This window comes from Homarus americanus, unplaced genomic scaffold (genome assembly GCF_018991925.1).
Source record: "Homarus americanus isolate GMGI-L3 unplaced genomic scaffold, GMGI_Hamer_2.0 scaffold50281, whole genome shotgun sequence".
Lineage (NCBI taxonomy): Eukaryota > Metazoa > Arthropoda > Malacostraca > Decapoda > Nephropidae > Homarus > Homarus americanus.
Window position 1 is genome coordinate 3,451,313 of NW_024742338.1, and position 103,437 is coordinate 3,554,749.

The 103,437-nt window shown below is 42.2% G+C and overlaps 5 protein-coding genes across 10 annotated transcripts in view; 3 read left to right on the plus strand and 2 right to left on the minus strand.

Annotated features, from left to right (window-relative positions):
- Positions 1–3,073, plus strand: part of LOC121876753 — a 23,525-nt gene extending 20,452 nt beyond the window's left edge. Inside the window, 1 exon segment of the mRNA XM_042382125.1 lies at positions 1–3,073. This exon segment is cut by the window's left edge and continues 385 nt beyond it. The gene's annotated coding sequence lies outside the window, so the exon portion shown is untranslated.
- A 3,511-nt stretch (positions 3,074–6,584) lies between these two features.
- LOC121876816 (retinol dehydrogenase 12-like) lies at positions 6,585–18,095 on the minus strand. Its single transcript, XM_042382247.1, has 6 exons — positions 17,907–18,095; positions 16,597–16,752; positions 13,926–14,161; positions 11,894–12,054; positions 10,838–10,977; positions 6,585–8,169 (listed from the first exon to the last, which is right to left on the minus strand). The coding sequence occupies exons 1-6, from the start codon at positions 18,093–18,095 to the stop codon at positions 7,630–7,632; spliced, it is 1,422 nt and encodes a 473-aa protein (XP_042238181.1). The 3' UTR covers positions 6,585–7,629.
- A 1,641-nt stretch (positions 18,096–19,736) lies between these two features.
- LOC121876817 (coiled-coil-helix-coiled-coil-helix domain-containing protein 2-like) lies at positions 19,737–24,866 on the plus strand. Of its 3 annotated transcripts, none has more exons than XM_042382249.1 (5): positions 19,737–19,917; positions 23,219–23,414; positions 23,613–23,756; positions 24,194–24,329; positions 24,561–24,866. In XM_042382249.1, exons 1-5 carry the CDS (start codon positions 19,880–19,882, stop codon positions 24,572–24,574), a joined length of 528 nt encoding a protein of 175 aa, XP_042238183.1. In that variant the 5' UTR covers positions 19,737–19,879; the 3' UTR covers positions 24,575–24,866. The 3 variants fall into 3 exon arrangements, with proteins under 3 accessions (XP_042238183.1, XP_042238184.1, XP_042238182.1); XM_042382250.1 differs by having other exon boundaries at positions 23,222–23,414; XM_042382248.1 differs by lacking the exon at positions 19,737–19,917 and adding an exon at positions 19,925–20,019.
- A 12,057-nt stretch (positions 24,867–36,923) lies between these two features.
- On the minus strand, positions 36,924–54,354 carry LOC121876798 (probable cytochrome P450 6a14). Of its 4 annotated transcripts, XM_042382204.1 has the most exons (11): positions 54,323–54,354; positions 53,907–53,965; positions 46,943–47,907; positions 45,924–46,109; positions 44,797–44,899; positions 43,995–44,144; positions 43,245–43,398; positions 41,994–42,215; positions 41,307–41,427; positions 40,820–40,950; positions 36,924–39,778 (listed from the first exon to the last, which is right to left on the minus strand). In XM_042382204.1, the coding sequence occupies exons 3-11, from the start codon at positions 47,278–47,280 to the stop codon at positions 39,606–39,608; spliced, it is 1,578 nt and encodes a 525-aa protein (XP_042238138.1). In that variant the 5' UTR covers positions 47,281–47,907; positions 53,907–53,965; positions 54,323–54,354; the 3' UTR covers positions 36,924–39,605. The 4 variants fall into 4 exon arrangements, with proteins under 4 accessions (XP_042238138.1, XP_042238137.1, XP_042238136.1 ...); XM_042382203.1 differs by lacking the exons at positions 53,907–53,965; positions 54,323–54,354 and adding an exon at positions 51,576–51,713; XM_042382202.1 differs by lacking the exons at positions 53,907–53,965; positions 54,323–54,354 and adding an exon at positions 51,106–51,500.
- A 2,500-nt stretch (positions 54,355–56,854) lies between these two features.
- On the plus strand, positions 56,855–86,929 carry LOC121876754. Its single transcript, XM_042382126.1, is given in 6 exon segments — positions 56,855–57,099; positions 83,030–83,743; positions 84,105–84,173; positions 84,693–84,866; positions 84,982–86,864; positions 86,866–86,929. Coding segments are annotated over 5 exon segments (2,355 nt in total). The 5' UTR covers positions 56,855–57,099; positions 83,030–83,578.
- The last annotated feature ends 16,508 nt before the right edge of the window (positions 86,930–103,437 follow it).

The following is a 103,437-nucleotide window of genomic DNA, read 5'->3' on the forward strand; positions in this document are numbered from 1 at the left end:
AACTTATAGACTTTTTTGTAGAACTAAAGTGAGTCTCCCTTTGGAACTAACTGAACTTTTTATGGAACTAATTGAGTCTATTAAGAAGTTAACTGAACCTTATCAACAACTTGACTAACTGTGGAATTAAAACTGAAAATAATATGGAACTTGAGTCTTATATAGAACTTGCCATCAGAACCATGTTAACAGTGAGATGTTCGTAACACCTGTTGAACCCTTACACAAAAATGACTTGTTCTTACCCTGAGTGCTCTACAGGTGGGGTAGGAAGAATACCCCTCTCCCCCCCTACAGGAAAATACATGACGGACACCATACCTCTCGTTTCATCTTGATGGTTGACCTGTGATTATCCTGTTGTCACCATTAGTAAATACTGTACAGGTTACTGGACTGAGATTTGCCTGTAAAGTACGAGAGAGAGAGAGAAAGAGAGAGAGAGAGCACCATTTAGAAGGCTCGGGTGACTTATATCCAGGTGTACCGTAAGTAGAGAAAAGGGGACCAGCTACGTCTCCCTCTAGCTTACGGTCTTTTCCTCCGTCCCATGACTTCAAATGTCAGTGAACTTGAATATGTGATTCTCTGTGCCATTGGAAATAAAACGACCGTATTCAGAAAGACAGAAACAGTCCTCGAATATTGTCGTTTACCAATTCTAGGAAACAAAACGGATTTTTTTTAAGTGAATTAATTAAGATTAGGATTTATTGTAATTATGTACTTGTTATGGTTACTTGTTACGAACTTTTATCAGTACTTTGTTGTAGATTTCTTTGTTGTGCTGAGTAATTAGTTTAAGTCATGTGTTAGATCTTGCTTATTTGGGTAATGAAAAATCTCGCACGTGCTGTGATCAAGGCCTGACTCTGCTGTGTGGTAAATGTCACTTATACTCTGTGTTAAATCTTGCATCTATTTTTATAAAAGATCTTACCTATAATCTGTGCAATATCTTACAAGCAAAGTGTTGAAGACCTTACAGTACTCATTTCAAGATATTACCCCTGAAGTGAAAAAATGAACACTTCCTGATAATTCTCAATGTCATATACGGTAACAATTATTTCACTTAACTCTTCGACATATAGAAAAGCTAAATACGTTATAAAGCCCATTAACGTCAGTGTTTGTTGAGGACACCGCCAACATGTAGTTAGTGATAATGAGTTAAAACATTCCATTTCCCATCTTACCCTAACCTAACCTAACCCAACCTAACCTAGCCCAACTTAATTCAACACACATACTGAGAATGTAATCATTTATGTAGATGATAAATTGGTGGCCCAGAATCCTTCCTCCTACACAGATACACCATATACAACTACTGTATTGCTTTGTATTACATTTCCACTCGCCCATCTCTATCTATCTACAGTATATGTATCTTATCTATTTATCAATCTCACTATGTTGGTACTGTACTGTATCTATCTACCCCATTATATATCTGTGACTATGTATCTATCTGTCTATATTTGTGTCTATGTATCAACTGTATCTGTCTATCTAACTATCCATCTATCTATCTATGAAGTAAATGTGTCTCTCTATCTGCTAACTTTCATCATCCATCATGTATTGTATGTACTTTATTTCACAAAACACAAGAAAATAACACCTTCCCACTTTATGTTCCCAGGAACTCAACTTCCCCAAAATACAATGAAACTAACATTACTTTGGTCATATACAGTACTATTAGATAAACTAACACAGATACTTAATTCTTAATGTAGAACACACACTTAGAGACCTGAGCTGATGAAGCACAGTAATGCATTATAACCTCAACATCAAGATACAGTACATTATAATCTTGTTGATTGGCTGCCTGACCTTAATGTGCTAATACCTAATGGAACTACGTCATAAAGCAACAAACACTGAATGGCTAATGAGCTGATAAATAAAATAAAAATATGAGTGAAAACTTGTTTGAGATATAACGGACAAATAAATAAAATTCTGAAACTAAAAAAAAAAAGTGGTTGCTGGAGCTAACTGTGCAGATAAAGTGTACACGACAAATATATGTTGAGACAACTTTTCCCTTATCGTGGTGTTGAGTGAACCAGCAGATGGTAAAGAGGCTAAATGTTCTTTCATAAGCTAGGATTTTTTTTTTTTTTAGATAATAAGAGAATTTTAACCCACCATAGTGATAAAGGTTCTGTATATAGAGGCTAAGTAAGACACACTACTGAGGAATACTGTATTGTACTTTGGTCCTGGTTCCCCAAATGTGACTGTCCACTAATCGCCACACAAGAGGACCCCAGCGGTCACTTTCTGGCAGTACAGTATAGTACATATGATGAGTAGAAGCATAAGTTAAGTGTGTCAACTGAAGAGAAGGAATGAGTGTTAAATGTGATGACAAGAAGAATGTGTGTTATAGTTAGCACAGGTGTTAAAAAGTGTGAAGAAGGAACATTTGTTACAGAAGGCACAAATGTTAAGTGTGAACTGAGAGGGCACAGGTGTTAAGTGTGAAGACAAATAGAAACATGTGTTTGAAGGAATAAGTGTAAAGAAAACAGGAACAAGTGTTAAGTGTGAACACAAAAAGGAACAGGTGAGAAGTGTGAACACTGAGGGAACAAGTGTTTAGTGTGTACACAAAAGGAACGATTAAGTGTGAAGACTTCCAAGTCGAATAAAATAATACTAGATTTTATAAAACCAATTAGGCAGAGTTTATTGTACAAGACATTCTAACACTAGTATGAATGAGGAGTTAACTCATAACCAAATTTCATGTATAAACCTGACCTCTTGACCTCTCAGGGGTCCGGGAGGCAGGTGGAGGGTGGTTAACAGTCACTAATCAAAGAAATTTTGGATTTTTCAAATGATCTTCTAATTTCATTTTCTGTTGATATGGGTAAGACGTCCACTACGGAGGCAAAAGGCAACTATACTACTGTATGTTACCTTATAAACATCATCATTTCAAGAACCAGATAAAAAATAGTTGCAAACTATCAAGGTCAACACACCCTGGCCCTGTACTGAGTAGCTTTCGGAATCAATTCCTTTTTTTTTTTTTCAAATACAGGGGGTACATATCCATGTGAAATGATTAGTAAAGTATTGACGTTTTAACTATAATAATAATAATAATAATAAACGGTTTATTGAAAAAGTTTGCAGCCCAAGGCTGAAAATATACATTGGACATAAATGACTTATTACATACATTGGTGGTTTAACAAAAGCCTTCATTAGAGAAAAGTAAAGGAACATACAGTGAACATACAGATTAATGTTTACACACGTAGATCATGTGAGCTGAGGTGTGTGTGTGTGTGTGTGTGTTTGTTACTTCATGAAGTATGATTAAATATGGCTGGAGGCAGGTGCAGGGTAATTGTTTTCTAATGAACTTGTACGTAATACTGTAATGTCTAGCACGCGTGATGCTGCTTCTTCCATACGTGAATATTGTCTGCTCCCCTGGCAGACACACCATCCATACCTACTCTACATATCACTTCATATTCTTGTAAAAAAATTAGTACATTCTTATGTTCTTACAATGTACAGGAAGGTAAATAAAACATATCAGTGCAATGACTCCTCCTACTCTTACCTTGTACATGTATTAACTACAGTACTGAGGAAAACTGTGTTGTGCATCTTATATTCTTATTACAAGTATTTGATTATTTTATGTTTTAATACTTAACTGTGATGGAAACAATGAAGAAAGTTGTTGTTATATCTACTATTGATTCCTAAACAGTATCCCAACCAGCCTCACCTCTCATGGGCAGACTCACAACACATTTAGTGGATCTTCATTTGAATTGAAAAGACATGTTGTGTAAATTGCAGCCTTAATATTGCCATCATCTGGTATCAGATTTTATTTATCTTACTTTTAGCTGTGCCAGCAGCTCCACACAGGACTGACAGTGACTCAGTCATACAGTACAGTACTGTATACTGATGGAGAAAAATTTATCATGCACAGGAACACTGATTAGTATGTTGGTACAGCATCACAGTGACTTGTACTTATTTTCTATCATATTAAAACCTATAATAAAGCCATTCCAAAGCTTTTTGTCAAAATTGACTAAATATGTGCCAAAGGTGGTGCTACAATCCTGATGTGCCACTCTGTCTCGTCACCCACAGGTCAAGCGCTCACCCCTCTTGACCACTTCTGTGCTGCCCATGCCATTTTCTGACACCATGTTGGTGAGCCTACTGTAGTTTCTTTCTGTAAATTACGTTTATGTACTTGTGGTTATCTTACTGTCTATAGCTGTCTACTTTTATATGAATACTTTGTTACTCTTACAGTGATAATAAACATTCTAATGGTTATTTCTTAATAAAAGTGATGGAAAATAATTGTCCGTTTCTCACTTATCCTCAACCTGACCAAGACCCTGACCTAGACCTCTACTTGCACAAACTGGAGCAGCCCAACAATACCAAGAAGAACAACAACACCGTATCACTGAACGACTACAGTAACTAACAAGGATGGAGCAGTCATTGAACCTCACTTAACTATCCACACAAAGTAAACAGCAGAACACTTGAGTTAATAATTATGTTGCCAGATCTTTGTTGAAGTCTTGAATAAGAATAACTGGAAGGAGTAAATGAACTCTAACTCCAAATGTATCACATATCTCAACATGCAGCTGGGCTATGTATCACCTCATATACAAACTGACTACAGATGTGTGTTGGGTTTCTATATAAGAACAAGTGCACTAGCAATATACTGTATATAAAAACAAATAAATGTGACATTATACCTTCAGTCAAAACCTTATCGAGTGTTCCCAGTAATAATCCTAGGTGTGCCTGACCTTGTTACAGTCTCATGTTTAAATTTTGTACTGTTGTAGTGGACGTCTCCCCTACAAACTACGTAGCTGCATCCCACCTGCGATGCCTTCCTTAGCAACCAAGCGAGCGGCGACACCAGATGGTACGGTAACCTAGCAACGAAACTAGAGACCGGCGACTTTCTCGGGTTTTCCCAACATGACTCATAGAGGACTCGCGGCTGCTGGGTATATAAGCTCTGTCTCTCCATTGAGATTCATTCTAGCCTCTCTTCTACAACAAGCAACACCTCCTCCTCCGCTGCTGCCTGGCGGCCTTCGCTTCTCCTCGCCTGCCTGGCGGTCCTCGCTCCCGCCAGCGAGCATGGCGACCCACCAGCTGTCCTTCTCTGAGCGTCCTCACCAACCAGCTCTCTCATTCTGGTCTCTCTTCTTGAACAAGCAACACCTCCTCCAGCAAGCTCCACGCTGTCAGCATTCATTCAACCATGAGGCCAGCAACAGGCAACATCTTCTCTAACGAAGCTCCTGCACATCTACCTCCTTCAACACGCTACTCACTGAACGTCTCTACTGAGCAGCTCCTCACCACACGGCACCTCCAGCACCAGACTGCCTATCATATAACTTATATTATACAAGAAAACCACCTTAGAGTTTCCATCCATCCTGAGTGCTAGACAACATTATACCACGAACTCCTACACTGTACTGTATTTATCAAATTTTAAGTCTCATTGACTCTTCTGCAGTGCACAAGGACCTCAACTATACTACCACTACATGTGTGTGTGTGTGTGTAGGTTTTAAATGACCAAACATTTGGATTTTTTTTTCTTTGGTGCTGCAGTTGCCAAGGTTATTTAAACTATATTCAACATAATGCTCTTGCCCATAAGGTTACAAGTGTATGTCATGCAGCAAGCAGCATACTGTACACACTCTTCATATTTATAATACTGCATTATGATTGCTCAGGGTGCATCAACACTTGGTTCTGGCCCCAACTAGAAATTTAGGTTCTGGTGCTTCTCAAATATTGTTCTACAACATATACAGTAGTACCCCGCTTAACGCGGTCAATTGAACCCACAGGGTACCGCGTTAAGTGAAAACCGCGTTAAGTGAACAACAGAACATATGGGATTAATTCCAATAGAGACTGGCCCGACCCCCAAACTCCACTTTTTGACGACACACAACTATGTTGTAGTAAAAATTTTATCTTAACTTTATGATGGTATGCACACACAATTAATAATTAAGAGAAATATCAATAATATTAGGTTTTTTAACACTTGCATTAGTAGAAAAGATGGCTGGGCACACAGGGATGGGGGTTGGTTCCGAGGCAGAGGGCAGATTATTGGCCCTCACCTGTATCACTTGTATCAATTGTATCACTATCCACCACAGAGGCTTGCAGGGCCTATTTGTCAAACCCCTCAAAGGCCATATAAGTCCATATCCTCACTATAATTATCACTATCACTGACTTGGGCCGGCTGTGGTGGGTGGCGGGTGAAGAACTCGGTAATGTTTTGATGACTGGGCGACCTTGTGCGCATCGTGCCCACACCGCTTCCCGCGTATATGATGAAAAATTCCGCGTTAAGTGAAAGTTCAGCTCTGGCGAGGCACCGCGTATATGATAAAACGCGTTAAGTGAAACCGCGTTAGGCGGGGTAATACTGTAGTAGCCAAAAACTTATTCAAATCTCTTATGTGTAGAAAATCCAAACTGGTAGGAAAATAAAAAAAATATAGGTAACACAACTTTTATTTTGCAGTTTTAGGCAACCTAAATATATACAGAATTGTCAATACTTATACAATTTTAACAATACAAATGCAACAAATATCTAAAAATATGACCAAATCTGCCTCATTTATAGTTGAATTTTACCAGGACGGAAAAATTTGCATGGTAAACATGTCAATACTGCACTAATAATACCTATAGTCGAGAGGTTCATGATGACCATTCACATTAATCTCGTAAGAAAACTTCACAAAATCCAACTCCTATGCATACAGTATTTACTCATGGGAAGTGTGTAGTTCTGGATGAAGCATCAGGTGTGTGCATGTGTGTGTGTGTGTAGATCATCTGCTCTTTCTGTTTCCTGTACATCTGTTGTAAGTATCCTGTAATATGTACTTTGTATGTGTGCATGGACAAGCACGCAAACATATAACAGCATGGAGAACTGCTTGAATGATTTATCATACAGTATATTCAGAGGCCGCAATATTAACGAAATTAGGGATTTGTTAAAGACATTTGCCATGGAAGAGTAATTACTTGTGGCAAACGACTTCCAAATTATACACAAGTTATCAGAAGAAACTTTCAGTCATTCTTGGGGACTTAGGCTCATGCACCAACAGCCATATGAACATGTGATAAAGCTGTGAAGGTTATATATATATATGCATTGTAAAGTTACCACAGCAATTATCAACAGACATTCTACCAACACAAATCCAATAAAAATGACCAACTCAAAAATCCACATCAGAGTTGTTCAAGACATGAGCAAGTTACTTCTATTCATTGCATAGACTGAAACAAGAAATTCACCATTATATTGATATATCATCCTACCAATAGGGTGGAGCAAGCCATCCTCCACCGCACCAGAGAAAAGAATTAGTGTATATTTGAAGAAAATTTGCCTAAAAACTAATACTAGATTTAAATATTCCCTATAATTATTTGTATATATTATTCATATTACTTTATTATTATTGATATGAGAAGACGTTTATATCATCAGTCTACTTCAACATCTATATAATTCTCTCATTATTTTGATTTACTATTTTTCTGGTCTTGGTGTTGCAACAACAACCTTTTATCATCATCAAGGGACCCAATGTCTACTAGCGCTTCATCATCTTCTTCAGCTGATGATGATGCTGCTTCTTCTCCTTCACCTTCTGATGGTTCTCCTTCAGACACTTCTTTCTCTGCAACAACAGGTTCCTCCCCTTCATCCTCTTCATCATCATCTTCCAGTGTTATTCCTTCATCAACTAACACTCCTTCATCCTCTCCTGCCGACTCTTCTTCCTCCTCCTCCTCCTCCTCCTCATCTTCCTCTTCCACAAACACTCCTTCTTCCTCCAGTACTACCCCTTGCTCCTCCACTAACTCCCCCTCCCCCTCAGCTACTCCTACAGTTTTCTCCCCGACCATAGTCATTGACACGTCCCAGAGCCTGGCTGCTGTGACCGAGTCTTGGGCAACTTCCTCTAAACCGTCAATCTTACACTCACGCAAGAAACCCCACTCAACACCATCCAATTCCTCCGACACAGCAGAGTGGATTGTAGTTTGGGATCCCTGGTGACAAAAATTGAACAGTTTAATATAAAATTCAACTGTACTATATATCATAATACTGTATAATATAGAATTTCATGTCTTGGTAAGTTAAGGAAAATTTAGTATTGTCCATATAATTAATTTACCATGCACTCCATTTATATACAGCACAAGTTAATGTAGCGTTCATGATATAAATGTGGGTCTGCCATTGTGTTGTCTCCCTCCCCTACTGCATCTTCACTGCCTCCACACACGGTTAACCAACTTGTCTCAATTCCAGGGGATGAAGTTTCTTGAGTTTTTCCAGCATTTATAAGTTTTATAATCGTTTAAGTATACCCGGTAGTTACAACTACACTGTATATGTAGGTATTTTATCAGTTACATCATTATTAAGTAAAAGTATATATATTTTTTTAAGTGAATATGGCATCCTTTAACTCAAAATTCTTACAATATCAGATGAAGTACACAGATACAGTACAGTACACATCAATCAATCCTCCAGTTATGTCCCCTCATAGTAACACCTACTTTATCAGTTTCCTCCAACTCCATATATTTCACACACGACGATACTCTTACTACTATACAATTATTATGCTCTCACTAAATCAACTGCTTTTCTTCAGTTACATTCTGTATATACGAGTACATGTCCATAAATACAAACACGTGTAAGTGTGTATGCGTGTAAATATTATAAAGGATACTGCAGTAGGCCTATTAACCCATACTAGACAGTCCTGTTTACACCCAGCAAACATCACTCTTTAAATTAAATTAATGATGGTGTAAAGTCAATTATTCCACAATTTTATTTCCAAACCCATGTTTAACTAATTCCCACCTAAATCTGTCAAATTCAAAACAGATTTAGAAGTCTAAACCACCTTCTCAGCCAAGTTCCATATATCAGTGGCAGTTTATGGTATAATATATTAGGGGTACTGACAAGTTTCACATAACAGCAGCAGAAAATGTCACAAATTTGGCTTACTCTGTTGAATAGATAAATTTGGTGTTGGTCTTCCTCTGGCTTTGATTTCAATTTACTGTTCTCAGCCACTGTCAGGTCCTCCTTCACTGTCTTCAGCCACTGTCAGGTCCTCCTTCACTGTCCTCAGCCACTGTCAGGTCCTCCTTCACTGTCTTCAGCCACTGTCAGGTCCTCCTTCACTGTCCTCAGCCACTGTCAGGTCCTCCTTCACTGTCCTCAGCCACTGTCAGGTCCTCCTTCACTGTCTTCAGCCACTGTCAGGTCCTCCTTCACTGTCTTCAGCCACTGTCAGGTCCTCCTTCACTGTCCTCAGCCAGTTAGGTCCTCCTTCACTGTTCTCAGCCACTGTCAGGTCCTCCTTCTGTCTTCTGTCAGGTCCTCCTTCACTGTCTTCAGCCACTGTCAGGTCCTCCTTCACTGTCTTCAGCCACTGTCAGGTCCTCCTTCACTGTCTTCAGCCACTGTCAGGTCCTTCACTGTTCTCAGCCACTGTCAGGTCCTCCTTCACTGTCCTCAGCCACTGTCAGGTCCTCCTTCACTGTCCTCAGCCACTGTCAGGTCCTCCTTCACTGTCCTCAGCCGCTGTCAGGTCCTCCTTCACTGTTCTCAGCCACTGTCAGGTCCTCCTTCACTGTCCTCAGCCACTGTCAGGTCCTCCTTCACTCCTCAGCCACTGTCAGGTCCTCCTTCACTGTCCTCAGCCACTGCAGGTCCTCCTTCACTGTCCTCAGCCACTGTCAGGTTCCCCTTCACTGTCCTCAGCCGCTGTCAGGTCCTCCTTCACTGTCCTCAGCCGCTGTCAGGTCCTCCTTCACTGTCCTCAGCCACTGTCAGGTCCTCCTTCACTGTCCTCAGCCACTGTCAGGTCCCCCTTCACTGTTCTCAGCCACTGTCAGGTCCTCCTTCACTGTCCTCAGCCACTGTCAGGTCCTCCTTCACTGTCCTCAGCCACTGTCAGGTCCTCCTTCACTGTCCTCAGCCACTTTTCTATCTTTCATGAGATCAATGGTCTCTTCCTCTTCTTCTGCCACCAGTAATTATCTTACATTTCCCAGGTTAAAAGCATCTCTCACCTTATCTACAGACTGTTTACCTCCTTGTCTTCATTGTTTATCAGTCATAATTCATCAAAAGCATCTGTGTATCATGGGCAAAGACGTACGGAGTATTTCAAAAGATGCAGTACAGTCATGGCCTGTTGCGTATTACACAACATTGGTAAACCACTTCACAACGGGAACGCCACTTTTAATAAATTATTTGGTTCACCTCAGAGGCAACCCCGTCCACAAGAAATTAATCAGTGCCCGAATGTCTAAGAATACTGTACTGTATAACTCCCTAACATTCACTCCTCATTACATTACAGTACAGTACAGTCAATGTGTCAACAGTTACCCGACAAAGAAGGTTGGAAAAACAAAACAAAACAGACAGTTAAAATCCTAAGAAGTAGACTTTTTGAACACCAAGTTTAACCTTAGTTATGTTCCTTATTTAATTTTAGCTACACTACAAATATACAGATCACCTGATGATTAAGCAACCTAATACTGTACTCCTTGGGTGATTAGGTTAGGTTAGAATGTTTAATCCCTTCACTGCAGGGATGCCACTTTAATTAGGAGAAATAAGCTGGGCTGCCTAATCTTCAGGCAATCCAAACTCTCGGCACAAACTCACCTGCTGAGCGTTCCTCATAAAAAGGAACATTATGGGTGCAAAGCAGAGTTTCTGGATCCAGTTGAACTTGGGAGCACTGTAACGCATGAGACCTGTGTACACAAATCCTGGGCACAACACAAACACACCCACACTGCTGCCTGTAACACAAAAACACAAATTTAGTCTAGAAATAACTGAAGGAACTTGAAGGTGTCTGAAACCACAAAAAAAAATATAAAATAAAAATAGTGTAATACTGTATCTAGAAATGTGAGATACGAGCTTGAGGCATCTGAAGTGAAAACACATAAATATTAGTCAACTGGATTTTAATTCAATAGTAACAGTTCCACAACTTCAGATACAGACAACAAGGTACAGTGCTGACTAGTTCCTTGTGCATGGCATGGGGTGTGCAACCTTGCATCAGTCAACAGGTTTCTCCGAGGATATGAATCGCGTGAATATGAAGCACCGTGGATTATTTCACCGGTTGATTAATTACCCTAATGCTAGTACCTGGGGGATTAATCATCAGGAAATATGTTAAAGCAGAAAGTGAGATAAAGTGAGAGAAAATGAGTGAGAGTGAGTGATTGAGAGGAATTGAGTGAGTGAAAGAGTGAGAGAGAGTAAGAGTGAGTGTGAGTGCGTGCTACTGTATTACACAGGACATGGCAGAGGTTGCAGTCACTGCTTCACTTGGTTTCAAAGGTGATGGACTTCAGGTATTCAGTAACAACTGTCGGGAGGTCCTAGGGAGCATTTATATACTGTATTAGTTATGTTGAAGGATTATGCAAGGTGACAGCCTGTCAAGGATATTAGCATATACAGATGACCTGTACACACAAAAACTATGATTCTCACTAACTGTGCGCTCATATAAGACCAGACTTGACCAACACGGGTAAAGGTTCAGGTACAATCCGGTGCCAGTACATGTCCAGTTCTGTGCTTGCCAACAGTGTGTAAAAGAGAAACCACCAGACTGGTTAGACTATTGGTGAAGGGGATAAAGTAAAGGAAAGTAGGTACAATACAGTAATATGAATTAAATAACCTATGCCTTACCCTGCAGCCTCTTAGCAAGCTCTTGGCTATGGAATATATTAGCCAGTTTTGAATTATTGTATAATTGGTTCCTTTCATTCTTGTCCCAGCCTTTGTCAGCATCCATGTTGTCAAAGTCAATCTTGCCACGTTTGTACAACATTGACGACACTAAAACGATTCTGAAAAAAAAAAGAGAAAGTATTTAGTTTTGGGAGATAATTGTTTGATGGACACAATATAAGTACAAAGCAAGCATATGCCATCTGAAGTATGCATATAATCATGGCACTGAGATGTAGGTTTTAGTATTGTACAGTACAAGGAAAACAATATCAGATCACCTAATGATTACATACACCAGCTTATTTCACTTTATGATTAACCACCTTAATGTCATGCTAACTAAACCTAACTGTCATGGGTTGCGTTAGGCTTACCCACGCAACCAACTCCAAAGTTTGTTTTACCAGAGATAAGACGCCAGGCGAAGCATAACTGGGACATGTATTTTTCAATTAGTGTATGTCAGCCAGCCTTTAGGGGGGTGGGCAGTGGAACAGTGTTGTACTGTTCATCGCTTCACACCCAAAAACCTCATTTTAAGTAGTATCCCCTGAGCCATGGGTTAGTTAAGACGTCGTCTCCATCCTCTCCCTCCTGAAAGGGGGCGGGACACCACACCACACAGAGTCCTCCACCGCCACTCCGTCCTGTGAACCGTCGTCGACACGAGACTAAGCGTGTTAACCTAGGTTGTTATCCCCGTGGAAATATCACGTGTGGATGCCTGGTTGCGACAAGAGCAATCCAGGCTGGCCTATCAAACCTACAGTAAATGGTTAATTAATTCACGCTTACAGAGTTCTCCTGCACGACACCCGTCTACTGTGACCGTGATCGACACGAGACTAAGCGTGTTAACCTAGGTTTGTTATCCCCGTGGAAATATCACGTGTGGAAGCCTGGTTGCGACAAAAGCAATCCAGGCTGGTCTATTGCACCTAAATGGTTAATTCAAGTCACGCTTACCAGTTCTCCTTGCCGCGACAACCGTCTACCGTGACTCAGTGACGCGAGACTATGTGTGGTACACCAAGAGTACCTTTTGTTGTTATGGCCGTGGAAGGTCGACACGAGACTAAGCGTGTTAACCTAGGTTGTTATCCCCGTGGAAATATCACGTGTGGAAGCCTGGTTGCGACAAAAGCAATCCAGGCTGGTCTATTGCACCTAAATGGTTAATTCAAGTCACGCTTACAGAGTTCTCCTGCACGACACCATGTGTGGTAACCCAAGAGTACTTTTTGTTGCTGTGGCCCGTGGAAAGAAGTTCTTGTGCGGAAGCCTGGTTGCAACAAAAGCAATCCAGGCTGGCAGTAAATGTATCACTTGAAGAATTAAGGCTCTGTTAAGTTATACCCATAGTAGAGTAATCACATGTGTCCCCAAGTTAAAATTCTCTTTTAGAAGATTAATTTTATTACAGCGTGAACGTGAGTGAATCATATATCCATGCAAATTGTAAATCATTGTATGGAAGCTTGACAAATAAATGTAAGTGCAATTATCTGCCCGTATCTGTGATCCTATCTTATTATTACTGAAGGTAATGACTGATTGGTTATGACATAGTATAACCAATAACTTAGATGGATGTTGAAAATTAAATGAATTCATTAAATCATCATTTATCAAGTATAAATCATGGAATGTCGAGTGGTGGAGTGAACTTCTACGTAGATACACCATAATCTCCTGTAAGTAATCAGTGTGAAGGTATCGAACTCTACGGTAAGAAATAAGAAATACGACATATTATTATCTTTATATATAGTATAATCCACTCCTACTACCACCGATCTATCCCAAAACCATGACACTAACATAACACAACATAACATAACCTAACACACTGCAACCTAACCTAACATTACACAGCCTAACCTAATCTAACTCCCCAGGTAGCCTCAGGATTGGGTGAAAGTAGATAGGGTGTCTAATCTTAAGGTGACCCCAACACACTAGTGCCCACAATATGAAGAAATCTTACCGAGAACTGGGCGTGCTCTGAATCCGGTCGAGCAGCAAATGTGTCAGGAGAAAATGACCAAGATGGTTTACCCCCATGTGGATCTCAAAACCATCCTTTGTTTTCTTTCTTTCTTCAGGAGGAATAAAAACTCCTGCGTTGTTGATCAGGACGTCAATCTTGCTGAACTTCTCGAGGACCTTTGAGGCGAATGTTCTCACAGAGGCCAGATCACCGAGGTCTAGATCCATAACAATCTGTAATTAAATTAAGGAGGTGGGTTAATAAAGTGAGGGACCGTAACAGTGTGTGTGATATACACTATTTACATCATGTTAAGTCTGTGAAAGTCTGTCACACATGTAAACTTAGCAAATAACAATAAGTACTGTACTGTACAGATCTTATACACTTCTTTACTGCTGTGGTAGAAAAGGAATATTTTACTCATTCAGTGAAGCAATATTATCCCATCCAAAGTATGATATATATATATATATATATATATATATATATATATCATGTAAATCCACAATGAAAACGTGGATAAGATAAATCTTGATAAAATCACACGGGAAAATGGAAACAACGGTACCTTAGCTTTCGTCTTTATTCAAGACATCTTCAGTTGCCTCTGAAGATGTCTTGAATATAGCTAATATATCGATATATATATATATATATATATATATATATATATATATATATATATATATATATATATATATATATATATATATATATATATATATATATATATATATATATATATATATATATATATATATATATATATATATATATATATATATATATATATATATATATATATATATATATATATATATATATATATATATATATATATATATATATACAGTGACCCCTCGTTTAACGAACGCCTCGGTTAACGAAATTTCGATTAACGAACTGCCTTCCATAGGATCTTCAATTCGGTTAACGAACAAAAAATTCGGTTAACGAATTTCTTACGAACCGACCTCAACATGTTTTCGCTTGCACTGACCGGGCAACCAGCTTTAGTATCAGTCCGCCAATACATTAATCGGTTCTAGGGCTTAAATTCCTTACTATTTTAGTAAATATCAAGAAGTTTATACTATTCAATAATTTTAAAAGTTTAATATTAACTTTTTTAGTCATTTTAACAATTATTGAACATAATTGAAGGTAAAGAAACTAGTTTCTGGCGTGCCATCCAGCCTGTTAACACACCAGACAGGCGTTAGTCTCTCTCTGTTTTCAGTGGAGGTAACATCTTGCTTGAGACTCTCTTCAACTAAACGCTTTTTTTCTGTGTTTCCAAGCAAATTATTGGTCATTTTGAAATATATTTTACATATTGACAATATATAATGCAGTGCAGTGTTGATTTAAAGAAAATAATCTTGAAATACACCAAGAGAACTAAAATTTTATGGATGAAATGGTGCCATGGGGTGACTTCTCTTCCACCCCAATGCCTTTTCTTCTTCCTTCTCCTCCACCCCCATTCTAATTCCCATCATCATCATCATCATCAGGAGCCTTCTACATACACACCTCAAAGTAAGTGAACTTTTCTACCATTTTTGTTGAATTTAGGAAATTTTCTGTGAGCTGGAACCAATTACCCAAAAACCCATTGAAACAATGGTTTCGGTTAACGAACTTTTCGGTTAACGAACGACCTTCTGGAACGGAGTTGGTTACGTTAACCGAGGGTCACTATCTATCTATCTATCTATCTATCTATCTATCTATCTATCTATCTATCTATCTATCTATCTATCTATCTATCTATCTATCTATATATATATATATATATATATATATATATATATATATATATATATATATATATATATATATATATATATATATATATATATATATATATATATATATATATATATATATATATATATATATATATATATATATATATATATATATATATATATATATATATATATATATATATACTGACAGTGTGCTGTATTCTGGTGTCTGGGTTAACAGGGTAGTAACCAAACTTAGTTACCAGAAAAAAATGTAGAGCTTGAAGGTGAACACAGAAAAATGAGGAGAGAGAAAGATAGAAGCAAGCAAGAGAAAGGAGATTTTTTATAAACTTTCTTTTACCATAAATTTTGGACATCTGAAAGAAAAGCTTTTGATCAGAATCTTATACTTTAATTAATATGTTGTGAATAAAGGCTGCAACTCACTAAGAAGTGTCGATATACAGGGAAAAATTATTTTTCTCATAACTATACATAGAAATCAACAAAATGCAAAAATATTTATACAGTAATACTGTAATGAAAACCACATTTGTATTATTTACTGGATGGTCAAAAGTGACTCACAGGTCAAGGGTGAAGAAGCCACAAGTCCAGAAAACAGTGAGGGTTAACTTTTTCAGTGAGTTGTGAACTCGTGGAACAACTTGGCAGTGTGTGTTGTGACGGAACCGAGTGTGAGCTGTTTCAAGACCAGACTTGACCAACACTGGAGCAGGTTCAGATACATTCAGAGGCTAGTACATGCCCAGTACTTGCCAACAGTGTGTAACAGAGACATGACCGACTACCCAAGCAGCTAACGAGCCGATCAGTGGTGAAGAGGATAAAAGTAAAGTAAAAACAAAAACTTTTCTAAAACAACTTTAAAGTTAGTATCTACTGACCAGGTCACCATCACCTGTAGTGGTGCGTATGTCCCGGACAGCCTCCAGGGCAGCGAGCCGGTTCCTACAGGCCAGTATGACAATTGCCCCACGACTTGCCAAGTCTCGTGCCGTCTCCTTGCCAATGCCTGAATTAGCTCCTGTGATCACAACAATCTGTAAAGAAAAATAAATTTTGTATTACAATACAAACATTTCAAAATACAGCACTGTACAGTACAGTACTATGCAGTATCCTCATATAAACCTCATAACATATTTTCTATAAAAAAGTTTGACATAACACATTTATTCTTGTCTTTACATTCCTAATTTAACATTTACTTACCGTCAAGAGCAGTACAAATTCCATCAATAGCAGGTCACACTGGAACTCTTTAAAAACTAGGACTTAAAAATTTACCTTGTTAAGGCACTTTCTCGGGTGTGTTGATTATATTCAATGAATTAAGACTGAATTAATCAAGATATGACTATGATGTGATTTTCTTGCAATCACATGCATTTTTATTGTACAGTATAGAGCATAAATCAATATTTCATTGTACATGTAATATAAATTATGTTGAAATTAAAGTACCACTCATCATCACGTAATAAAGCTTGGCAATTGTGAAAAACACAGTCTCGTCTTTATTTGTAAAGTTTCACACCTGAACATTTCACCTTCTAACACCAAACCTTTGCAAAGGCACAAGTCAAATAGAGAGAAAGCTGGCCTTATAGGATGCAAATTTCAAATGTGTTAAAAGCTAGACACTGAGAGGCAGAGTACCAGATGTATGACATGTGGCCAAAATCAGTCTGCACCTTGTCATGATAATTGGGGGTATTATTATCGTTTCGATCATCCAGCGAATTTTAGGGGGGTCTGGGGGGCCAGGCCCCGGTTAGGTTAGATATAGGTTATATTAGTTTGGATTTCTAAATACAGGGATGACCAAAACTATAATTTTACCCAAATGGGTTATAGCGGTCAAGAGGATGGGGGCATCACCTCCTGTCCTAGGGGTTGCTGGTTTGTGCATGGTTCACCTCCATGCACCAAGCTGCAAACACCTAACAAAGTTTACAATTAGGAAATAAGTGACAGGTCATAGTGTTGGTCACGCTGCCTGTGTACCAAAGACTTTAATGTACAGTGCTTATCCACACTGCCCCTAAATAGCCATTAAGCTTACGGGTCCCACTTCCACTATACTCAACCAAGTAAACTTCTCTATGGATGACTTATCAGAAATTAGTTCAACTGCCATGACTTGGATCACTCGGCCAACAGTCTTTAAGATCAAGAAAATAACAACACTTACTTTGCCTTCCATGCGACGTTTACTTTTGCACTGTCCCCATTTTCTCTCCCGGTACTTCCTGATGATGTAGAGTCCAACCACCACGCCCACCACTACGCCCACCACGCCCATTGTCCACAGTAATATAGGGAACCACAGGCGAGAGTCTGTCTGGACACCGGGGTTCAGATACATTTGTCCGGATCCCATCAGTTCTGCTCAAAATATTTCTGGTCAATAAATGGGTGAATTGAATGGTCAATACTCCATCTATTCTATAAAACTCTAAAATCTGACAAAATATTTTAAAATAACATCTGTAAATATTAGTTTATACTAGATATGACAAATTAAAAGCCTAAAAATAAAAATTTCAACCGAGAAATCGGACACGCGAACTGGCGGACAATCTCACTAGGTAACAGCAAGCAAATATTAATTACAAGTTATATAATAGAGTAATAAACTAATAATTTTAATGATATATGTTTTATGAACACGTATTACAGTAAAATATATCATAAAATAAAATACTAGAATATATCGTCATGACTGATCCATATACTAATATACTTTATGTCCTATACCGTTCAGAAAATTGCTCGACGTTGAAAATGTTTCTTAATTGAGTCTTAAATAACTCTTGAGGACTACGTCACACGACACTAACATAACAATACGAAAGACTTAATATTATTTATTTTTCTGGTATATTCCACGAAGTATTACTGGGTGGTGGTGCCTTTGTTAGCCCTGTTGTCATTGTCCCTGTTGCCTCTGACTATTAATGCCCATCATGACAGTCATAGTTTACGTGTGTGCGCGCGCGTGCGTGTACAGGTATGTCACGGGTATTCATAGTTCATAGTTTCATGATTCATGTATAATTTATGAGGGAAGTTGGGTTTTTCTATATCATAAGTTTTTGTTGTCACAGTCATAATCATTGAAGATAGGCAGTGTGAGAAAATGGTAAATGGCCAAGTTGTGAGTTGATCAAAACAATCATATGAGGCTGTTTAGTGTTGCAACAAACAGCTCGTTCAATTATTTTTCAGGCGACATTGATTTTCTCTCTTTTTGTACCCTGTAATCATATTCATGCACTTTGTGCTCCTACACACGCCCGTCTTTCTCTCACTCTTTTATTTACTTTTATCCTCTTCGCCACTGATCGGCTCGCTAGCCGCCCGGGCGATCGGTCACGTCTCTGTCACTTGCGTCTATACATTGTGTCTGTTGACATATTTCTCAGAGAATATCCCTGAATCATAGTTATTAGTAGTGAACTGGCTTAGAGGATAACAAGGGGAATTAAGGAGCACCAATGACTGTCTCCGAGATGTTATTATCACACGACTTGCAAGTTGCATACAGTCTGGCTATGCGGTGAAATGCACAGCAACGTCAGTGTGTGTGTGAACTATTTGTACCAAAAGAAGATTTTTAAGAAAATATTAACAAATTATAAACGCTTAGAAACACAAATTACAATAAATACAGGTATACAAATCAGCAGGTGCATGTACATGCAGCTACACAAAATACACATAATTATTACAAATTAACTTGCAAAATACTAGCTAACGTTGCATCATTAAAGAAGATAAGGGCAGGAATGAACCTTGGAATTGGACAAATGAGGCATTATTGACAGGTACAGACAACAGGGTACCAGATATTTTGTAAAGTATGAAATGTGAGGCGGACAAAAGGAAATTATACAAGCTTATCATGAAGTACTAATTAGGATATAAAAATTAGTAATTAAATTTTATTTACACAATAGACATGATTTAATTTATATATTATTCATTTTATTTATATTACGAATAACATACTGTAGCCGTTGTGTTTCATTATCTGGTTCATGTTGTACACAGTGCCGGTGGAGAAGGCGACTCACCTGGGCAATCTTCCTTTATCAACACAGCAGTGGGCTTGGATTGGATATTTGTGAGGTGTTAGTGTGAGAGTGACAGTAAGACACCAAGATGCCTCGTCGGGGGTCAGCAGCTCCTCGTGCACCGCCGTAAGTATCACTATGGTAATGGTGATCAGACACGGGTGCCATGACTACCTATATCATCATTAAGTCCTTCATAAATCTCAATGTTGATCTTTTAGAGATATGGTAATTATGTAAAATGATGTTTTTGACTTATTAGAGATTTGTCTACCTTAGGGTTTTGATTATGTTGGTAAAATAATTATTAGGAACTTTCTGGCGACACCACCAGAATGTTCTTATGTTTAGACGTCTCGTTATGAATGAGATATATTGTTCTTTATTTATGAAGTCGTCAAGTCGGTCAGCAGTGTCTGTTTATAATTCAAAACTTCATCTTGGCTGTTAACCCAAGAGCTACACTACCACTAAAATGCCAGACACTGATGCCAAGTTAACCACTCAGTGCAGTGGATGGCATCACAGTACTGTGCCTCCTGTGGCCGTGGCTAAGACCACACAGTCACATATGGTACTGGAAGACAAGTGTGTACACATTTATGGTGTCACAACCACATTTAGAATATTAGGAACCATATTCTTTCATCTGACATTTAAACACCCCAGCACTAATCTTTAGATAGATTAATTGAATTTTGGGAATTCACCACATATAGTACAATATAGGTAAGATCATCACATATTACAGAACAGTTACTCCACTTATAATAGTACTCCAGGAAGAACACAAGAGCCAAAAAGACATGTTTCCAGTGTGGTCTTAACCCAGATTAATCTACTAAGCCTCCATTTAGCATTAGGGCGTATAATCATCAGGTGAAGTAAGTTGGTGTCATAATATTTGAGATGTGAGGAACATAATTGAACTGAAGACATTAACTTATACTGAGGAATTAATCCATTTTATATTTATTACAAGTGCCTGTGTATTCATCACAATAATGTACAGTACAGTATTAGGAAAGGTAATACAGTTGTACCCCACTTAACGCGGTCAATTGAACCCAGAGGGTCCCGCGTTAAGTGAAAACCGCGTTAAGTGAATAACAGAACATATGGGATTAATTCCAATAGAACCCAGCCCGACCCCCAAACTCCACTTTTTGACGACAAATAACTATGTTGTAGTAAAAATTCTATCTTAACTTTATGGTGGCATGAAAAACAAGTAATATAGAAGAGGTTAGGTTAGGAAAGATAAAGGTTAACATAGGAAAAATAAAGAATAGGTTAAAAAACGAAAATTTGAGGAACACTCACGGTAGTAGAAGAGATGGGTCGGCATACGGGGATGGAGGCTGGTTCCGAGGCAGAGGGCAGATTACTGCCCCTCAGGTGAATCACCATTACTAGGTGAATCAATATCACTGTCACTTACAGTTGTCATGGCTTCCCTGACAAATCCCTCAAAATCAACTTCACTATCACTATCACTGGCTTGGGCTGGCTGTGGAGGGATGAAACTGCCGCGGCTAGGTCAAGCGTCGTCTCTCCTCCCTCCCTCCCTCCCCGGGGTAGTCACGTCATAATACTTTAAGCCAATTACAGCTAGCAGCAGAGGGGGGTAGGGCTGCATGGCCAATCACAGTCCGAGACGTCATATGACGTCAGTGATAACGCAACAAAGACACACACTGCGCAACCTTACCGCGCCGCTTACCCAAGCGGAGGGAGGAGGAGGGAGAGGCAGGCAGGCGGGCGGGTGGGTGGCGCGTGGGCAAAATCTAAAAATAGCATCCGAGCCGGACACTCACCGCGTATATGTGGAAAAAACCCGCGTTAAGTGAAAGTTCAGCTTTGGCAAGGCACCGCGTATATGCGAAAACGCGTTAAGTGAAAGCGCGTTAAGCGGGGTAAAACTGTAGTGGAGCAGACAGTTAGCACCAAGAGTTTGTGGATTTTTCAGAGTTGTTCCTTGGATGATATTAACCAATAAAATCGCTAAGAATAATATGATGAAATGTTGATTCCATGGATTGATTAAGCCTGGGCCAGTCAATAGTGGTGTTGATTGGAGGAGAATGGCATTGTCGATTACTTTGTATACAGTACTGTATTTTTTCATTCTTCTCTTATGTGATCATAAATCACCTGCAGTGGCAAGGGCATGAAGGAGGAGGGAAATTTCAGGGTAAAAACATGAAGAATAAAAATTTCATATGACACTAAAATCAAGTCTGTACCTGCTTTGTAAGCAAAGAAAATATTTATTTACCGTAAATATTCTGCCGAAAAATCTACCGTAGTCGTCGTATGTTGTCGTCTGCCCTTAAAATAATTTAATTCTGAATTTGGTCTCGCTTAACTTGTAAATATATGGTGAAGCCTGTTATTGTGTTTTATTCCTTTAAATATAGGTTTATCTTTTTCTTTATGGGTTCGTGAGTATCATATGCCCGATCCCTTATTTTTTTATTTTGGTAAAATAGGTTCTTGAACCTATTGTGTGTATAAATGATGAGAATCATGTTGGAATTGAATTCTTTATTGGGTTTTGATACATTTCCTATTTCTTTCAAGTAGCATTACTTAATAAGTGAACTGGATGTTCCTATACTGTAGTACAGTATTGCACAAAATAATCAAATTAAAGCCCAACCAAACAAAAACTGCAGTTCTACCAACCTCGTGCTTGGCTCCTGCACAATTCATCAGCCAATGCCCATTTTTCTATAGCATCTGAAGACAAGTTAATGATGCAAATACTGTAGATTGAAACATAAATCCAAGTCAACTACACTGACCTTTGTTTCTGTTTTAAGAACTTGACCAAGCCTCCGGTGGCAGTTGTAAGTCATCACACAGGAACATCTCAACCCTTTGTTGCTTTTACCACCTTAATGCTGCAATTAACAATTATTGTACTTGTGCTTCCTTACTCACTAATGTTACCATAAGGTAAGAGAGTGAGAATTCCTCCTTTAGGTAGGAGTTAATTATTTTTCCAACATCTTTTATCAAAGCTTACTTCCTCACTGAATCAACCAGTTCTTAAAAAATCCTGTTTAATAAGTTTTCTTATTGATTTTAGTTCATGCTGCATTAACTTGGGAATGCGTATGTTTTGGTATATTCCTTATAGTTTCTACAGTATTTAATAAGTAGAAAGTTGTACACACCAGCGTAACATGTCCTGTAACTTTTAGTATGTATATTGTTCTGGATACATAACTCTACATTTGTACCAATTTTTAGCTTTTATCCAATTATTTCTGGGTTACCTATAATGTACTGTAAATGTTATTTTTAAGATTGTGGTGCTACTAAAGTTCAAAGTACTGTACAAAATATTTTGTAGATGATTATACAGTACTGTATATAGTTACCGGTATATGTAGACTGATGGGAGATATTCTTATAACAGCAGGCGTGCCGCTCCTCCTCCTCCACCCCCCAGAGCAGCCCCACCACCACATGCAGCTGCTCCACCACCACCTGCAGCTGCTCCGCCACCACATGCAGCTGCTCCGCCACCGCCTGCAGCTGCTGCTCCTAAACAACCTGGTCTGTTTGCACAGATGGCTGCTACTGCAGGTGGTGTTGCTGTTGGATCAGCTGTGGTAAGTTTTACTAACTTTCCCTGTTATCTTGTACAGGTAGTGTAGTTGTATTATTCCTATAGTATGGTTAGCAAATCTTGGTGTAAGAAATATATACTGAAGACTAGTGTAAAAACTATTTACCAAGACAAGTAATCACCTTTAACTTGCACAAAACTCTTGTCAAATTGATATAGTAATAAATATAATTTTCTCCAGGGTCATGTGGTTGGTCATGCATTAACAAGTGGTGGTGGCAGCAGCAGCAGCAATTCTGACCAGCCACAGCAGGCTGCCCCAGCACAGCCCCAGGCCTACTCACAGCCACAGGGCTACCCACAATACCAAGGGTATCCTCAACAGGTGAGATTTAAATGTAGCACCACTACACACACTCGTGTCTCCATTAACCACGTACAAGCCCTGAAGTTGCTCTTGGCATTTCTCTGGAATTAGATTTTTGTTCAGCATTAGTTAAGGCAATCACCCTGGCAGGTTCCTTTCAGCAAGGAGGATATTCGTTGTTTGAAGATAACTGTACATACTGTACCGAATTTAATTTTGGTCTGTAAAGCCTTTTTCAAGTTACTGAACTGAAACAAATTCTTTGAAATATAGATAGGTAACTTAATGTGATCTCCCACTGTATTACATAGTGGGGTTGTTAAAATATTAAAATTAGACAAAGTAGATCAGTAAACACATGAACTTTAAGCAAATGAACATTAATTAATGGACAGTATCCTGTATTTTCATTATACTGTACTGTATTTCTATTTATTGTTCTTCATATTTGGCAGAGTGGTCCCAGTGAACCACAAGGACCGTGTGCATGGGAGATCAAGCAGTTCCTGCAATGTGCTCAGACACAGTCTGATGTATCTGTATGTGAAGGTTTTAATGAGGCGTTACGACAGTGTAAAGCTCAACTCTCCCGTGAGTATTTAATTTATCCTCTTCGTTAATGTTCAGGTGATTCTCCTCTTTGCCAGATAATTTTCTCTACAAGTTCCTTTATACAATTACTTGCTCTATACTTCATCATTGTCTGATTCTGCACTCTTTCTGGTTATTGATTGTGTGAAGTGGTGTATTTTTTTTACATCACATTAGTTAATTACCGGTAAACCCATCATAATCTAAATGTAAAATATTCTTTTATTCCAGAGATGACTGCTTAGATTTGTATTGTGCCACATCATGTACAGGAATATGCAGCCGCACACATTGTGGTCGAGTTTTATTTGAATTGTACAGTTACCCAACATTTCTGAATATAAAATATGATGTTCAATAATGAATTTTTGAACCATAAGTGCAGTATCATTGTACAGTCCTAGCCAAGTTTTTTATAGATAATGTAATGATTGAGTCGACAATTGCTGCGTAATTAAGTTACTTGTGTATGTTAGACCTTAATTGTTTCTCTGGAAGATGACCTCGCTACCAGAACAAATAAAATATTTTATGTAATGGCCTTTTTATTTATTATATTTAAGTGAAGTATAAGTGTACATAATGTAAGTAAATTTAAACTTTGAGTTAGAACAAGACTGAGGCTGTTACTGTATGTACTGTTCTATATCCACATCAGTAAATTGTAATAATGGGTTAGGAGGAGGATGAAGTCGTTCCTTTTGGAAGTTCATATCTACACATACATGCACACTTCCCATTCCATATGTATGTACAGTACTGTATATATATATGAGACTAACCATTTACTTGTACAGTGTATGTGTGAATGTGGATTTGTGCGAGTGTTTTCAGTAATGTTTATGAATCTTCCTTGTATGATAAGTATGACTTGATTCTACTGGAAACTGATAAAACCAAGACACAATAAACATCCACAAAAAATAAGAGAACTATCACATGCTCACATCCCCAAAGGTTCAGCAAGGTGTGTACCAAACTGAAGGAGAGACCTGAAAACCTATGTGCAATTGCCTAAGTTTTCTATTGTGACGTACATTTGTTAACTTCTCTAGTGAAAGTTTTAAATCTAGGCAAAATAACTAGTGTCACCATGTTGGTTAGTATTGTTTAAAGATGTAAACATTTATTCCAAAAATGCCCATTTAATTAAAACTAAATCAAGATATGCATCTGAGTTAGCTATGTATTTATTTGACTTACCATAGAATACCTTGATGTACAGATATTTTATTCCTTTGTGAAGACACGAACATAATAAAAAACTAGCTGCATTGTATTGTTTATTATTTGGGCAACGAACAAGATTACACTACAGTACAGGCTACTAGAATAATACCAGAAACAGCCTCAAAAAATGGTTAGCCTATTATATAGTTAATAGTAACAAGTCCACTTCATGACGCACTTGAGTTTTCTCAATTGAATACATCAGCATTTTAAACTAAGACACTACAGTATTAGTATTTCTCACAATACAGTTTTTAAGGTCTACCCAAAAATTCAAGGACATGGAACACACACTGGCCAGACAGTTTGCTGATTGGATGAAAATGTAAGAATCTTGGGTTTTGATCAGAGTAAATCTAGAAAATGTGTCAATTACTTTATAACACAGCCTTTTACAGTGATTAAAGTAAGGTACTGTTGACATTACATCTACAATATTATAAATAATTGGATTTAATAAATACTACGAACAAAATTATTAGTAAACTTTTCTGTAACAACTTCAACAATTTTTAGAAATATATTACCTAAGAGGCAAATGTGAATATTGAAAAATTTTGAGCAGCACTGACATATTAAGTGGATCCCATTGGCCTGGTTAGTGTAATGAAGGTTTTCACTATGCTAGTTCTACAGAGAAAGACAAGTCCACAGTGCAATTTTTTTTCTATGAATTGTACAGTATTCATGCAGTGAACAATTGTGCAACTAAAAAGTGGAATTCATTGTAAATAAACAAACTTGTTGCATGTAAACCACAAGATTAATTCTCACCTTAATTGCAGTGATCATTAAGAGCATGAAGTTCCCAATGTTAATGGATTAACATTTCAAAAGCTACAGTAAAATTATATATATAAAGTTCAACAAGAAAATGTAGTTTATAGTCATTGGTTGGCAGCGCTACACACGTTCAAACAAAGGTTTCACATTTCAATGTCGGTACAACATTCCCAGTCAATAATTGTATATGGTAGTCAGCCAAAGATAGGACAAGTGATGCTCAAGCTTATGAGTGAGAACGAAAGTAACCAAAGTTTTTAGGTGATTCTACCAGTGAATTTATTGTATAATAAACATTACAGTATATTTAATGAAAATTAAGTATTTGAAACTAATAACAGCATAAGACTTCAGAATAAACTACTGGGACTTTCACCCTTTTCCTTAGGAAAAACTTTCCTACACTTAATAACTATGACTTTCTGGAGGTGAAAAACTATATAAGTTTAATAAAGGAGGCATAAATGATTGATGGCAGGTACAAGTGCCAAGGACTGCAAAGATTGTATAATACCTACAGTGAGGTACCAACAGAGAAGTTATTGTGTACAGGTAGTTCTGCTATAACGCGATAATTGTGTTCTTGTAAAATATCGTGTTATAGAAAATCGCGTAATAGAAATAACAGGGCTTATGGAGAAAATAGGGTTAGGTGCAGATTACTCGAAATCGAAAAAATTTAGTAGTTAGCCTAACACAAAGGATAGCACAGTCTAAATAAATGTTACATTCATATCTAATAATGAAATCATACAGTAAATGTAACACTTTACCTTGAAAAATATGAATGTAACTTGATGGGGGAGAAGGGTGATTTTGAGGTTGATAACATCGAGCTTCTCTTCAAGTGTTATATCCTTTCTTTTACGATCATCACCGGGAATTCTATCACCAGAACGCTTCTTGGAGATATTCTTCTTTACCATATTCACAATTAATACCACAAAATTGGAGAAATAGTAAGCAAAAATCGCGTTATAGCAAACAAGCGTTCGCGTTATACAAATATCGTTCCTAATTCATAAATCGCGTTATCAAAACACGCGTTATAGCAGAACTCACTGTACAGTACAGGGTGTCTCCGATGTTAATACATCTACATGACTTGAAGAATACAGCACATTTCAGAATGTGTTAAAATAAGCACAGAGACTGAAAAACATTTAGAGGGGATTATGTATAAGAATTTATATCTGCACGTAACTTGTACGTTTGCTGAAACAGGTAAATAGTGAATTCTGTCCATGTATGAATATGGACTTTTGGAACCCTGAACAGTATATAGAAATGTATTAAACAGCCATACCTCACACCTCATTATCAATGGACTTCTTGGTCAAGGTTCACTTTAACCAATAAGGCTATGTACAGTACATATTTTCTTCTAATATGTATTTCAAAAACATAATTTGGAAAAGTGAAAAACATTGAGAATAGTGCAACTGTCCTTACATTAACTGCTGCTTTATCCACAACAGTATTGTCTTGTAAGGCTGATAATGTTGACCCCCAAAAAGTTAAGAATTCTTCAGTGGGTCGTAAAGAACCGATTGAAGTATGTGAAACAAATCAACATATGTATGAGAAGATACTATGAAGCCAGAGTGGTAAATAATTACCATAAAGATCACATGATTGAAAGTCACACTGAAAAGTTGTGTTAGGAGATTTTCTGGCAGTGAAAATGTGGGGCCAGTACTGAAAGTTAGTGATTACCAAGGGTGGGGGGCATAGTACAGCATTAAAATGATTGACATTAAATTAAAAAAAATCAACTTGTTTATATAATACAGTACTAATCCACAATTTTCCATAGATTACTATATCAATATTACAGTAAAGAACTGTATACCTGAATTGTTTAAAACAATTTTACACTTGAAATTTTTATTTTTTATGTATCAAAGAAATGCACCAAGATACCACAAGGAATCTTAAGAGAACTTCTTGTACATCAGTAAAAGCTTTAGAAGAAATTTTGAACAATTTACCTTTGATTATTAGTGATCGCAGGGTATCAGAAGTGCAGTAATGTCTTCATCTGCCATGACTCATAACCCTTCAGGAGGTGATGTTGCACTTGGGTATTTCACTCTGGCTAATGCCAGATGACTTTATTCTGCTGAGAGAAATCCCTGCTCCCTAGAGGGTTAAGAAATACTGTACTGTACGAACTGAGCTAAGTTTGTGAATGGTATGTACTACAAGACAGCTTAAAAACTGTACCTATTAACTGTACAAGTGTTATACTAATATATGCAATTATATACTGTACATGTATTCAGGAAGTCAAACAAAGAAGCTTCAATATTCGTGATGGAACACTACATATAAAAAGCATATTGAAGCCCTAAATACTATCCTATATACTTTAACTATACTGTACTGTACTTTTTTAATTTAATTCTATATATTCAGCTTATAAAATTACATACCGATATACTGTATATAATTTTAATTAACTACCAAGTTGACTGGTACTATAGAAGAGAAAAGTAATAAGTTGAGGTTACTCATAAAGATTTAGTTCTGCACAAATTTCTGTAAATAACTAAATGGTTTTTAATTCTCAGAGATTCTTACATTAAATATTTCCCCAAACTAAAGATGTGACAATGTGCACAACAAATTCACATAAAAATTGGCACGAATATAACAGTTCAGTAAGTGCCGAGGTAACATTCCATTAAAATGCATTCTCTCAGTGTCAATTGGGAGAAATATTTTAGGTGCAAATCTTTAAGAATGTGAGGCAAGTACAGCAGAGTACTTGTGCCAAGGTCTGAGGATTACGAGTGTTACATACTGTATTACCATTTATTTCATACTCTAAAATACAGCTAAAATGAGGAAATGTTTCTAATAGTCAAGGAGCTATTTTCTGTAGCTGTTCAAATAAGGAACTACAGAAAAGGCTTGATGGTATATTTTGGTAGATTAGAGCTTCCTGAACCTCAAACAGGTGTCAGTGGAGCTAATTTGTGGTAGCAGGGTAATCACCTTTTTCCAACATGGCTTATTCTGTAGTCCAGGTTGAACACAACCACATTTTACCCAGTCCAGCTCCTGGACTATATACAGTATATTGTAATGAGTTCTTAGCCATCCATTACACTGTTCTGTACTAGTCATTAAAATATTTTTACCAAAGCATCCTCTTGGCCTTTATGAACATTAACTGTTGCATTATGAACACATCAACAAATAATAATACATGTATACCCAGTATGGTAACATAAATTTGTGTTTGCGGTGATCTTCTACAGGTTGTCACTATAGCGGGTATATTTTGTGTTCATCTTACAGCTCACAATAATAAGAAAAGTTGGTTACACCAAATTTTCAATATATTTGTCTATACACTATACAACTTGTGCACTAAGTCATAATTGTCTAAAACTACAGAAAGAATTAATTGCTAGTTAGCAATGTTAGGAAATTGAGAGATGTAGATGGTAAAGTTCTTACAGTGGAATGAGAACATAGTAACCCTTACATTACAATAAACATAACATTAAATATTGTAGCTTTGTAAGTATTAAGATAAGACAGACAAGGAACTGAGTTAATATAGCTCTAACATCACTAAATGAAAAATGTATCTTGAAATGTACCAGTAACATTTTTAATCAACTAGTGTATTTAGATCTAAATAATGTACTGTATTTAATGAGCATGAAAACTCTTCCATTTACCTATACATTACAGTATTACTGCTTTAGTATATATATATATATATATATATATATATATATATATATATATATATATATATATATATATATATATATATATATATATATATATATATATATATATATATATATATATGATGTGTACAATTTCAATTAAACTACAGTAGTACAGTACTGCCCTATTTAAGAAACAAGTAGTTCAGTATGGAAGACAGATGGCATACAGAAATAAGATTTTCTTCTCAATAACAGTCCTGTACTTTTAAATATTAAATTACCTGTATCAAGATTTCTTCTACATGAAAAAGTTGGACACAGTGTAAACAAATAGTGAATGTGTATGTAGTCTGTGGGAGACGAGGAGGGATGGGGGGTGTGAGCAGCAACAGTGAAGGAGAATGTGAAATTACTGTATCAGCTGCCATATTATACAGTATACTGTAGGCAAATACTGTACTGTACTGTACTGTACTGTACTGTACAAGTAATGGGTGACTTGGTTAGGTTAGGTAGTAACAAAAGAATAATATTATTTGTAAATAAAACCTCATAGCAGCTTGCCGGGCTGAGCCCAAAAGCACACTTGGATGTTCGGGTACAGTGAGTCTTTGTGAATTTAACGTGAAATAGGCTTGTTGTCAGGGGTAAACAATGGAATTCTCACAATAATTTATATAATCCATGATTCATGTGTATAAAAATATAAATAGTGGTGAGGGTTTATTACCATTACAGCTTAAATAATTTGTATGATGAACGTAAATGGCCATCAGATGATTTCACCGTGTTGAGAAGAGTCACTATTTCTCGCCAACGACAGTACTTCAAATTTGATAAATTAGTTCATATTAATGAACTAATAATATATTATTATTGTATTTTAACTTTTAATAATAAGAACACTAAGTTGTCAAAGTAAAGTATAAACTTAGTAATTTGGGTGAGAATGTGTCATAGTGATGTTATTTTGGCAGGTTTTCCGGCAGTGAGAGCGGTTGCTCGAACCGGGAGGTCAGAGCTGTTTAGACACCCAGAGCGAGTACACGTCCTACAAGATTACCACAAGATATTGTGTTTTTACTTATATATTCTGGTTAAGGACTTCAACGTAGCAACAATCAACTGGCTGAAGCCTTCTTCGAACTACATTAGAGATTCAAAAACCTGTCCTACAATAAGCTAAGCATCTGAAAAGAATGTTAGGAGAAAAACGATTTTGTAGGTTAAGATGGAGGAGGAGTAAGCCTCCATTTATCTATCAATAAATTAATTAAGAATTGTGTGCATAAACAATATTTACTACATACGAAGTAATGGAGGTTAGGAACAGGCAACACGAAGATACTGTAGTGTACTGTACTGTACTGTACAAGTGGGTGACATTATACACAATCAATGCTGGGCAGTAGGAAATGATTTATAGTAGATATACCAAGATAGTTACAAGTGATGAGATATATAACATAAGTTAAAAGGTTATGAGAGGCTGAAAAAGAGATTGGTGATAATGTGGTGAGGGGACAATATGGTTACTGGAAGAGGATAAAGAAAAGGAAAATATCTGAACATAAAAAGAAAACGTATACAAAATGCAAGAAGAAATATGAGGATACAGTATTTGAAGAAGTTAATGTGAGGTTGAGTCTACAAGCACTTATACACCATATTAAAGACTGACATGGTATAGAGATGGTGAAAACATTGTTGATAAGGTCACACAGACAACAAGATGAGGAGAGAACAATACTTGATAAGGTTTGGTCACAGGAAAAATTACTTGGATAAAAAATGCAAAACAACATGATTCATCTTAGACAGTATGTAAAGTGTGGCACAACAGGTTGAGATGATCTATCATAAACAGTACATGGAGCGAGGAAGAACAACTTGACAAAGCTCCGAGAGGAAGAGTAGAGTGGTGAAGATCATTAGGTAAATAAGGTTAAATATAAAAAAGAGGATTATTGAAACCACATATTACTTACAGTACTTGTAGAATGTTGCAAAATTCTCAACATTTGTATCACATTAAATTCAGTTCCACCTGTTACCAGAGTATCAAAGGAATGTAAGGAAGAGCTCAGTAGTATAGTCAGGCTGTGAAACAAATTAAGGACTCCTTCACAATCCATTATTCCTGATGTCTATTTGACTGTCTAAATGCAATCCGAACTGGCACATCTCACAAAATGTGCCAACCACTGTACCAGGTGGAACAGTGGGGCAACTGTACATACTGTACTATTCAGAAAATTACGGTATTCTGTTTACCTAAACTTGTTACTCAACTTGTGGAGTATACAGTATAATGCAAAATTTTGGTGAATCAGCAACCCAAAATTTATGTCACTGATAATGTTATTTGAAACTCACAAATTATTCACATTATAGAATACAGTTATGTAATTGAGTGTACAGTCGTGTAAAACAAAAACAAATAACAAGAGGTTTTGTAAGAAAACTTAATTTTTTCTATTGAAAATACTGTACAAACTTAAGATGCCTTCTCTCGTATATAAAACATAACAAGCGGTTAGTACTACTGGTTCATTACACAAGTTACAGGATTATTCATAAAAAAAAATTACCATTATGTAGGATAGATAAAGTTATTCAATTTGGCTCAAACAATTAACTTGCTCACCACTGTTAGCTGCATAAATTTTAGAACAATGAAAGACACTTTTCAATGCTGGTTTATACATTACATGTACTGTACAGTAGAGTAGAGTACAGTACTGGGGATGGTAGAAACTGTAGGTTAATCTTCCTCTCAGTTCTTCAACATGCGAGATTATTGTACTGTACTGTACTGTACTGTAAACGCATTCAGGTAATATTTTTATGAACAATACTGTACTAAAACCATGTTGACCTAATTCAATATTGAAATGTATCGTAATAAGAATATATTAAAAGAAAAGTTCACAAATTATCATTGAGAAGATTATCACCTGTAATGACAAACCCCAAAAAAGGTTAGAAAATCTGTACATCAGGTGTACTTTTACTGTACAGTATATGGAAATAAAGTCAGGTACAAGACTTATAAGAAATATTAAAGTTAGAAATCATCATGGTCACAGGCTTTCTTTTTCTAATTTGTACAGTACACTGTACAATATATATATACAGGTATTTATTTTTGGTAAAAAAGTACACCAGAAGATTAGGCAGAAGGGTACACACAGCTACACTTATTTGTAATTATTGCTATGTTCTCTGAGGTTACTTAATCCTGGCCACTAAGGGTCAGGTTCACCATAACAACACTCTACTGTACACGATCATGTAATTGCCGACGATATAATTGCATAGAGGTAAAAAACCACAGGAAACTTTGTCCCATTGCATAGTTTGTTGCATTATGCATGATGAAGGGAACATGGCTGGCAAAATTTGTTTATTCACATCTGTATCAGCCATTTGCAAGTCCTCCTGCTCACCAAGATTATAACATGAACGAGTGAGGTAAAAAACTGCGTCTACGCAGGACTCCCTCATAACTAACTTCACAATACTACACTATCATCTCTACACCTTATAATAAGTAACAATAATTACAGTATCTATATAGAACAAATATTAAATTGTAGTCACATTCTCAGTATATACAGCAGTGCCATATCCACTGATTTTATTTGTCTTGCATGATAGAAGGTTTCTGTCACAGAATCCTAATTCAATAATAAAAAATAACAAAACCTAAACCAGCCTCAGGGATTACTGGATACGAACACCATACAAGAACAACAAATATCAGCGTGACATTAAGGATACAGTCAGCGCTAACACACACCAGCAGACATTGTACTGTACGTAAATATTACTGGGAGTGTTATGGCACGAGAGCTACCTGGTACTGTTAGAAAAATTACTCAGACAGGTCACGAGGTCTTGTCATCTGAATATACACACTGCCAGGATGAGGTCCATGATGCTCTGAACTTTGTGTCATAATAAATACGGTACTGATCACGACACCCAACCCTTTAAGTTTCAAGCTACACCTCACAGATAGAAAAGGTTTAAGGACTTATCTATGTTGTGTTGATGAGCACTGGTGTGTCATATATTCTCACATTATAATAGTGATAGAACAAAACAGACACAGATGGCAACACAACAACCTGGGGGGAACACTCAATAATCTCAGGGGTGAATGAGATAGGATAGTGTTATTCTCTTGTGGTCATTGTACAAAATTTAAGTTCATGTGTGTAGATAACTCTGAAGCATTCAAGTTCAGACCACTGCACAAGAACCCCACACACACCCGATGAACTCTTTTTAATTCTTTTGAGATCGTCACCTGACAATACTGCAAAGGACAATACACAGTCTCTCCTCGACTTACGAAGGGGTTCCATCCCGACGACCAGGTCATAAGTCGAATTGGTCCTATTTCGAAAAGGCGAAAATAATACAGTTGTACCCCACTTAACGCGGTCAATTGAACCCAGAGGGTCCCGCGTTAAGTGAAAACCGCGTTAAGTGAATAACAGAACATATGGGATTAATTCCAATAGAACCCAGCCCGACCCCCAAACTCCACTTTTTGACGACAAATAACTATGTTGTAGTAAAAATTCTATCTTAACTTTATGGTGGCATGAAAAACAAGTAATATAGAAGAGGTTAGGTTAGGAAAGATAAAGGTTAACATAGGAAAAATAAAGAATAGGTTAAAAAACGAAAATTTTTGAGGAACACTCACGGTAGTAGAAGAGATGGGTCGGCATACGGGGATGGAGGCTGGTTCCGAGGCAGAGGGCAGATTACTGCCCCTCAGGTGAATCACCATTACTAGGTGAATCACCATTACTAGGTGAATCAATATCACTGTCACTTACAGTTGTCATGGCTTCCCTGACAAATCCCTCAAAATCAACTTCACTATCACTGGCTTGGGCTGGCTGTGGAGGGATGAAACTGCCGCGGCTAGGTCAAGTGTCGTCTCTCCTCCCTCCCTCCCTCCCCGGGGTAGTCACGTCATAATACTTTAAGCCAATTACAGCTAGCAGCAGAGGGGGGTAGGGCTGCATGGCCAATCACAGTCCGAGACGTCATATGACGTCAGTGATAACGCAACAAAGACACACACTGCGCAACCTTACCGCGCCGCTTACCCAAGCGGAGGGAGAAGGAGGGAGAGGCAGGCAGGCAGGCAGGCGGGCGGGTGGGTGGCGCGTGGGCAAAATCTAAAAATAGCATCCGAGCCGGACACTCACCGCGTATATGTGGAAAAAACCCGCGTTAAGTGAAAGTTCAGCTTTGGCAAGGCACCGCGTATATGCGAAAACGCGTTAAGTGAAAGCGCGTTAAGCGGGGTAAAACTGTACATAGAAATTCTAAAATAGGCGTCTCTTTTTCTTCTCAGCACTTTTACGCTTGCCAGCCATTTTAAAGGGAATTACAAACGAAAATATTGTCATTACACAGCACGATCACTAACGTCGGGACTCGAAAATATGTAATGTGAAAAATATTTTATACTATCATGGCCGTCGTATGTCCTGGTTGTCGTAAGTCGAATATGTTGTAAGTCGAGGAGAGACTGTAATGGACATTACTTACTCTCTTTCTCCTTTTGTTCTCAGTCACTTTATATAAGGTGAATTAGAAACAATTACTACAGTATATTCACTTCAGAGACTCTGCCAAAGTTGTCAACTGCAACAAATTACAGCATGAATACTGATGGCAGAATATAAATAATATTGTGAATAAAGTAACTGTTATGTAAAAATCAACATCTCAAGCTGTCATAAATAAAATCCATAACTTAAATAACTGAGTGTCCAGGTTGTATGAGTCCATTATACTGTATCATATTTTATGATTTAATACTGTAACTCAATGTATACACACTATATACAGCACCATCCATATTATATTTACTGATTTAATTTGTACAGAAACCTGTAAAATGATCTCAAAAAGTATTTTTTATTTCTTTGAATAATGTATTTTTACAAACAGATTCACACATCTAAGTTTTTCACACGCACATATGAAGGACAAAAGATCATGGTATGGGTTCTTGTGTTGACGGGTGCCACACTCGGAAAAAATAAATAAAAATAAACTCGAATTGGGCTCGAATGTTGACCAGTTTGTACTGCCGAATATACCCACTTATGCTTTGATCATGTCTGAGATACTGATAAAGTCTAATCAAGATTTTCTCCATTCGAAGTGACAGAGGTTCCTAGGTACAGTATAAGAGGTCCTAATTTGTGAAGCACTACTGTACTGTACATTTGATGGCTCTCATACCCACTTATGAAGATAATTTCTTTCTTCAACCACCATATTATTTCATCAGCATCGCCATTATACAGACATTTTACACGCTTACATGACTTACCTTTGGGCAGTCATAACTTTAAAAAAATGTTCAATTAAAAAAAATGCTCAATTAAGATAGCTGCTACACAAACTGATGATCTGTATGTAGGTGTTTTTGTACAGTGTGAATCTCTGATACATAAATTTAAAAGATAAGGTTTGATCTTTGGGATGCCTATAGGTTAAAAGGCTTCTGTTGGTGTGTTATGGTGTGTGTGGGCAAGTGCGTCAAGATCTGGACCAAGTTCAGCTCCTCTCTCTCTGAATGATGTCACACACCTTGCTACAGTCAGCTGGCTACAAATAATATTCTTGTGAGTCCATACTTACAGCCTCACTTATGTTCATATGGTCACATCTTTAATCTTTTATCACAAGGAAGCATCAGGTGTCTCATATTGTTACTTTAGTCCGAGTAACACCTGTGGTACGAGTATTACTGAAAAGTTAGAAATACTGACTGAAGAAAATGTAAAAGAAGGATGTGGAGAACCAGAAACCTAATATTTAACAACAATGTGGATAAAGTGACAAAAATGTAAGATGTTTTATTAACATCTTTCAACTGCCATGCAAAACATATAAACTTTATATTCACTACTGAGATACAGAAAATAATGCTATAAGTTCCTTCCAACTAGTAAAAAAATTTACTTTTTTTTATTTATTTGTGTGTGTGTGCATGCATGTGTGTATTCAGCATGTTGTTCTTCACTTGTTTGTTGATCAAAACAATTATTTTAGTTGAGAGAAAATAATATTACCAGTAATAAACAAAGATACATATAATGGCCTGACAAACATGTAGGCACAAAACTGCCTATACAGTATTGTACGGCAAGTGAAGTATACATGTCCACAGTCATGTACTATATCAACTTGCATGATATAATATAAGGCATTTGAATATATATATATCCCTATGAATGTAAGTTCTCCTATTTAATGTGTTTAGTTTTCAAGTATTTGGATAAAAAATTACCTAAGTTTCTACAGGCTGGTTTTTTTTCAGTAAATCTACAAATATTATAACTGTACAAAAAGTTTCCTTCACAGAACATTTTTGGGGGATAACTCTCAACCTGATTTTAAAAAGTACAAATAATATGACTTACCCAGTCTCAGGTTTATAATGACTAGCAAAAAATGACCTCTGACCTGATCAATTTACATGTAAAAAAACCCAGCCTGTATAAAATCAAAGGTTATGCTTACTGCTCTCCTATGGTTCCTTATCTATCATATTTTCATAACAATACCAAGAGTAAATATACTGGTTGATACTACAGTACAGGTTGTAAATGACTACAGTATTATATCTACGCATATGTATGTATGGAAAACTGCAGAAAACCAAACCTTCAGGATATACAGTAATGGCATTACAGTCAATGGCCACAACTGCAGCATCATTATGGTGTTGTGTACGTGACTTAAGAATGTTGGTGCTGTCCTCTTGGCTGTGGTCAGGAATGTTGCCTTCTCCTTGGGAATGTCTTGAGCTGATCTCTAAACTTTAAAGTCATACAATAATTGGTAAGTAATGACACAGGTAATAGTTCTGTCGCTTATAAATCAAACTCTGGAGGTATAAGTGCCATGTACACCAAAGTGGTCTATTTCATTCACACACTACAAAAACATTCAGTTACACACACACACACACACAATTTGCCAGTTTGTTATAAAAGGCACAAAAAAGAAATATCGTAACTCACATATTACCATTTTCTAGTTTTTATTACCAGCTTCTTAAAGGGACTGATAGTCATGACACAACTCAGGGTGCCTTACATCTCACTCTTACTTTACTGTGACTCAACACCTGCCAACACAGTACTGACATGAACTGAACTGTCCAGGGTTTTTTGACTTTGGTAAACCAGTGATAAGGGAAACAATGGTTATGAAAAAATACTAATTCTAAATATATATATTCTATACATTAACAACACTTCAGTTTGGAAAATTATTTTAGAACATAATTTTTATCTTTAAAACACTCACACCATTATAACAAGCATGTAGTCCGTTTTCTCAATGATGCTATGAAACAAACTCTCTGTGACTTTGCTTTAAACTCATTGCCACACAGGAAGGTAAACAACCACACCTGGGTTTTCTGAATCTTGTGAGGAGACCCAGCAGACCACCCACATGACACCCATCCATCCTCCTGGTGGGTCAATCTTTCCTGTTTGTCCTTCTACTGTAACTACTGTACTGTGTTTAACCTACAACTGAGATGTAAGTTGTGTACACTGTCAGTTCATCCATCAACAATATTGTACTGTACTAAGGTATGTTAACACTGCACTTTGTCTCCATCAACAGTAACAGGATATATTAACTATCCATCAATAGTAACAGGATATATTAACTATAATTTTAGGCCAAACAGTCATGGTAATTGGGGCACTTTAATAAGGATTATAACCAGTAATTATATATATATGATTAAATTTTAGTCCAGAGAATGATGACTTGGCACTTTATTAAAGAATCTATCAGTGATTAGAAATACAGTGAGAAGAGTTATAGTCCAGAATGGCATCATTTCTCTAAACACTTTCATCCTCTGGAGAAGATTGGCTGGACTTGGCGACCCAATAAGGCAATAACGCTAGGTCAGTATGGCACAGTTGCCCCCCCCCCTGGAATATTCTCTCTTGCACTTTATTTTTGTCACATTCTTACTGGAATGCTTGTAAGCAGACAATCCCATAAACTTACACTCAAAACACTCTTCTGGTTCTTCTAGACCAGGGGTTCTCAACCGGGGGGGAATTTCCCCCCCTCAGGTTTTCAGGGGGGGGGAAATACTAATATGGAAAAATAAAGGATTTTCAGTATTATATGCATATTATTTGGAATGCACTTTTTGAGGCAGACAATCTTGGAAAGGAGGGGGAATGACATTCTGACATATGGTGAAAGGGGTGCATGGGGCAAACAAGGTTGAGAACCACTGTTCTAGACCCTTGACTGCCTCTTCTCAAACTGATGGCAAAATTCCATACTTACAAAGAATTTTCTGATAAGATTGTGTTAAAGTCTTCGTAAGTTGCCAAGAAAATCAACCGAATCACATACTACAGGTACTTAACTCTCCAGCTAACATGTTTGATGAATAAACTTGTAGACAAAAAAAATCAAAGAGTTAAAAAGAAAGACTTGTTATATATTTCAGCCATCATCATTTAACTTCTCTGACAGGTTACTCTGTGATTCTCTTGGCTAACCTTACCCACACTCCATCTTGTGCCTTCAGGAGACCACTACGTTTTTCAATAATTAAGGGTACCTGAGTCTTCTTGCTGGGGATGAATGCAAACTCCTGTAACAAGTACACAATAGCCACCTTTGCTTCCATCAGGGCAAACCTCATTCCTGTAATCAAATAATAATCTTTGTGAGTTTTAAGCAATATGGACTTAAAAGTGGCTTGTGAAGATGTATAAATATATTTGTACTGCAACAGCAAACACAAAGGCTCAGGTAAAGCTTCTTATGCATGTCTTGAATTGCAGACTACGAATGTATGGAAGACAGGAAATGCTTATATACAACACAACTGACAAATTCTTTCTGGGTGTAGTACAAGTAAGTGCCCACAAATGGAGTTTCTCACATATGATGAAGAAGACATATGATCAATGGTGAGCTGGAGGAGCAATATTCAGTCTATTTAAACTTTAAAAGGGCATTTTTTATCTCAATAAATTACCCCTTGAGTCACTCTTCAGCATCATCAAATATTACATGAAATGTACTATAGTGTAAAAAATTTGACCAATGAGATTATCCCACCAGAAGACCTGCCTTGGTTATGACTGTCTGCATGCTGGGACAGGGACTTTCTCCGGTGGATCATACATATTGATCCTCAAATTTGCCCTGCCTTTGTCCCACTGTTAACACACACTGTACTGCATTGGCTACACACTTCTGTGCTCATTGAGATTTTTCTAAGGATAGAGATTCTGTTACTTTGTCCTCATATTTTGGCAGTGTAGATTTTTGTCATAATTCCTTATACAGTCAACAAATTTATTCTGTGTATAAGGTTAGTAACATGGAAGCTGTTTTATTTAATATTATTTCTTCAAGGTCAATTGTGGTTTACTTAGCATTACTGTTGTTTCTTATTGATGTGAACACAAGGTATGGAGTGATATATCTAATACAGGTATCATATCAAATTTCACAACAGAAGAATTTATAACTACAAAACTAACCTGAAGATCAATACTTCAAATTATTTCACTTGATTAAATACACTAATGCTACTTGGGGAAGGTTAGATTAGATTAGATTAGGTTAGATTAGCATGGTTAATCTTAAGGTGAAATAAGCTGGAGGGGGCCTAATCTCCATGTGATCCTATTTTTACTACTGTACTGTATTTCACCTCCAGGAGAGTCATCTTACCTATACAATTGCGGGGTCCACTTCCAAAGGGCAAGTACACAATGTATGAACGGTTGGCTTTGTTTTCTGGTGAGAAGCGTTCTGGATCAAATTTCTCTGGCTCTGGATAGTGATTTGGATCTCTGTGTATGCTGGAACAAGAATTTGGGCGGTCATGTATCTGTGTCAGGCGAGTGTGTCTTGGGTTATTCTGTGTCACTCACACACAGAGTTGATATTTGCTGAACTTATCGTCGTTTCTTAAGAGGGTAAATACAAAGGAAGTTTCATTGAATTTAGATGGGAAATTTAAGTCAAAAAGAAAATAAAGGAGTGAGTAGAGAGACACCAATTGAGAGAAAGATCAAAAGCTTGATAGGTATACAAACAGAAACACAATGATACAGTATATAAACAGATGTGGTTAATTATGGTCATGGTTATATACAATGATTACAATAAATCATTTCTTTCTTAATAGGGAAAAGTATATACTGAACTACTTTACCTATAAATGGGTATGCTGACTTTCTGGCCTTTATGGAGAATTAAATTGGTGCCGGGGAGGGTGAAGTCCTTGGTGACAGTGCGGTCCACTCGAGGCGCTGGAGGGTACAGCCGCAGAGTCTCTAAAAAAGACCATAAAAGCTTAGGTTAGGTTAAATTTAGTTAGGTCAGATAAGATTAGATAAAGTTAGGTAAGGTATGTTATGTTATCTTATATGTTATGTTATGTTAGGTTAGGTTAATCTTCAGCGTGAAGTAAGTTTGGGGGGAAGGCTAGTCTGTATGTACTGTAATCCTTTTCTAACTATTTCCTCTCGTAGAGAGTTACCTTACCTAAAACAATATTGTTCATTAACAGATAATGTCTGGTTTAATTCCAGTATGACAATGCAAAGTGTTCCTCTAAAATGGCTTAGTTTTATTTTTCATGAACTGCAATGTACAAAATATAGATATTGTACTGTATAAAATTCAGGGCTGTAATTTCAAGCACTACATTTTTCCCACATATCAAACTGATCCCAGCAAGTGAATTTGTGGTGTTACTCACCTTACTCAGTCAGAGCTCAAGAATATAAGTACATACTGTATGCCGTACCATCCAGAAAATTCTAACTATCTGACATAACTTCAAATACTCAAGAAAGATCAGTTTTATAACGTTGACAAATAGAAATAAAAAACTGACCAGCAAACACCATATCCAAGTATGTCATCTCCATGATGGCCTCATAGGTGATCTCGCCTTCGTGTTTCTCCAATACCGTTTCAATCTCCTGCATACACTTCTGCTGAATATCTGGGTGAAGTGCGAGGCAGTAAGAGAGGAAACTCAGGGTCGTCGCAGTTGTGTCATAACCCGCCATGTAGAACAAGACACACTGAGCGGTAATAACTAGATCTGTCAACACTGCAAAAAAAGATAAGAAAAAAAAAGAGATGAGTTTGCGTATAAAGTAAAGGAACTGAAACCCAGAAAACCCTTCTTTAAACCTTCCCTCTGAACAAGATGCTCGGTGTTGCAAACTGCCTCACTGCAACGTGAGGAAGATTTACTCTCTTCCTGTCTCTCAAGACCTAACATCAGACCAGTGATGTAGTCAAGACCACTAAGACCCAGACTGAGATCTACATCTCTAACAATATACGTACCTGTCCATAAAACGACACAAAACTCCCGAGACCCTCAGCATTTTCCATGTTCACAGTAAAAAAAGCAGTACAGTAAAGCCAAAGAATCCAGACTGTCCTTTGACTGAACTTTTTCAGATACTGTCTGTACTGTACTGTATATTGAGCAAAACTCCATATTAGACGAGTTTTTCGGAATTGTTTTATACCAAAAAACTCCCTTTATTGAGTTGGTTGCTCACTGAATATTTTGGTATAGAGAGGTAATACTGTAATGTACTGTACTGGGTCGACAATAATATTTATGTTAAAGAAAGAAATTATGAATACAAAACTGAATGTCTGCAATGTCTACAGATGTGACAAAGTACAGTACACAACAGAGTAATCTGGGTGGGCCAAGAAATGTGAGGAGGCTACATGGAGTGAGCACTTAGCAGGAAGCTGCACAAGGCAGTGAAAGGTTTTTGGCTGCCTCAATAAGTTCTTTGAATACTGGACCTGATAACCCTTTGACCAGCCCTACTAATGCTGCCCAACTCGTCCCAACTCGCATCCATTTCTTGCTTGTTTTAGATATAAAAACAATATTATACACAACAAGGCATGGACGAACATATGACCAGCCGGAGGTCAAACAAACATTTATACAGTTGAGAATGAGCCATCATGGGGTGTTAACAATGAAGGAGTCACCACAGATTATTTACTGTTACCAACAAAATGTGGATGACACCAGTACACCACCAGGGCACTGAGCGAAGGAACTCCAACATTAATAAAACAAGACATTGCAGTGGAGGCACACCTTGGTTAGTGACCTTCTTAGAGGAGAGGTCAGCACTCTCACTGCCTTTGTTGTTGTTTGTTTGTTCCTGAAGTCGAGCATCGAGGAGTAGCTGAAGGAAATCATTTCTTCTCAGGTTATTCTGCAAACGATACTTCATTGTGTCTGACACAACCTGAAATATATGCAGTACTGTAAAAGGGAAGGTTTTTTCACTTGGTAATGTTATTTATTTGGAGAACAATACACTGATGTACAATCTTAACAAGTGAAAATATTTGTAAATACTGTAATTTAATAACAACAAAAATAAAATCAGCACATACAAGCCTGTGGTTCTTCATCTGCAAGAATTAAGTTTTAACAAATGAAATCAATCCATCAATGCCTGTTCATACTGAAATGCAGTACTTAATTTTTATTGGCTTTCTTCCATATGCAATCCTTCCACCTTCCACATGTGTTTATTAACACTCACAGATTAGACAAAATGTGATGCAGGAGTTCAATGCCATCTAGAGAGAAGAGTACCAGAGGTACTTCAACACTTGGCACAACACTTTGAGTCATTGTGTACATTAAGGGGAGACTTGAGGTACTTTGAAGGTGATAAATTTGAACAACCCAATGGCCATTAATTTTGAAAAAAAAAAAAAAAAAAAAAGGATTGGCCGGGGAACTTTTTGGTCAGATTCTATATGGGTGTGAAGCCTGGACTAATCATAATAACACTGACTAATGTATAAAACAAAAAAATATAGTCAAGCTTACCTTTGTAAAAAAGTAGATGGGTGTTCTATCGATAACATTGAGGCAGAGATATTTGGCAATCTGGGGCCATAAGAACTGGAAGAATATGAAGGGTCGCTTCCACTTGGGTGGTGGCTTGAAGAAACTTGCTGCAGCCTGAGAGAATTCATTCTGTTGGCCCAAAATACAACTTTACTGTACTTAATAGTTATGTTCAATGTGTGGTTTATGAGGATTAATGTGTGGCTCATGTGATGTACTGTATAGTGGTGATGGTTCTGTATGATGCTGAAGTAAGTTGGTGACGTGTTGTAGAAAAGAAGGATAAATCAGAAGATTTTACAGCTTTACTATAGACGGAGATCATTATCGCAGAACACAAATGTTAAACTTGTTAGTGAGACCATATATGTAACTCAACACAGAGAGCAAGTGTGTGTTGCTCTTGTTCCACCCGCCAGGATGATACATTAACTTCTTCACTACAGGGATGCCAGATAATTTCATTTAGAAAGATCTGTACACATAGGGTTAAGCTGTGATGTGCTGTCTACCTCAAGCCATATTTGATCTCTACAGGTAACACAGCTGACTCAAAATTGCTTTGTTCTTTTATTTAACATTTCCACCAAACAATTTTATTCAGCTTTGAGGCAACCCCGTACACAAGGGGTTAAGACGCAGGCATGATTACAAGTAAGAGGAAAAAAAGAATGGCCTTCCACAACACTACACTTAACATAGACTGGAACAAGTGATGCTTCTCAATGTGCCCCTCTCTACCTGTGATCTTGTGTCAATGGTACACAAACAATAATTGTACCTGTGTACTGTTGAGTGAGTCGCTGTTTACTCCAAAGGCAATACTGGCGATGGTGTCCATGGTGAACATCCCGTACACTTCCTTCATCTCAAACACAGAAGACCTACAAGAGATGCAATATATCAACCTTTAACTGGCAGCCAAGGATTCCCTACTCCATTCCATAATTATACACTGAAATGGAACATTAAAAACTTGAAATGTCCATTGATGAATAACTTAAATAATGTACATTTAGATTAATTACAAGGTACAGTATAGGTAACTTTGTATTTCCACATCTTATGGCCCTTTCTCTAACATACACCAAACTGGAAATGAAAATGTTATGATGCAGAACAATCCATCTCATCACACATTAGAACCAGACCTTTTTTTCCACTCCCATAATATTATATCAATCAACCAAAAGTGCAATCTTTATAGCTGAGGGTTGGCGACCACAGTCCTCCACTTTTAAAAATATTGAAGTTGTTTTTACCAATCCTCTGGGATTTTGCATCTCTCTAAGGACTCGGTTTTTAATTTAATTCATCCATCCTAGTCTCTGCCTTCCCCTGGCCATCGTAACCTTAACTCTGTCCATTAATATTTCTGCTATTATTCCCTCATCATATGATCAAAATATCTAATTTTCCTTGTGCTATATATTACAAGTATTTCTCTTAAAGTTGTTACCAAGATAATACTGTACTTCATTTGTTTTCTTGTCAGTGTCACTACATTTCAAAGGCCTCTAACATAATTCTGAGGTCTGCTGAAATGTGTCCCCTTCCGACCCATACAACAGTCCTGACCATACATAACATTTCACCAGCCCCCTTTTTTTCAAATTGAAGTTAATGTCCTAATTTATAAGGTCTTTCATATTATTAAATCCTGAATTTTCTTGACCTATTCCTGTCTTGATTTATGTTGCCCATCTCCTATCACAGCTAATGTTACTTCATAAATACACATAATTTTCCACTTGTTTAAGTTCGCTGTTGCTGCCCACAGTATCATATAACTTATACCTGTACTAATTTAGCCATCTTATTCTTTTAGTTTGGAAAAAATTATCAATTTGTCAGCATGGAATGTGCATCAGCCATAACTGTGTTAACAAATAGAAGATCTCCACAAACCTCTTCTCAAGTTCCTTATCAAAGTAGGTGATTAGGTTCTTGGCACAGTCCTTCACCAGCTGCAAGGTTTGTTTTATCTTGCCAGAGCTGAACGTTGGCGTCATCACCGACCGCACTGCCTTCCACATTCCTCCCTTCAACCCTAGCAACATGTGGTCCATCACCGGCTCATTGAACGTCACAAAACTGTTAAGTGTGAGAAATTATGGCTCAAAACTAGCCCAGAATTGTAAGAAAGAAAACCTTTTTAATAATCTGTATACTGTATATGAAAAGCAAGTATGAGCGATTTACTTAGTAATCTATCATCATTATTTTAAGACCAATTTCCACACATGTGTGGGTTAGCCATGATTACCTGCTGGCACCTCTCCAAGCTTCAGTCTCTATTGTCAGGTTCTTATCAACGAGGTCATTTTTCACGTCTCTTTATGTTATTCTTGGCCTACCATCTCAGCCCACCTCTGCACAAAACCACCCCAATGCTTTCAATACCCTGACACCCTCTTAGCTCTGAATAGCATTTCCTATCTTTCAATGTCACATAACCCATCCATCTCATCATTCTATCTCAGTTCACTCCAACCTTAGTACTGTATGTCATCCACTTTAACTCACACTACAACACGCTTCTCATGGCAATTGCATACATCTTTATTTCATACAAAGAGAAGGTTCTCTTGCCATTAATAAAGGCTAAAGGAGGAACTATAAAACCTGTATCTGTTTTTTTTTTATATTACAGTACAAGGAAAACATATGTAAGGAAAACACAGAAATGAGAAAAAATACTGTACAGTAAAGTGTGAAAGACAATGCAGAGTTTAATAAACTGTGGCAGACCATCAGTAAGTGATGGTACAAAACTTTACTTAACAGAACCATCGACAACAGAAAGGTTAGTCTCTTCTATTCCTATTTCAATACTGTAATGTGTCTACTAAGTGCTTTACCGCTTCATTTTAACTTTTATGTCAAGTAAAATAAGAATGGTAATAAAGGTGACAAAAATATCTTACCTTCTGTCAGTAAAATGGTCGAAGTCCTTCACCATGATGTGTTTGAGTAGCTCTGGGTCACCAACCATAAGACATGGCTGTGTAAATTCATAATAACCACAGAATGTCTTTCCTCCGTGATTCTTATACAGCATTTGGTCAAACTCTGCCATCGAATGTGTTGCTCTGAGCCTGGCATACATGTTGCCAATAATCCATGTGGGTTTTGGACCTTGAACCCCTCGAGTCTCCCAGAAACTGTAGATCTTTTGTAAATAGAGCCCAACCAGGAAGAGCACCACTATTATCGGCACAATGAGAGGGAAAGTACACACACAAGACACTATTTGAGCAATCATCTTGGTGGTTTACAGTGTGTGGGCAAAACTTGTCCTTCAAATTATGAGAAGTGAGAAGATTCTTAAGATTTGAACTATATCTCTTCAAAGGTACATGAGTTATATAATACAAGCTCTATAATGAATACAAATGTACACGTTATATCTCCAAATTGACAACCATATTTAGTACAATTGTCACAGAGACAAATTACTTCAGCACAATCAAGCCATTCAGTGCTGATGATCGACGAGATTTATCACGGTAAAATTCAACACCAAACAGTCATAAAATAAACGCAGCACTATCATAGCCACTCAAACTGACAAGAAATAACTAACTTACAAGACACACACACAAGTCTTGCATTAGTAACAACGGTGAAACGAGTGCCATGTGAGGCAATTTTATACTGTAAAAGCGACGAGGATTTATGGCACTGGAGTACCGCAGCTTCTAGGCACACGTCAGTCTTAACAAGATACTCCTGAGCTGGCAGTCAACAACATAAGAAAGAGAACAATGTGATAATCAAACAATTCTTCTCTGTCTTGGAACAGCTGTAATGTTCTTAGTACGTAATTTCTTGATTCACTGTTGACAGATGAAATCCGTGTGTGACTGCTGAGGGCTGCAGGTGCACACAACTGTAATATAAGAAAACATCATTACTACAACTGTACTTAAGGTTAACATTATGCTCTTCACAGCTTGTTATACAGTACAGTATAATAAAGTGGTAAATGTTCATATCTGAAGCAAGAACCTAAGCTTTCTTGCCTTTAATTTATCTGTTTTACAATACAGTACGTACTTGTATTTCCATCTCTTTTTCTCTCTCATGCTTCCTCACTCTTTCTCTGTTCAAGTTCATATATAGGACAGTATTTCTATCTACTTGAATACTGAACAAAATAAACCAGGTAAAATAAAGTATCACTTAACTTGATTTCATTAACAGTAGTATAGACAGTTTGGTCAAGGGAAAATTTTGCTCACTATAAACTTTCCCTTAACCAGACAAGTCTCACTAAACCAGATAGTTTTCCAGGGAGCTACTGTGAGGAGCAACTATGCAAGGATTGTATGGTTGAAGACAATAAGGGATTCAGGATGCTGCTAAATTCAACAGTCTAGAAATCGGAGTCAATGAGGCTGTTGCAGACCATAAAGGAAAGATAAATTTAGAGTCATAAATAGATGAAGCTGGAATAAAATACTTAAGGGTTATTTTGCCCTCTAAAGGGTTAATCAAGGTAGGTTCTCACCCTTTAGCAGGCAGGAGCTGCCCTCAGCTGAATAAAATCATCTGGCACTAGCCACAATAAAATACCCAATGGATACTTTGCCCTCTATAGGGTTCAAATAATTTTTTCCTTGCTTCACCAACAAATATTGCCTTCCACTAATCACAAGAAAAGTTTTGGTGAAAATCCCTGAGAAAACAAACTACTGTACTGTACTGTACTGTACTGTACTGTACTGCAGTAGTAAATGTGGTCCTAAAATATTCCCCCCTTTTTTTATAATATTTCTTATTACAGAAAAAACAATGTGGACTTTTGAAAGAAAATAATTAATTTAGAATACAGTGTTAAGTTTTACACTAAAATGCAGGCTCCGTTGATGAGGTGCAGCTGTGACATTACAATATTGAACCATTTATAGAAGATGACCTAAACCAAACTAACTTGACTTACCTTAATGAAAAAATTAAGATGAAGAAAATAAGGTTTAGTAAGTCTGGTTCACATAATCTGCCGTACACAATTTAACACTTTGGCCTCACGGCCACAGAATGTTAACAATTTACTTTAACCCTCAAATATATTCAAATCCATATTTAGTAATGTGATCTCTAGTAAATTTATTGATTTTTTTAATATTCAAAATATATTTCTGCAATAACATACTGTATACTGTACTACAGTGATTTCTGCTATAACGCGTGTTTTGATAACGCGAATTTGCTCTAACGCGATTTATGAATTAGGAACGATATTTGTATAACGCGAACGCTTGTTTGCTATAACGCGATTTTTGCTTACTATTTCTCCAATTTTGTGAATATAGTAAAGAAGAATATCAACAAGAAGCGTTCCGGTGATAAAATTCCTGGTGATGATCGTAAAAGAAAGGATATAACACTAGAAGAGAAGCTCGATTTTATCAACCTCAAAATCACCCTTCTCCCCCATCAAGTAAAGTGTTACATTTACTGTATGATTTCATTATTAGATATGAATGTAACATTTATTTAGACCGTGCTATCCTTTGTGTTAGGCTAACTACTAAATTTTTTCGATTTCGAGTAATCTGCACCTAACCCTATTTTCTCCATAAGCCCTGTTATTTCTATTACGCGATTTTCTATAACACGATATTTTACAAGAACACAATTATCGCGTTATAGCAGAACTACCTATTACATATACTGTTTGGAATTTCTGGAAACAATAAGGAAACAGTAAGCATTAGTGCTGTGTAAAGACCTTCAGTATTACTCCAAAAGTCATCAAGTTATACAGTAGTTTTATTGTTTATATTTGTTGTCAATTATGGGGTCACAGTTCAAGGTTGAAGAAGCCACAAGACCATAAAACTGTAAGGGCAAACTTTTTCGGAGAGTATTGTGACGGCACCGAGTGTGAGCTGTTTCAAGACCAGACTTGACCAACACTGGAGCAGGTTCCAATATATTCAGGAGCCAGTGCATGCCCAGTATCTGCCAACAGCGCGTATCAGAAACATGACTGACCGTCCATTGACAACTGACCTGCAGCAATTTCACTGTGTTTTATAGTGGACACTGTCGTAGTTTGTACAAATGTGCTAAAAAGTGGCTATTTCTAAATTAAACCTAACCTAACCTTAATTGATATGAAAAACAAGCAGCAGAACAAAACAAACCTACCTAATCAAATTTCCTAGTCACCCCCTGGCATATTAAGCAGAAAGAACTTATTATGATATGGTGTAATTTTAAGTTTTTTGAGGACACGAGAGCAGCTACCCGTACCAAATGGCTCATAAGCATACACCGAGCATCGGCGTCGAACGGGCCCACGGTGGTGGAGTGTTTTGAAATATGTAAATGTGATTGGCTGTTTACATCCTGGGATGAGACGTCACCGCTGCATTACAGCCGTGAAGAAAAAGTGGTGCCCGCATAACTCTCACCAATATGTCAAGGGTTCGAGCCTCGGCCCGGACACTCGTGAGAAGGGTGTTATCCAGTGCGACCCTCACTACCACAGGTTTCCCGGTTTCCTCCTGGTTTCCCGGTTTCCTCCTGTACTAACACTAGATAGACCGCCCAAACGGCTAGTAAGCTGATAAGTGGCCAATATGATATTAAAAATATATCAGAACTCACTGATGAAAGAATACAGTAGTAAGAAAATAATCATCATAGCAAATAACACATCAGTGGGTCAGTTGTGTAACTTTCAAAAGTTTAACTTGGAAATCCAAAACTTAAGACTTGAGAGAAAAATCGGTAGAACGATTTATCTCGTGGCATTTGAAGGAAAAGTATAGGGCTGTATTGAGGTAAATTTTATCCCAAATATTAAACACAATCACACCAAACTTAATATTTAAGTTAGGTGATGTTAGATTAGGTATATTTGGTTAATTCCTTTAGCCTCGCTCTTGGAATATTTTAGCTAAGTTAGGTTAGGCAGCTTAGGTTAGTTTATCTTGCCTGTGAAACCAGGATGATGTAGCAGTCCTAGAACTTTACCTAAATTAAAAGCAAAATCTGAAGTAAGTAACAACCTAAAACATTAAAATATACCACACAAGTTTAGTCTGAATAATTGACATTAAAGCTTAAGTTTTACCTGAGAGTAATAACCAAATATTAATATTTCTCAGCTGTCTGTGGTGATGGCAGCTAATACAACTTCACTCTGGGGTCACTAACAGAGCACTTGTTATTCATGAACTGCACCATCACACTCTGGCCACAAGTCTCATCTCATCATGACTTCCTCCTGACAGCAGAGTTGCCTACCCTCATGACATTTTTTTTCCCCTATCTAAATTTTGTCATCTCCCTCCCTAAGATCAATGAGTGGTAGAATGAACCACCTCACACATGGTAGTTAATACTGTAATTTATATAAGGGTTTAATCAGGGATATATTATTATGTTATGGGCTAGGAGGAGGCCACGTCACCTTGGCAGCCACTATATTACTTATGTCCATTAATTAAGTATATCCTGTCATGAGGGATACATCAGGACACTTTATTGGCATATTCTGGGCTAGCATGCGGGGCAATGAGTATCCTTAATGAAGACACTGACCGGCAAGAAAGAAGACAGACAAACAGGTGGTGAGACAGACAGATGTTAAAAGACAAAACAGGCTGTTAAGGGGTAGTTAGTAGCCAGGAGCACCAGGTCAGCCCGCCATTATTGTTAAAGGCCGCCGCTCACTTGTTCCTCCAGTCCTTCCTTCCCTAACCAATAGTAATTTTAACATAAGGAAAATATTATATAAAAAGTAGTAATTTGTCGATAAATAGCTAAAAAAAATTACCATGTCAACTAATAATATTACGTAGATTTATCCCAAACATTTAAATCAATTTCCGTGATTTTTTTTTGATCGGACACAAGGTAAATATATATTTAGGTTGATGAAAATGAAAAGGAATTTTAATAGTGTTAGTTGTTCATAGAATACACAAGACCAACACAGCGTATCCCGATGTGACTAAAGTGAACGGCTGTAAAGATGAATAGTGTGAACGCCAGTAAAGATGAACTCAAGTGAAAATAAACACTAATAAAATAAACGCCAGTAAAAGTGAACTCTAGTGAAAATAAGCGCTAATGAAAATGATCGCTAATAAAGATAAACGCCAGTAAAAGTGAATGCCATTAACTTACTAGCAATCAATTTTACGGAAGTTTATTTTCACTGCCGTTTATCTTTATTGGCGAACATTTTCATTAGCGTTTATTTTCACTAGAGTTCACTTTTACTGGCGTTTATTTTATTAGTGTTTATTTTCACTTGACGTTTATCTTTAAATTTCGGTGATTGATTGATTGATTGATACGTTTATTGAGATACAAAAAACATTAGTACAACTCAAAGGGATGAAGTGACATAAGTCATCCCCACCCCAGTCCAGGAATGTCCCTCTCAGGACTCACATAAATCCCTAATATTTCATATAATCAGTTATAGTACATAGTTATATTCTAGATGCAAAATTTCTATATTTCTTTAATATTTCATCTATTTTCCTATTTTTAAACATCCACTCTATTTGCTTGGGGACATTATTTATATGGGCATTTCTATATACATTAAGCAATGGGCATTCCAGTATATAATGTGGCAGGGTATGGGATCTGGATGTTCTACAAACTCTACATTCTTTATCCTGTTTACTTCTCTCAGCTCCAAGTTCCCAATTATATTTATATCCTAATCTTAACCTCATATACACTGAATCTTTCCACCTACTCCTACAGTATATTCGGAGTGACAATTGTAAACTCTTGGAACAATCTGCCAGTGTGTGTTGTGACGGCACCGAGTGTGAGCTGTTTCAAGATCAGATTCGACCAACACTGGAGCAGGTACAGATGCATTCAGGAGCTGGTGCATGCCCAGAACTTGCCAACAGTGCGTAACAGAGACGTGACCGACCACCCACAGCTAACGAGCCGATCAGTGGCAAAGAGGATAAAAAGTAGAGGGGCTAATATGATCCCGGATCTACGTCATCTCGATTATCCAAGTAGACTGAGGGCCTTAGGACTAACAAAACACACACACACACATGATGTTTTATACTGTGTCACAAATACAGTAGCGGCCCACATGATGGCTTCTATGTAACGTAATTGATGCCCACATGATAGCCTATGTATAATGACTACTGTACTGTAATGATGCCTATATGATGGTCTATGTATACTGATCACTAATCTGACATCCTAGTGCCAGCCTATGTGTGGCTCAGCCATGTTAATATTGTTATTATTATCCACCCTGTACCTGTTTTCTTGTCAAAATAAACTTTCAATCAATCAATCAATTAATGCCCACATGACTGTACCTACAGATGGCATATATGTATCTCAATTTGTAGTTAGTACGAAGGATTTTGACAACCATACCGAGACAGCAGGAGTCTGCGTTTATTTTAATATTCATTGGCCATGTCCGTAAAGATACGTTGTTGATTGTATGAAAAAAAAAATGCCCACCTGGGTCTGGTGTTTGAAAATAAACACAATGTACAGCAGTTTTGGTTCAGTTGGTATTTGTGATTGTGAGCTACACCTGAACTGATAAATAGGATGACAACTGAAACTGCTGTACAGTAGCTAAAACAACTATCTGTGCAGGTGGGGGTCGATGTGCTCCGAAATTTTACGTGTGACTAGTGACAGCCCTCATATACCAAAATTTATCGTAGATGTTCTCATATTGTTTCCCCACAACGTATGCACAGATAGTTGTTTTAGCTACTGTCCACCAGACCCAGGTGGACAGACAGTGTTTTTTGGTGTGTACATACTACTATTTTAAAGTAATCTATACATAGTACAGTACATGCATTGTACAAATATGTACAGTGCACGAAAGTAAAGTACAGTAGGAATTTTACTTACTGCATGTTGTTACAATCTGGACGCAGTTTGCACACCTGTTGAATGACAGTCATTTTTACCTAAAATTTAGAAAAGAAATACTTTTAAAATTATGATAAACAAAATAGAAATTTACTATTATGTACAATAAACAATATGTTCATTGACTTAGTTGTGCAAACATCTAGAGACTGAAATCCAATGATCATGTCATGTGATGTTTGGTAGTGAGGGTCACACTGGTTAGCACCTTACTCCTGTGTGTCTGGGCAGAGGCTTGAACTACACACACAAACTACCATGGCAATGGTTGACCAACTCCTTGGCATCACATGTAACTTAATAAAAAAAATATTAATACTAGCAATTTACCTATCACACAGTTCAGTAACGACACAACCTTATATTTAAATAACTTAATATGAAAATTTACTCACCACAGAACAGCCAGTAACAACACAACCTTCCCTCACGATGCCACTCAGGCAAATGATTTTTCGAGTGACGTCATGAAGGTGTTTACATCAAGGAATTATCTAATCAAGAAGTTATACTCGAAGCGTTTAGCGGGGCGCAGTTGACGACACCTGGTATCTATTTTAGTTAGTCTCCTCAATGGTGGGATGGCGCCACTATCGCCATTGTAACGTAGGTATGTCGTCTGCCCTGTTTACTTTTTTATATATTTTTGACCGCGACATTAAAATGCATAATGGCTCCACACGGGTATAAGTCATTGTAGGCGCTGTGCCAAGGTCGCCGGATTACTGAAAGTCAGAGCAGGGAACAGTGAGGGGTCGGCTCAAAAAGACTTCACCTACACCTTTCTCCAAACAACTCTACCAATAACCTACCTTTCGTTCTTTATATCTTGATTGTGATGGTGTGACCACCGGTTTTGTGGCGCTCAGGCTGCTTTCGTGGCGATATCGGTAGTACAATTGAAACCCAACTCCTTGCTAGTGCTGCCGAGCGGGGTGGCATTGCTGCTGATGATCCTACGACAATCCTATCGCTGTTGGTCAAGCTGTGTTAAGCCACGGCATCTTTTTCTACTCCTACAACCCTCTTCCATCCACTCTTTGCACTTCCACTGGACCTTCTTTAACCCTGTCGCTTGCCTTTTAATTAAATGTTTTGTGTCACTCTCTAAGGAAGGCACGACGCCTAAGCGTAAGGGAATAAAACTCCTGCTGCACTACTGGCTCTAGCTATGTCAAAAAATAGTTACTCATGAAACAATATTCGTTTTCTGTGATGATTTTTTTTAGTTTATCCAATCCGTTTTCTATACGATCTCTCTTGGTATACTGTACTTACTCAGTAACAGGTGACGCTGTAGTAACAGGTGACGCTAAAGCAAAATTTTGGGACCTTCCTGAGATAATCGCAATGTGTGTCAGTTGAGTCTTTTTATTGGATATTCCTTGGTTTACACGTAGTCTGTCGGCAGTGTCCTCTATCTGCATGAACAATAATCGTCTATGGATCGAGCGATATGTTGTTATTTGGGCACCTTTTCACTGTATTCTTGGGTTATTAGCTAATGCTTCTATATACTTTCACTTCCAACTGTCTATACTTAATTTTAAGCTTTCACTGTATATTAGATAGCTGTAATAAGGACGAGGATGATGGGGCATCAAAGCTTACTTCTAACACCCCCTGGGCAGTCATAACTGTGTGTGAGGGTAGTGATGACTTATGGTGAGGGTAGTGATGACTTATGGTGAGGGTAGTGATGACTTATGGTGAGGGTAGTGATGACTTATAGTGAGGGTAGTGATGACTTATGGTGAGGGTAATGATGACTTATAGTGAGGGTAGTGATGACTTATGGTGAGGGTAATGATGACTTATGGTGAGGGTAGTGATGACTTATAGTGAGGGTAGTGATGACTTATGGTGAGGGTAATGATGACTTATAGTGAGGGTAGTGATGACTTATGGTGAGGTTAGTGATGACTTATGGTGATGACTTATGGTGAGGGTAGTGATGACTTATGGTGATGGTATTGATGACTTATGGTGAGGGTAGTGATGACTTATGGTGTGGGTAGTGATGACTTATGATGACTTATGGTGAGGGTAGATGACTTATGACTTATGGTGAGGGTAGTGATGACTTATGGTGAGGGTAGTGATGAGGGTAGTGATGGTTATGGTGAGGGTTGTGATAACTTATAGTGAGGGTAGGATGATCTTATGGTGAGGGTAGTGACACTTATAGTGAGGGGTAGTGATGACTTATAGTGAGGTTAGTGATGACTTATAGTGAGGTTAGGTGATGACTTATGGTGAGGTAGTGATGACTTATGGTGAGGTAGTGATGACTTGCGGTGAGGGTAGTAATGACTTATGGTGAGGGCAATGATGACTTATAGTGAGGGTAGTGTGATGACTTATGGTGAGGGTAGTGATGACTTGGTGGTGAGGTAGTGATGACTTATGGTGATGGTAATGATGACTTATGGTGAGGGTAGTGATGACTTATGGTGAGGGTAGTGATGACTTATGGTGAGGGTAGTGATGACTTACAGTGAGGGTAGTGATGACTTATGGTGAGGGTAGTGATGACTTATGGTGAGGGTATGATGACTAATGGTGAGGGTAGTGATGACTTATGGTGAGGGTAGTGATGACTTATGGTGAGGGTAGTGATGACTTATGGTGAGGGTAGTGATGACTCACCACTACAGTAGTCGTCGTGTTGTCATTGTAAAATAAGAAACAAGTTTCCTGTGTTTAAGATTCTCTGTAAATCATAAAATAAATATGAAAACTGACTTAACCTCAATAATGCCATAGAAACATTAACTTTTCGTACAAACAATTCTCTAACTGTTGATCAAAATAGTAGAAAGTAAATTAAATTAGGAAAAAAGTGAAGGAAAATGGGAATTAGAAGTGCCTGGCAACCGAGTGAGGGTGAGGAAGGGGTGGGTTGGCACCCTCAGTTAGCCGTGAGACAGTGTGGTGGAAGGACGTGCCTCGCCCCACCTCCCGGGCGCTTCACTCACTCGGGACTAATTCATTTACACATATTCATATAAAGAAAAAAGAGAGACACTGTTACTTATAAAAACAAGTTTTCTGGGAGTGAATAATAATGAAACAAATCTGTAGATGACTTTACCAGGTTCAATAGTTGATATAAAAGAAGAGAAACGTTTATATGGATAATGAAGTGAGGTACTAAGAAGTGTTCATAAATGTAAGTGTTATTATTATTGTTTGTGTGTGTGTGTGTGTGTGTGTGTGTGTGTGTGTGTGTGTGTGTGTCCTGTCTAAACATACCCTGATAAGTGTGTGTACTGAGTGTATGTTTACTGTATATTGGCTTCTTTTAACACGAAATTTACTTTATCCCAATATTAATTTGTCGTGGTTTTATGTACAGGTATGTGTTGATACCTTTTATTTTTTTTTTATTTGTAAAGAGAGTTGAGGCTGTGTGCGGTGGTTCCTATGTATACAGTCAGGTGAATGTACGTAAAAAAATTATGACTCGCATTTATAGCACAACACACACACACACACACACACTGGGGAGCGTTCGAGGAAAGAAAAAACGTAAATAGAACCCCATTTTACCTTTGAATTTAACGAATAATGACAAAATTTAAGATTCATTCCTGGGCTCAGCTTTTGGTCAAACTTTACATTTAAAAAAAATACGCAACAGAAGAGATAAAAAAAAAATTTCCCTCCTTTTACCAAACAGTTGAATTATGGGAAAATTTTACGCATCTTAAAATTACGTATTAAGAAATCTATTTAACCCCTTCACTACGGGGCGGCCACTATCAATTGTTTAATTTGTCTTACCTAACCTAACCAACCTGTCTTGTTACTTTGCCAGTACTAATGGAGAGAATAATAATAATAACAGGGACACACAACACAGCGTCACAAGCTACAGGTCGCACATTATGGAGCCTCATGATAATGGGATTTCAACAGGACGCTGCTAGTGATCCACAACTCCTTAAAATGACCCATAAGACCATTAGGGATTATTATGAAGAGATATTTAATGAACACCATTAACACAAAAATAAACCACTAAAACTGTCACCATTAAAACCCCTTGAGTATGATGACGGTCCGGCTGGTACTGTACTGTACTGTATGGCTGAGGTTATATAACATTAAATTATATATCTCTTTTCTTAGTGTCTATAAATACTATGTTGACCACACGGGACCCTGCCTGGCTGCTCAACAACCGGCTGGTGCCAGAGCAAAAATACCTTCTGTGGGTGATCCCTGCCTCGACAACCTCCTCTTCTCGAGCACCGCGGTCTGGTCCCGTCCCCGTGGACCAGACTGCCCGGTGTGTACTGGTGTTGCGTTATTTAAACATAAACAAATTAAAAGAAGCCATGGATGATGAAGTCGGTTGCGTAAAAGGGGCCCGACAGCACCATGGACCATTACACGGTCAATTCATCTGATCTGAACAACATATACAGGTGCTAGTGACGCTCAGTGTGAGGTGTCCAGAAGTTTGTCTTAATGCCGGTGCTGACGTTATGGTTCAGTCCGGCCAGATGTAAACCAAGTACCTTGATACAGCGTCCCCCGGCCTGGACGCCAAAGGCATCACCCTAGTGGCGGAGATATATCTCCCACACTATTATCGGATCTGAAACTAAAATTGATCCCACACATAATTTTTTTTTTTTTATAAATGTTATGGCGGTCGATTGGATAGATCTCTAGTTTCCTGTCCTGACGTTAAGGCTGGGCCTCATACACTGAAGGTTGGTTTATGTTCGGGACGTGAGCCTGTTGGGCCGTACACCGTTTAGTCCATTACAAGTTTAAGACGTTTAGGCCGCGAGCAAGATAATAATAATAATAATAATACCGGTATTTACTGTCTACCATTAACGAACTGTACGGGCAGTGAAGTACATAAATCGACCATATCCACAAAAGAATAAAATGCACTCCATTGAAATCAGTTATACATGTTATTCTAACCATGGCGCTGCGAGGTGGCTGCCTACAGATCGGGGCTGAGCTGTCTGTATTGGTATAATGGTCCCGTAAGTTTAATAAGCGATCCTGCATGTTAATTATGTAAGCTGTTAAGTGACTTACATATCAACGTAAGTAAAAACTGTTTTGGAATTATTTACTAACCAGTCGTGTGCAGAGGTGGACAGGGAGCATAGTAACTCCTAGCAAGGACTCTATATCTATGTGGTAGGAGGATGGAACACTCTTATGGGCGAACACTTCACCCCTGACTGTGGCGACACCAAGCGGCCGCTGAGTATAAAACACATTAAGCTCATTGTGCCTTACATAACACCAGATTATTCGATAAAATTAATTTATATATAGTCAGTAAGTTATTAAATCCCAACTTTAGATATCTAAGAATAATTTCTCAAAGCAATACATTGATTATTTGGTAGTAAAGATAATTATTTGCTTAATTAAGGTGATGTGTTGAATACTTGAGACGCTGACGAGAGCCGCTTGTTGCCATGGTGATACTGACAACACGTGTTATACTGTGTTGTCATGGTGATATTGACAACACGTAACCCTCATCTGGCTCACCACACCACCGTAATCACCACCACACTATAGGAGGCAGCTGGTGTATATGATGGTGACTGTACGTGTGTGAGATGATCATGTATGGTGAGGGGGAGGTGGTGAGGGTGTGTGTGTGGTGAAGGAAGGGTTGTGTGTTTGGTGTGGTGAAAGGAATAGTGAAGGAGTAAGGCGCTTATAGTGAGGGAATATGGCGAGACAGTATGGTGACCAGGGTCTTGTGGTTGGTAAGTCAGCCACAAGATGTCAGGTTGGCTCCCATAATACAAGACTAATTACACGTTTTACGCCCCTCCTACTGGTGCTGCCTGGTGACTTATTAACTGCCGCCACACTCTCTAGTGAGTCTGTCTGTCTGCCTGTGGTGAGAAGACGTAGTAGGGAGGAGGAGGAGGAGGAGGGTGTATTGGAAGGACACTGAATGACCACACCCATTGTAGTGTGTGTGTGTGTGTGTGTGTGTGTGTGTGTGTGGTAAAGCAACACTCCAGGACACGTATAGCCTGAAGATGTAGCCTGAGGTGTTGCTTGAGGTGTAGGGATTGCTACAGCGGTGTTACCCAAGTGTCGAGATGGCGTGTGTGTGTGTGTGTGTGTGTGTGTGTGTGTGTGTGTGTGTGTGTGTGTTAGTAAATAAATAGACATATGGAGAGAGAGATGGGTGTGGTCCAGAAGCAACACGCAACATGTGACACACACACACACACACACACACACACACACACACACACACAGTCATCAAAGAGTCAATGTGGTGAAGTGTTCCATTGTATAGTATGACCCATGAGGTCAGGTGTGGGGGGTGGGGTCACAGGGTCATGGTGATGCCCCATTACTAGGTCAACCACGCCCACTACTACTTTTTGTTAAACAATTACAATAAAGATGATGAACATATTGAACACATTTACTGTACTCTGGTCCAACACAACCCTCTAAGAGGTAGATGTTTTAAACAGAACTTTATGTGATTATGGTTTGACAAGTCTGTTCTACGTAAAAAGATGCTGATGTAAAAAACAAAACAAAAAAATTCTTACTGGCCCCAACTATGACAAATGGTCACTCGGCCATATGGCCAAAATCAGATATTTTTGAACGGACGATCTGATATTATAATTTTGCATATAACGAGCTCCTGAATTGTTTGCACTACAATTTTATAGTCAAGGGTTGGCCAAGGAATTATTATCTGATCAATATGGCCAACCTATGGCCAGATCTGGCCAGTTTTGGGTCAAAACCAGTTATTTTTATAGGAATATTTATAACATTGTAGCCGATATACAAATAACACGAGAAAACAAGATGAAAGAGATGGTTTATCTGGGAGGTTGTTTACCAGACAACCAGTGAGTCAGGCACCAGAAAGTACGATCACTGCAGACGCAGCTTCGGGACAACCTGATATCACTGTTGTCCATCAAAGTCAAGGTGCTGGACACTGACGAGATCAGCTACACGTACTGTACCAAGTGAGGCATCTGTTCTAAAAGGCGGCAATAAGGAAGCATACCAATCCAAGATTTTTATTTATTTTTATTTTGCCGCTTGCAGCGGCTACTTTATTGTGCACCCCACACTCATCCTGTGAGCGGTAGCGCAAAAGGATTACAGAGTAGGGTTTACAAAGGGTCAAAATGATTAACCCCCGTTGTCAGGATATTATGGCACTGAAAGTTACACAGTATTTCATTTACATTATTTGTTTAGTTCTATACATAAAGGGTAACTTATTCACAAATGCGTGAGTACAGGCGTGTGAGGCAGTATGTCTGGCCTCACACTTTGTTATTCACATTTACGTGGGAGGTATTCAAGCACATTGCGTATTTGGTTCTGTACATGAGAATTGATATACAGTAGTTACTAAGTGCAAAAAAGTGGATACAATCTTAATATGTCGGCTATCTTGCCATTAGAGATGAAGTGTTGTGCCATTTCACACACAGTGTGCTTGGACCTGTCCCTAAAAGGTTCTATCTTCACACAGTCGAGGACGTAGTGTTCAAGTGTGTGGCCATATGTATGGCCACACACTTTACATTTAGTTTTGTTTACATCTGCTTGAGGAACATACTGCCAAAGGTACTTATATCCTAACCTTAATCTAGCGGTTACAACATCTTGTAATCTAGTGATCTTGTTACTTGCTCCATATACATGTTTCACTTGATACATCTCATCATGGTAACCTATGGATCGACTAGTGCCTGTTTGCACTTGTCTACTTGCGTCAAACTCATCAATAAGTTCTTTCCTAATTACAGTTTTAAGGGTTCTTTTTGACAGACCCAAATTGTATTCAACGGTGTCTTTGTTAGACGCGAGTTTGGCGAGGGCATCAACTCTGTCATGTTTTATGAGGCCTATGTGAGAGGGGATCCACAACAGTTTGACCCTGACACCCCGGTCAACAAGGCACGCATATTTGTGTCTGGCTTCAGAGACAAGAGCGTGACAACCTGAGTCGAGGGTACCAAGGGCAAGTAGTGAGGATAGAGAGTCAGTGATGATGAGACTGTCAGTAACAGTGGTTTCAATGAATTTAATAGCTGTGAGTATGGCAACTAATTCAGTTTGTAGAGTGGATGCCCAGTTGTTAATTCTAACTCCTTTCTCAATTATATTACCGTCAGGTTGAGTCACAACAATAGCACTTCCAGCCCTCCCACAGGCGGTGTTTAGAGATCCATCAGTGTAGATGGTCTGTGTGATATTATCATCAGTCTGTAGAGTGTGTATGTGTTCAAGAGCTCTCAATTTGGCAGTGTGTTGGAGATAAATGCTTTGTATAATTAATTTTTTAGGCGGATATGTCGGTATTGTGATATCGAAGGGAACTGTCCGCCAGGGTGGCAGGAAGCGCTGTTGTGTCTCAACTTTGTACAGGTGGTCTAGTCCAAACATCTTCATATGTGTAGCTGTAGTTTGGATCCATTTAGACTCAGTAGTCCCATGGTTCATACATTCTAGCAATTTTAAGGAAACAATGTTATCAGGATCACCACGCAGAAGCCTCAGGGCTATCATGAGGTTGACTTCAATTATTCTATCTTTAACACTGGGTATACCTAGTTCTTTCCTCATATTAAGTACTTTAGTGCTCATGGGACATCCTAGGATAATTCTGAGGGCTTTATTTTGCATTTTCTCGAGCTTGTCAACGCCTTTCCCGTCACGAATGACCAGGGCTGGTGCGTGGTAATCTATCAGAGATCTTATATAGCCTAGGTACATTGTTTTAACAATTCTAATATTAGCACCATAGTGCGGGCTGTACCCCGCTACACTTCTAAGAGGTCTCAGTCTGTCAGTACATTGGCGGGTTAGCTGTTGTATGGCAGGTAGGGTACAAGGGACGGAAACACCAAGATATTTAAAAGAAGAAACATAGTCAATAGTGTTGTTACCTATCTTGAACTTGGCGGGGCCGCGTTTGCGGTTACCAGCTTGTTTGTTGAACACCTTAGTTTTCTCAGTGGAGATAATAAGACCGAGGTGTTCACAGGCTGCGTATACATGGTTCAGGGTGGTTTGCATTTCACGATGAGTTTTAGTATGTATAAGAATATCATCAGCATAGCTGATTGAGATATTGCTGGGGTTGTCTGGTATTAAATTTAATAATGCATTCATAAGAACATTGAACAAAGTGGGGCTAAGTACTCCACCTTGAGGGGTACCAAGTTGCATATCTTTAACTTCACTTTTGTAACCCTGAAACAGTGCAGCAGCCCTTCTGTTGGTTAGGTAACCACTTATCCAGTGTAACAGCCTACCTCCTATATCCATTTTGGCTAGTTCGTACAATATCAGTTGCCTATTGGCAATATCAAATGCAGCTTTTAGGTCAAGAAATGTGGTGTATCTGTGCCTTTCATCACCATGCACAGTTAGGAATGTGGTGATGCAATTATGTACACCTTTACCATGGGTGAAGCCATTTATGTTAGGAGACATGTGTTCTCTGATTCTATATAAGAGTCTGCCAAGAACCATCCTCTCAAAGGTTTTACACAGGCAGCTGGTTAGTGATATGGGACGAAAGGCATCAGGCTGTCCTGGTTTCGGTATTGGTACAACAATACTGCTGGTCCATGATGTGGGTAGTTGGCCCTCGGCATGACTCATATTGTACAATACCAACAATGGATTGCCTGGCACGCGCCTTAGTAGTCTAATGATGTTGTAGGTGACTCCGTCCTCTCCAGGGGAAGTAGACCTACCCCTGGCGAGGGCGGCGTCAAGCTCCCACTCAGTATATGGAACATCACACTCATCGTGCTGTTTGCCCAGCATAAAGCTAATAAGATTACTTCTCTCTACAGACTTCGCATCAAGGAGTCCCCGAGTCCTAGCTGGTAACATGTCATAGCTCGACACATGAGCCCACTTTGTTATTAGCTCATTCGACTTTTGCAGAGGGTTTGGATGGGAGACGTGTCTTCTGTTTTTACCTCTGATTATGTTTATGTCTTTCCAGGCTTTGCTGAGGGATGTGTGTTGGTTCAGGCTGTTGACATATGTCTCCCATGCATTTTGTCTGAGTTCGTTTACACGTTCCCTGACAGCAGCAAGGGAAGCTTGATACAATTGTAACATTTGAGGTGTTCTAAATTGTCTGTAACCCTTACCCACCCTCCTGACCCTAGCCCTGAGTTTTTTCAGCTCAGGGTCATTATAGCACTGCTGTTGCCTGTTCCCATTATGCTGACCACGTTTTCTCCTTTTTTTGGTGGAGGCATTGTTGGTGAAGTATACATAAGTCCTATCTATCAGATCGTCATGGAAACTTTGGTAGTTGTCAGGCTTGTAGTCCTTGTACCAGTCATGGATGAAGTCTATGAACTGGCTTTCATGTTCTTGCTTGACTGTGATTCTACGTCTGTTGAGTTTACCACCAGTGGGGGTGTCATTGGCTACATGTATACTAGCTTGGATTGGGCTGTGGTCAGACATAAGATCAGTGACAACATCAGAGCTATGAGTTGTGTATGATAGATTAAAGCCAATACATTTGTCTAGACCCCCGCCATAGATGTGTGTTGGTTCATTATTACCTATAATTTGAACATCTTCATATGCGCTGAGAAGTGAGATAAGTCTCCTACCATTGGTGTTAGTGGTGGAGTCACCTAATTTCTTGTGTCTAGTATTCAGGTCACCCATCAGGACAGTGGGCTCAGTGTGTAAAAAGTCTGGGAGATCTGTGTACTGAAGCTGATCTGAGGGAGCATAGGCGTTTAGCACGTTGAGTGTGGAGTTGCCCAGGTGGATAGTGATCCCATGGTACTGAAGGTTGGTAGTCTTTTTGGATACAAGAGGTACATGCGGGAGTGACTTCTTAACATACATCAAACATGTGTGAGTAGAACTAGGATCATAATACACATAATTGGGCAGACTGGGTGGGGGCTTACCATCATCACTACATATAACACCATCCATCTTCAGATCGGTAAAGTAGTTTCCGAGATTCTCGTGCGGACACACAAACAAATAAACACAGACATACTTCTTGTTTTACATATATATAGATAAATGTGTGTATTTTTACAGTAGCCATTGTTCCAAGGAAGGGGTGACGACCTCTAGCCAGGTTCTTGTGGAGCTGGCTGAGCAACTTATCTTTTGTTTTAATAAGAGTGGAAGGAAGGGGCAAGAAGACAAGTGTTGGAGAGGCCAAGGATAGTGTCCTTTGGTCACTCTCATCTTTTTAATGAAACATTTTTACTGTGGGAATTTTACGTTAATAAGCATCTTATCTTTTAGTAAATATATAGATGACTAACATACGTACAGTCTAGTTCTCATAATGATTGAATAGGCTGTGTTAATTACATAAACAATCTTCAGGTAAGTTTAAGCATTTATTGATCTTTAACATTTATTTTACATATAAGAATTTTCTAAAAAAAAATGAAGAATTTACTGACGGTGTTTGTGTTAAGTATTCAGTCGTTAATAAAAGCAGTGGGTTAATACAATGGTAGAAGATGGTGTTACAGCTACAGGAGGAGACGCTGTACCCGTGTTCCTATCTTATCTACCATGGTTAACCTGATCTCTCACTCCCCCCCTTTTCTCTTTTTTGTTTGCAGAGCTTCCTAAAAAAATTTCGTGAATTGTCGGTGCGGGCTTAGGTGGTCACTCAGACGGTCTTGAGGCGTTTGTTTCCTTTTTCTTGAGCAGGTGATAGTGGGCGTTTTAGGGTAGGCTTTTGTTGTGGGCGGAGATGTTCATATATGGACAACCTAAAGGAACAGTCCTCCAATTCGGAAGGCAGTCCAGCCTCTTTAAGCATAACTTGGGCCAGACTGAACGCCTTCTCATCCGACTGTGGTCCCATATAAGTTATGAATAAATCTGCCAAGTAAGCGGAGGGTACTTTTGGGTGGTCGGCGGCGTATGACATGAATGCCAAGGAGTAAAACATGCATGAATTGACTCCGTATCCCTGGAGTTTGCAATGAGTGTAGTGAAGGATGGCATGCGGCTGAATTCTGTCCACTGCCTCTCTGACATGTGGGAGGATACCGGCATTTTCACTATCGAAATAGCTGAATTCGCCGTCTTCGCCTCGCCAAAGAGCTGTTGCGTGAGTGGCCATATCTTTTGGGAATGGAACCCCTGGGGCCCAAGGTTATAGTCCATGCACAGCGACGAACAGAAAGACACCTTGTCCAGGGTTTAGAGCGAAGTTTTAGTAATCATGGGCGGTAGTCATAGTGCAGCAACGCCCTACGGCTCTCTTGGTGGCACAGAGGAGCTGTAGAAATTCTCTGAAGGTCAGTATCCTTTTTCTGCTCCAGCCCGGGATAGTACTCGCGGACAATTTTCACCTCACCATTGCCCATTTTGCACTATTTTAGCTCAAGCTTTCCTAACATTTGCCTCATCAAATTAAAATATCGAGAGTTTCTTCAAAAGTGTCCAATTATAAGTACCCTCAACATATAGTGAAGAGCTTTGTAGTGTAGTGAACATACAGTAGTGTAGATCATGGTGTAGTAGATACACAGTAGTGTAGATAAGTGGAGTGGATATAGTGTACACGAGTGTAGTGGATATAGTGTAGATGATAGTGTAGTGGATATAGTGTAGATGATAGTGTAGTGGATATAGCGTAGATGATAGTGTAGTGGATATAGTGTAGATGATAGTGTAGTGGATATAGTGTAGATGATAGTGTAGTGGATATAGTGTAGATGATAGTGTAGTGGATATAGTGTAGATGATAGTGTAGTGGATATAGCATAGATGATAGTGTAGTGGATATAGTGTAGATGATAGTGTAGTGGGTATAGTGTAGATGATAGTGTAGTGGATATAGTGTAGATGATAGTGTAGTGGATATAGCGTAGTGGATATAGTGTAGATGATAGTGTAGTGGATATAGTGTAGATGATAGTGTAGTGGATATAGCATAGATGATAGTGTAGTGGATATAGTGTAGATGATAGTGTAGTGGATATAGTGTAGATGATAGTGTAGTGGATATAGCATAGATGATAGTGTAGTGGATATAGTGTAGATGATAGTGTAGTGGATATAGTGTAGATGATAGTGTAGTGGATGCAGTGTAGATGATAGTGTAGTGGATATAGTGTAGATGATAGTGTAGTGGATATAGTGTAGATGATGATTAGCAGTGGATGCTGGTGTATGATTATAGTGTGGTGGATATAATGAAGATTTTAGTGTAATTGGATATGGTGTTTGATGCTGGTGTGGTGGGATGTAGACAGATTTGGTGTGGTGGATATAAATTGGCCAGATGTGTTAGTGCAAGTGGATGTGGTGTAGATGATAGTGTGAGTGGATTGAGTGTAGATATTGGTGTAATTGGATATAGTGCTTAGATAGTGATTAATGAAAAGTGGATATAGTGTATATAATTGTATATGATAGCTGTAGTGGATATAATTAGATGATGAGTATAGTGGATATAATTAGCAGAGTGATAGTGTAGTGGATATAGTGTAGATGATAGTGTAGTGGATATAGTGTAGATGATAATTGTAGTGGATATAGTGTAGATGATAGCATGAGTGAATATAGTGTATATGATAGTGTAGTGGATATAGGTGTAGATGATGAGCAAGGTAGATATAGTGTAGATGATGGTTAATTGGATTATAGTGTAGATGAAGTAATTGTAGTGGATTATAGTGTAGATGATGGTGTAGTGGATATAGTGGAATGGTAAAGTGTAGTGGATATGAGTGCTTAGATGATAGTGTGTGGATATAGTGTAGATGATAGTGTAGTGGATATAGTGTGAGTGTTAGTGTAGTGAATTATAGTGTAGATGATAGTGTAGTGGATATGGTGTAGATGATAGTGTAAAGTGGATATAGTGTAGATGATGAGTGTAGATGATGATGTAGTGGATATAGTGTATAGTGTGTATATGATAGTGTGAGTGGTATAGTGTAGATTGTAGTGTAGTGGTTAGTGTAGATGAGAAGTAGTGTAGTTATGGATATAGTGTAGATTATAGTGTGGATTTAGTGTGTAGTGGATATAGTGTAGATGATGAGTGTAGTGGATATAGTGTAAGATGAAGGTGTAGTGGATATAGTGTAGATGTTGGTGTAGTGGATATAATTAGCAGATGATAAGGTGTAGTGGATGGTGTGGCGATGATAGTGTGGTGGATATAGTGTAGATGATGGTGTGGTGGATGTAAGTGTGGAGTAAGTAAGTGTAGTGGATGTGGTGGCAGATGAGTGTGCAGGAGGTAACCGCTTACTACTACTTGAACACAGTTCTATCATTCCTTTTACCTGTCTAATTAAAACCTATATCACCTGTTTATTTTATACAACAATATTTAATTACAAAAAAATCCCCTGTTTTTTTACTGTTAAAATAATATCCAAACAAATAAAACTAAATTGAGATAATGATCCCTCACCATTGGACGCTGCTTTAGCAAAGAACCTGTGTATTTATTCATGATCACTTTTAGAACGGTTTCCAATATTTATTTGTTTTTTCTTCTGATATTATACTAAATACAGAGGATTAATTTGGGGCTTGGTGATCATATAAAGTTATTAGCCACACACACACACACACACACACACACACACACACACACACACACCACCACCACACACACAGGCCAGTTCAAAAGAAATTCGAGAAGTAATGTAATACTGAGGAGGCAACTCCGACACTGTCATAGATTGAATAGACCAAACCACCATGCCAGGACTGGGAGGAGGAGGAGATAAGAGAGGGGTTTAGAGAGGAGGTCAGGAGGCGTTGGAGAAAGAGGTAGGAGGAGAGAATGGGAGGAATGGGAGGGTACTGTGCATGAGATGGGAGGAGACGAGGAAGGCAGGAAATGGGAGAGAAAAATGTGTCTTAGAAGAATGTGTGTGTGTGTGTGTGTGTGTGTGTGTGTGTGTGTGTGTGTGTGTGTGTACATGTCTGTGTGTATACATATAAAAACCCCTGTATAGATGACGTCCCATACACATATCTATACCAACAGATAACTACAATAAAAATAGCAATACTCCAAACACCTCAGTTAGGGTATTCAAAAACAACCCTTAACACCCTCCAACATACACCCAGGTAAAGCACTTTCTTGTCCCAGGTATCACATCCAGTACAACACCTGGTTTCAATTTTCTGTCAACACATAAACGTATTTATTTGTTTATATCTCAGGTCCAGATAAACACAGGGGGCTGGGTGAGGTAGGGAGGGGCTGGGTGAGGTAGGGAGGGGCTGGGTGAGGTAGGGAGGGGCTGGGTGAGGTAGGGAGGGGCTGGGTGAGGTAGGGAGGGGCTGGGTGAGATGTCAAATATCTTTGTTTTGGGGAAAAATGGAAAGATGAGTTCCGCCAGGAATGCTTAAAATTGACCCCACAAGATTTGAAAGGTCACTGCTAAGAAGAAGAGTGAAGAACTCCTGCTCCCTCTCTTTGGCCAACTTTTATGGCACGATGAAGAAGACACCAATGTATAAACTCTCCAAACATCTTGATGATTATTGATCACACAGACCCGACAACAGTTGATGCAGTTCTCTGACGTAATGTTTGTCACTGCCGCTAGACTTGCCTCTCACTTTTGTATAATGTAGCAGAGTTGGTCCTGAAGATCATCAGCAGTGCAAATATATGAAAAGCATTGATAATGTTGAGCAACGGGCAAGAGGTGTAAATGATGGACCACTTGAGTTACGTCCTACAGATCTCAGACACACCTTGAGATCACCACATTTTAATACTTCACTGATCAAGTTCTTCCTGGAGAGATGGAATGATAACAAGTACATGCAGCCATCATAAAACATAAGAGAGTTGTTGTACCTGACGAGTATTGTCTGCAGGATACATCAACACTATCAGGAAATGAAGAACACAATGAGGCACCTGAGTGTGTGTGCTCACACGTGGAGGCCAACACCATCCCAGTGTGCTGTCAGAGGCAACACCAAGACAGAATGTTGATGTCCGTATAAAGGACACTAATATCATGGTTATCATTATACACCGCGCCAGACAACTCAAAGCCAACATGTGGACCTGGGACGTTCTAGTGACAACACCAGGACAAGGTCGGTACCACATACAGGCTCTCTCTCTCTCTCTCTCTCTCTCTCTCTCTCTCTCTCTCTCTCTCTCTCATTAGTTTGTGTTGTGTCTTGTGTAAATATTTTGTTGCTGCTCGCCCTGTGGTTCTGTTCTTCCTATACTATAAGCTCAGTGAGTACAACTTTTATTATGTTGATTGTGTAAAGTTTGTTATGGTAAGTAATGAGTGATACTGTTTTATTATGTTCGCTGAGTGGAAAGTTTATTACCCCCCTCACTGAGTTTTGTAATTTATTACGAGAAGATCCTGAGGGTGTTACCACGACCTCTGAGTAGGCGTCAATAACTGGCGGTGTTGTTGTCCCACACAAGAGGAAAAAAGGTGTAACAGCCTCGTGCAATACTGAACACTGGTGAGAATGGTCGTGTTGGCTGACTGACGCAAGAGTCGGGCCGGGCTGCCTTAACATCCGTCATGACGCTGCCTTAGAACAACACGTTACGTTGCTCAAGAATAATAAAATAGAAATGGAATAAAATTGGTCTACTTATCAGAATATTTCTTAGCTTCAAGGAAAAGGAAAAACAAAATCATTTGATGTACGCAGTAAGATCGTCTCATGTTTGCTGTATGTTCAGTAAATGGCACAATAATAATAATCCAATGTTTAGTATGCTCGACGAGTGGCATAATACAACGGTAACGTATACAAGATAATACTTAATTCATAATATACTTACCGCCTTTGTTTATCTATTCATACGGATGAGGTAGTGAGGAAGAAATATTATAAAGTTATGTTGTGATATTATACCAAGTTTTATTATTATTATGTTATACAGAACAGATAGAGAAATAAGATCTAGAAAGTCGAGTATTTTTACGCGTTCACCTTTCCGGATTACTCAACATGTTACGATAAACTACTTTACTTCATCAACCCGCCAAACACAACGTCGCCATTACATTTAGGATGTCTGCCTACCCACACTACATCTATCACTTCACCACAAATTACTGAACAAACACAAACAACATATGACAAATCAGGCCACACGTTAATCTATTTTCATGATGGACCACACACACACACACACACACACACACACACACACACACACACACACACACACACATTCCTTGTTACATCACCTCGTCCTCTGCTCATTGGTCAGCCCCTCCCCCCTCAGGCTCTGCGCCACCCCTGTCACGTGTTCCTCTCTCCGCTGCGCTGCCGGCGGTAGGGTGGTGGTGGTAGACATGGAATGATTTTGGTAGTAGTGGTGTGTAACTAATAGTGGTAGTAGTGATGGTGGTAATAATAGTGGTAGTAGTGATAGTGGTAATAATAGTGGTAGTAGTGATGGTGGTAGATCACAGAATAATGTTCTCAGTATCGACTAATGCTCGGGTGAAGATGGTGGGACTACCCCCTCCCCCATCCAATATGTTGACACAAATAGTTGGCAACCCTCCTAACACACATACACACACACACACACACACACACACACACACACACACACACACACACACACACTGTACCATAAAATACACACATAATTGAGTGTAAGTGTACCACGGGTGTAAGTGTACCACGGGTGTTAGAGGTACATTACGACACCATCAGCTTTCACCAACACCTTCCAGTAATAAACCTCGCATGACGTCATCACCTGCCCCATGACGTCACTACCTGCCCTGCATGACGTCAGCACATGATTTTACCGCGCAAAAATTTCCCGCAAGTTGCATGTGTACTGCGCAGATCTGGGGCGCCCCTGGGCCTCCACCGAGCACTAACCCCCGAGGACGAGGTGTTAACCCTTTGAGTACAGTGGTTTTACCCTTTGAGAACTAAAGCTTAACCAAACCTAACCTAACCTTATCTAACCATCACACCACCACATCACCACACTACCACACCACCACATACACCATCACAATACCACACCACCAACACACCATACACTACCATACTATCACACCACCACATCACCACACTACCACACCACCACATCACCACACCACACATCACCACACCACACATCACCACACTCTCTCCTTCACCTCCAATAAGAGTGACCAGACCAGTTCTAGACCTGCTTGTAGGTGTGTGGGCAGATGTGTGAGTCAATCATGAAGGACAGGTGTGGAGGCTAGGTTTAAGGGAAGGTAATGAAGACCAAGTTTTTAAAATCCGGTGTGGGAGTCAGGTGTGGGAGTCAGGTATGGTTGTGTTAAGCAGGAGATGGAATATCGTTCATCCCCCCCCCCCCCACACACACAGGGGTAATGTTACGGAACAAAATATTAACCAAACCTAATGTAAACTAAAATTAACCTAACATTAACCTAGCATTAACTTAACCTAAACCAAACCCAGTTGTAAGTTGTTGGAAAGGCGAGGTGGTGTGTGTGTGTGTGTGTGTGTGTGTGTGTGTGTGTGTGAGTAATGATATTAATGTGTCAATGTGTGTGTGTGTGTGTGTGTGTGTGTGTGTGTGGAGGAGGAGGTAGGTGAATTTTAAGTGGGGAGGAGGAGGGAGGGGCGTGTCGAGGAGAAGAAGAAGAAGAAGAAGAAGAAGAAGAAGAAGAAGAAGAAGAAGAAGAAGAAGAGAGGGTGTAGCGAGAAAGATATACATGTCATAGTATTGAAGTAGGAAGAGTGGTATTTCTGCAACATGTGTGCAACAATAACAACTCTTTTAGTAGCGTCAGCTGATCATCCTTGCAACACACGTCTTCCACACACACACACACACACACCTTTCACCAAGACACACACACACACACACACACACCTTTCACCAAGACACACACACACACACATACACTTAATGTTTTGGTCACTAGAATTTCGTATGTGTGTGTGTGTGTGTGTGTGTGTGTGCTCAATGTGTGTGTATTTCACCAGGTCTCTATAAATTACATAGTGGTATTGGTGACTTTTTTAAACTGGTATAATAGTCTTGGTGAAGTGACCCAATACTATAGACGTTTGGTGACCACACTGACGACGACAATCAACCAGTAGATACTTGGTGATATAACTTGGTGATCGAGTATAATATTCCACCCAATCTATTGTAGTTGTTTTTGGTGACCTTAAAATACCGTAGTCATCTTGGTGAAGCAATTTTTTTCCGGGTTACTTGGTGATTGGACTTGGTGATTGAGTATAGTACTTTGCCTTATACCATAATTATCATGATTCCAAGTAATTATGGTGATCTTAGTGAAGAAATCTGGGGTTAGGTTAGGTTAGGTTAGATTAAGCTTGGTTAGGTTAAGCTTGGTTAAGTCAGGATTAGAGTGGTTATTCTTCAGGTGAAATAAGCTGGGATGTCTAATCTTTAGGTGATCCGTTTGCTGAATACTGATCTTTTTCCAGATAACCTAACCAAACCTAACCTAACCAAACCAAACCTAACCAAACCAAACCTAACCAAACCTAACCAAACCAAACCAAACCTAATCTAACCAAACCTCAATATTTATATCGAGAGGAGGCGGGGGTAAATAATAATATAAATAGCGGTACAATAAGTATATATGTCAGGTCTTTAAGTTTTTATTAACGCTGGTATTATTCACGGCGTCAGAGAGCGGAAAGAACCAGTTTGTACGCTCGAAAATAAAAAGATATAATATTCAACTTACAAACGACAACTGTTAGAAAGCGAAAAGTATCATTGTTAAACTCAATATAAACTTCCTTAATCTAATTTAATATAATATAACTAGGCATAATAAAAAAAACATCATTAAGTAAATTATAGAAACAGTTAATTCGTCTAGTTTATTTAGTCTCGTAGTGTCTAACCCGGAATGTAAACAAACAACTTAAATATTTAGTACATTATATAAAAGACAAAATAGAAAGGAAGAGAATAGAAACTTTGAACAGGTGTAGTCTGTTGGTGTCTTTCTCTGGCCCACCACCTGACACACACACACACACACACACACACCTCTCTCTCAAGTGTGTATTAATTGTCTGTCTGTCTGTCTGGGGCGTTGGGGAAGTGTGTGTGTGTGTGTGTGTGTGTGTGTGTGTGTGTGTGTGTGTGTATGTGTGTGTGTATGTGTGTGTCTCCCCGCGTGAGAGTCAGAGGAGAGAAAGTCGGCCATCTGCTTCCCTCACTCGAGTCTCCAACACAACTCTTTGGGAGAATTTCTCTTAATCTTCTCTCATAATGAACAGCTCAAGAAAGTGATGATTGATAGAGATAAGGAGAAAGAGGAATGAGAGGTAGATAGATAGATAGAAGAAATCCCTGTCTTAACTCTTAAATACACGGGGCGATATGTGTAGTAATAATAATAATAATAATAATAATAATAATAATAATAATGAGTGACTCCCTGAAAAATTATGATGTTATTTTAATCTCCAATTTTGTGTGTGTGTGTGTGTGTGTGTGTGTGTGTGTGTGTGTGTGATACAATTTACAACGCGCCACTAAAGACACAAACACCAACCACAGTGTCAGTGTTATGTTAAAGTTAATATGTCGCCGATTACCCAAGGATTAACCCCGCCAGCTTATTTCACCCGAAGATTAACCACCCTAACTCTAAATTAACCTAACCTAACCACCCTAACTCTGAATTAACCTAACCTAACCCCCCAAGATAGCGTCGGGGGTAATATCTTCAAGTGATCGGTGATGGTAGGAAATGATATGAGAATATAGAGCAGGGTAGTGACGATGATGTGACATGACAAGTAGCGTGACAGTGAGCAATGATAGTGGTCATGGATAGTGACCATCACCTTGACACACACACACACACACACACACACACACACACACACACACACACACACACACACACCTGCCCAGTGACTCATTCTCTCTCACCTGCCCACATTATGAATGACTCCCTCTCCCTCACCTCCCCCCCAAAGGCAGTACCAGCCTTCCGTGCCAGGGGCCAGTTGGGGGAGGGAGTGGGCGCAGAGGGAGTAAGGTGCCAGTGGGGGTGAGGGAGGGTGAGGGTGAGAATGAAGGCGAAGGAGGTAAGGGTGAGGGGGAGGGGGGTAAGGCAGGTGGGTACAACTTTCACTTTCTCGGAGTACTAGTGGAGGTCAGTGGTCTGCCTCCCTCCCTCCGTCTCCCTCCCTCCTTCTATTCCTCTTTTCCTTTCTTTCTCTCTCTCTATCCCCACTCCCCCTCCTCTCTCTCCTCCCCTCCCTCCTCCCTCCTCTCTCCCTTCCCCACTCCTCACCCTCCCTCCCTCTCTCACTCCCCCTCCCTCTTTCCCCCTCTTCCCCTCCCTCTCCTCCCCTCCTCCTCCCTCCTGCACCACTACACACCGCCGCCATATTGTAACCCTCAAAGGTTGTCATATGATACCTGTTAACATCATTATTGAGGCTGACAGGTTGTAACGGAGGTCAGTTTACGTTACGCTGGTAACAGGTTGGTGACGCACGCCTCTCTCTCTCTCTTCTGTCATAACTCTACCCGTCATAACAAACAAGAGAGAGGCAACAAACGAACATTTAAACAAACAAACAAATAAAGGAACGAAGATGCTACAAATTAGGATCAACAAACAAACAAACAAGGCAGCAACTGGTCGTGACTGAGCCAGGAGCCAAGAATGATGTGTTACCATCACCTGAGCACCACATTATACATACATACATACATACATACCTGTACATACATACATACATTATACATACATACATACATTATACATACATACATACATACATACATTATACATACATAATACATACATACATACATTATACATACATTATACATACATAAATACATACATACATACATTATACATACATACATTATACATACATTATACATACATAAATACATACATACATACATTATACATACATACATACATACATTATACATATATACATACATACATATAGGGTGAGCCACGTACAGTACATGTGTGGGTAACGTCCAGGAGTGACCGATGTACAGGGAGGTGGGCCACGTACAGGGGGAACCCGTACAGGGGGCGCGTACAGGGAGGACCACGTACAGGGGGACCACGTGCAGGGGAACCCCGTACAGGGGGGGCGCGTACAGGAGGACCACGTACAGGGGACCACGTACAGGGGGTACAGGGGGCGCGTACAGGGGGACCACGTACAGGGGACCACGTACAGGGGGGGTTAGAGGGACCACGTACAGGGGGGCGCGTACAGGGGGACCACGTACAGGGGGACCACGTACAGGGGGACCACGTACAGGGGGACCACGTACAGGGGGGGGTACAGGGGGACCACGTACAGGGGGGGCGTGCAGGGGGACCACGTACAGGGGGGACCACGTACAGGGGGGGTACAGGGAGACCACGCACAGGGGGACCACGTACAGGGGGCGCGTACAGGAGGACCACGTACAGGAGGGACCACGTACAGGGGGCGCGTACAGGGGACCACGTACAGGGGGACCACGTACAGGGGGGACCACGTACAGGGGGACCACGTACAGGGGGGTACAGGGACACGCACAGGGGGACCACGTACAGGGTGGCGCGTACAGGGAGGACCCACGTACAGGAGGACCACGTACAGGGGGGCGCACAGGGGGACCACGTACAGGGGAGACCACGTACAGGGGGACCACGTACAGGGGGGGGGGACCACGTACAGGGGGGCGTGTACAGGGGACCACGTACAGGGGGGGCGCGTACAGGGGACCACGTACAGGGGAGGACCACGTACAGGGGGGCGCGTACAGGGGACCACGTGCAGGGGGCGCGTACAGGGGACCACGCACAGGGGGCGCGTACAGGGGACCACGCAGGGGACCACGTACAGGGGGACCATGTACAGGGGGGGACCACGTACAGGGGGGGACCATGTACAGGGGGACCATGTACAGGGGACCACGTACAGGGGGACCACGTACAGGGGGACCATATACAGGGGGACCACGTACAGGGGGGGTGGGGAACCGTACAGGGGACCACGTACAGGGGGGAGCGTACGTGAACTTTACACCGGAACCCCATCATTTTCGTGAGGGTTGCCAGGTGTCGCCAGCTAACACAATTAACCCTTGAAGGAATTTTATCTCCAGGATGAACTGAATATGACGTCTTCAGTAACACTAATAATTAATTCATACGCGGAAAAGAAGATATTTTTGTCGTTCATACCAGAAAAAAAGAAGTTACTTACGTTATTCTCACTGGGAAAAGAATATCTCGCCGTTGTTCGTCCTGGGTAAAACACGCCTTTCAACACCCTGTAGATGAGGAAGTGTTTGAGAAATTTACCCACGAAATGTAGTTATCGTCTGACTTTCTACACCCCCACTCCTCCCCTCCCCACCCCCCCCTCCTTCCCCACACCCCCACCTCCCCACACGCCATACTCAGCCCACGTCTTAAACACCCCCACATCACACACGCCCTCAACATAAGTCTTCCTCCACGCCCAAAGATCACAGGTGGGCGTGGGATGATAATAATAATGATAATAATAACTTGCCATTCATAACATGATATTTTATTAAGTGTGTGTGTGTGTGTGTGTGTGTGTGTGTGTGTGTGCGGGAGGGGAGTGAGGTCACGGCCCTCCTCCTCATATAAGTAGTAATACAACACACGGCAGAGGTTGACCACACTGACAGGTAACCACTACAGGTAAGTGATGACACGTAATAACTCCTTTCTCTTTTACCAAGCTTCGTAAGGTCATCGAAATGAATTAATGAACAGAAAGATACATAGATAGATAGAGGGATAGATATAGATAGATAGATAGATAGATAGATAAAGAGTTCTTCGCCACTGATCGATCACGTCTCTGTTACACACTGTTGGTAAGAGTTCACTACTCACGGTCTAGAGAAGTTTGCCCTGACAATTTTCTGAACGTGTGGCTTCTTCATCCTGAGGGAGGCTGTGACCTTTAATGACATCCTCCAGCTCCAGGTACGAACAGATGACTGAGTAATGTCCTCTGAGGTGTTTATAAACCTCTATTGTCACCCCTCGCCCGCCTGTAGTATAAGCTAGAGAACTGTATGCTGCTTACTTGAGGTGCCGAAGTGCGGGTATATCTCGGGGACCAGACGGGGTGACAGTACTCCAGGCGGGGAAGTACTTGAAGGGCGTTACGAGGGAGCTGAAGGACCATCGTATAAGACCCACAGCTTAGTTCCTTGATCCATCCTCTCACAATGGTCCGAGAACTTCATTTCGTTGTCAACACCCACACATAGATCTTAGGGTTGTTAAGTACTGTTCAATAAGCTTTAATATACATAAACTCGTCCACTTACCAGAATAACTAGCGGTCTGTACACAACTGTATCACTCATTAGGTCAACACTGTCTTGCGTGCGAGTGTTTGGGTTCTGGGTCTGGACATGGTGAGACAGAGACGACGAGCCTAAAGAAACAGAGACGACGAGCCTAAAGAAACAGAGACGACGAGCCTAAAGAAAACAGAGACGACGAGCCTAAAGAAACAGAGAGGACGAGCCAAGAAACAGAGACGACGAGCCTAAAGAAACAGAGACGACGAGCCTAAAGAAACAGAGACGACGAGCCTAAAGAAACAGAGACGACGAGCCTAAAAGAAAGAGACGACGAGCCTAAAGAAAGGACGACGGTAAGAAAGAAGAGAGTAAAAGAAGAAGTAAAAGAGAGGTAAAGAAAAGGGAGAGTAAGAAAAGGGAGAGTAAAAGGAGAGGTAAGAAACAGGGACGAGCTAAAGAAAAGAGACGAGAGCTAAGAAAAGAGACGACGAGCCTAAAGAAACAGAGACGACGAGCCTAAAGAAACAGAGACGACGAGCCTAAAGAAACAGAGACGACGAGCCTAAAGAAACAGAGACGACGAGCCTAAAGAAACAGAGACGACGAGGCCTAAAGAAACAGAGACGACGAGCCTAAAGAAACAGAGACGACGAGCCTAAAGAAACAGAGACGACGAGCCTAAAGAAACAGAGACGACGAGCCTAAAGAAACAGAGACGACGAGCCTAAAGAAACAGACGACGAGCCTAAAGAAACAGAGACGACGAGCCTAAAGAAACAGAGACGACGAGCCTAAAGAAACAGAGACGACGAGCCTAAATAAAACGTAAACAATCTAATTATCCAATCTAACCAAATTTAACCTAATCTAACGTACATTTTACAACGATATTAACTAGGCCTATTTACATATATTAAAATTTCAGCCCATGGTGATATTTCGAAAGTATGTAAAAAAAAAAAAGATTTCAACGAATATCAACAATTTTCACATTTCTTTTTCAATAAAGTTTGGTGAGAAAATGATATCAGACCAGCGTGAGGAAAGTTCAGTACCACGTAAAAAAAAAAAACCTAATCGTGCAGACGGTAGATGATGTGAGGAAGCAGCGGTGTAGCAGAGGAATAATAATGGATGATTTTTGTTAGGTATGACAGGATGATTGTGAGTGAGGAGGCTGACACGGGGCCCCTGACCGAAGAGTGGGGGAGGGAGGGAGGGGGGAGGAGTGGGGGAGAGGAGGGAGGGAGGTGTCCTTCTACTCACAGGTCACACCAAGCTTGCATTGAAGATGATGTGGCAACAACTATCACCATTAACTACTACTGTAACTGGAGCCCTGTACCTGCTCTCTCTCTCACTCTTTCTCTTCCTCTCTTTTATCCCCTTTCTCCCTCTCTCTCTTCTCTTCCTCTCATTTCCCCCCCTCTCTCTTCTCTTCCCCTCCCCCCCCTCTCTCTCTCTCTCTCTCTCTCTCTCTCTCTCTCTCTCTCTCACACTAGTTGAAAAATACCCCGAATGTTACGTCACTATGTAAACACAAGAGAGACGATCGGACAAACATTTGGCAGATCAAGATGGCGGCTTTACCCTGAGTATGTAGTATAATTTGGTTATTATAACAAGGACAGATATAACCCGTGTTACTATAATGAAGGTATGTTTTATTATTATTATTATTATTATTATTATTATTATTATTATTATTATTATTATTATTATTATTATTATCATTATTATTATTATTATTATTATTATTATTATTTTTGTTGCTGTTGTTGTTTTGTTAATAGTAGTAATAGTATAATTTTTGTCATCATCATCATCACACACACTAGGCCGGCCTATCATCAGAGGGGGCCGGGGGGGGGTGACCTTGGGCAGGATGGAGGTAGCGACTCCTGCCTAACCTGTCAATCCTGTTGTGGTGACAGACCTGGTAGGATAGCACCTTTAACTCTTACTTAACCTTTAAACCTAACCTTTACACCAACCTTAACCTAACCTAACCCATCCTACCTAATCTGACTTAAGTTAACTTAACCTAACCCATTCTGACCTAACTTAACCTAATCTAACCTAAGTTTACTTAACCTAACCTCAATTGGGTATTTACGACTTAAATTCAAGTTTGTGTAATTTTGTCCACTGTGTGTGTGTGTGTGTGTGTGTGTGTGTGTGTGTGTGTGTGTGACTTACATAAAGACAGGTATTAACAGCACCAAAACAGCGGTGTGAAGTAGATGTTTTTTTTTATTGACGTCATCAGGACAACGGGAAGTTCTTTTTAGATCAACAAACCAACGGAGCAGTTAACGGAGGCTTATGTCACAACGGAACCGGTCTGTAATCTGTTTTAAAGGCGTTCACATTTTCTTAAATTACGGACAGACAGACAGAGCTTCACCATGACAGTACACCTGGTCTAATTCTCTTTCCACTACACCACTAATTACTGTACAAATACCTCCCCCATCTTTACTCCACCTCCCTCTCACCCCTTTCTCTTCTCCCCTCACCCCATGCCCCTCTACATCTACCTCCTCCACTCCCTCACCCCTACACCTCCCTCACTCCTACACCTCTCTCATCCCTACACCCCCTCACACCTACACCTCCCTCACCCCTACACCTCCCTCACCCATATACCTCCCTCACCCCTACGCCTCCCTCACCCCTACACCTCCCTGCACCCCTATACCTCCCCCTCCGCCTCCTCACCTCCCCCTCCCTCTCCCCCTCACACCCTCACCCCTACACCTCCCTCACCCCTCCTCACCCCTACACCCCTCACTTCCGCCATCTTTTCCCTCCCTCTCCCCTCACCTCCCCTCTTTCCCCTCCCTCATTCCTCCTCCACATCACCCCTACACCTCCCTACACCTCCTGTCCACCCCTACACCTCCCCATCACCCCCTCACACCCCCTCACCCCTACACCTCCCCTCACCCCACCTACACCTCCTACCCCTACACCTTCATACCCTCACCCTCCTTCCCCACCCCTCCCCCTACCCCCCTCACCCCTACACCTCCACACCCCTACACCTCCCTCACCCCTACACCTCCCTACACCCCTATCACACCTCCCTCACACCCTACACCTCCCTCCTACACCTCCCTCACCCCACCCCTCCCCACCCCCTCCTCACCCCCTCACCCCACACCTCACCCCTCACCCCCCTCCCCCCCACACCTCCACCTACACCCCTACCCTCTCCCTACACCTCCCCTCACCCCTCACCCCCTCACCCCTACACACCCCTCACCCCACCTCCATACACCCCTACACCTCCCTCACCCCTACACCTCCCCTCACCCTCACCCTCCCTCACCCCACCTACACCTCCACACTCTCCCTACACCTCCCTCATCCCTACACTCCCCTCACCCCCTACACACCTCCCTCACCCCTACACCTCCCCTCATCCCTACCCTCCTCACCCCTACCTCCCTCCCCCCTCCACCTCACCCCCCTGCCCCCTCACCCCACCCCCTCACCCCCCACCTCCATCACCCCCCACCTCCCTCTTCCCACCTCCCCTCATCCCCTACACCTCCCCTCCCATCCCCTACCCCTACACCTCCCATCCCTACACCTACCCCCTCCCTCACCCCCCACCTCCCTCCCTCCCCCTACACCTCCCCTCATCCCACCTCCCTCACCCCTACCTCCCCCTCACCTCCCTCACCCCCCCACCTCACCCCTCACACCCTCCATCACCTCCATCACCCCTACACCTCCCTCATACACCTCCCTCATCCCTACACCTCCTCACCCCTACCCCCCTCACCCCTACACCTCCCCATCCACCCCTCCCCTCCCTCCCCCCCACACCTCCCCTCCCTCCCTCATCCCCTACACCCTCTTCACCTCCCTCATCCCTACACCTCCCTACACCTCCCCTCCCCACCTCCTCCCCTACACCTCCCTCTCCCCTCACCCCCTCACCCCTACACCTCCCCTCATCCCCTACCTCCATCCCCCCTACACCTCCCTCATCCCTACACCTCCCTCATCCCTACACCTCCCTCACCCCTACACCCCCTCACCCCGCATCTACCCCCACTTGTCCTTCACTCGCGTCGTGACAGTTGCCGCTTCGTAAATATTCGTCTTTGACAAACTTGGACCATAATTAGCGTGGCCGTCTGAATGTTGCCGCTATTACTATTTTATTTCTGTTAGTTTGGAAGTTAGATAAAGATACAATAAATATGTCTTAATTAAAACAATGTAGTAGAAATAAAATATGTGAATTTAAATAGAGATTAATATTGGAAATGTGGTGGTTTAAGAGGCATTATAAACCACATCTGGAAACTCACAGCCTAAAACTTTCTCCTGCCATCGACCAATATTTTATGCTCGTTGTCAACTCTTTACCTCTTCATACCTCGTCATTATTTAATATAATTACACATAATTACCTGTAACAACCATTAACTAATTACTGTGTGAAAGTGGTCCAAGACGTTAATTGCTCAAGAGTAAGTTATAAATTGAGAAGAAAATTGTTTACCTACATGGCGTGTTTATATACGGTTTGTGTTATGGCGTGTGAATGTTGTTGAATGTCCTGCTGTAGGTGTGTGTGTGTGTGTGAGAATGAGGGAGAGAAGGAGGGAAGGAAGGAGGGAGGGAGAGAGACAAGGAGATAGAGAGGGAGGAAGAGGAGAGGAGGGTCTGTGTACTGTAAGGACAATATTTTTAACTCAATAATAATCCGTTTCTCTATTCACAGGTATGGGAGAACGAGAAAACGATCGTCAGTGCTGGCAGAAAGGCTGGCGAAAGCACGTGAAAAGCCAGAAGCACAACACTATACCAACAAGGACTAAATTTCCTCCTATGACAACTGGTACTGTCGACCTTAAGTGACAAAGGCAGTGACATAGTGAAGGCAGTGATAAAATGCTCAAGATAATGCAGTGAAATACAACGAAATACTAAATCATTATTCTTTAACGATACAGAAAAATACAAAGTAAATACATCGAGGGAAATTTTTACAGTGAAATTACTCAATGACGATACAGTGAAACAGTTTTTATAATAGAATACAGTGAACAGTGACACACCCGAGCGAGGTTGAACAGTGATATGAGGTTTATACAGTGAACAGTGAACACCATACTTGATACTGTACAGTGAATAATGCATTTATAAAGCTTCTACAGTGACGCAGTTATTAGGGAAGTAACAGTGATAAATGATGAGGGTGAGAAAGCAGTGAATAAACAGGAGAGAGGAAGAGAGGAAGAGAGGAAGAAAGGAGGAGAAGGCGTTCATCATGGCTCCTGGGGTGTTCGTGTGTGAAGTGGTGTACTATGGGCGGCGGTCAGTACAGGGCGCCCAATCTTCCGCCACCCTCACCGCCCTCGTCGATCATTTTATCCACCCACATAACACGCCCACCCACCCATCCACCGCCGCCCACACCCACAGCTATCCCAAGGTGAGATATCCGTTGTTGTTCTCTTAATCCTTCGTCTCTGTGTCATATTATTTAACACAAAATCGTATAGATACTTTTTTGGGAGTGAGTTACGTCACCTTATTGTCAATACATCAATCACCTGAGTCTGTCTTACCTGGCCGGCCTTGTGCTTAATGAGCCACTAATTACGTCAGGTGTAATCGAGGTCTACAGGTAAAGCTGCTGACCATCTCATACTACCACTAACTTACTGACGTGTATGACTGTCTCTCTATCTCACTCTTTCTTTCACTGATTCTCTCTCTCTTTATCTCACCGGTTCTATCTCTTTGTTTGTCCGTCTCCATGTTGACCTGCCATAACCCCCCACCCCCCCCAGCGTGGCAGTGAGCGGTGTCAGCTAATGTGTGACGAGAACATCCGCGTGACGCGCCATCAGGGACGAAAGGTTTGAGTGACACTGGAGTCGTCTGGTAGTGCTTGTGACGACCCCTGCTGCCTCAACCAGGATATCAAGGTGGGTGTGGGAGCAGGTGTGGGAGGTGGGAGCAGGTGTGGTGGGGTGGTAGCAGGTGTGGGAGGTGATGAGTAGGGAAGGTAACAGGTGTGGGAAGGGAGGTGTGTAGGTAATATGGGAGGGTAATGCTGGGTGTGGGAGGGGGAGGCAAGTGTGGGAAGGGAGGTAACAGGTGTGGGAAGGGTAATATAGGTGTGGGAGGGTAGTAGCTGGAGGTGGGAGGGGAGGCAGGGTGTGGGAAAGGGGAGGTAACATGGTGGGAAGGGAGGTAACAGGTGTGGGAAGGGAGGTAATAGGTGTGGGAGGGTAGCAGCAGGTGTGGGAGGGAGGCAAGTGTGGGAAGGGAGGTAACAGGTGTGGGAAGGGAGGTAATAGGTGTGGCAGGGTAGTAGCAGGTGTGGGAGGGAGGCAGCAGGTGTACACGTCACTAACACAGGTGTCATCCAACAGGTGATCAGTGACCACGTGCTGAGGTTGGATCAGCTGATCAGTGATGATGGTGGAGGCGCCGCCATCTTCCCCTCGGACGAGACCTCCTCTTCGGCGACCAGCAGCGGCGCCGAGAGCGAGGACGACTCTCCGAGGACGGCCTCTACCACCATAACGACTCACCCGGCCCAGGAGGTACGACTCTCACTAACTACCTCACCTGTAGGAGAGGACACACCTGGTACACCTGATGGTATGTTAACAATAGGTGTTGTGTGTGTATTAACACTTGTTCTTGGTTACGTCACAGGTCCGGGTGAACGGTACTGCGGGAGACTTGTTCCTGATGAGTGACATACTGTACTGTCACGTGGCGGCGGCTACACCCCGGGTGGTGGTGGTGGTGGTGAAGGACGCGGGCGCTAGTCAGGTCCACGCCCACGTCTTCCAGTGCCCCAACGACGACATCGCCCGCACCCTCTACGCCCACTACAAGGAAGCCAGCAACAAATACAAACTCAACAGGTACCGCAACAGTAAGAGGAAGACTGACACGACACAGACTGAGGCAGCCAGCAGCAGCGGGGCCAACAAGGTAGTGACCAGCAGCAACAAACCTCCGTCTGGCAGCAGCAGGGTCTACAGCAGCAGTAGTCTGAGCCGCATGAGTGAGGGCGGCGCCCGTGGGTCGGCGCGTTCACTGAATGCTCGGGCGAGGGCGGCCGAATACAAGCAGGGCGGCGGCGACGGCTGTAATGTTAATGTCATCCAGATACGTGAGCCCGGGCAACAGGAGGGTGAGGCCCAGCGGCCGTGGGGCCTCGTGCAGCACACTGATGCCAACGGCGTCACCCACATCGAGATAGACAGCGGCCCCTGCAGCCTGGTGAGCAGCTCATCCGATACATCTGAGTTCAGCAGCATCATTAGCCTAGGTCAGACCTCCCCCAGCCAGGTGCCGCCACCCATGGACCCCCTCAGCCCACGCCCCCACAGTAGTAGTGACAACGTGGGTGGCATCTTGTACGGTAACAGCCTCGGCGGTGGTGGTGGCGGTGGTGGCAGTGGTGGTGGTGGTGGTGGTGGTGGTGGTGGTGGTAGCCTGAGGGGAAACAGCAATGACAGCGTGGGAGGAATCATGTATGGCAATAGCCTGGGCGGCGGTAGCTTGAGGGGCAACAGCAACTGTCCCAACAGCTTCATCAACCCGGAGCGGGAGGTCCTGGTGGCAGGTGAGGTGGACAAGAAGTTCAGACAGCGACAGCCAGCACTACTGCTGCGAAGAGAGGAACTGACCCGCCAGGAGGCCTCACATAAGGCGGAGGAGAGGCGCTGTGAGGACACCTTGAGGAGGAGCGACACCAAGAGGGAAGATCATCGTCGAGATAAGAAGAAGCGCGAAGACTGTCGACGTGATGATGGGGGCGGCCGTAGCCGACGGGACTGGCACGAGGGTGAGCGAGGTGGAGTGCAGGAGTTGTCGAGGCCGCCCATGGAGGCCATGATTCCTCGTCTGCCTCCCGAGCGCCAGGCGAGGCCCCGTGATCAGTCTCGTGGCCGCCTTCGCCACGCCCATAATAAGGGCCCCGCGCCCCCGCCGCCCCCACGCCGACATCCAGAGAACCCCGCCCTCCTGCTGGTCCCCACCAAGAACGGTGCAGAGAACGCCCGCGCGTTTTATCCCAAAGAATCTCACATTGTCCGAGGTAACAAGATCGTGCGGGTAGACTTACCAGGTTACCGGGGTGGCTGGGTGGCCCATGACGTCAACAACAATCCTCCCCAGTATGCGTATTACGGGGCCGCGGGCGCCTGGGTGGGTGCACATGAATACCACGCCGTCAGGAGCAGGGAAACCAGCACCATCACCCCGGAGATGAGGAGACGCTCACGCTCCAAGAGCCCAGCTCGTCGACCTATGGCTCACCGCTACATCGACGCAGTGTCCACCTTCAGTCTGTCGCAAAAGTTGCGGGACTTCTCTGACGCCGTGTTCACGACCAAGCGTAACACTGCAGGTGGTCAGCCAGGTGTATCAGGCAGTGCTGGCGGAGAGGTCAGAGGTCACCAGAGGTCACTATCTAGTGTTTCAGCTCCGGGAGGTGATAACGAGGGCACGCTGAGGCCAGTCATTAAGAAAGGTCGTCGACCACCAGAAGGTTCACCTCCATCCCGCCGTGTTACCTTCAGCGCCCGCCACCGTGCAGGTCATGGAGGGACCCCCCATCTCCCTTAACTATGCCAGTATAATGTTGTGACCACCATCACCTGGTGTTGGCGTGTGGCAGTGAGGGTGGTGTGGCAGGGTAGTGAGGGTAGTGTGGCAGGGTGAGATGGTGTGGCAGGGTGAGTGTGTGGCAGGGGTGGGGTAGTGTGGCAGGGTGAGGATGATGGTGTGTGGGATGGGTGTGGCAGGGTGGGGATAGTGTGTGGCAGGATGGGATGGTGTGGCAGGGGATGAGGGTAGTGTGGCAGGGTGGGGATGGTGATGATGGGGAGTGCCTGGTGAGGGGAGGCTTAGAGTGGAGCATGGGACCCAGAGGCTAACTAACCTAACCTCAGCCTGCTCACCCTGAAGAGCCAGGAAACGCCAGCCTCACTCACCCATTCATCCCCCTCCCCTCACCACCTCACCACCTCCTCCCCTCACCGCCCTCCCTCACCACCCCCTCCCTCACCCACCCCTCCCTCCCCACCCCTCCCCTCACCCCCCTCCTCACCACCCCCTCCCTCACCACCCCTCCCCCTCCATCACCCCCCTCCTCACCACCCTCCCTCACCCCACCCTCCTCCACCCACCCTCCTCACCCCAATTCTCACCCACCTCCCACCACCCCCTCCTCACCACCCCTCCCTCACCACCCCCTCCCTCACCACCTCCTCCATCAGGCTGCTGGCCAGGTGTACCAGGATCATCAGTCATCCTCCAGGTGTAATAGTGACCACAACACCCGTGTAACTCTGGACGCTCGAGGCACAGTAGTGAGGCTTCCTGCACCTCCCACTTGAGATGAGGTCAGGTGAGTGTGGGCGGACGGCTGGGCGGGACCTCACCCACGCCCACGGCAGGTTAGAAACAGCGGTGGTTAAAACTGTACTTAAATCCAGCGGAAGTTATAACCTGACACAAAATGCTCAAGAAAATGCTTCTAGCGTTGTGTTGTGTTGTGTTGCGTGACGAACCCCAGGTGGGCGGCGCTCTAGTGTTGCTTCTGTGTGTGTGGCGGAGGTGAGGTGTTGGACCTACACTCCAGGGTCGCCTCCCTCCTCTACACTACAGTATATATAAATAATATACAGTATATATGATTGTATTAATAATAAAGTATTTTCATTGATTGTGTTTATTTGATTATGTCCTTATCAGACCCACTCTGTCCTCCCCTACACCACTATTGTCACTACACAACTTAAAATTGTCTTAAAGAGTCTTAATATTAACCAGGGTGTAGCACCAGGGTGTAGCACCAGGGTGTAGCACCAGGGTGTAGCACCAGGGTGTAGCACAAGGGTGTAGCACCAGGGTGTAGCACCAGGGTGTAGCACCAGGGTGTAGCACCAGGGTGTAGCACCAGGGTGTAGCACCAGGGTGTAGCACCAGGGTGTAGCACCAGGGTGTAGCACCAGGGTGCCTCGGGGTGTAACACCAGGTCTTTGCAGAGTGTGCACCAGGGTGTAGCACCAGGGTGTAGCACCAGGGTGTAGCACTGCAGGGTGTAGCACCAGGAGTGTAGCACCAGGGAGTGTAACGCACCAGGGTGTAACACAGGGTGTAGCACCAGGTGTGTAGCACCAGGGTGTAACACCAGGGTGTAACACCAGGGTGTGCACCAGGGTGCTTACCAGGGTGTAGCACGGGGTGTAGCACGGTGTAACACCAGGGTGTAGCACCAGGGTGCACTGTAGCACCAGGGTGTAGCACCAGGGTGTAGCACCAGGGTGTAGCACCAGGGTGTAGCACCAGGGTGTAGCACCAGGGTGTAGCACCAGGGTGTAGCACCAGGGTGTAGCACCAGGGTGTAGCACCAAGGGTCATTCCCGCACCTACAGACACTATCTCAGGCCTCAGCCATCAAGCTCCTCTGATATAATTTACTGTATAAGACTTTTGACAGTATGACAGGAGGAGGAGGAGGGTGTGAGGGTGAGGGCGTCCTGGAGGGGAAAGCAGGAAGTGTGGCAGAAGAAACTGGCGAAATTTAGCGAAACTTGTAACGTCTCCAACCACAAGACTACCGCAGGGTGCACCCCGGGCCCCTGCTGCGGTGCTGTGACTGTGTGCACCCCCACACACCCGGCCTGGCCTGAAGAAAGGAGGGGCCCCACACACCTGGCCTGGAGAAGGGAGGGGGCCCACACACACCTGGCCTGGAGAAGGGAGGGGCCCCACACACCCGGCCTGGCCTGGAGAAGGGAGGGCCCCCCCCACACACACCTGGCCTGGAGAAGGGAGGGGCCCCACACACCCGGCCTGGCCTGGAGAAGGGAGGGGCCCCCCCACACACACCTGGCCTGGAGAAGGGAGGGGCCCTCATGTCTGGACGGAGTCTTGGTGAAGTCATAGTAAACAAAGTGACGTCATAGGAAACACGCGTCGTTATGCTACAGTCAGATGGTATATCCCCCTCACCCACCCTCCTCCCTCACCCTCCCCACTTCACCCTCCCCACCCTCTCACTCCCCACCCTCCTCCCCCTGCCACCCCCCACTCTCACCTCCTCCCACACCTCTCACCTCACCTCCTCACCTCTCACTCACCACCTCTCACTCGCCTCCCATCACTCTCTCCCCCACCCTCACCCCACCCCAACCTCCCCACCTCACCTCCAACCCCACCCCCACCCCACCCCCACTCCCCACCCTCCCCACCCTCCCCCACCCCAACCCCACCCCAACTCTCACCCCACTCTCCCTCCTCACCCCCCACCTCACCCCACCCCCTCTCACTTCTCACCCTCCCCCAACTCTCCCCACCTCACCCCCCCCCCCCACCCCCTCACCTCACCTCCTCACCCCCCCACCACCCCCACTCTGTCCTCCCTCACTTCACTCCCCACCTCCCCCACCCCCACTCACCTCCTCCACCCTCCTGACTCCACCCTCAACTCTCACCTCACCTCCTCACCTCACCTCCTCCCTCACCCCACTCCCCGCCAACTCTCCCCACATCACCTCCTGTCTCAACCATCACCCCCAACCCCCAACCTCCCCACCCCCCAACCCCCCAACCCCCACCCCACCCTCCCCACCCCACCCTCCTCACCTCACCCTCCCACCCTGACCCCCACTCCACCCTCCCCGTCAGTCTCCCACCTCCCACCTCAACCTCCCCAACCTCCTCACCTCAACCTCCTGTCTCCACACCTCCCACCCCCCACCCCCCACCCCACCCCACCCCCACCCCACCCCCACTCCCACTCCCCAACCTCCCACCAACCTCCAGTCCCAACCTCCCACCTCCCACCTCAACCTCCCAACCTCCACCTCCCCAACCTCTCACTCTCACCTCCTCACCCTCTCTACCTCACCCTCCCTCTCACCCTCACCCTCCTCCCCCTCACCCCCCTCTTACCCCTTTGTAAATAAAAATAAAATAAATAATAAATTAATACAAAATAAAAACACATAAATTAAGACATAAAATTCGGTTACAAAATTAAGAACAAAATCCAAATAAAATAAAATTAATATTGTTGAAAATTAAAAAAAAAATCTACCAATAAAATGATTTAATAAATAACAATAAAAACGAAAATAAAATTCCTCAATAAATATTAAAAATAAATAAAAAAATAAAAAAAATAAAACCCACTAAAAATAAATAAAAATCTATATAATTTGTATTTTATAATTTAAACCAATAAATAAAGAAAATGGAATAAATTAAATTATATAAGAAATTACTGCTAGGGAAAATAAATTGAAAAATAAAATTGATGATAAATCTTTGGCATAAAAAATAAATTGACAAGTAGACTTATTAACCTCATGACCTCCTGACACTCATTGATAGTTCCTGACACTGATAGTTCCTGACACTGATAGCTCCTGACACTCATTGGTAGTTCCTGACACTGATAGCTCCTGACACTGATAGTTCCTGACACTCATTGATAGTTCCTGACACTGATAGCTCCTGACACTGATAGTTCCTGACACTCATTGATAGCTCCTGACACTGATAGTTCCTGACACTGATAGCTCCTGACACTCATTGGTAGTTCCTGACACTGATAGCTCCTGACACTCATTGATAGTTCCTGACACTGATAGTTCCTGACACTCATTGGTAGCTCCTGACACTGATAGTTCCTGACACTCATTGAAGTAGCTCCTGACACTAATAGTTCTGACACTGATAGCTCCCTGACACTGATAACTCCTGACACTCATTGGTAGTTCCTGACACTGATAGTTCCTGACACTCATGGTAGCTCCTGACACTAATAGTTCTGACTTTGATAGCTCCTGACACTGATAGTTCCTGACACTCATTGGTAGCTCCTGACACTGATAGTTCCTGACTGCTCATTGGTAGCTCCTGACGCTGATAGTTCCTGACACTGGTAGCTCCCTGGCACTGATGGCTCCTGGCCTCATTGGTAGCTCTGACACTGATAGCTCCTGACACTGATGGCTCCTGACATTCAATGGTAGTTCCTGACACTGATAGCTCCTGACACTCATTGGTAGTTCCTGGCACTGATGGCTCCTGACACTGATAGCTCTGACTCATTTGGTAGCTCCTGACACCTGATAGCTCCTGACACTCATTGGTAGCTCCTGACACTGATAGCTCCTGACACTGATAGCTCCTGGCACTGATAGCTCCTGACACTGATAGCTCCTGACACTCATTGGTAGTTCCTGACACTGATAGTTCTGACACTCATTGGTAGCTCTGACACTGATAGCTCCTGACACTGATAGCTCCTGACATAATGGCTCCAGACACTGATAGCTCCTGGCCTCATTGAAGGTGGTTCTGTTGCTGATGGCTCCTGACACTCTCATAGTTACTGACCTCTGGTAGGTGGTGGTAGGGAGTGAGTGGTGTTAGTGGGAGGTAGTGGTAGGAAGTAGTGGTAGTAAGAGAGTAGTGGTGAAGTGATGGTAAAGGTAGTGGTAGGAGGTGGTGGTGAGAGGTGGTGAGTGGGAGGTGGTGAGGGGTGGTGGTGGGAGGTGAGGGGTGGGGTGGTGGTGGTGAGATTGGTGGTGGGAGTTGGTGGTGGTGGGGTGAGGTGGTGGGGTGGTGGTGGTGGGGTTGGTGGTGGGGTGGTGGTCAGTGGGGTGGGGTTGGTGGTGGTGGGGGTGGGGTGGGAGTTGGTGGTGGTGGAGTGGTGGTGGGGTTGGTGGTGGTGGGGTGGTGGTGGTGGGTGGTGGTGGGGTTGGTGGTGGGGTGGTGGTGGGGAGTGAGTGGTGGTGGGGGTGGTGGATGGTGGTGGTGGGAGGGGTTGGTGGTGGTGGGGTGGTGGTGGGGGTGGTGGTGGGGGTGGTGGGGGAGTGGGTGGTGATGGGGGTGGTGAGAGGGGTGGTGGTGGTGGAGGTGGTGGTGGGGTGGTGGTGGTGGGGGTGGTGGTGAGTGGGGAGGTGGTGGTAGTGGGGAGGTGGTGGTGGGGAGTTGGTGGTGGTGGGAGGTGGGGTGAGGTGGGAGTGGTGGTGAGTGGGGTGGTGGTGGTGGGAGGTGGTGGTGTGGGAGGTGGGTGGGTGGGGTGGTGGGGAGTCAGTGGTGGTGGGGAGTGGTGGTGGGGTGGTGGTGGTGGGGTGGGGGTTGGTGGGGAGTGGTGTGGTGGGGTGGTGGTGGGGTGGTAGTAGTGGGGGTGGTGGGGTGGTGGTGGTGGTGGGGAGGTGGTGGGTGGGGTGGTGGTGTGGGGAGGGTGGTGGGAGGTGGTGGTGGGGTTGGTGGTGGTGGTGGGGGGTGGGGTTGGGGGTGAGTGGGAGGTGGTGGTGAGGTGGTGAGGTGGTGAGGTGGGAGGTGGTGGAGATTGGGGTAGTGGGGTGGTGGTGAGTGGGAGGTAGTGGTGAGGTGTGGTGGTGAGTGGGAGTGGTGGTGGGGTGGAGGTGGTGGTGGGAGTGTGGTGGTGGGAGGTGGTGGTGAGTGGGAGTGTGGTGGTGGGGTGGTGGTGTGAGGTGGTGGGGTGGTGGTGAGTGGGGTGGTGGTGGGGGAGTGGTGGTGGGGGTGGTGGTGGGGTAGTGGTGGTGGGGGTGGTGGTGGGGTGGTGGTAGTGGGGTGGTGGTGGGAGTGGTGGTGTGGTGGGGGTGGTGGTGGGGGTGGGGAGTGGTGTGGGGTGGTGGTGGGGTGGTGGTGGTGGGGTGGGGTGGTGTGGGAGGTGGTGGTGGGAGTGGTGGTGGGGTTGAGGTGGTGGTGGGTGGGAGGTGAGGTGGTGGTGGGAGGTGGTGGTGGAGGTGGGAGTGGTGGGGTGGTGGTGAGTGGGGTGGTGGTGGGAGTGTGGTGAAGTGGAGGTGGTGGTGGGGTGAGGTGGTGGTAGTTGGGGGTGGTGGTGGGGTGGTGGTGGAGTTGGTGTTGAGGTGGGGTGGTGGTGGGGTGGTGTTGGTGGGGGTGGTGGTGGGGTAGTGGTGGTGGGGTGGTGGTGGGGTGGTGGTGGTGGGGTGGTGGTGTGGGAGTGGGGTGGTGGTGGGGTGGTGGTTGGTGGGGTTGGTGGTGGGGTTGGGGTTGGTGGGGTGGTGGTTGTGGGAGGTGGTGGTGGTGGTGGGGTGGTGGTGGTGGGGTTGGGTTGGTGAGGGTGGTGGTTGGTGGTGGTGGGTTGGTGGTGGGAGTTGGTGGTGGGGTGGGGTGGTGGAGTGGTGGTGGTGGGGTGGTGGTGGGGTTGGTGGTGGTGGGGTGGTGGGTGGGTTGGTGGGTGGTGGTGGGGTTGGTGGTGGGGTGGTGTGGTGGTGGTGGGTTGGTGGTGGGGTTGGTGGGTTGGTGGTGGTGGGGTTGGGTTGGGGTTGGTGGGGTGGTGGGGATGGGGTGGGTGGTGGGGTGGTGGTGGGGTTGGGGTTGGTGGGGTGGTGGTGGTGGGGTGGTGGTGGGTTGTGGTGGGGTGGTGGGGAGGTGGTGGTGAGGGAGTTGGTGGTGGTGGGAGTTGGTGGTGGTGGGATGTGGTGGTGGGAGGTGTAGTGAGTGGGAGGTGGTGGTGGAGTGTGGTGGTGGTGGGAGGTGGTGGTGGTGGGGTGGTGGTGGGGTTGGTGGTGGTGGGTGGTGGTGGGGTTGGTGGTGGGGTGGTGGTGGGTTGGTGGTGGGGTGGTGGTGGGAGTGGTGGTGGTGGGGTGGTGGTGGGGTTGGTGGTGGTGGGGTTGGTGGTGGGGTGGTGGTGGTGGGGTGGGGTGGTGGTGGGGTGGTGGTGGGAGTTGGTGGTGGGGTTGGTGGTTGGTGGGGTTGGGGTGGTGGTGGTGGGGTGGTGGTGGGGTTGGTGGTGGGGTTGGTGGTGGTGGGGGGGTGGTGGGGTTGGTGGTGTGGGGTGGTGGTGGGGTGGGGTGGGGTTGGTGGGGTTGGTGGTGGGGTTGGTGGTGGGGTTGGTGGTGGTGGGATTGGTGGGTTGGGGTTGGTGGTGGTGGGAGTTGGTGGTGGGGTTGGTGGGTGGTGGGGTGGTGGGGTTGGTGGTGGGGTTGGTGGTTGGTGGGGTTGGTGGTTGGGGTGGTGGTGGGGTTGGTGGGGTGGGGGTTGGTGGTTGGTGGGGTGGGGTGTGGGGGTTGGTGGTGGTGGGGTTGGTGGTTGGGTTGGTGGTGGTGGGTTGGTGGTTGGGTTGGGGTGGTGGTGGGGTTGGTGGTTGGGGTTGGTGGTGGTGGGAGGTGGTGGGGTGGTGGTGGTGGGAGGTGGTGGTGGGGGTGGGTGAGGTGGTGGGAGGTGAGGTGGTGGGGTGGTGGTGGTGAGGTGGTGGTGGGGGTTGGTGGTGGGGTGGTGGTGGTGGGGTGGTGGTGGGGTTGGTGGTGGGGTGGTGGTGGGGTGGTGGTGGTGGGGTGGGTGGGGTGGTGGTGGTGGGGTGGTTGGGGTTGGTGGTGGGTTGGTGGGGTTGGTGGTGGTGGGGTTGGTGGTGGGGTTGGTGGTTGGTGGGGTTGGGTGTGGTGGTTGGTGGGGTGGGTGATGTGGTGGTTGGGTGGGGTTGTTGGTGGTGGGGTTGGGTTGTGGTGGTGTGGGGAGTTGGGTTGTCTTGGTGGTGGGAGTTGGGATTGCTGGTGGTGGTGGGGTGGGTGCCTTGGTGGTGGTGGGTGGGGGTGCTTGTGGTGGTGTGGGGTTGCTGTGGTGGTGGTGGGGTGGGTGTTGTGGTGGTGGGGGTGGGTGTTGGTGGTGGTGGGGATTGGGGTTGGTGAGAGTTGGTGGTGGGGTGGGTGTGGTGGTGGTGGGGAGTTGGGTTGACTTGGTGGTGAGTGGGGTTGGGGATGCTGTGGTGGTTGGTGGGGTGGGTTGCTGTGGTGTGGTGGGGTTGGGATGCTTGGTGGTGGTGGGGTGGGTTGGTGGTGGGGTTGGGGTTGTGGTGGGGGTGGGATGCTTGGTGGTGGTGGGGAGGTGGGGATGCTTTGGTGGTGGTGGGAGGTGGGGATGCTTTGGTGGTGGTGGGAGGTGGGGATGCCTTGGTGGTGGTGGGGAGGTGGGGATGGCATGGTGGTGGTGGGGTGGGGATGCTGGTGGTGGTGGAGGTGGGTGCTGGTGGTGGTGAGGTGGGGATGCTTGAGGTGGTGGTGGGAGGTGGGGATCTGTGGTGGTGGTGGGAGGTGGGGTGCTTGGTGGTGGTGGGAGTGGGGATGCTGGTGGTGAGGTGGGGTGGGGATGGCTGAGTGGTGGTAGGAGGTGGGGATGGCTGGTGGTGGTGGTGGGGAGGTGGGGATACCTTGGTGGTGGGAGGTGGGGATGCTGGTGGTGGTGGGGTGGGGATGCTGTGGTGGTGGTGGAGGTGGGGATGCTTTGGTGGTGGTGGGGGTGGGGATGCTTGGTGGTGGTGGGAGGTGGGGATGCTTTGGTGGTGGTGGGAGGTGGGGATCTTTGAGTGGTGGTGGGAGGTGGGATGCTTTGGTGGTGGTGGGAGGTGGGATGCCTTGAGTGGTGGGTGGGAGGTGGGGATGCTGGTGGTGGTGGGAGGTGGGATGGCTGGTGGTGGTGGGAGGTGGGATACTTTGGTGGTGGTGAGGTGGGGATCGCGGTGGTGGTGGGTGGGGATGCTTTGGTGGTGGTGGGAGGTGGGGATGCTTTGGTGGTGGTGGGAGGTGGGGATGCTTGAGTGGTGGTGGGAGGTGGGGATGCTTTGGTGGTGGTGGGAGGTGGGGATGCTCGTGGTGGTAGGGAGGTGGGGATGCTGGTGGTGGTGGGAGGTGGGGATGGCAGGTGGTGGTGGGAGGTGGGGATGTGTGGTGGTGGTAGGAGGTGGGGATACATGGTGGTGGTGGGAGGTGGGGATACCTTAGTGGTGGTTGGAGGTGGGGGTACCTTGGTGGTGGTGGGAGGTGGGGATGGCACAGTGGTGGTAGGAGGTGGGGATGCTTGTAGTGGTGGTGGGAGGTGGGATGCCTTGGTGGTGGTGGGAGTGGGGATGCTTTGGTGGTGGTGGGGTGGGATGTGGTGGTGGTTGGAGGTGGGGTGCTTGTGAGGTGGTGAGGTGGGAGGTTGGGGTGCCTTGGTGGTGGTGGGGTGGGTGCCTTGGTGGTGTGGGAGGTTGGGATGCACGGTGGTGGTAGGAGGTGGGATTGTGTGGTGGTGTGGAGGTGGGGGTGCCTTGGTGGTGAGGGTGGGGGTGCCTTGGTGGTGGTGGGAGTTGGGATGCCTTGGTGGTGGTGGGGAGGTGGGGTGCCTTGGTGGTAGTAGGGAGGTGGGGTACTTAGTGGTGGTGAGGGAGGTGGGGAGTGCCTTGGTGGTAGTGGGAGGTGGGGTGCATGTGGTGAGGGTGAGGTAGGAGGTGGGGTGCATAGAACATAAGAAATAGGGTCTGCAATAGGCCAGGTTGGCATTGCATGGGAGCTCTGTCGAGTTACTACCACTCTATCATCATGAATCTATCTGTCCTCCTTTTAAAACTTTCCAGCGTTCCAGCACTTACTACAAAGTTGCTAAAGCTTTCACTCGTCCCACCACCCTATTTGTGAACCAGTTCCTTCTATCTCCTTCTAAACCTAAACTTATCAAGCTAAATTCGTTTGCTACAATCCTGCTCAGATATTATAAGAACTTTATCTATATCTCCTTTAGTAATTCCTTTCATCACTTCAATACTTATATCATATCTACTTTCCGTCTTTCTAGAGAATGCAAGTTTAATTTCTTTCATCTATCTTGATATGGAAGGTTTCTAAGTTCCGTAATCATTTTCGTATTCGCTGCACCGACTCCGGTGAATTTATATTCATTCTATAATAAGGGCACAGAACTGAACATAATCGGTGCGGCCTGACTAGCGCAGATATAGTGCAATATGACCTCCGCACTCTTATTATACACTTCTAGATATAAAACCAATACTCTGTTTGCCTTATTTCGAACATTAAGCACTGTTTCTGGGCCAGGTCGGCCTAGTACCCTAAGTCTCTTATCGACTTCTCTGGGTTGTTGTTGTTAAGGCTGTATACATTATAAGTATTTGTTCTTCCAATATTAAGTACGCTGCACTTGCTGGTGTTGAATTTCATTTGCCACTTTCTGACCACTCCTGCAGTTTATTTAGATCCTCCTGTAATGCATTTGCATTCTGCCTGAATTCATCTGCCGCCCTATTTTAGTGTCAATCACCAAACTTGCTTATGTCACTGTGATCCAGTATCTAGATCGTTTTATGTGAATTATGAACAAGTGGGCCCTGTACGGCCTAGGGCCCACTGGTTGCACGGCCCTCAGATTTAACACCATCTATGCTAATCCTCTGCGTTCTGACGATGAGCCATGATTTTATCCAATTTAATACTTTCCCCTCGATACCATGAGCCACTTTTCTCAGAAGCCTCTGATGCGGTACTCTGTCAAATGCTTTGCTAAAGTCTAATTAAATAACATCGTAATTTTGTCATTATCTACTACCTTGAAGACTTTCCTAAAAAACGTCAGCAGATTTGTTAGGGAAGATTTTCCCTTTGTAAATCCATGTTGAGAGTCGTAGATTAATTTGTTTTTCTTTAAATGCGATTGGATGCTATTTGCTATAAATGATTCAAGAAATTTCCCCACTACTGACGTCAAACTACAGTAATCGACCGGTGATTTGACACTGCTGCTCTGTCTCCATTTTTGGATATGTGTACTACATTTGCCTGTTTCCACAAGTCTGGCACAACTCCCGTGTCTTTTGATTTTGTAAATAAATTTACGAGGGGTCCGCTAATCTGTTCCTTACACTCTTTCAAAACTCGATGGAAAATTTCATCAGCCCTGGGGATTTTGTCTTCTTTAATTTAGTTATCTTCTTAAGAACATCATATTTTCTGATCGTGATATTCTTTAATTTCTCTTCTTCATTTCCCCTAAATATTAGTTCCACCTCTGCCATTTCCTCGTGAATTTCTTCTGTGAAAACTGATAAGAAGTAGCTCTTTAATGCTTTGCTTATTTCCTCACTATCATCAATCACTTCCCCCTCTCTCTGACTTTAAAGGCCCCACTTTGTCCTCTTGACCTTTGTCCTATATACCTGGAAAAATCCTTTGGGATTCATCAGATTCTCGTGCTATCCTGATTTCAGTCTTGCCTTCCTTATTTTCTTAACATTCCTAGAAAGTGCGGACGCACATGCTAACGCCAGGATCAGAGTGCTGGTACTTCTGGCATTCTCCTCTGTGATTGGCTCTCGCTCCCCGCATCCCAAATCCTGATCCTCGTAAATTGTATAAATACGGCCTTGCCTGTCAGGAGGGCACTCTACACTCAGCTACTGGACCAGCAAATCTCTCTCAGCTCCTCCACCTTGTTCACTCTAAGCACTGTACTGCAACAATATTTATATACAGAAAGCGCATCGTGAGTTTCTATCAACCTCATTCTGGTGAAGATATCTACATGTACGTTACGTTTGTGTGCATACAAAGACAATAGACAACTTAAGAGAATTGACAACTGTGCATATACAGTACGCTACAATATCATTACTCATAAGATACTTTATAAAAGGGTGAAATTTATTACAGTTCTGTAAGTGGAAAAACTAAGACAAAACGAACAAAATTCCTTCGTATTGCGTGTATATTATATGGGAACACCTGTAAACAACACAATGTAGCTGAGACGAGAGAACATACAGTGGAGCAAGCCGCCATGGTTATTGTTGACTGATTGACTTTTTTTCCTTTTGTCTTTCTTTCCATAATTTTCTATATATTTTCTTCATATTTCTTTTCGTATTGTGTCCAAATAACAGTTCTCTAATTTTAGTGTTTTCTGAAAACTGTGTTGTACAACAGTTATTTCCAAAGACCTGGGTACAAATGTATTTTTAAATGACAGTCCGGAAAGCTAACGCGTTTTGCTCTTCCGTGCATCTTAAAACGCCGTATACGTATATTTGCACGTTATTTGTCCTTAATTTAGGATGGGACAGTAATGCTTCCATATTACACCAGCAAACATCCCCACTTAAGTTTTGGTCTCGGTTGTAAAACCTCCACTAACAAGTATCTAACATTTAATGTATCCGCGAGGCTGGTGTGTGAGAGACTGTGACCGTTTTCTTCTGACCATCATGTCATGGGTACACTTTCAACTATAGTGACTTTATTATTAACTTTATAATTATTTTATGTGTATGATTTAATGACATACACCTGTATACAAGAATCTAAACGTCATGTATAGTTTAGAGAATACAAAGTACCAAGTTTCGAGAGAAATTCTTATATTTCTCACAAGGCTATTGACACTGGTACCATATATTTGAATTATATTTGAGACTTATACCATATTATATACTAAATACATACTCTCAAGAGGTTCCCAATACCTCCTGTCCAGGTCAACTGACTTACTTCCCCAGGAGAACTTTTGTCCTCCTTGTGACGACCAATAAACGATGACTCAGCTTTATGACAAATCTTGAGTTACCCGTATTTTTATCAGCCAGAGAGAAAACAAAACAAATCATTCTCTTAGCATTAACCTACTATAGTTTATATCTAAGATGTTATATTATCTGTTGACTTTTTAAATGTTTTCTGACTTGATTTTATGTGTTTTTGAGACTTTATTTATGGATCATGTGAAAAACAGGCCTTCGTAACTTCGTTATGGCGCCTCACTATACAGGGCCTCCTACGGTCTTCAGACACATATGCTAGCGAACTGAACAGAACACCTTTGGGAATGAGATGTATCAAACAATGTGAAGCTGAGAAAAGAAAAAGAAGTTTTGAAAGGGGTGTATGTACAGGGCTTGCCTTAGTGACTTTGTTGGGTGATGTAAGAAAAATGACTGGTGAAATCTGCCTACAGAGTTGAGAGTTTTGGGATAAACTGTAGGTACTGGATGATAGCAGGGAGAGGCAGGAGGTAAAACTAGTCCTTCCCTCACCATGTCGTAGCGCCTGTCATAGTGAAGTTTGTATTCTCCACACCATCCACTACAACACCGACAGTCCCCTACACACTATCACCTAACACCCCAAAACACGTTCCGACGCCTTACCATCTTCCCAAGTTGATTTGGTCAGAAACTTGCCACTACCTCCTGTAACACCCACCCTCCAACACCCTCCCCACCCTCCCTCCAATAAAAGCAGTGTGGTGACCTTGATAGTGACCACACCACACCCGGGAACCGAATTTCTGGGCAAGTGCTAAAAGGGCAAGGTGAAGTGTCTTGTAACAGGTGATTATTTTTAATTGGATTCAGGACTGCTGCCGGGTTTGGTGACTGTTGTGGTAGATGGTTGTGATGGTGGTGGTTGTTCTAAATAAGAAGATTGTGGTGGGTAGTGGTCGTGGTTGTGGTTGTAGTGGTGGTGGTTGTGGTTGTGGTAGTGGTGGTTGAGTGGTGGTTTAGTGGTGATGGTGGTGGTAGTGGTTGTTGTGGTGGTGGTTTGGTTAGTGGTGGTGGTGGTGGTTGTAGTGGTGGTGGGGTTGTAATGGTGGTGGTGGGTGGTTGTAATAGTGGTGGTGGTTGTAGTAGTGGTGGTGAGGTGGTTGTAATAGTGGTGAGGTGGTGGTTGTAGTAGTGGTGGTGGTGGTGGTTTGTGAGTGGTGGTGGTTGTAGTGGTGGTGGTGGTTGTAGTGATGGTGGTGGTTGTGTGTAGTAGTGGTGGTGGTGTGGTTGTAGTGGTGGTGGTGGTTGTAGTGATGGTGGTGGTTGTAGTAGTGGTGGTGGTGGTTGTAGTGGTGGTGGTAGTGGTTGTAGTAGTGGAAGGTGGTGGATTTGTGTAGTGGTGGTGGTGGTTGTAATGGTGGTGGTGTGGTTTGTGGTGGTGGTGGAGGTTGTAATAGTGGTGGTGGGTGGTGGTTTGTATAGTGGTGGTGGTTGTAGTGGTGGTGGTGGTGGTTGTAATAGTGGTGGTGGTGGTTTGTAATAGTGGTGGTGGTTTGTAGTGGTGGTGGTGAGGTGGTTGTAGTGGTGGTGGTGTGGGTTTGTAGTGGTGGTGGTTTGTAGTAGTGGTGGTGGTGGTTGTAGTGGTGGTGGTGATGGTAGTGGTTGTATTGGTTGTAGTGGTGGTGGTGGTTGTAGTAATGGTGGAGGTTGTTGTGGTAGTGGTGGTCGTTGTAGTGTTGGTGGATTTATGAGTGGTGGTGGTGGTGGTTGTAGTGGTAGTGGTTGTGGTAGTGGTGGTGTGTGGTTGGTGGTGGTGGTTGTGGTGGTGGTGGTGATGGCAGTTTTGGTGGTTGTATTGGTTGTAGTAATGGTGGTGGTTTGTTCTAAATGATGGTTTTGGTTGTGGTGATGGCAGTGTAATTGGTTGTATTGGTTGTAGCAGTGGTGGTGGTTGTAGTGGTGGTGGTTGTTCCTAATATGTGGTTTTGGTTTGTGGTGATGGTGATGGTAGTGATGGTTTGTATTTGGTTTGTAGTAGTGGTGGTGGTTGTTCTAAATGATGGTTTTGGTTGTGGTGATGGCAGTGTGGTGGTTGTATTGGTTTTATAGCAGTGGTGGTGGTTGTTCTAAATGATGGTTTTGGTTGTGGTGATGTGGTAGTGGTGGTGTATTGGTTGTAGTAGTGGTGGTGGTTGTTGTAAATGATGGTTTTTGGTTTAGTGGTGATGGCAGTGTGGTGGTTGTATTGGTTGTAGCAGTGGTGGTGGTTGTTCTAAATGATGGTTTTGGTTGTGGTGATGGCAGTGTGGTGGTTGTATTGGTTGTTGATGGTGGTGGTTGTTCAAATGATGGTTTTGGTTGTGTGTGATGGCAGTGTGGTGGTTGTATTGGTTTTATGGCAGTGGTGGTGGTTGTTTCTAAATGATGGTTTTGGTTGTGGTAGTGGTGTGGTGGTTGTATTGGTTGTAGCAGTGGTGGTTGTTCTAAATGATGGTTTTGGTTGTGGTGATGGCAGTTTAATGGTTGAAAAACCCTCATGGAATATCTGATCATTACAAACTATTCAACATTACTACAAGAAACTATCACTTGTTGACCATCTAAACATTACAACCCTTTAATAACTAATGTATTCTAAGACGATTAATGCTAACTATGATTAAACCAAATAAATTAAGAGGATATTTTGCAACATTGTTTAGCCGGTAACCACAGGATGCACTAAATATACCTTTTTCGCTGATGCTCCGTTACCTGTAGCGACAAGTATCTATATATATCCAGGTGTAGTTTATCCTTAAGGATCAGTACTTGGACCATTATTGTTGTTATATGCATAAACGACATAGATATCGACATGAACAACATAAGTAAATTTGGTGATTAGACTTTGGGCGGTAATTAAATTTGACGAGGACTTTCAGAACTATGGGAAGATCTGAATAGATTTTTCGAATGGTCTGTGGAAGATGAAATTCAATGTGGACAAATGTAAGTATTCAGTATAGGAGATGTAACAGGGAACCAGTTACCAGATGAACAACGATATTGTGAACTGACCGTGAGAATATCCAGGAGTAATGATAAGTAGGAATCTTAATCCAGTTAAACAATGTGTTTTTGCTCGTAAAAGGCTAATAAGGTACTTTGGGTTCATACAAAGAGTGTTAGTTACAAGACTAGGTAAGTGTCTTAAGATTGTATCTTAGCTTGGGAGACTCACCTGGATTACGCAAGTGCAGTTCTGGTCACCGTATTACAGAATGGATATAGAATCCTTGGAAAGAATCAGAGGGAATGACAGACTAATCCTGGGCATTAGGAACTTGAGTACAGGGACAGGTTAAAGCATCTTAATTTGCACTCTAGAGACGTAGAGCGAGGGGCGACATGATAGAGGTGTATAAATGGAAGTCAGGGCTAAACAAACGGACATTACAAAGGTACTAAACTATCCAACCAGGAGCGAACTCGTAACAATGGTTTTATATTAGACAAATTTAGATTTAGGCGCGAAATTGGTAAACACTGGTTTGGAAACAGAGTAGTGGATGAATGGAACAAGTTACCAAATATCATCATTAACTCTAATCGCTGAATAGCTTCAAACATAGGTTGGATGCTTATATGAGCAATAGGGGTTGGGTGTAAACGGGACTGTTTAGTATGAATAATGTGATAGTGCAGTTTCCTGTTCTTATGTTTTTGTGTTCTTGTGTAGTGTTGTGGCCAAGACTCGCTGCATGCCTGCTTCTATTATCTCTGAATAGACCTGCTTCTTCAGTAGAGGATAGAAACCAACACTGAAGACAAATCTCATGATTTCAGTTAATAAACAG

Excerpts from the sequence above, each read along its gene's own strand:
- LOC121876798 (XM_042382204.1), bottom strand. The coding sequence starts at position 47,280 with ATGATTGCTCAAATAGTGTCTTGTGTGTGTACTTTCCCTCTCATTGTG. Across the intron at positions 46,110-46,942 it reads GACCATTTTACTGACAGAAG|TTTTGTGACGTTCAATGAGC; the intron begins GTAAGATATTTT and ends CACACTTAACAG. Across the intron at positions 44,900-45,923 it reads GATAAGGAACTTGAGAAGAG|GTCTTCTGTGTTTGAGATGA; the intron begins GTTTGTGGAGAT and ends CATCTCTTGTAG.
- LOC121876817 (XM_042382248.1), top strand. The coding sequence starts at position 19,958 with ATGACTACCTATATCATCATTAAGTCCTTCATAAATCTCAATGTTGAT. Across the intron at positions 23,415-23,612 it reads TTGCTGTTGGATCAGCTGTG|GGTCATGTGGTTGGTCATGC; the intron begins GTAAGTTTTACT and ends AATTTTCTCCAG. Across the intron at positions 23,757-24,193 it reads ACCAAGGGTATCCTCAACAG|AGTGGTCCCAGTGAACCACA; the intron begins GTGAGATTTAAA and ends CATATTTGGCAG.
- LOC121876816 (XM_042382247.1), bottom strand. The coding sequence starts at position 18,095 with ATGGGATCCGGACAAATGTATCTGAACCCCGGTGTCCAGACAGACTCT. Across the intron at positions 16,753-17,906 it reads AACGTCGCATGGAAGGCAAA|ATTGTTGTGATCACAGGAGC; the intron begins GTAAGTGTTGTT and ends TTTTCTTTACAG. Across the intron at positions 10,978-11,893 it reads GCTTGCTAAGAGGCTGCAGG|GCAGCAGTGTGGGTGTGTTT; the intron begins GTAAGGCATAGG and ends TTTGTGTTACAG.